General features: G+C 38.0%; 1 protein-coding gene across 2 annotated transcripts; it reads right to left on the reverse strand.

Moving 5' to 3' along the window:
* Nucleotides 1–10,226: 10,226 nt before the first annotated feature.
* On the reverse strand, nucleotides 10,227–101,442 carry zmp:0000000926. 2 transcript variants are annotated; one of them, XM_039735465.1, is made up of 3 exons: nucleotides 101,304–101,442; nucleotides 18,687–20,264; nucleotides 10,227–13,961 (listed from the first exon to the last, which is right to left on the reverse strand). In XM_039735465.1, the coding sequence occupies exons 2-3, from the start codon at nucleotides 20,118–20,120 to the stop codon at nucleotides 13,599–13,601; spliced, it is 1,797 nt and encodes a 598-aa protein (XP_039591399.1). In that variant the 5' UTR covers nucleotides 20,121–20,264; nucleotides 101,304–101,442; the 3' UTR covers nucleotides 10,227–13,598. The 2 variants fall into 2 exon arrangements, with proteins under 2 accessions (XP_039591399.1, XP_039591400.1); XM_039735466.1 differs by lacking the exon at nucleotides 101,304–101,442 and adding an exon at nucleotides 35,165–35,346.
* Nucleotides 101,443–144,179: the final 42,737 nt, after the last annotated feature.

Below are 144,179 nucleotides of genomic sequence, written 5' to 3' on the forward strand. Positions count from 1 at the left end.
AACCATCATCAAGCCCTTCCGTGAGAACTCTAAATCCAAAGAGGACTGTTTCATTTATGTTAGGTAGAATGCCCAGAGGGGACTGGGCAGTCTAATGGTCTGGAATCCCTACAGATTTTATTTTTTTTCTCCAGCCGTCTGATGAGCCGCTAACTACCGAGAGGCCAGCTGCCAGCAAGCTGACACTGGGCCACTGGCTGAAAACTTTGCCAGCTTGCTGCTCTTCCCCCGCTGTCTGTTCGCTCACGATCTGCTAACAGGCAGCGTGCCGCCCCTAAACAAACAGTGGACTGACAGATACTTGCTTACTTGGGAGCTAGTAACAGTAACGAAGCCTTTGCCAATTATGTAACAAATATTTTCACTAATGACTAAACTCTTATGGGTGTTCCCGTCAATATTCACAGTCAGTTTTGTTGTTGTCATTGTTTTCTTTGTCTTTTTTTGTGGTTTTGTTCTGCGTGGTAAGGTTAAAAAAATTTAAAAAAAAAAGGTTATATGATACAGAAGTAACAGCTCCCTTTTAATTTCATTTGCACCTCTCTGCTTTGCTGTTGGTTAAATGGATACAATTAAGAAAGGAACATCAAATAAAACATATAATTAGAAAATGACAAAAGAAAGTTTTAAGTGTTTAAACTTATGGCAAACATTATACATCTATACTAATAAAAGGCAAAGCCCTCTGACTGACTGACTGACTGACTGACTCACTCACTCATCACTAATTCTCCAACTTCCTGTGTAGGTCGAAGGTCGAAGGCAGGCTCATTCCTTACAGCTTACTTACAAAAGTTAAGCAGGTTCATCCATCCATCCATTCTCTAACCCGCTGAATCCAAATAGGGTCACGGGGGTCTGCTGGAGCCAATCCCAGCCAACACAGGGCACAAGGCAGGAACCAATCCTGGGCAGGGTGCCAACCCACCGCAGGACACACACAAACACACCCACACACCAAGCACACACTAGGGCCAATTTAGAATCACCAATCCACCTAACCTGCATGTCTTTGGATTGTGGGAGGAAACCGGAGTGCCTGGAGGAAACCCACGCAGACACGGGGAGAACATAAGTTAAGCAGGTTTCATTTCGAAATTCTATGCGTAACGGTCATAACTGAATACTACTTATGTACATATATATGTCCATAGCCTACAGCTTGGTCGCCGTGTGAGGCAGAGTTGCGTCCCCCATCACCACGCCTCCCACGTAGTTGGCTGCCTGCCTATATTAAATCCTCCATACCCACACCTCCCACATAATTGAGTGCTTGCCCATATAAGGCCGTCCGTCAGCAGCAATCCAGAGAATTGACTGGGATTCTCTTAATCTGCCGGGAGAATGGAAAAAGTTCCGACAGCACATGGAGCTGATGTTTTCTGGCCCGCTAAAAGGCAAAGACGAGAGTGAGAAATGCAGCTACCTGCTCCTGTGGACTGGGGAAAAAGGAAGAGACATTTTTAACACATGGACTCTCACCCAGGAGGAAGCCAAGGTACTAAAAACTTATGATCATTTTGAGGCGTTTGTCATGCCTAAGACGAATACGATATTCGCGAGATACAAGTTTAATGAGAAGACGCAGGGTATAAACGAGACTTTTGATCACTTTGTAACAGAGTTTAAATTGCTGGTGAAGGACTGTGCTTATGATGGGATGGTCAGGGATAGAGTAGTGTTTGGCACAAACTCAGTGAAAGTGCAAGAGAAACTTTTAAGTGCCGGGTCTGAGCTAACATTAAATAAAGCCGTGGACATCGCAAGATCACACGAGATAGCACAAGCACAGCTGAGAACCTTCGATGCATGTACTCTGAGCGGCTCACGTGAACTGACTGTGAACGCAGTACACAGACAACAAGCAAGAGCTCCAAAGAGCGCTGAACAAAAAACGCATTACACAATTGAGAAGGCAGCAAAAGAATATAAAGCGAGTGACGTATAGAAGCATATTCATAAGTGCAGCTACTGCGGAAACAAAGCACACGGTAGAAAAAGTCAACGTCCAGCTAAAGGAAGACAGTGTAAAAAATGTGGTAAATTGAACCACTTCGCTAAAGTTTGCAGGACTGGGAAAGGAAAACCTGTGCATGCAGTGTGTGATGTCTCAGATAAAGAGGAAGATAAGCTGTTTATTGATGCAGTAAGAAAGGAACAACCCTCTGAAACTGAACAAGCCTTTGTAGACATATCGATAGGAAAGCAAGGTGTAAAGCTTAAGTTTAATTTAAGTTCATAGACACGCTACCGCTAAATATTCGCAGGCAAATCCACAACTTCATACCGGGAATGCCTGTTAAACATCTTAGATTCACGAGTACCGATTTGGGTAGTGAACAAAACCTGTTATCTTTACAATGGTTGACAAACACGGAATGTAACTTGAACACAACACGTCCTCCAAATATGAACCTGATTGAAAGAAATAATGATAATCAAATCCTTGATAACAGCAACACTCATAACAGTCACAAAACAATTACATTGACAATCATGTTATGTTATTTTTAAAAAGTTTCCTTTTTTTTTTCATAACTGCTTTAACACACTACTTCTCCGCTGCGAAGAGCAGGTATTTTGCTAGTTTCTTAGAAATTTGTGATTACCATACCACGGAGAACAAAAACAGAAAAAGACTAATTCTGTGCCCTGTGGTGGGCTGGCGCCCTGCCCGGGGTTTGTTTCCTGCCTTGCGCCCTGTGTTGGCTGGGATTAGCTCCAGCAGACCCCTGTGAACCCGTAGTTAGGATATAACGGGTTGGATAATGGATGGATGGATGGATGGATAATGAATGGATGGATTGACTAATTATGAGATCAACAAAATTCAATTAAAATGTTTAACTCCCTGATTGGTGTTTTGGGCAAATTCCCTCAGGAGTGAACCTGAGAAGCAGTCTTCTTAATGGCCGCAGATTTTTATTTTTTTAACGTATTTTCCTGACAATATGGTATGCCTGTAAATAATATGACCATGGTGATTTGAAAATTAGGAAACATCTAGCATCAGAGAGCGATGAAGTACTTGGTTTGTTAGCATACGATTGTCATTTGTATGAAAAATCAAGAAATAGGCTTAACTGGATGAAATGTATTTGTCTGATTTTTCTGCTTGTAATTGTTACAGGTCACACATTTTTGATGACTATGCTAGCCAGTACTCGGTGCTGCAATTGGAAAGGTCCCACATAGTTTCATCTGCAGCCATAATCTGAATCAAGAATATTGGATGTGAAGTTGATGATTCATGTCTCCTTATTGTACGTCCAAATGTTGCCTTGCTCAACTGCACATAGCATAAAGATGCTCATAATCAGTTTTAAAGTGTGCCTCTCCATTTGGATAGGAACACTGATTTGCAATTCATAAAATGTTATAACAATCTCCGTCTCAGTGTTTTTACTCAGTAATTCAGATGAAAAATATCTATAAGCCGATAAATGCAGACATTTAAAAAATGCTCAACCTATCCTAGGAATAAGAATGCTATAAAGAGCAACAAGACAATACAATGCAATACAATTTATTTTTGTATAGCCCAAAATCACACAGGAAGTGCAGCAATGGGCTTTAACAGGCCCTGCCTCTTGACAGACCCCCAGCCTTGACTCTCTGAGAAGACAAGGAAAAACTCCCAAAAACCTTGTAGGGAAAAATGGAAGAAACCTTGGGAAAGGCAGTTCAAAGAGAGACCCCTTTCCAGGTAGGTTGGGCGTGCAGTGGGTGTCAAAAGAAGGGGGTCAATACAATACAATACACAGAACAGAACAAATCCTCAATACAGCATAAAAACAAACATTTTAGAAGTATGGAGCAGAATTTAACAGTAGATGATATCACATAATAAGATTTGGATATTTTAAGAGTCCTGGAGACCTCATCCATCAAGCTGCCTCCCCCATTTGGCCATTCCACAGCTGAAACAGTGCTGGGCCAGCCAATCCGATGAAAGGACCCCTCTTTCCCATGATTCCTGTGATCCTCCATCAGGGATGACTTTACCATAGGCAGGCAAGACAACTTGGCAGGTGGACCGTGGCACCAAGTTCCACATTTGAGTACCGAGAAGAGAAACAGAATAGGTAAGGGTTAGTATCAAATTATAACTATCATGTTACTTATGTTTTAGTGGTAATGACTGACAACAGAGATGCAGTATGTACAGTTAATCAGCACAGTTTAGAGCAGACACACACATGTCAGTTTTAGGCTATAATGTACACTTGGTGTATCTGGGAAAACAAAAAGATGATCAGGTTCACAGGTTCATCACTAGACAAGTAGCAGTTACAGGTTTTCATTCAAACATTATCGTTCTCACTTATTTGTAGCAATTTATTGTTCAAAAATACTGCATTCATCTTTGTATGCCCATCATTTGTCCCTTTACCTTTCCATGTATTTCTCGTGTTCCCTGCTTGTTATCAGTATCTAATAGTTGTTCATAATTTTCAGTATTTTATACTTGCTCCATTTACTACTAGTATTCCATAATTTTGTTGGTTACAAATGTTTGTTATGCTGTTATTACTGTTTTCCTCTTCTTTCCAGCGTCCCATACATATCCTCCCCTGCCGTTGCTCTTGACATCTTCATTGCATTATTTGTCTGTATGTTTGCTTCCCCTGTGCTGCTCTAAAGCCCCAGTTAAATACTTCATTTTCCAGTCCTTAAATGTTATTGACTTCTCCCTCACTGCTTTCCCCACATGATCATCATCCCACCATCACTTCCTCTCCTCTGCGCACAATCAAGTGGACCCTATCTACCTGATTGTCCCAGTACCCCCTACTTTTTTCCTGCTCTTCTCCAAATGAGTCTTTGTCTTCTTGTGATGTCTGGGTTGGCTGCAACTCGCATACTCCCTTGACCATGGGATAATGATAGTCATAGACCGAGGATGAACTGGGCAGCATGGACACATAACAACAAAAGTAGGTGCAAAATAGTGCGCTTCTTTTTCCCCCCCAAGCAATGCAGTGTTCCAAAAGCAAAATGCAGTGCAACTTCAATAAATAAATTCAAGATAAAAGCAGTGTTTGTTTATGTTAAAAGCAGTCATCAACAAAAATAAGTTAAAATTGAGGATTATAAATTGAGCCTTTGTGCCTCTGTCTCAACTAGTGCTTCCTCTTCTCACCCTCTAAGTTACTTCAGCAAACAGAGATGCCTACTGGAAAAGCACAGTCAACCCTTTTTGTTTGGCTAGTGTTATTGGTGCCAGTCCTTGGCATCCACAAGGAACCTGTGAGCCATGTTCCTCTCTCCTGCCACCATCCCTCAGCCTTCAGCAAGAGCATAATTGAAGTGGTCGGTTGCTCCTGCTACTCTAGACACTCAGTAGGCGCGACCCTACCCCATGAGTTTGCTTTGTTTGTGCCTACTTTTATGTCGCACCCGCTCTGCCTGTTCTGTTCTTCCTGTCAGTTTAACCTTCTGTCTTTTCTTTTTCTCTTTTTTCTTCATTTTCTAATGCCAGTCAATTGCACTGCTTTGACATTGCAAGCTTGGCATTGTGATACCACCTTCTTCATGTCCTCTTCCGGCTTTTTTTTATAGTTGCCTAATTAAATTGGCTGAAATTGGCTGAATTGTACTCATCGACACATGAATACTGGCTCAGCATTCCCCACAATAAAACACCCCAGGGCCTCTCATCCATGCTACCGCATGCCCTCCTGAAGCCAGAGCACAGTTTTTTAGTCTAAAAACCTGTACACAAACACGGACCCTAGCATGTATCATCACATCTATCTGAAGTGAATATGCTGGCAAGGCATTTCCGATTTCATTGTATTAATAATAATCTTACTTTAAGCAATCTTTTACTTATCCCTTATAACATATATCACCTTATCCCTCCTTTCTTTTTTACTTTCTTTTATTTTCTAATCTATACGTTCCAGTCTCCTTAGGGCTCATTGCTTTCAGCTTTATTTATTTCACAAAAGATAAATCTTTTCCTCACCTCTCTAATGCATCTAAAGTTTTTCTTGTTTTACCGATCATTGATGCGACATTCCAATACTAATAAACATTCTTTCAATTGTTTTTTAGTCACACCTATGTCATTTTTGGTACCCTAGTTCATTTCTTACAATAGTAGGGTGATACTGGTACATATTGCCTGCAGGGAGCACCCTAATACTTCTTCTTTTTTCAGCTGCTCCCGTTAGGGGTTGCCACAGCGGATCATCTTTTTCTATATCTTCCTCTCCTCTACATCTTGCTTTGTGATACCCAATACTTGCATGTACTTCCTCACCACATTTGTAAACCACCTCTTAGGCCTCCCTCTTTACCTGTTCCCTGGTAGCTCTATCCTTAACATCCTTATCCCAATATACTCAGCATCTCTCCTCTGCACATGTCCAAACCAATGCAATCTCGCCTCTCTGACTCTGTCTCCCAACCGTCCAACTTGAGATGACCCTCTAATGTACTCATTTCTAATCCTGTTCATCTTCGTCACACCCAATGCAAATCTTAGCATCTTTAATTCTGCTACCTCCAGCTCTGTCTCCTGCTTTCTGGTCAGTGCCACCATCTCATATACTGTAACATAGCTGCTCTCACTACCGTCCTGTAGACCTTCCCTTTTACTCTTGCTGATAACCGTCTGTCACAAAATACTTCTGACACTATTCTCCACCCATTCCACCCTGCCTGCGATCTCTTTTTTGCCTGTCTTCCACAATCCCCATTACTCTGTACTGTTGATCTCAAGTATTTAAACTCTTCCACTTTCGCCAGCTCTACTCCCTGCATCCTCACCATTCCACTGACCTCCCTCTTATTTACACACATGTATTCTGTCTTGTTCCTACTGACCTTCATTCCTCCCCTCTCTAGAGCATATCTCCACCTCTCTAGGGTCTCCTCAACCTGCTCTGTACTCTCGCTACAGATCACAATCTCATCAGTAAACATCATAGTCCAGGGGGACTCCTGTCTAATCTCATCTGTCAACCTGTCCATCACCATTGCAAACAAGAAAGGTCTCAGAGCCGATCCCTGATGTAATCCCACCTCCACCTTGAATTCATTTGTCACTCCTACCGCAGACCTCACCATTGTCACATTTCCCTTGCACATATCCTGTACAACTCTTACGTACTTCTCTGCCACTCCTGACTTCCTCATACAATACCACAGCTTCTCTCAAAGGCACCCTGTCATATGCCTTCTCCAGGTCCACAAAGATGCAATGCCACTCCTTCTGGCCTTCTCTATATTTCTCCATCCACATCCTCGGAGCAAACATCACATCTGTGGTGCTATTTCCTGGCATGAAACCATACTGCGCACTAATCATCACCTCAGTTCTTAACCTAGCTTCCACTACTCTTTCCAATAACTTCATGCTATGGCTCATCAATTTTATTCCCTGTAGTTACTACAGTCCTGCACATCCCCCTTTTTCTTAAATACAGGCACCAGTACACTTCTTCTCCACTCCTCAGACATCCTCTCACTTTCCAAGATTACATTAAACAATCTGGTTAAAAACTCCACTGCCATCTCTCCTAAGCACATCCATGCTTCCACAGGTATGTCATCTGGACCAATGGCTTTTCCATTCTTCATCCTCTTCAGAGCTGTACTTACTTCCTCCTTGCTAATCCATTGCACTTCCTGATTCGCTATCTCCACATCATCTCTCTCTCTCTCTCATTCTTAGGTAGATTGCCCAGAGGGGACTGGGCAGTCTCATGGTCTGGAATCCCTGCAGAATTTATTTATTTTTTCTCCAGCCTTCTAAAGTTTTTTTTTTTGTTTTTTCTGTCCACCCTGGCCATCAGACCTTACTTATTCTATGTTAATTAATGTTGACTTATTTTATTTTCTTACTGTGTCTTTTATTTTTCTATTCTTCAATTTGTAAAGCACTTTGAGCTACATTCTTTTGTATGAAAATGTGCTATATAAATAAATGTTGTTGTTGTTCTCTTCATTCATCAGCCTCTCAAAGTACTCTTTACATCTGCTCAACACCCTCTCCTCGCTTGTGAGTATCTTTATCCGTTATCACCCTAACCCGCTGCACATCTTTCCCAGCGAGGTCCCTCTGTCTAGCCAATCGGTACAGGTCCATTTCTCCCTCCTTAGTGTCCAACCTCTCATACAACTCATCATATGCCTTTTCTTTAACCTTCACCACCTCTCTCTTCACCTTGCGCTTTATCTCCTCGTACTCTTGTCTATTTTCTACATCTCTCCCACTTCTTCTTCACCATTCTCTTCCTCTCTATACCCTCCTGTATTACCCCATTCCACCACCAGGTTTCCTTTTCCTACTTCCTCTGTCCAGATGTCATGCCAAGCACCCTTCTTGCTGTCTCCCTTACTACATCTGTTGTAGTTGCCCAACTGTCTGGTAACTCTTCATGGCCACCCATTGCCTGTCTCACATTCTCCCTAAACTCAACCTTGCAGTCTTCCATTTTCAACTTCCAGCATTTGATCCTTGACTCTACCTTCATTCTCTTCCTCTTCTTGATCTCCAAAGTCATCCTACAGACCACCATCCTATGCTGCCTAACTACACTTTCCCCTGCCACCACTTTGCAGTCTTCAATCTCCTTCAGATTGACTCTTCTGCATAGGATGTAATCTACCTGTGTTCATCTTCCTCCACTCTTGTACGTAACCCTATGTTCCTCCCTCTTCTTAAAATACTTATTCATCACAGCCGTGTCCATTGTTTTGCCAAAATTCACTATCATCTGACCTTCTTCATTCCTCTCCTTGACACCATACCTACCCATCACCTCCTCGTCTCCACTGTTCCCTTCACCAACATGCCCATTGAAATCCACTCCAATCCCCACTTTCTGTCCCTTGGGTACACTGTTCATCACTTCATCCAACTCACTCCAAAAATCTTCTTTCTCATCTATCACTCACCCAATTCGTATAGCATATGCACTAACAACATTCATCATCACACCTCCAATGCCCAGCTTCATAATAATTACTCTGTGTGACACTCTTTTCACCTTCAAAACACTCTTACAATACTTTTCCTTCAGAATAACCCCTACCTCATTTCACCTCCCATCCACACCATGATAGAACAGTTTGAATCCAACTCCGATCCACCTGGCGTTACTCCCCTTCCATTTAGTCTCTTCCACACACAATATATCAACCTTCCTTCTCTCCATCATATCTGCTAACTCTCTCCCCTTACCAGTCATACTGCCAACATTCAAAGTTCCTACCCTCAGTTCCACTCTCTGTACCTTCTTCCTCTCCTCCTGCCTCCGGACACGTCTTCCCCCACTTCTTCTCCTTGTTAGGCCACAGTAGCCCAATTTCCTCCAGCAACCTGTTGGCTAACAGTACTGGTGGCGGTTGTTGCACCCAATTACTTCTAACAATCCTATATTAATCAGGAGTAATTTATAATTTGGCAGTGAGTTTTATGACTACATGCCCTATCTGACATCAGTCACAGTTTCAGCAGTACATCTTTAACTAAACTGTCTGAGCTACAAGGCAAATGAAAAAGTCCTGTAAGAGCAGAGAGATAGAAATATATACTGTAGATCTGAGCTTAAAGAAAATGAGTTAAATGAGACATGCACACAAAGAGTTGAAGAGTAGAGGTAGTGCCTCTAGCGATTTGAAAATTTCATATTTTTGAGCCTGTAAAACATGTGTATATTTCTTTATCTTTTACATAAACAGTTCATTATGGAGAATACAGTTTCTGAAATAACTTGAAGACACAACCAGTTAAGTCTCCATTTTCTCTATTAGTTTGAGCCGTTGTCAGTTGTATGCAGGTGCTGAAACTGTAGAGGAGTTTCAATTACATGGTAGAGTTCAGAAGAGGGTGAGGTACAAGGGAAAAAAAAGAGCAGAATGCTTTATTTTATGTCAGGAAAGCAATCGGGATGCTCGTAATGGCTTTGAAAAAATGGGCCGCTTTTGTTTTCAGTTTTTACAGTATATTGTTAGTTACCTAAGTAACAAAGTTCTTCAGGCTACTCCTTGGCTACCTTAATAAAATAAATCTTTATTGAGTATTAGAAGAGAGTTAACTATTGATTAAACTACTGTGTAATGTTATGTACTAGTAGTAATTGAAATTTATTGTACTTTTTTTAACATCATTTTTATCACTTTACTGTTTATCCATATTGTTTTATTTCTTTTTTTTTTAAATTTTATGTGGTGCTGATAAAATAAGTGTGACTGTGAAGCCATTGTTTTGGTCAAATATTGTAGGAATATGGAAAGCATATTAGCAAGTTTTTATAAAACAAAAACACTGAACACTTTTTTAAAAAAAAATCTATAAAGTATTTTTTATTTGTAGGCTTTTACAGGTCATTTTTGCAGGTTTAAAAATAGACAATCTTTAAACTGAATACTAAAAATATTTACATTATCCCCTCATCAGATACACCTCACGTAATAAACACTATATCTCAGAGCTTTGCATTGCAGTTGGACCCACAGTTACAAATTGTTACAGATATGTCAAGTTCAGTACTCCATAAAAAATGGATCTGAATAGTTTAAGAAATTTTTAAAGTGACAGGTATTTTACATTTCTTTTTATTCTAAAAAGTTCCTTGCATGTATGAATGTTACATATTTCTGTTTCCTCTAAAAGTATATGTGTGCTTTTGGTAAATCTTTGTTTATTCGGAATACTTTCTGAATAATAACTAATTATAGCAAATGTGGTATGACATGATCAATGTTTTCTCACTAGGAGACGGTAGTTGTGCACAAGTTGCGAATACTGTAATAGTCAAGAATGTTCTAACCACTTCCATTTTTCAGGTAAGTTTCAAAAATGGTTACATTTTTGCAACTCCGTGACATTTACCTACTTTGTAATTAATAAGTAGGGCAGGAGAAAAATAATCATATTTTTCTTATTCTCATGACACATTTTTTTGTTGACTGTCAAGCCTGATGAGTTTTTCATTACTAAAAGAGATCTGGTGAAGTATTTTATTGAAGTCACGACATATTTGGGATATTGTGGGCAATGTCAGTTATGGCATTTTAAAGCCGTTGATGACAAACATTCCAGTTTGGTTTGCTTGGATCTGAATAGCTGTTCTCAAGACTTTTGTTAGTCTCCTCTCGCTGTTTTTGTCTGCATATATACACTGTACATTGCATTCCTAAACACTCAGGTCTATGCATAGTTAAACATTTTGTTGCTATAATGAAAACAGTCATAACACTTGATATGTGTCACTTTATATATTTGTTATAAAAGAGCAGAAATTCATGGGCTGAATTTGGTATTAGAACCAAATAGTTTGACTGTATTTTCAGCCAGTGAGAATGTCTAGTAATAATTCAGTTTACGGTTCTTAGTACATTTTTATTCTATTTTTCCTGACATTTTACTATGCGCTACAGCATTCAGGATTTAAATGGGTATTTACAATTTTGCTGTTACCCAAACAGAAGAGAAGAGCTATAGATTACTTTTGGAAGCTATAGTATGTACAATTTCGAATTTGTGTTTTAATGTACTTTTTTGTAGATCAATGGTATTCAAAGCAATTATTGTAAAGTATTTTAATATAAGATAATGTGGCATTTTGCTTACTGTAACTTTAATGTTTTATAGAAACAGCACAATAAAATGTTGAAATATTTGCCTCTGTAAAGTTACATAGCCCTTCTTAGCAGCGGTCATTCACCAGGCCGGAAACAAGCCTGATTCTTGTCCCATTTACCTGCAGGGCACATTTCCTAAACTGCAGGTTTACCAATTATTGTAATCGGAATGGAAGGGTTGACGAAATTGGGGTAGCTGGAGGAAAATCCTTGGGATGAAGGTGCAGGTTCAACTGAAGATGTGGCAAGGCTGGGAATCGAACCAAGGTCTCTTGAGCAGGATAAAACACAACACTACCATGCCACCTTTGTTTTTGTTTCAGGAGACGAAGGTGGATAACATACTGTATTTATGGCCAAATCATTGAAGACTTTATATTCCTGCAGTGAAATCTGAGATACTGAGAAAATAGAATCTTTTAATTTTATAGCAAAATACTTTGCATAAATAAATTCATATGGCAAATTTCGGTTTAAAAAAATTGTGCTTCATATTTGGGAGGATACAGTAGTATTGTACAGTATGTAGAGTTTCTACAATTATGAGTTCATTATGTTGAAAATACTATATGGAATAATATTTTACTTGTGCAAATGTATATCAAAGTGCCAATATAGTTTTCTGCTATGAAATTAATACATTGATAAGTTCTAAACATCCATTAAGTTAAAATGCAACATTATTACAGTTATTTCTGTAAATTAATGTGAATTGGAAGATAGCAGATTTTGCATAAGAGTCTGATTGTCAAAGCTTATTGCGCTTATTTAAACAAGTGATTGATTATTAATGATATCTTTCTTTTTTTAGTTAAACAATACAATGTAAGGGAACATAATTAGATTCCTTTTGCAGGCAGCAGAAAATCAAATCTTAAAACAGCTCCAAATAAAATTATTATATTGCAACTAGCCTTTTACCAAAATGAGTTAATCTTACATATGTGCATTAAGTGCATTTTTATGCTGTCCAAATGCAATTTATTTTTCCAGAACATTTTGAAAATTCTGTCGCTTAAAGTTTTTAAAAAAATAGTACACATAGGTTTATATTTGAAATTTTTCATTTTTCCCCTTAAAGTTTCAAGTAGCTGGTCATTTCTTTTGTGTTAATACTGAAGTTATCCTTCAACCAGGACAATTCTAGTGAAACTGCTTTCGTTCTTATCTTGGCTTCTTTTAGAAAGTATACCTGTCAAAGAAATACTTGTATTTTTTAACATTCATGAACACGTGGAAGTGTGATCTTCAGTGTTATCTATAGATTAATAGAGTGACCAGCTACAGTATGCTTTATTGTTAAGCAAAATGAATAATCTCTCATCTATGACTGACTGATGAGGTCTTATCGATGGCAAGTAAAAACATGGCCTGCAATAGATACACTTTAATAAGACTGCTCATCTTGAATATATTGGCAAAATGGCCAAATATGAAAAATGTTTAGCTAATTCCTTATCAAAGCAGTTAATGAAGAGGAAAAGGCGCTAGAAATGCCCTTCTTAACTTGTACAGGCAATGAAGGGTAGACAAGATCTTGTTAGGGTCTATGATCAATTTCTGCAGAAGGTCCGCTTACATCAAAATACTGAACATTTAACCATACACTTTTGTGTGCTTCACGTTTCACTGATGGATTTCTGCTTTATCTTCTTACTGCAGGTAGATCTGAGCCAATTTCCAATGTACCATTTCATTTTATAGAATTCCAAAAGCAGTAAAAATAGGAAAATAGTAATATTGTCTTAACCACAACTAGAACAGCACAAAGGAAGGAAAGTATACAGATACTTCACGGAGTATTTTTACAGTACATATGGGTATTTTTTTTAAAGAGGTCCTTTTTTGTTCATTCCTTTACAGTCTTCACAATAACCTTTGGACTGAGAAGCAACTTGCATTCCAGTTTTGCTGAAATTTAGTAACCGATATGGAAGGATTTTCCAGTGGCACTCCCCAAACTCATTCCACTGAGGTTTTGTCATTTAGTTCTGTATCTAAAGGTCCTGTATCTCTGAGTATCTGGTGCTAATATCTGGAGCAGACCGATGTCGCGTTCTTGAAGTAAACGTTGTCTGAGCGTTTCTCAGTGTAGGTACTGCGCCATTTGGCAAACTATTAGAATCCAGTGACTTTTCCTGTGGTAGTTCTTCTCTAGGTTGGCTTGATGGTATGATCAGCTTTTCATCAACTTTATGGCTGTGTGGAGTGGCCAGTGGGGTCAGTGCAAGGCAGACGTCTCCCACGGTAAGCTGGTGGCAAGGAAGGCCATAGATCTGTGTAGTTTTTTCTGGACAGCATGAAGACCATCCCCGGTTGCAGACAAAGAACGGGTATTCAAGCAGAACCTCAAGCAGTTCCTGTGTGATAAAAATAAATGAGCATATTATAGTAGTAATTATTAAGTAACACCGTTTTATATGGCAGATTTCTTTGTATTAATTTTATAACAATCTAATCATCTATGGTGTTTGAAAAAAAAGTACAACTTAAAAACGTTTTTGAGATACTCCTCAATTATTTTCAATTATATTTGTAACATTGTTTAAAATTAAACCTGTTGGACATCTTTATCAAGTTGCTTAAGCCCTTCCCTAGTGTCGGGGTCTCTCTTCTATAGTAATTATAGGATCTCCATAAATCAGGTGGTTTGTTGTTTTGCGGTACTAATTTCTAACAACACATTTAAAATGATCATTAAGATCAAAAAGAAACAGATTAAAGATTTTACATTTTTTAAATGTTTATAATAAAGAACATTTCATGTTATTATATGGTCTCCTGTCAAACTTTTTGCTTTGGCTTTCTTTTTTGCATCCTTCTGCTGCCATCTTGTGATAGTTAAGAATTATAATTCTGGTCTTTCTGAGATGCAGATTTTTATTCATTACGTTGGGGTAAAAAACAGTTACTCTATGTCTGAACAGTTATCCCATCCAGGGAGAGGTTCTTATTTCTCCTTTTTTTTGCTGATGGGTCCCTTGTAAACTACAAAAGAAGCTTGAATGCATGCAGAAGGTGCATCACAAAATATATGCCATGGATTTTATAATTATGTGAAACTGCTACCTTGGGGACAAATTATAATCTAATCAAACTGCCGTTTCAAGACTGTTAAGGGTTCTAGGGGTGGTTATGGCTAATGTTAAATCTCTCAGGACAAGTTTAAAAAAAGACATGCATTGTATCAGATGATTATTAGGGCAGGAGTATCTTTAGAGTGCAAATTAAATCATTGGGTAATGTGGATTTCTATAGCTATCATTTGTATTACTTTAATATATTGTTTGACCTGACATGTAAACTGGGCAATTACCATCAGACTAGCAGCTTATAGGGGAATGGTTATGTACAGAATATCATGACCCAGTTTAGTGACGTGGACCTTGGGCTTTGCTTCCCTTTTATGAACTCATACTAACTGCCCTTGTTCATATGATCATCTGTTTAATTGGGAGTATTTGTTTGCTTTTTTATAGATTCTTGGCTTCAAAGATTGTTTATCTGAATACTAGATATCCATCCATCCATTTTCTAACCCGCTGAATCCGAATACAGGGTCACGGGGGTCTGCTGGAGCCAATCCCAGCCAACACAGGGCACAAGGCAGGAACCAATCCTGGGCAGGGTGCCAACCCACAGGACACACACAAACACACCCAGCACACACTAGGGCCAATGTAGAATCGCCAATCCACCTAACCTGCATGTCTTTGGATTGTGGGAGGAAACCGGAGCGCCCGGAGGAAACCCACGCAGACACAGGGAGAACATGCAAACTCCACGCAGGGAGGACCCGGGAAGCGAACCCAGGTCTCCTAACTGCAAGGCAGCAGCGCTACCACTGCACCACTGCGCCACCCCTACTAGATATTAGTTTTTTAATTAATGAGAGAGGTGTAGGATTTGAGCATCTTTATAAAGTTAGTAATGTATTTTGGGATGACTTTATGAATGTGGCTTTTTTATCAACAGTTTGTACTTAAACTATTTACAGTATATTCTTGGAAATGTCCTTAAATAACATAGAGATGAAGTCACCTGTAAATGTACAGTATGCAATGCCTTTTTGATTATGTCACATATAAGGAAGCATACTATAAACATGTTAAGACTAAATGTTATGCAGAAATGAAACCTCAAAGTCAGTAGCATTTTGGGTGAAATAAGTCACCTGCTTAAATTGCTTTGGCAGAGTTAAATAATCAGAGGTGAATAAAGTCACTCACTCAACCACTGGACTTTAATTGCTTCTGAAGGGGGATAGTCAAAGCTTCATCCTTTCAGAATAAATGCTCCAAACCCTTGTATGAAAAAAAAGCAAGAAACTGTAAAGTTGCAAATTTTGAGCAACCCAGTCATTTGTCAAAGGCCATGGATCAACAGTAAGAGTGGAATCCGGCTTCTGGCAGGGGAGCACAGTAGGGTGACATTTTTAATGAAATGGCATTTTATTGCTGAACAGCAAAGATGCTTGTGTTCCTCACCACTCTGTTAAATTTGTATTATATATTGTGTGAGGAGCAGTAAATCTCATATCCTATTTGGAGTTTTAAAAAAGAGTTTTAACTCTTTCAGGGCTGATGTTGACTTTTGTCAAAAGGAGGACTTGACGATGGTAATCAACTGTAAATGGTGACAAAACCAACCGTTATGTTTTAGTTGGACTCTTGTTGCTAGAAGGAAAGTTAGCTTTATTGGCTTGACCGAGATTTGCTGCACTCGTGCGAGTAGCAAGGCGCAAACAACATCAAAAATGGCACTGACATCTGGCGAGAGACCAAAACGGATGAGTAAAGCAAAATACTCAGTGGACGACGTTTTGCCTATTATCTCTGAACTGGTGTATGACTTGTCAGACTCCGATTTTCATACAAGTGATTGAAAACGAATGTGAGGTTCCAGCTTCAGCTGATTGGTCCCCGACTAATCTTGGTACTGACAATGTTTGTCAGGGAGGACTGCCACTTAACAATGATAAGAGGGAGAAACCAGATTACAATGCACTGCGACTGTGACCGCTACTGCTGCCCCAGCCACACGGAGATAGCCTGGCAGCAAGCCTACCACACATTCTTGGCAAACTGGCAGCCACAGCATGCAGCAATCTACGTTTTATGTTGATTTCTATGTGAAACCATTGCTTTTCAGAAACTATGTTTTTTGGAGAAAATATTCAGCCCTCAAAGAACTAAGTGATACAGGTAATTTTTTTTGAGTCTGATGTGAAAAAACTGGGATTTAAACTCTGAACAGCACATTGAACAGTTCACAGCGGGTAATGGCTACATTATGTAGGATGTGGGGATGTGTCATGGCATAGAAATTGGAAAGTGTTGGGGGAAATAGACTGAGTGTGTCTTTGGGGGGAAAAAATTTTTAACTTCAGGATAATTAAAGTTCAGCTTCTGATAAGGTATGGTATTACTCCTCTAAGGAACCTTTATTAGTGTTCACTTTCTGCCAGATATGCATACATCAATAATAATAATAATAATAATACATTTTATTTGTATTGCACTTTATATTTTAGCAATCTGAAAGTGCTACAGAGTAAAAACAAAATAATAAACAAGAGAATCTATAAAATACTTTAACAAAATGTCTTTCTAAAAAGATGAGATTTTAAGTTTCGCTTAAAAGCATTGGTCAACTGTGGGGCTTTCAGGTAGTCAGGGAGGGTTTTCCACAGCCTCGGCGCCACAGATGAAAAAGCCCTATCACCCATGCTGTTGTGCTTTGTTTTAGGGACTTTGAAAGTGTTAGCGTGTACAGAGCGGAGGGAGCACGAGGAAGTATGTGGGGTGGGAAGTTCCTGTAAGTAAAGGGGGGGCACTGATGGGTAAGAAGGGAGACCTTGTACTCTATTCTGAGTGGGACAGGGAGCCAGTGAAGGGTTTTCAGGATGGGAGTGATGTGGTCATACTTTCGCACCCTCATCAGGATCCTGGCAGCACTGTTCTGGATATATTGGATATACATCAAGAAGAAAGGCAAAGCAGAAAAAGCAAAAATAGTGTTTAAAGTGCTAGGCAAAACAATATTTGAACTTTCTCAGCTTGACTACAATGCTTTCTTCTAGCATATTCTACCAAGGATTTTTCCACAGAAAAATCTTAAATGTTACGTTTAGAGATTGTACAAAAAACTAACTGGAAAAGTGAAAACTGTACTAAACTGCTGTGGTTAGGGTTAGGGTTAGGGTTAAAGAAAAATCAAAAAGGTTGGGGCAGCTTTGTTAACAGAGATGTGAATTACACCTCTTGTAAAGCTGGCAGGGACTCGTACACCTAGAATAGCAGCTAGATTGGCAGGTAAAGGCCAAGTCATTGGATATAGAATGAGTACTAATTATATGTAGTTACCTGACAGTTTTTAATTGATTTTTGCTTTGTTTGGTTTATACCATTTTCACCTGTTAGTGTTCAGTTTGAAGCTTCTACTGTTGACTAGAAATATTTACTTCACACTATACTTATGCTAATTTTGAATCTAAGACAATGGTCTTTAAAGACAATACATACACAAATTTCATGTATTAATTATTTTTTAAAAAACCTGTAATAGAAACACTAATTATGGGAAGCTAAATGAAAAGTAAAAGTCTTGATTGGATAAATTTATAGACCATCAAGAGATAAGCTCCTACACTAAACATAATGGACCTTTTTAGATCTGCCAGTTAATCTGAAGAGCTCATCTTTATGAGATGGGCAGGAACCAGAGTAAACACATGTAAACATAGAGAAACTGTACAGGTTCAACCCAAAGCTCTAGAACTGCGAGGCTGCGGTGATAACTACTGTATTAAAAGTCAACTTTAGTATGTATAATACACAGGTAGGGAAATGCAGCATTCTCTGTTTTTAAACTCTGCATAATCAAAACAATTTTAGTGTAACTCAATTTATTTACGATTCTCTGAAATCCAGTTTTACATATAACTTGCTATAATTACACTAAACACATGTTGGTTTTTACATTTTTTTTCCTACATAATGGTCTGGAGGTCAAATTTGTGACTTTGGGTTTCTGATTTCTTGCTGATTCACTTCAAATTGTTCTTTTTCTGAGTTAGCACACACCTGAGTCCTGGACTTGTCGAGCACAACCTGTAGCTGAGCAAAACCCAGGTTTTGGCTCTCTCTGATCCGTTGCACCTTACAGTAGCTGAGTTGAAATTCAGGACTGATATTTGCACACTGCAGAAAATCACTCATGCTCATGTCCTCTACTTTCTTCAGCTGACCTGTGCTTAATTCTATGAGTGAACCTTTTGTGAAATGAGGTAGGATGTCTAGGGATTTTACATTCTGAGAGGCTGAAGTGGTAGATGGAGTAGTTTTAGAAAGAGAACATGTGGTTGTAGATTGCCTATATGTTGATACAGCAGATGAAGATTGATAATCATTTGGAAACACTGTAGAAAAGTCCTGGTGGACACAGAGGGGAGAGTATATCCTTGAGAGTGGATCTGTACTAGAAACACTGCTTAGGCATGATGTCCGGACTGTCTGGGCATATCTTTCTTGATGGCTGTACATGGGAACAGTTATAATTGGAGGGTTGTAGAGTGGATATGCTACTGAGGGGAGTGAATTGTTAAAGAATTGCAATGATGTTGGAACCCTGTAGTACATATTTGCACATGTATTTGAACTTGGGGTGCTTTCATTCTCTGAGGATCCAGTGGTCTGGATCTTGTTAAATAATTCTTGGTCTTGTGAATGTGGCAAGGATTGTTGTGTCTCTTCTGCTGCCCTTTTGGGTTTGGAAGAAATGTCTGGGAAAGATCTTAGATCCCTAAAGGGCTTTCTTTTGCCATTTCTGACATCTCCTTGAGCACTGTCATTAAAGACTGAGGTCAGCTTCTCAGAGTACTGAGATGCTGGCCTGACTGATCGACCTGCAAAGACCGTGTATCCGTCACCCAAGCGATTATGTCCATTAGCACCTTCGTATGGCTGGTATTCCTGTTTATAAGGAATGTGAGCACTTGAGTTTGATATTTTCTGAGGTTGCTGAAAAACAGCCGAGGAAGGAAGGCCAGTGAATTCATGTTTCTTTGTTGGCGGCAAAGACCAGAGTTCTCTTGTATCATAATTTAACTTTTGGCTCCTCACAGAATACAGGTGCTGTTGTCCACCACTGTGTTTCGGTACATTTTTTACAGGTAGTCTAGGGTGGATAAAAGTAGATGAGGTATTATCAACCCCAGTATACTGGTTCCTCAGTGAAGTCCGTAGGCCTGCTGTATCTCCTGTCTTGATGCCAGCAAATACTTGGGGTACTTCAGGAATTGTCTCAAAGGAAAGCTTTTGAGCAAGTGGGTTTCTGTAGTGCATTGAACCAATTGTTACTTCCTGACTTGGACCTCTGTGCTGTGCTTTCTTTGCCTCGGGCCTCACATGCTTTGGTGAGGGTTGCTTGAACTCCTGGAAGGAGTCCTGCTTCAGTGCCTGGAATTCTCTCTTTTTGGGAGGTAAACATCCTTGGCTGCGATCCTGAGATGAACTCATTTGGCTTGCAGCAGGTTTGTACTCCTCAGAGGTGAGACTTAAGTCACATGGGCCTCCTGAATAAACACAGGTTTCAGAGCTGACAAACGTTTAGCGAACATCACTGATGAGTATAGGCATCCAAGGCACCTTTTGATTTCTTACCTGCATTGATAATAATAATAAAAAAAAAAGTTATTAGAATAAATCCTTGAAAAGTTGCCATGTTCAAACAAGATGTTTAGGCAGGAAAATCACATTGGAGATGTTACATAACCAAAAATGGTGACTGTGGCACCATGTGAGCAAGGCAAAATTGAATAAGAAATCTTTTGCCAAAGTTTCTCCATTTAAGTAAAATGTCAGTTTGCTTTAACTGAAACATTTGCAAAATACACATTCAAATTATGTCAGAGATGGTATAAAATGCTATTAAGTGGCTCAAAGCAACTTGGATATAAGTTTAGTCACTGCACCTTTTCAGAATATGACCTTATTGCTTCATATGAGACATTGGGATGTCATTTTGTACAGTAGCTTTGCTGTCCCTCTGCTGGATTGACATTCTGTCTCCTGTGTCAACATTCACATTATGGTGTGGACAGTGTGGAAAACAAAAACTCCCAACATTGGTCTTTGGAATTCCATCATTCCAAGCATTCAAGTTCTGAATGCAAACTAACATGTTAATCATTGCATATCAAGAAAGACCTAAGATGTGATTCCTTTTCTCTCTCTGCTTTTTATTGCATTACTTGTGTCTGGAGATTCTCTCACAACAACTCCAAAACCAAGGCTTGTATTTCTAAATAACATCTGGAAACATCTGCCTGGACTGAAACACAATCAACCCACATTCCTGTACAGGTTGACTTAGAAGTGGAAGTATAGTTTAACTGGAAAAAAATGGTTGGGATAAAAATTACTAGCATGCTGTAAACTGCGTAGTGTGAGAGCAAAAATCTCTACTGTGCAAAAGTGTATTTCCCATATACAATATGAGACTGACGTTTGTCTAGAAGGCATTGTGTTATTTCCTTTACAGTGAAACAACCTTTTATTCTTATAACAGCATGTGGGTTAGAAAAACCTGTTAAAATCTCAGCTGACAACAATGACAAAGTGTTAGTTTTCATAATCAGTTTTCTTTTTTAATAAAGATGTCACGTATTGGCTGTGCAGTGTCTTATTACTTATTTATTTGTAAAATATGTCAATTTTCACATTTGCTGTAAAGGTACCTAGGTTAGTACAATGTGTAAGTTTCAATTATGAATAAACTGACAAATGTCATCCATTTCAAATTCTAAATACTAAGTTAAAGAATCCATGGATGTGTTTTTGTCTTTTGTAAGTACTTGCTATGAGCTGGTGCTTTATCTCATTACAATTTTCGGACAGCATCATCAAGTCAGCGATTGTGAACTTGTAGCGTGCAGCAAATATAATCAGTATGTAGAATGTCTGCTTTATGTATTATTTAAATGTTTGTTAGTTTTAAATTTGCTTTTGCTGTACAGTATGTATATATTTTAGAAATTAAAGTTTAATTCATCTACACTTAAAAATCTATTTAATAGATTAGACTCTTTAAAATATAAAAATATACTGTGGAAACAAACTTCATACTTTAAAACAAAATAGACCTGAAAATCAGACAGAACAATCTTTTATTTAATGAAAATTTTACTGCAGTATTCTGGTGACAGAGAAATAGAGACATTTTATTAGAACTAGGCTGACCCGCCTTTTAAGGTGACTGACTTTTAAGTTGACCACTTCTTAAGGCAATTCAATATGCAGATCAATTTGATATTTTATACAAACTCATTAATTTGGTTATATTGCATTTGAGCGGTATTACTTTAACACTCGTAGTTTCTGTTATTTTTGTGATGAAATTTAAACTTTTTTTCTATATCGAGGTCGCCCTTTTGAACCCCCCCTGATATTTACTAAGCGGTGAGGCATTTGTACTCCATCAACATTAATTATTTACAGACATAATTTTGTCTATTTTTCCAGCGCATCGCGCACAAAAGCAAGGGAACGATGGCAGCACCAGAACTCTGCTCACATCATGTCACTTTGTACCACAAGCTGCAAGTAGTAAGTCTGTGATAAGCAGAATACCGCTATGGAAGGACAATCCCGACCGCTTTTATATAGTAAGAAAGAAGAAGATATCTGGAGTAGAAAATCATCTTTTACCTGGAAAAACGAAACTACAAATCCCATCGTGAATTGCAAAATGGACGGGGCGTGTGAAACTCCACGCCTGCGTAGCACTCACGGGACGGAAGGACAATCCCGACCGCTTTTACAGTATATAGAAGGATACTTTATGTAAATGATTAGAACATTAGAACACTCTAGACAAGAACAGGCCATTCAGCCCAACAAAGCCTGCCAGTCCTATCCACTTAATTCTTCTAAAAAACATCAAGTTGAGTTTTGAAAGTCCCTAAAGTCTTACTGTGTTACTTATTCCAAGTGTCTATCGTTCTTTGTGTAAAGAAAAACTTCCTAATGTTTGTGCGAAATTTACCTTTCACAAGTTTCCAACTGTGTCCCCGTGTTCTTGATGAACTCGTTTTAAAATACAAGTCTCGATCCACTGTACTAATTCCCTTCATAATTTTAAATACTTTAGCCATGTCACCTCTTAATCTTCTTTTGCTTAAACTGTAAAGGCTCAGCTCTTTTAATCTTTCCTCATAATTCAACCCCTGTAGACCTGGAATCAGCCTAGTCGCTCTTCTCTGGACCTTTTCTACCACTGCTATGTCCTTTTTGTAGCCTGGAGACCAAAACTGCACACAGTACTCAAGATGAGGCCTCACCAGTGCATTATAAAGGTTGAGCATAACCTCCTTCGACTTGTACTCCACACATCGTGCTATATAACCTAATATTCTGTTAGCCTTCTTAATGGCTTCTGAACACTGCTGGGAAGTTGATAGCTTGGATTCCACTATGACTCCTAAATCCTTCTCATAAGGTGTACTCTCGATTTTACGACCGCCCATTGTGTCTTCAAACCTAATATTTTTACTTCCTATACTTTACATTTACTGACATTAAATTTCATCTGCCACAAATCTGCCCAAGCCTGTTTGCTATCCAAGTCCTTCTGTAATAATATAACAGATTACAAATTATCTACCAGTCCACCTATCTTGGTATCATCTGCAAACTTAACCAGCTTGTTACTTATATTCCTATCTAAATTATTTATATATATATATTAAAAATAGCAGCGGCCCTAGGACTTTCTCCAGAAACTGGCCACATGTTACTGTGCTGTCTCTAATTTTAGCTGTTTCAGAGGAATTTTCCATTTTAATCGCACTATTGTCAATTCTTGATGTGAGGCTTTTTCCATGCTCCTCTCCAGGCTCCTGTGTGTCAGTACTTCATTCCTTATACCTGGGAAACTTTTTATTTCTTTTGCTAATGTTTTATTCTGGTGATTTAATACTGTATAATCTTATCTGCTTAAATGCCATTTAATTGTGAATTTTGTATGGAGCTGTGAATAAAATAAAATCTGATTATGAAGAAGCACAGTGTCACAGGGAATAATGCATTTTCATGCGTCTGAGTTCAGGTCCCAGCCAAGTAACTGATTTATGGGTTTTTCATGATCTCCAATTTACCGGTAAGTTTTTCCTTGATCTTCAAACTACCTCCTTAATTCCAAAGTTAATCTTTTATGTGTGAGTGTTCTATGTAATAGACTTTCACACCATTAAAGTATAACTTCTACATTGCAGTCACTGTTTCTATGCCCCAAGACAGTGTAATTCAAAAAGAACGCTCAAAAAAATTATGGATGGATCAATCAATGGCTGTGTTGGGAAGAACTTGTACTGTATAAATAAAATGTTAATTTTTTGCTATCTTACCGTGCATTACAAAAAATAAGTATTTAATAATAACTGATATGACGAAGGAATATGACTCTTCACAATTACAGAAAATAAGACAAACTAAGTATACATTCTTGAAATATATATTATGGTATGTCATGGGCTTCTGGAAACTCACATTGGGATGTATTTTATTGATTTAGTTTGTTGTGAAATAATGTTTTATTTGTTAGAATTTAAAAATTTTACAAATCTTGAGTGACATCAAAGTAACAAATTGAGGGGTGAGGGGGGGACAAGCTGATTACCTAAGTTCATTTCATGCAAAAAAATGTATTAGCAGTAATTCTTAAAAGAGACTTCAAACAAGGTATGTTTATTAATCATTGAGATATTCTTTATATTAAGGGTTGTGTCTTTATTGCACTCTGAGCCTGATGGAGGGTAAAAGACAAATTTCCATTTTTAAACTTTAAACAAAAGTTTCATTCTAATAAACCCTTTAAGCTTGAGCTTGGGCTGTTTTTTTTCCATATACAAGTTGTGGTAATTTTTTTTTCAGCTTAAGAAATGCATTTCTGTGCAACATTTTGTGGCTGTGAACCACAAAATTACGTATAATCATTCTGTGATAAACACTGGATTATTCAGCTAGATTTAGGATGCTAACAGTTTCCATGGTGACAAGAGTGACTAAGTATGGAAAACCGGGTAGGATGAAATGGTGAACAACCGAAAGCAGAAATCTTTAAACTAAAAATATACTTTTTTTTCCCATATTGCTTCACTATAATTATGCAATTCAGATTCATCCATTTGCTTAATAACAGGAACAGTAGCTTCAAAAAACTCTCAGGAACCCAGGGCACTACCCTGATGGTACTGGGCATAAGGTGGACCCGGCCCTCAGTCTGATACTAGACTATCATTGGCAGATAGCCATAAACTTAAACTAAGTGATTGTGTTAATTTGACCCATTGTATCCAAATCAATGCTAACTGATGCAATAACAAACAGCCCTTGTGTTATGTTGTGCCTTTGTTTAGTGAACACTAAAGTCTCAAGAACCTCTGAAAGTGCTGATACTTGGTCCAGTATTTTTCTTTCTAACACCTGAAGCACAGACAGGTTAGTGGTCAGGGTCACACAGTACATCTGGGGCAAGCACCATGCCTTTGCGTGTGTGTGTCTGTCTTTCTGGATGTGTTTGCATGCGCGCTTGTCAATATACCTGGTAACCGCATTTCCATATGGTACTTTTCCAAAGCTTTGACCAAATGAAAATAAAACTAGTAAAATCTGGAAAAGTATATACTCACTTATATTAGTGAGACATGCTTTGGTCATTAAAATTGCACCAGAGGGGAAAAACATGTCACATTGGTCCAAAATTTACAGGATGGATAAGTCATGGTAGAGTCTAAAAATGATTACAAGTGCAGCACATAGGCAAATGATATGTATGAGTTACACCCCCTGGACTTTCCCACAGTTAGGAATCAAAGGCACTTGCAAAGAGAATCTCATTGAGTGACTGGTGGTTGGAGTACTCTTGGGGATCGAACATATCATGGTGAAGAGGACGATAGACATAAGTCCAGGGAGAATTATGGGAATGCGGGAAGGTGAATTATCCTTTAAGGACATCAGTGCTTGTGTTGGATGTAATGCAAGTACAGTGATGAGAGTGTGACATTAGCGGTTAAAGGGGAGCATCAGACCCACCAAGGTGAGGGTTCTGGAGTTGCCACAACACACAAACTAACAGAAGGGACAGAAATCTTGTGTGTGTGGCAGTGATGGACCAAAGTGCTATATCAAAGATCCAATCCCAACAGTCCGCACAAACTGTTCGACACCATTTGCAGTAACAGGGCCATCTCGATCACAGCTCATTGCTTTGCTAACCCTTGACACTTGAAAATGGGCCTCTGAGACTACATTAACAGCATGAACAATGCCAGTGACACGATGACTCGAATCGTGTTTTTGAATGAGTCTTAGTTCAGTTTACTGCACCATGATGGATGGATCTGTGTATGAAGGCAACACACCTGGATATGTGCATTTTAGAGCACCATATGGGCAAATCATATTCATTGCCGGTACCTTGAACAGACAGTGATAAAACACAGGAGTGTGGCAGGCTGAGGTAGTACCCTATCTCCAGAGGTTCCTTGGTGCCATATTCCAACAGGAAAATGATTGACCAGATGTAACACAAAACATCTTAGAGGTCAAGGATGAACATCATGTGCCATTTATTCAGTGGCCATCATGTTCTCCGGATTTGTCTCCCATTAGGCACATCTGAGACACAGTCAGAAATTAAATGACGTGCCAGAGACCAACAGCAGTTCTGTCATGAGAGGGGTCTGTGGCATTGAGACTTTTTAAGCAAAAAAATAGCACAGGAGCAATGGTAATGGTTTTAACTGCTTAATCCTTCTTTAGTAGCAGCACACCCTGCTATAATGTGTGGAGAGTGCAAGTGTCAGCTTTGTTTAATAATTAGGCAATGAGAGCAGCACCGCAGTCTGAGGGTGACAGCTGAGATGGGCATTGAAGAATAAAAGGGAGGTGGGTCGAGTGCAATGGGGAGCTGAAAAACGAGAGTGAAAAGAAAGGAAATGAAATGGAAAGAGATTGCTTGGAGTAGGAAAGGCAGATCATGGAAGGTGCGTTGGGCAGCTCCCGTCTGATGAGCAATGAACAGGGAGAAGGACAAAGGGTGACGTTCTCATTGGCTTTAAAAGCTGAAGAGGCGGAGCTGGTGAGAGGGTGTGAAACACCTGCACTGTACTTTGTTTTAAGCACTTAATTTTTGAGAAATATCTCATCATCTGCTGCTTGTTTGTGTATTTGTTGTACTGGTTCATCCTGGTCATGACTATTGATCATTCTGGATTTAAGGACAATGTGCCAGCTGGAGCTAACCCGGACTGTTGCAGGTTGCCACAGATTAACTTTGCCTATAGAGGCTACATTGTACTCCATTACACAAATACACATCCAGTGTCTCTTCATGTCCATGGTGGATACAGCACATACTGATTGTGCATTCCTTATGTGTGACCAAACTGTACTTCTAATCATGTAAGCCATATATCATAAGTAATCTGCCATAACAATACCTCTTGAATTTACAATTTTAATTGACCAGCAGCATATAATAGGGGGATAACATGCTTGGGGGCAATACATGATAAAACATCACTGAGCAGAGTCTCTAAGACCTAACTTAACTCTTGTGGGGATGCAAACCATTCAGTGGAAGCAGTTTGCCGTCTATCTCATGCCTATGCAATTTTCATTTTATTTCTCTGATTATCTTGACCATATGTCTTGTACATACCTACTTCATAGACCGTATTCCTTTTTTGTTCATCAGCCCTGTGAGATTCATATTGGTGCTTGAAGCAGATTTTTTCACACGTTAGACAGAAATACCCAAAGTCAACCAGCTTCAGTGCTCCCTGCAGGTACCAATTTCTTTCGCCACTTCAACGACTTTTAATTTAAAACCAGCGTCTGATCGAACGCTCTAACGTAGATAAGGGATGCTCTTACGATAAAGGTGTGAGGATGTGAGATACAAAAAACACAAAACAGTGCTACCGTTGAATAGTTTAGGTATTACTGTGTGGTCACGTAGGCAACAATACATAGAAAAAAAGGCAGTGTGCTCTGTGGTTACTCTCTCGCTCAGGTGGGCGTTAGCATATCATAATCTCTTGGACCAATAGCAGGAGTTTCCGCATTTGACTTATATGACCGACATTATAAAATGCCCAGAAATTATATGGTAAAATAAAGCCCTGACTTATCCATGGGAGAACTTAAACACAGTACGATACTAGTTTCTCACACCCTGTTGTAACTAAAGTAGAATGTTAATTTCTTCGTATTCTAAGTTTTCCCCTAGCCAGCGCTTAATGTGCTTCTTAAATGGGCTTTCTCTTACATCGACAAGAGCTCGCAGGCACTAATCACCACACAGAATACATTACATTCATGATATTACAGCTCTCTGACCATTTTAGAATACTTAGTTGTATAATTGATATAGTTTTCATGATGAAATGCATTCAAATATGTATTAAACACGTGGAGGTATGGTGGTGCAACAGTAACAATTAGCTGACGCTCCCTCCAGGAATTGTTCCTGCCTCAGCATGAGGCTGGCTAGGATGGGCGCGACCCTGGATGAAATAAGCTATTACAGCAGTACTGTCTCTGTCAAACCCCCAATTCCTGTCCTTTTCCATGTAACCAGTCGCCACACAATAAAAATCTATAATAAATGTAAAACCAGCTGTAAGTTTAATATGCCGATTCTTTGAAACTTTTAAGGAACACTGAAAAAATCTTCATTACATATTTAATTATTCCATCCAGGTTTCTGCCAGTCCTAGCAAGCAAAGAGTGTGAGGCAAGAACAAACTCTGGACTGGGCATAAGCTCATTGCATGGTGAATACAAGCACACACATACACTAGTTAATTTAGCATTACCAAATCCCCTATCCTCCATTCCTTTGGAAAAAAAACTAAAGCATGTGGAGAAAACCCACCTGGAAAACATGCAAACTCCAGACAGGGGACACCTGGGACATGACCCTCTTACTGCAAGGCAGCAGTGCTTCCACCACATCGCTGTGCCCCAAATATTTAATTATTAACATCCATCCATCCATTATCCAACCCGCTATATTCTAACTACAGGGTCACGGGTGTCTGCTGGAGCCAATTCCAGCCAACACAGGGCGCAAGGCAGGAAACAAACCCTGGGCAGGGTGCCAGCCCACCTCAGTAATTATTAACAGCATACATTATTTAAATAAAGTTAGCAATTTATTTGTAAAATGTAATATACATACTTTAATGCATTTCATCATAAAAATATTAGCTATAGATCTTAATATTCTAACAGAACACAGCTCTAGTAGCTCTTGGAAATCTACATCGATCTAGAGGCCATTCATCATCATAGACAGGAAATTAATATGATCTCTAAATACTTGGTGCTCTCTTCTAACAGCGCTAAAGCAGCCATGGTAGTTGGAACATTTTGGCCATTCTGTGCACCGTTATATGGTTATAGAATGATTACAATCAAGTAAATTACTGTACATTTGTAAACAATATGAAGTTAATTTAGTTGTAGTTGATAAAGCCTGTATTATGGATGCAAATCTAGAAAAGAAAGGTAGAACACACAGAAACAGCAGCACTGCTTTGAGCAGAAACATGCACATGCATGGTCTGAGGCTGCCGTGAAAATGTGCGTGGCTTTACGGCAAGTTTAGTTTTTATACATCTTGATGTGAGCATGGAAATGGGTCCAGGTAACCTTTTTTACCCAACGTTTATACATGAGGCCCTGGAATGGGATAAAATTGTGATCTCAATGATGATCACCATGGCATGATTTTTAGTGTCAGACAGGCGAATTTGAGTATATCTGCAACTGTTGATCTCCTGGGATTTTCATACATGACAGACCTCTAAAGTTAACTCAGGATGGTGTGAAAACAAGCAACATTCAGCGAGTAGCAGTTCTGCAGATGGTGGTCAGAGGAAAATAGCCAGAATGGTTTGAGAAGACAGAAATTCCGTGTTCTTCAGTGGCATTTCCTGTCATTGGATATGAACCCAATAGAACATCCTTGGGATGTGGTAGGTGATTCTCAGCATTAACGTGCAGGCAACGCATCTGCAGAAATTGCATGATACAGTCATATCAGCAGACACCTATCTCAAAGGAATCTTGTGAAATCCATGCCACGAAAACGTAAGGCTGTTTTGAGAGCAAAAACAGGACCTACCAAGTATTAATACCTTGGTCCATACAATTTCTTCAATGTGTACATCTATATACTGTATATTAAAGTCAATGTGTGTATGTATGTATGTTCCAGCATCACGTCCGAATGGCTGGAGCGATTTTCATGAAACTTGGTACACACGTTCTTTATTGGTCGACTAAAAATACTGTAGGGTGAAATCAGCCGTAACCCACCCCATTCTGGGTAGGTTGGGGGGTGATCTTATGGTCTTGTATGCATGTTATCATCCAGTTGACACTTGGAACGACCACCAGAGGGCACTGGCAGCATTCTTTATGTTTGAGCACCACCGCGCCCCTGTTGCTTTTGAAATTAAATAGAGTTCTACACGTGTGTGTGTCTGTCCGGCCCGGAAGTGAGACGTAGAGTCGGGGTGAGGGCTTCAGCTCCGAGGATACACAAGTGAGGCCAGTACACGGGCAAAACGAAACCTCCTAAGAAAGACAGTCGCTTATCTGCTAATGCACACATGATGCGAGCATTTCGGCAACATGAATCCTTCTAGCAGAGAGATGCCCAGAGTAGTCCTGACGATTTAAATACTTTCTAGGATCCCGTGATTTTAACAACACAGGCTTACACAGTTAGTATATACCAGGCGACTGCCAGCATTCTTTATTTTTGAGCAGCACCGCGCCCCTGTTGCTTTTCAAATTAAATAGAGTTGGCCGGTTCCGAGCGTCAACTAGATGATAACATACATACAAGACCGCAAGACAACGACATTAGTGAGTCTTTATTGTTTCTTAACTTATCTTTATTTTTAACATTGTGTTTGTTTAATTATGTTTTTCTCAAACAATTAAAAAAAACACAAGAGTGAACTGGAGGTGACTGCCAGCATTCTTTAAGTTTGAATACCACTGCGCCCCTGTTGCTTTTCAAATTAAATACAGTTGGCTGGTTCCGAGCGTCAACTAGATGATAACATACAGTACATACAACACCGCAAGACAAACACATTAGTGAGTCTTTATCCATCCATCCATTATCCATCCCGCTATAGGGTCATGGGGGTCTGCTGGAGCCAATCCCAGCCAACTCAGGGAGTAAGGCAGGAAACAAACCCCGGGCAGGGTGCCAGCCCACTGCAGAAAACCCAAGCAGACACGGGGAGAAAATGCAAACTCCGCACAGGGAGGACCTGGGAAGTGAACCCAGATTTATTGTTTGTTAATTTAGTTTTATTTTAAAAGGTTGTGTTTTGTTATTATGTTTTTCTCAAACAATAATAAAAAAACACTTTATTTTCCTCCTGGGCAACGCTGGGTATTTCAGCTAGGACTGTATAAATGTTATGCACATGCTTAATTTTTTCTGTTAATGTATAATATTTTCTAATCTCTGTTTTTGGTGAACAATAAACTGAACTGATGTAAGTGTTCTAAGATACATTTATATCCTGATGTTTAATCTCTTCCAGGGACTTGGTTGGTTTTGCTTCTCAGCACATGAAATTGTTTATTTAGGATTTCCAGAAATAATAGAATAATTTCAATATATTTTTATTGGTAGAGACATGGAATACTTTTTTATATGTATTCTGAAGAATAAGGGACTAAAATTATTTATGACTTTTCCATATCTGGGAATTTTTTTTCTGAACTCTCAAATGTGAGTTACATTATGTTCAGCCTCTTCTTACCTGATTTTGAACAAAGCCATCAGACTTACTAAATAATGCACAATATATACAGTATATATTTAGAGTACTTATGCATTAACTAGTAATAAATGATACATACATCAATGGGGAATTAATACAATGACTGCCATTGCTGCAGCAGTGCAGGTCCTGCCATTTCTTCAGATAGTCTGGAGTTCCCATATATTTTCCAACAGTTGTGCATTGGGTAGTTTCATCCTGATTTGGCTTTACACAATATATAGTATGTAGGCCACAATTAAATTTTCTTAGCACATTTCAAAGAATATAATTTTCACTGCACATCAAACAGATGCATAATGAATAAATAAGCTGTTAAAGGATTTTGCATTCAGAATGGAATAAAGGAATTGTACACGCTGAGATTAAAAATGATAGCACTTTCACAGATTATGTGCAATATGCTCTGTAGGTGTAGCTCCCATTAACGCTGAGGAGATGGATGCAAAAGAAATTAATTTTCTTCTGTGTAATCACTGTTATGTAACCCAGTTAAACATTTTTCAAAATGTGCTTTTAGAAGCTGTTTTGCCTGTTTGTGTTATCACATGATCATACAAGCCTGGCACTGCGAACATAGTTGAAATACTGAACAATATGATATGCTAACTGTAAAGGATAAGTAGCTCCAGCAGGATGGTGCTGTTTGTATGAAAGCAGGTAAGTGTGTGTTGAAAGTTTGATTTAGTCCATGCAGGCCTGTAATTCTGATCATCTTATACACAAATTTCTCACCTTGGTAGTGTTGTTTTCTACTATGATAGCATCCATAAATAAAGTTTTACCTTTGAGTCATACACTTCAAGAATTGCCGACTGACCACTGTTCATCACTGCTGCACTTTTGCATCCCCTCCCTCTACACAAACGACTGCATGGCTGCACATGACTCTAACATTATTTTCATTGTTTGTTAATGATGCAACTGTGGTAGGCCTGATACCTATCTAACAACAATGATCAGGCTTACCTGGATGAAGTGGAGAGTCTCTTAAACTGGTGTTGGAACAGCAGCCTACTCCTGAATGTCACCAAGACAAAGGAGCTGATTGTAGACTTTGGGAGAAAACAGCAGAGGCACTACCACTAACCTCAGCATTAACAGCACTTAGATGGAGAGGGGAGACAGTTTCAGATACTTTGGTGGCTACATCATGGAGGACCTGACCTGGTCCAAGCACATCGGCAACTTGCTGAAGAAGACACGTCAGATGCATCAGGGATTTTAGGCTGCCCACCCAGATACTAAAGAACGTGTTTTTACATCCATTGTCAAAAGCATTCTGACAGGACGTATCACTGCCTTGTTTGGAAAAGGCACCCAGTAAGGACAGCAAGACTGAGTGTACACTCTCAAACTTCCGGGACTTGTATACCAAGTTATATCAGACGAAGGCAGAGAAAATTACCTGTGACACCAGCCATCCCAACATTGGCCTGTTTTCTGTCCTGCGGTCAGGTAAATGCTACTGCTGCTTAAAGTCCACTTCAGAGAGACAAGAGGAAGAGGTTTTCCCCACAGTCCATCCGCATCTTGAATAAACAGTTTCTAGGAATGCATGATGCCCTGTTGTTAACTCTCTAAAATTACGGTATTAAGTTACTTTACATATTTATCATGTACTTATAATTCCTGTAATTATCTTTCAATATTATAAATTCATGTATTATCCATGTCCCTTTATATTCTTCTTAAAGACACAGTCATTGGAGATGAGCAACTAAGTATTTCACTACATATTGAACTGTATGTATGTGACAAAATGTGAAATGATTTGATTTGCTCAACAATAGTATGCTTAGTGACTTATTCTTTTGCTGTTAGGATTGCAGAATGCTTGTTCTGTCCTTTATGAGTCCATCCATCCAACCCGCTATATCCTAACTACAGGATCACGAGGGTCTGCTGGAGCCAATCCCAGCCAACACTGGGCGCAAGGCAGGAAACAAACCCTGGGCAGGACGCCAGCCCACTGCAGCCTTTATGAGTCTGTATGACTTTTTATAACATTGCTCTATGTCTAATTGTTATGCAGTATTCTGGAAAGGAAATACTTGGCTACAAATGGCAAATTTCAGATAAACGGAAAACTTAAAGCAGAAAAAGTCCAAGTGAAACAATTTGTTTTCTTTTTTTAAACTTTCATTGCCATTACAAACATGTAGATAGGTAGAGAGCTCACATTTATGAAAACCAGCACAGTACCTTTTAGATTTAGAAATGAATCAGATCCTACGCTGAATTGTCCTTTTCAAGTATTAAGGCCTGATGAGGTGTACAATATTATATGAATTACCACCCACTGGTGGCACAGATGATAACTACAGACTAGATAAAAGACAAGACAGACCTGGAAATGGAAAAGCCGATTTCTGGTGTTTTCAAAATTACTTAGTCCTTCAGATCAACCAAAGTAAAATATTTTAGGCACGTGTGGCCCAATGGCTAAGGCTTCAGACTTCAAACCTTGGAGGTTGTGGGTTTAAACCCTGCTGCTGACACTCTGTGGGCATGAGTAAGTCACTTTAAAGATGATGAAGTTTGCTCGGTAGACTTTGCTGCATAACAGTAACCTTTCACTCGCTAAAACCTCTTCAATCTCTTTCTCTTTAGAGTACAAGCATTGTATGTGTAGTGTGGTGAACTCACATAATCCACATTTCAGCCTTCACCAGCACATGCTCTCCCACTTTTTATACATGATTGATTGCTTCAAGTGTACTCAAAAAGAAACTTCTTATCATCTGGAGATGCGACCTTTGTGAAAGACTGAACGCCCATGACACCTTCCCCACGAAAGACAAAGTTTAATGTGGGAGAGTGTAGCATAGCTTGAATAAATAGTGTAACAAAACATACAAGAGACTTCATGACATGATGAAATAAGTGTGAAACAAAACGACAGTCTGTCAAACATATTCATTCAGGTGGTCTCACCAGTATGCTGGACTTACTCAGCAATGATACTTCACTTCCCCCTTTGTTTGTTTCTTGCCTGCTAGTCAAAAACATTAAGCATCCACATAAGACATGCAGGTTAGGTGCATTGGTGAACCTAAATTGTCCCTAGTGTGTGCTTGGTGTGTGGGTGTGTGTGCCCTGCAGTGGGCTGGCACCCTGCCCGGGGTTTGTTTCCTGCCTTGCTCCCTGTGTTGGCTGGGATTGGTTCCAGTAGACCCCCATGACCCTGAAGTTAGGATATAGCAGGTTGGATAATGGATGGATATATCAGTACAGAGTTACAGCAGCTATCCCATTAGTACAGAGTGCAAGACAGGAAACAATCCTTTGTAGGTCGGGCTCTTTCACCCACCCATAGTCATAGCCCAGAGTCACCAGTCAGCATATTCTGTGTGTTCTCGGGATATGAAAGGAAAATGAAATAACAGAGGACATACACACATTGGCATGTGGTGAACCTACACCAGTACTCACTAAGCTGGGAATTGAACCTAACATTTTTAAATTGTAAACCATTAACCATTACACCACCATGAACCAAACAACTAAAAATAAAAACTAAAATCACTCAGATTAACATACATGTATTTTATTTATTTTTGGAAATTTGAATGATAAGTAATGACATCCCTTTTTATCTGTTACACACTCTTAGAAAAGCTACCATTTAAATACAGTATTTTAATTAAAAGTTATTAGACGTACGGGATGACTAACCTGATCCTCACATATTTCTTTGTTGTTTGACTGTTCACAATCTCCAACAAATCCAGGAATCCAGATTAATTTTTCCAATTATATCTCCAGCCCAAAATGAATAACATGCATGCAAAAAAAAAACCCCAAAAGCGACTACATGCAGATGACACTAAACTTGCAGCAGCTTCACTGGTTAAAAAGTTCAAATGAGTCTACAGCCCTAAAGCAATTTTAACTTGAGTGTTGTGAAGTAATAACAAACTATCGCAGTGCTACCCGAAGCACGTCAGTGCTACTTCAGCTCAGTTCTAGGTCGGTTGCTGCCACCCCCTCATAATTAGTCACTTAGAAAGGGCACTGTGGCCAAGGTAGACTGGAATAAAGAGAGAGCTGGCTTCAGCACGCTACAAAGACAATGAAATACAGCGGGTAAAACCAAACCCAGCCCACGCTATCCCCGAGCTGTCAGGAGCTGACTCAAATCCAGAGTGACTTCGGAAACGCTTGAGCCTTGTGAGACTGTGGTCTTGTTTTTATTTTTTTTTTTTTAACTTTTTTTTGTTATTGAGGCATTTTATCATGATGGCCTTTTAATGATTTTGTTACTCAAAAATGCATGCATCAAATCCTTCACATGCTTGAGAGATACCAGACCTGGCCTGCTTTGTTTCTGCTAACATTACAGTGCAAATTTCAACACCTAATTAGCCTAGAGGTGAAAAAAAATACAAATTCTCTATGTATTTCACCCCTGACCCCTGGTGGCCTGACATGTTTGTGTTGTCCATGTGGCTTCATTTTGAGTTTGATTTTCTTAAGAATTCTACAAGCAAATACAGTATTGATAAAAATGAATTCAGTACTCTGAAATGTGGTGAATGAACAAGGTGAGTGGTGGTAGGAGGAAGTTGAAAATTTATTAAGAAAATGAGAGCACAAATGTATGTCACTGTAAAAAAAAAAACCTGAAAAGAAAAACCCCTGTCTCATGGTGTTGCTTCAGGGGAACTTGAAGCCTGTATTTTTACTTTTGTTTTTCTTTTAAAAGATTGTTTGCACTGGAATAGTTTTTGAATTATCATATCACTGGATATAATGTGCTTAAACAGAAAACTGTTGTGGATTTTTACCCGAATCTTTACATATCGGCATACAGTGATGGCAAAATTTGTGCTACAGTTATAGTGTGAAGATAGAAGGTCGCTTCAGTGTTTTTGAGGTAGGTGTGCAGTTCTCCTTTTTTCATTTCTCCTTGTAAAATTAGCTAAGAGACTGAAGCTGAGACACAGGCAAGGTTTAGGCCACTGCGTGTAGGTTTGCGTAGGTAAGGGTGCATTCGTGGCTCAGTTACATTTCTTTCTACTGTTTTTTCTATGTGGTGCTTTGAAAATTTTAGCTTGGTTCCTCCAGTTTCTGCAAAATGTTGACCCTCACAGTCAATTCAAACCCTGACCCTCATTCTACACTCTATCTGCGAACAGCGTCGTTTGGTGGCCCTCTGCAAATATCTTCATTGCATAACACTTCTAGGCAACACATTTTGACATATTTAGTGAGAGGGCTGATTGGAGTGAAACACGTTTTGTGTTCTTTCAGCTTAAGAGAAAGGCCATTCTGTCTGTGCTAAATTAATTATACGTAGATGATGTTCAACCTGCAGATATCTTTTTGCATGGTAGCTTTTATATAATTGGAAAAGTGGACAAAATAACATTTACAATAAGATATATCAAATAATTATTAATATTAATATATTAATTATCCCAAACATAATGCTTTCTTTTAGCTTGGTTATATAAAACAAAAAGCTTTTGATTTCAAAAATACTGAAACATTCAGCACGGATAATCATGTTGCATTTGCTTCAGCGTACTGTACAGTGACTGCCCCAACAATCTGGCAAATGATGTCTGGACTAACCTCTGAAACATGAAGTTGTATTAGGACAGCTATGGTCGTGGAATAGAGGGGCTTCATATATTAACCATAATAACCACTTACTTTTAGGATTTGTAAACAAAGTGTGCGAAAATAAGGTAAATTGAATTGCTGCCTCTTTGAGTATGAACTTGAAATGCCTCATCTGACTAGGGCAGGGGTGGGCAAAGTTGTTCCTGGAGGGCCGCAGTGGCTGCAGGTTTTTATTACAACCCAGTTGCTTAATAAGAAGCACTCAAGTAACACTTGTGCTTCACTTTAGTGGTCTCGCTCATTACGATTCTGAACCCTTATTGCTTATTTTAGTCTTAAACGGCTGTTCTCTAGGTTTTTAATGGCTTTTTATTAGCAATAAGATTCAAATGACATTTAGCTTGTTATCATATACTCCTGTGTGTATTTAGATAGATAGATAGATAGATAGATAGATAGATAGATAGATAGATAGATAGATAGATAGATAGATAGATAGATACTTTCTTAATTCCAAGGAGAAATTCATAATTTATTATGCATGATTGGGTTTGATTAAATACTTGGATGGAAAATGAAGAGAAAAAAGTGAAAGATTGAGTATTACTCATCCATTTTAGCCTTCAAATCATTTGGATGATATCCTTACAAAGGGGAAGAACATCTAGGATATGAGAATGGCCTGATATGGCAGCTTTAAAACACTAACAAGCCATGAAATTAAATTATTGGAACGGATTGTTTTCTAATTAAGCAACCGGGTTGGAGCAAAAACCTGCAACCCCTGCGGCCCTCCAGGACTGACTTTGCCCACCCTTGGACTAGGGTTTGGTGCAGCAAGAGAAACTGCAGACATTTTTTCAGATGATAGATTCTTTCACCTTGCAGATCATAAAAGAAGGAATGCGGATACTATCTGCATGAAATCAAATATATTCTAATATAAAACACTACCTTTGTCAGTGTTCCCGATGATAGAGTTGCATTCTGTTCAATGTTGCCACGTACCTGATGTGGTTGGGATTAGTCCAGACCCTTAAAACCCTGCACCATGACTCAGAGTTGAATGAATTGATGCTTTTGAGATTAGTCTGTGTTCTGATTCTATCTAGATGCCTTGCTGTGACTTCTACATTTTAACTTAGCAGAAAAGTTGATTAATTTCTGTTTATCAATAAATAATGAATTTAGGACCCACTGTCTAGAAGATCTATTTTTCTGGTCTGCTAGATAGTGACAAAGAGCACAGCATAGACCAAAGAGAGCATCTGAAGCGGAGGAGACAGGAGATGGAAGAGGAAGTTGTGTTTTGCAATTTTAAAAAATATTATTAAAAATAATTCAAAGTTGATTTAAAATTGCTACAATCACAACCCAATATTGGCATCAAAGCATAAAAGTAGAATTGATTCTTTATATAATAGTCACGAGTACTTGTGTACTGACAAACAGTAAAAGTTACTAAATGTTTTCATTCATTCATACATGGCATCCTCAATTGTTCTCTAAATTTCTACCATATTATAAACAAGACTGTCTCAGAATATACTATAAAAAATTTGGCAATTAATCTACAGTGTTTCACTCTGTTTCCTTTTGACTTAGATTATATTGCAGTATCTGCCTTTTTTATTTCCTCAATAATTTCCTTATCTTGCATGGATATGCAATGCCACAAAAACATGTAACGTTAAATGCTGATTTGTATTACAAACTCAGTAATAACATGAAGGTAGGTAGAGGTTTTGGGTTTTTTAAAAATCTTAAGGCAGGCCTGTTCAAATATGGTGGCCCGAGGGCCACATGCGGCCCAGAAGCAACCTCCAAGTGGCCCAGCCTGTGGTCCCACCAGGGCTCCAGACTGCAACTAAAATAGTGTCGTATGCAACGAAAAAAAGGGTTATGCTTGTGCCAGAATAATAAACGATGGGATGAATATGATGCAACTGGTCATCAAAACAAAAGGTTGGCATGAAAAATGTTTGAAATTCATCTGCCCATCATATAGGTCCCCTGTTATGAATATATCTGTGCACTGTGGAATTCAGTTGCCCCTTCTGATTTGGCCCAGGCACACTAAGGTGTTGTTGTCACTAATTTCCTTGTGTTTACACATCTTTGCACATCGTTTCCCTTTTGATTTAACGCATACTCCATGCAAAATGCCAACCTATCAACCTATCAGTCAGTAAACATGTACGAGCAGTTGCCTGCCTGTTGCTTCATTGTGCACAGTAATGTGATGAAGTCTGTGTTTTAAGGTTGAAGGTGTTTTACAGTCATTTTACCGGGGTGCTCTGTTTTTGACAGAGGAAAGTAAACTTTGTTAAAAAGGTATCAAAAATGCCACTTTGTTAGTTGTTACTTCAGTCGTTTTGGCCTGCACACTATATGTTCTGTTACCAAGAAATTTTTCAATGGGAGCTCATCAACAAAGAAACATGGAAAATAAGATTTAGTAAAAAAAAAAAAAAAACTAATAGTAATAGCTATAATTAATAATGTATTACCCAACACCCAAAAACTCTGTGCAAAGACATTTTAAAGACAGATCATTAAAATAAATGCACCAATGCACTTTCACACCATACGTGGTGCCTTGCTCTTAAACATTTAATCAGGTACTGCCATTTGTTTTTTTACTGGGTGGCAGGGAAACAATTTTAACAGGAAAGGCTTTGCTGTGGAACTCAAATTTAATCTTGGTTATATGAGTGACTAAAACCGTGTGAATGAAATAGTTTAAGTTCTTTGGGAAATAAAAATCCCTTGCTTGTCATGAACACCCATTTAAATTGGGGGAGGATCTCATATTTCAAAAGGCAAACAAATGTTATTGCTAATACTGTACACTTATTTTTGCTTTTATACACTTTGAGATGTACCTGGGTTAGATGTGGGCAAAATGTTTATTTTTTTATTTCAAAAGTGGAAAAATGTATTCCTACTACCTCAGATTCTGTTCGGTTATAGTTTTTTGGTTGTTTTTTTATTTACAGTGCATCCGGAAAGTATTCACAGCACATCGCTTTTTCCACATTTTGTTATGTTACAGCCTTATTCCAAAATGGATTAAATTCATTTTTTTCCTCAGAATTCTACACACAACACCCCATAATGACAATGTGAAAAAAGTTTACTTGAGATTTTTGAAAATTTATTAAAAATAAAAAAAAACCTGAGGAATCACATTTACATAAGTATTCACAGCCTTTGCTCAATACTTTGTCGATGCACCTTTGGCAGCAATTACAGGCTCAAGTCTTTTTGAATATGATGCCACAAGCTTGGCACACCTATCCTTGGCCAGTTTTGCCCATTCCTCTCTGCAGCACCTCTCAAGCTCCATCAGGTTGGATGGGAAGCGTCGGTGCACAGCCATTTTAAGATCTCTCCAGAGATGTTCAATCAGATTCAAGTCTGGGCTCTGGCTGGCCCACTCAAGGACATTCACAGAGTTGTCCTGAAGCCACTCCTTTGATAAGCTGGCTGTGTGCTTAGAGTCGTTATCCTGCTGAAAGATGAACAGTCGCCCCAGTCTGAGGTCAAGAGCGCTCTGGAGCAGGTTTTCATCCAGGATGTCTCTGTACATTGCTGCAGTCATCTTTCCCTTTATCCTGACTAGTCTCCCAGTTCCTGCCGCTGAAAAACATCCCCACAGCATGATGCTGCCACCACCATGCTTCACTGTAGGGATGGTATTGGCCTGGTGGTGAGCGGTGCCTGGTTTCCTCCAAATGTGACGCCTGGCATTCATACCAAAGAGTTCAATCTTTGTCTCATCAGACCAGAGAATTTTGTTTCTCATGGTCTGAGAGTCCTTCAGGTACCTTTTGGCAAACTCCAGGCAGGCTGCCATGTGCCTTTTACTAAGGAGTGGCTTCCATCTGGCCACTCTACCATACAGGCCTGATTGGTGGATTGTTGTAGTGATGGTTGTCCTTCTGGAAGGTTCTCCTCTCTCCACAGAGAACCTCTGGAGCTCTGACAGAGTGACCATTGGGTTCTTGGTCACCTCCCTGACTAAGGCCCTTCTCCCCCGATCACTCAGTTTAGATGGCCGGCCAGCTCTAGGAAGAGTCCTGGTGGTTTCGAACTTCTTCCACTTACGATAGATGGAGGCCACTGTGCTCATTGGGACCTTCAAAGCAGCAGAAATTTTTCTGTAACTTTCCCCAGATTTGTGATTTGAGACAATCCTGTCTTAGAGGTCTACAGACAATTCCTTTGACTTCATGCTTGTTTTGTGCTCTGACATGAACTGTCAACTGTAGGACCTTATATAGACAGGTGTGTGCCTTTCCAAATCATGTCCAATCAACTGAATTTACCACAGGTGGACTCCAATTAAGCTGCAGAAACATCTCAAGGATGATCAGGGGAAACAGGATGCACCTGAGCTCAATTTTGAGCTTCATGGCAAAGGCTGTGAATACTTATGTGCATATGCTTTCTCAATTTTTTTATTTTTAATAAATTTGCAAAAATCTCAAGTAAACGTTTTTCACATTGTCATTATGGGGTGTTGTGTGTAGAATTCTGGGGAAAAAATGAATTTAATCCATTTTGGAATAAGGCTGTAACATAACAAAATGTGTAAAAAGTGATGCGCTGTGAATACTTTCCGGATGCACTGTATACATTTTTGATGTGTCTGTGTCAGGTGTGACCAAATATAAAAGGGAAACAATGAATAAATATTACTTGTTTTAAAATACATTAATTTGTGTTGGTTTAAAATTTGTAATTACCTGCTGCTGTCTGGCCCAGCTTAATTTTTTTCGTTTGAAAATCTGGCCCCACTCAAACTGTAATTGAATTGCCCTGTGTTAAGGTTTCAGTTTGACAAAACATGTAATGCTGTGTAATCATACTTCAGATTTATTATCAGGTATACACAGTACAATGAAATTCTTATTTGCATGCTTCACCAACACTAAACACATGTCACTTTCCAGCACTGTGAACATTACTTCAGAGGTTATGTAAAATATAATAACACAGATTACAAAGCCAAATGTCAAGTGGAACAAGGTCTGGATGGGCCTCATGGTTTTCTGATCCATGACATGTAGCATATGGTAATAAACATGGGCTGCTGGACATGCTGACTATTAAAGAACTAAAACCAGGCCAAAGTTGAAGCTATTAATCAGTCTAAAACACTTGTTTTTGAGATCTGGAAGGGAAACTAGCAGAAAACCTCACACAAACACTAGGAGGACACACAAAAAGGTAATGAACTACAATTTAAACCCATTATCCTAGAATTTTCATTTAGCAGCAGTAACCAAGCCTGCCCATTTGACAATCATACCATGCTCATAACCAAACTTGAATTCCTAAATCTCTGTAGAAATGTTTTTTGAACAGCAAAGTTTTTCTTTTTTGGTCTACAAGCTTGTGTAGAATTGTTACGTCATGAATAAACAATGCATGTGAAACAGGTGAAAAGATCCAACATACTGTACCATTTGCTTTTTTTTTACAAAAATGGTTACCACAACATTGCAATATGCATCTTTGTTGGGTGTCTTATGATTATTTTGGTCCTGTTCAAATTCTCAGGTACTCAGATACCTTGCTCAGTCTGGTCCTAAACAGTTATCCAGTTGCATTACCTTAACAAGTCATGGAAAAAGCATTAGTAGTCCGACAGTAGCATTGTACCTAAAGCTCTTCAGTTTAAGAATCTGGTCCATCTAAAATTAACTACTTCAGCAGAGTCTTGCACATCTTTCTGAGGATGAAAAGTTTACCCAACTTATAAAGAGCCCAGAACCCTTCATGACACAATGTGTTTTAATGCTGTCCAGTGTCTGAGTATACTATACTTAATTCAAACTAGGCGGAACTGCTTGTTCATTTCATTTCCAATTTGCGTTCAGATATTTACGCACTTTGGAAGCAGCCTTGTACTACTTATCCTGTGTCTCCAGTTCTTAGCTTTGTTTTCCAAATCATTTTTTATATTATTTTAAATTACAAACTTGTGCTCTTATTTCTTTTGGAACAAACACTAAGTTAGTTGGATATGACACGCAATATCCAAGTCTTCATCTTGGATTCAGAAAGATGAGAAATAGCTTGCTTTAAAGTTTAGCTTTCAAATCATTTGGATGATATCCTTACAAAGGGGAAGAACATCTAGGATATGAGAATGGCCTGATATGGCAGCGTTAAAGCACTAACAGGCCGTGAAATTAAATTATTGGCAAGGATTGTTTTCTAATTAAGCAACCGAGTCGGAGCAAAAAACTGCAGCCCCTGTGGCCCTCCAGGACTGACTTTAAAGTTGGTCCTGACAGTAACCCATTACTGTCAATGAAGGTGCAGCCTGAATTGTTGATTATTTTTACAGATAGAAGAAAGTCCTCTGGAATAGTTCATTTAATGGTTCTCAGCAGCTTGACACACACTTTGTCTTTTTTCCGTTGTCACTAAGAATTGAATTCAATCTTGCTTTACTTGCATTTCTATTACCATTTTTTTAAAATGTTCCTGAAATTGCTTTTAAAATTTCATGAGTGACTGGATTCCTTTTGCTTATGGGCAAATTGTGCTGTTGGGAATGCATTTGACAAGAGCATCGAGAGATTGGATTCACTAGCCAAGTTTCCATCCAGTTTTTTGCGACGTTTTGTTATCGACGAACAGAATATACGTAAAAAAAAATGTGCGAAATTTGCTGTCTCCAGCCTGTTTCCATCTAATTGGCTTTTTATCGATAAAATGGTGTGTGTGATGATGTCATCACCCCCTAAATGAACTGTCTCATAAGTTTTATTGTATCGCGGAAAAAAATCTGCCCTTGAGCCGTTTCCATACATAATTTTGTGAATGTCGCAAATTATCTACCCTTTGTTTTCCACGTTACACCCCCTCCACTAAACAAAGAAACAAATAAATGGAGAGATTATTCAGACAGTTTTTTGAAATTTGTCAGCTTACTGTTATTTCAGTTTCACAAATAATTGGAATTGTACATAATATCCGAAGACGACAGCAGAATGAGGCAGTTGCTTGTCTGATAGCCCTAGAGCTTGAAGAAAGTACCCCAGTGCGACGAAACCCACGGGTATGGGAGAGACGACGGAATAAGACCTTCTGGGAGGAGGTGGTGGAGAGACACTTCACAGAAAATCTCTGGCTGCAACATTTTAGAATGACACGGCCGACGTTTGAGATGTTGTGTGGATTCATCAGTCCTGATGTTGCCCATCACAGGTTGTCACCGACCACCGGTTCCAACCCAAAAGCGGATTGCCATCGCCCTTTACAAGCTGGCAACCTGCGGCAAGTATAGAGTAGTTGGAGAAACTTTGGGGTTAGTAAAACTACCGTCCATCGATGTGTATATGCTGTGTGCACCGCTATTAAAGAAAAATTAATGCGGCGTTATATCAGACTTCCGACTGTAGCGGAGGCCAATGAAATTGCATACCGGAATTCCTTGGTGCATCTTCTGCCACAGATTTATGGTGCGCTGGATGGCACGCATGTGCCTATTCTTCCCCTGACGGAAGGCTACCGCGATTACATTAATCGCAAAGGGTGGCCATCTATTGTTCTCCAGGCCCTTGTTGATGACAGGTGCATGATACGAGACATTTGCGTTGGCACTCCTGGAAGTGCCCATGATGCAGCTGTGTTTGCAGCATCGGATCTGTACAGGTGAGCCTACCTTTCAACATCCCTTCTCAGTGCGATAACAACTGAATTAGTACTGTAACCTGCTTCCATTAAGGTTTTTAATTAAAACTGAAATTTGAATTAATACAAAATAACGACGTTTAATCAAAAAAAAACTAAATTTCTCATATATGCTAAAACATCTGCCATTTAATAATAAGAAAAAAATGTTTTGATAATGAAACACACGGTTTACTAAATATTTTGACTGGCACAGTAAATTACCTTTGCGGTTTTTGTATTATTTAGACATCCTGAGAGACACCCCCAGGCTACAGTTGATGTGGAGGGAGTTCAGGTACCCCTTGTAGTAGCAGGAGACCCAGCCTATCCGCTACTGCATTGGCTCATCACGAGAAATAACGAGTCTCTTCATCAGACCATGCGAACCGCTCCGCCATTCTCGTTTTGATTGCACGTGATGAAAATGTATCATGTGACACATTTATTTGCGTTAAAGCCCTTTTTTCCGACAAAAAGTGTTTCCAATTTAGTTTTTGTGACATCTGAAGTATCGATATGGAATTTATGCGCTAAAGTTAAACAGAAAAATATTATGTCGACATGTACAACATTTTATCGATAATTAGCATTTTCATCAGCTATATCGGTAAAAAAATTTGAAACGCTAAATATTTTTTCGCAAAAACTCCTTGGGTGGAAACCTGGTTACTTATTAGTTTGCTTCTGTCTTGTCATGTGGATGGCAATACTACATTCAAAGTTTTATTACTCTGGCCATTGTTTTTGAAGACTTTACATATTGCTTATGTTACTTTTTTTTTTTAATTTGGTGTTAAATGGAGTCACATATTTATTGGCCTTTAATGACCTCTTGGGCACGGCCATCAGCAGTGTGTCTGTTTACGGAGAGAGTGTCGACCTTGTTGAGAGGTTTACTTACTTTGGCAGTGACATTCATGTCTCTGGTGACTCTTCCCATGAAGTCAGTAGACGGATTGGGAGAGCATGGGGGATCATGAGGTCGCTGGAAAAGGGGTGTGTGGCGCTCCTGATATCCATGTAAAAGGACGAAGGTCCAAGTCTTTAGAGTCCTGCTGCTTCCTGTCTTGCTATATGGTTGCGAGACATGGGCGCTATCCAGTGACCTGAGACAGAGACTGGACACATTTGGTACCGTGTCTCTCTGGAAAATCCTTGGGTACCGTTGGTTTGACTTTGAGTCGAATGAGTGGTTGCTCATGGAGTCCCGAATGAGGCACATTACCTGCATTGTGAGGGAGCACCAGTTACGGCACTACGGCCATGTGGCGCGTTTCCCAGAGGGTGATCCAGCTCTCAGGATCCTCATTGTTGGGGACCCGAGTGGCTGGACCAGGCCAAGGGGTCGTCCACGTAACAACTGGCTGTGGCAGATAGAGGGTCATTTCTGGAAGGTGGGACTGGACCGCGAATCTGCCTGGGGGGTTGCAAACTGGGATACTGAGTTGTTTCGTCGTGCAGTGGGTGCAGCAATGCAGTGTACCAGTGCATGCTCCCCAACTTGACTTGACAGGCTTATTGGATCGCAGAAAGTGCAAAGCATTCTGTCTGAAGACTTTGTTAAATATAACAAAACTTTGATCTGTTTCAGAACACAAATTTCCAAGAAGTTGTAAGGAAAAGATATTAAATACTGAGTAAAACTGTATTAATATATATATATATATATATATATATATATATATATATATATATATATATATATATATATATATTAGTAATTCCTTTTTAAGTATTCATGCTTATAAGGGTAAACTGTTGGATCTTTTCTAAGAAGCCGATCCTGCTTCTTGATCATTTGCTTGAAAAATATAAGAATGTTCATTAAAACAAACTACATTCACAGTCACACCATTTTCTCTCCTAGTGGTAGCCTCAAGTCTAATACAGGTCTAGTGTTATGTACTCTTAATGTCCGGGTTCAATAAGATTACATATTTTCTGTTAAAGTGGAATGGAGACAGTGTGTTCTCACTCCAGTCTTTTTTATCCAGGCCTAATCATTTACCTTCCTCTTCATGAGAAAGTTGTGGGTGGTGTCAGGCCAAGCTGTGTGACTCGAGCAAATGCTTTGCCCTCTGTTTGTCGGTAGATGTTGGTGTTTACTTGTTTTTTTTCAAATCACACAGTTTTTATTTTGTTTTCATATTTGTTGTAGTGTTAAAAAAATTGACAGAATACATTTTTGAATATTTTTTTGTTTTTTGTTTATTCTGATGTAGTGAGCTTTCTCTGTTTGTTTCAATGTGACATTGTATTCTTTTTTCTTAGTGTGCAATGTGCTTCAAAACAACCCTGAATATGTAGTACTTTAAAATGAATACTGCATATGTTAAATTGCAAAGAGCACGACTATGGAGTAGAAAAAGAAATGTGATCTCCTCCGTATTCCCTGCATCTCAAAATATATGACAGCGTACTGTGGAAAACTGTCAATCTATAATTAAGACATTACTTCTATATCACTTGTTTCAGAGAGAACCATCAAAAAGTGCTATAAAGAAAATTCTAAATGATAATTCTGTAAAACTGTATAGCATATTATATATCAATTTAAACTTCTTTCTTTGCAATCAAAAAAAATATTATTTTGAAAAAGTTGCAATTGCTTCCTGTCAGCAACTGCAGTTTGTAAATTGTTTTACAAAAAGTAGCTTTTTCCAGCAGTAAAGGGCAATGCATTTTGCAAACCTTCATAAAGTTTGATGTAATGGTGGTAAAAAAACACATGATATGCAGTTCTCACTAGTCTAAGTTGTTACATGACTTTAGCACTCTGTAATCTGTCTGGAAGCATTTTAAATCTCAAATGAGACCCAAAGAATGTAAAAATTACACGCCTTAATTAATGTTCACGTTACATTAGCAGGTTTTCAGATATCAATTGAAATATCAGTGTAGTATTAATACGGTAGTTAGAAGCACTGTGGTGGGCTGGCACCCTGGGGTTTGTTTCCTGCCTTGCGCCCTGTGTTGGCTGGGATTGGCTCCAGCAGACCCCCATGACTCTGTAGTTAGGATATAGCAGGTTGGATAATGGATGGTTGGATGGATAGTTAAAAGCAAGCATGCAATTATACCTGAGGGTGCCTTTCTGTAAGGGGCTTGCCATTCGTTTGAAAAGTGTTGTGAGCCGTCTTCAAGAATATTCACTAGCCTACAAAATGCTGGGCATCTAGCACTCATTGCGAGTTATTTCATTTGTCACGTGAGATAAAAGAGCCATTTGTCAACATGACTTTCTATATTTCCATAGCTTTCTCTGAATCACTCACCTTGATAAAGTTTGGAAATCTCAACAGAAAAGCTTACTTGTGTCTACACCAGAGTTATACAGAACTACGTGGAGTTTTCTGACTCATGACAATGATGTAAACAGGAATTTCTTACGTAGTCACTTGTTTCAGGGAGGGTTATTTTTCATTAAACAATGTACAGCTTTTGGAGTTTGAACAAATGCTAGTTTTGATATTGTATGTATAGTTTATTCTAAGGCATTTATGTCAGCTCTGTCCCAACTTCTGTGTTCTGTCTGGCCTACAAATAGCTGGGTGCCAGTGTGAGTGTTGTGATTGTTAACAGTTTTACTTTTCATTTTGGCATTTGTAGCTCAACAACCCCAGAGATCTCAGTGATGTTCTACTCATTTGGACTGCAGCTCACACCATTGAATATTTACAAGCCTGCAATCTACTGCTTAGTGAATACAAGATTAGCAGTATGCAGAACATCTCTCTATTATATAACAAAATCGTGGGACGAAACGAGACTTTTTCAGTAGAGACACTTTCTCGTTCCTCGATACAAAGAGTAGATGACAAAGCAAACGTTGTAAAGAATTCAAAAACGTTGGCGCGATACACATGCAGAGCAGGTTAGATATAATGGAAGTATAAAAATTTGAAAATCTCCAAAAAATGATAGTAAAGATCGCATTAGAGCAAACAAATGGAAATTATTACTCGGTGAAATAACGGAACAGCGAAAAGAGATCAAATATATTGTTCGGATTTAAACTTTAGTCAGAGACTTTTTCAATCGTCTAATTCGTGTTGCCATCAGGGAAATGTAGTGTTTCTTCCGAATCAAGCTGGGTATCTGTGAGAATTAAAAGATTTGTTGTTTGGTGAAAGTGAAATCCACATACGCTGTCACGCTTGGGTCAAAGAGTTGCACAGACACACGAGAGATTTTAGAGACAGAAACGTTATTCAGACACTTCAAACAAACATAAGTCTCTTTCAGGAGTGAATCGAGATCCGTGTGTAGTCGGAGGGACAGTTTTGTCTCTCAATTAAAAGAATAGAAAATCTCCCTCTTCATAGGGGCGCACCTCAGGAGTGGGACCCCCAACAGGAGCAGAGGATGTCTGGGGAGAAGAGAGACAAGACAGTGAGACAAAAGGACAGCTGGGGCCTCAGGCATAATGCCGTGTGTAGAATTCGCACTATAACATGATGTAAGCACAAAAGCCGAAATGTGCTTACGCACAGAAAAATCCAGATTCAGGAATCTGTGCGTTCGCCAACTTCCACGTTCTTCCGCTACATAAATCCCGGTCAGCGTGAAAACTAACGCTCGTGCACGCGCGTGTTGTCCCGCCCAAACTCCTCCCAGAATTACGCCTCTTTGAATATGCAAATCAATATAAATAGCCCTTAAGCTCAGCGTTCTGTGAAAAGACAATGGGAAAAGCACGGGGAAAATATAAGAATTTCAGCGAATACCAAGTGGAGGCAAAGGAAAAACATACCATTTGTTGATTTAAACTGTGGTATAATCAACAAAAGGAAGTTGATCGAGTGACATAGCATGTTGGAGAAACTCGAAAGCTCAAGTTCACAAAGTCGCATAGTGCCAAAATAAAAAAGAAGTCACATATCAAAGCTGCTGTGAAAAGGCGAGTCGTAGCCCACTGTCTGAGTGTCATATGAAAGCTTATTAGGGTACAGACAAAAAAATTAGGCACACAGTGGTAAAAAAGCACGAAATGTCAACCGTAATCTCAAAATTTCCACTTTAATCGCGTAGTTTATTTTGTCATTAAAGTAGAACATCATAAACTTCATCTTAAAATCATTTAATTTACTAGTTTCTCAAATCCCATCGTAACTAAAGTAGCATGTTAAATGCTTTGTTTTGTATGTGATCTTCAATTTGCTCTATGTGTGTGAATCACTACGTGCTTCCGTTCTTTCTCTTCCTCCGACAGAACACAGAGTCTATTACATTTGTGATATTACAGCTCTCTGAATAATTAAAATACTGAGATGTATACGTGATATCATTTTCATGATGATAGGAGTTAAAGCACGTTATTAAACATGAGAACACGATGGCGTAGTGATTGTTCATGTCTCACACAAGATGCTGCTGCGCCATGCGCGACCTTTGATGAAATAATTTATTGTAAAAGTACTGTCTCTTTCAAACGTACTAACCTCCAATTCCTGTCGTTACTTTTCTTTCCCCAAATACCCAATTGCCCCACAATCAACTCTGTAATAGACATTAAGCCATCTGTAAGCTTACAACAATGATTCTTCAAAACATTTAAAGAATATTGAATCCTTCTATCCTTCCAGTGTCGCGCCAGCCTCAGTAAATATACAGCGCGAGGCAGGAACAATACGTGAACTTGTTAGCACTGCGACACCGTGTCCTCACATGTTGAATTATTAACAATACAGATTATTTAAATGAAGTTTAAGTTTTATCTGTATAATATAATCAACATATTTTGCTGCATTTCATCTTACAAATGATATCGTCATCATATGTAAATACGCGCTTTATAAAGTGGCGCAGGTTGTGTAATATTATAACTGTAGTGCAAGTTTACAGTGAGGTAAGTTTACTTATAAGTACAAACAGTTCTACAAGGAGCGCTTGATTGAGTGTGTTTATAGTTCTTGGGATGAAACGGTTTCTGAACCACTATGTCCGTACAGGAAAGGCTTTGAAAGATTTTGCCGTGGCTGAGGCAGCGTGTGCTTGATACTGTATCCCAATAATTCTCTTTCCGATCAGCTGCTGCTGTGATTCCCCACTCAGATACAGTGATATAAATACTCCGAGTGGTGCAGTGAGAGTAATATGGAAAAAGATGTTCCGCTGTGGCAACCCTTAAAGAGTGCAGCTGAAAGAAGAAAAAGAAGGTGCAGTGTGAGTAACAACGCTAAAGCAGTTATGGTATTTGGAATACTATGGCTATTCCCTGGACCATTATATTGTTACAGATTAATTACAATCAGATGCATTACACTAATAAACAATATGCGGTTAGTTTCAGTGTATTTATAAAGCCGCGTCAGGAAAAGAAAGGATAACCACACAGGAACAGCAGCACTGCTTTGACGCTGGGTGCCGACAGTCTGAAAAAGCGGCCACCAGCAGAGAACTTGCGTACAACAGGGTATGAGGTACCGTGGAAATGTGCGTGGCTTTACGCCAAGTGTAGGTTTTATACATCGCGATTTGAACGTGGAAACGTTCTTGCGCAACATTTATGTGCGTATGCACCGTTTATAGAGGCCCCTGCTGTACAGGCTTTTAAATGTTTAAAGTGCTGTGTGAGATTCAGATCACGTGGCACAGCAGCAGCAAGCAGGGCATCTGATTGAGCAAAGAGTAGGTACAAAAAAAACTGTATTTGTTTCCCATTGTATCACCGTTTAAAAGGGGATTTCGGAGGAGCAACCACATCTCATTGGGGTGCGTTCAGCCTCCCTCTTCACAACGTAAGTGGTAGAGACGCATAGTGGATGGCTTGTAGCACAGGCCGGGGAATGGGAGGACTTGTCTCAATATAAAGATAGTCTTCTAGCCACTTTTTAATCCTTTTGTGTGTTACTTTCATCAGCCAAGTTAATCTACTTTGTCTTTGGCACCACCACTGCACTTACTGGTGTGACTACCCCAGTTCACACTTATTACCCAGGATGGAAAAATATACATCCAGCATTTACATTGAGACATTTCTGGTTTTGTGGTGTTTATATAGCCCCTTGGTAGGCAAATCCCATGTTGACTGAAGTATTGACTTAAAATAAAATAAAATAAAACACTCTTAGTTCTATCCTTCCTGTTTGATTGCACTATTTATGTATTTGTGTCTTCTCTGGATAAGTAGGTGCTTACATTATGAACTTTTCTGTCTATTCTTCACAAAACTTGAAGGAAGGATAAAATAAAGCTGAATGGAATGTGCTGCATCAAGAAAAAATCAAAAGTAGAGGAGAATTTGTCTACAGGTGTTTTATGACTTGCTTTTTAATGGCCATGTTGTGACTTTGAGAAGGTTTCTCCTCCTGCTGCACTTGCATTGATTGGGTTTCCGTTTTTCACTACATATCATTTTATTCTGTCTTTTTATATACTTAGCCTGCAGTGACATGCAGTCACATCCTACATGTTGGCTCTTGCTTGTCTTTTGCTGCCATGTTGCCAAGGCTTTGGCTTCTCACAATCCTGTAATGGAAGGAGTTGATTAAATGATGGAAGGATTTATTAGTTTATCTATATATGTTATTAAAGTACAAGGGCAATTCTACAATTCATTGTCTAGTGGTGGATAGGCTGTGTAATGAGTCAAATCTATCATTTGTAATGGGAAAAAATATAGCATGCAAAAGAGTTTGACTTAAATCTAGTGTAGTGTATTGGATTGTATAATTTTATTCTAGCATTGACATGTGCAAATGGGCCCTACAATAGACACCAATTTTATTGTGGGTTTGTGCCATATTTATACCCAAAGCTTCTAGGGTAGAATTTGACTTCTCTGCATCTTTGTACTTCATAAAGCTAGTTCAATAAATGCATGTATTGTTTCTATGATTTAGGTGCAAAACAATACAATTACACCCAGCAAAAATACTATGTACAATATCAAACAGTATCAAAAATATATGAAATATAGTATTTTTTCAATTAAAAAATGTATACACATAGAAATACACACAATCAGCCAGGCATCATAATTAGAAAAATCTACACCCCTCTTATTTGATCTCCTTTGGTCATAAAAAGACAACGTTCAGACTTTTACAGTTCCTTAGTTTTTCTCTCTCTGCCCTCTTTATACTAATATATTTTAGACTTTGCAGCATCAATTGCAGCACAATTTCACACTTTTGTCTCTGTGAAGTGCGTTGGGATCAGCTGCAAATTTAAGCAAAACAGCAGTTTTAAGCCCAGCTGGAAGTATAAATTTAAATAAATGCATTCCATTTTTTTCTTTTTTTTGGGGTCAGGGGTAGTTCATGGAAGATCTGAAATCACACCTATGGTTATGTTTAAAGAATTGGCATTTCTTATACTGTATCAAAAAATAACAGGGATAACATGAAATGAAACTAACTACTGTACTGTAACAACTATAATGTTTTATGATGATGTTGCTTAAATCACCAGTCCACAAACAAAGCACATCAATGAACATACTGAAGTATGTAAAAGTTTAATAGAGTAGTTGATATTTCCATTCGTTGCAATTATTTTTTGTACTTTTTTTAGAATCTATCACTAGAAATAATTTTTCTGAAGAGGATGCTTTGGCCATAGCAGAGATTATAGTACTGTTGCCTCACATCTTTAGGGACATGAATTTGGTTACTGACCCAGTCACTGTCTCTCTTCGAGTTTTTTCCAAGTACGCTGGATCACTTCACATTTCAAGGATGTACAAGTTAGCACATTTAGTGCCTAGTTAACCAAAGATTATAAAAATTTAAATTAAACGTGAACTATTTTAATGTGTCCTGACTTTGGAAAACACTTTAGGCAAAAAGCATTGGCAAATATATAGTAGTATTAATGTAAGTAAAAATCTAATTTTCTAGAAAAATCCAGGTTAGGTTAGAAAATCTGCCTTTACCAAAATGAGTGCATAAAAATAGCTAAAATATATATCTGATTGCAAAATGGCAATTAATAACTGCCTGTATGCAATTGTAGTTAACAACTCTATTATTATAGCATTTTAAGAATTTCTTTCAAGATATAGTCAAGTTCAATATGTGTCTAACAGAAAAATTGAAACCTACACAAAAAGCTGGAGAATGCTTGAAAATGATGTATTAGGTAAAAGTACACACAATCTATTCACACCGTATTTTTCTTTAAATTACAACCTAATTTAACTGAGAGAACAGACGGATGCCCTTGTAAGCAACAGCACCAAAGCACATGATGAGCTGGTGAGATGCAGATTTGTCACACCTGAGGTGATGGTAACTCACAAGACAGCTGAAAAGAAATCTACTGTGGAGTGTTACAATGTAGGGAAGTATACAGAAAGTACATTTTTCTCAATTTTAGTTATTCTTCTTTGAATATCTTCCGTGAAGATCCTGATGTATTAGATTTGTTAAAGGCAAATACTAAAATCCTAAACTTTGATTTATGATTCAATAAATGTAATGTCAGTAGCTAAACACCCGTGTAATCTGTTCATCAACTAAGTGTTTAACAGCCATACTCAACATATATTCAACATCAGTTAATTCCACATCTAGACAAAAATGCTTATTATTACTTATATCAAGCTATTCCTTCCTATGTGTACTCTGAGCTGAACTGATCATATATTTTATACTTTAAGTTAAACTGGCCATCCGTTTATAAACTATCTCATTGAAGCCCATCTTATACTACTGTACTATAAGAGATGCCCATTCGATCTCAGCTTTTAAATCCCGGCTGAAGACTCACTACTTCAGTTCAGCATACCCTGACTAGAGCTGCTGATTAACTGTACTGACTGCATCTCTGTTCTTAGCCATTACTAAAACATAAATAACATGATAGTTCTCATTTGATACTAACCCTCACCTATTCTGTTTCTCTTCTCGGTACTAAAATGTGGCATTTGGTGCCACAGCCCACCTGCCAAGTTGTTTTGCCTGCCTCAAGTAAAGTTATCCCTGACGGAAGATCGCAGGAATCATGGGAAAGAGAGGTCCTTTCATCAGATTAGCACTATTTCAGCTGTGGAATGGCCAAATGGGGGAGGCAGCTTGATGGATGTGGTCTCCAGGACTCTAAACAAATCCAAATCATCCATCCATCCATCCATTTTCTAACCCGCTATATCCTAACTGCAGGGTCACGGGGGTCTGCTGGAGCCAATCCCAGCCAACACAGGGCACAAGGCAGGAAACAAACCCCAGGCAGGGCGCCAACCCACCGCAGTATGTGATGTCATCTACTGTTAAATTCTGCTCTGTACTTCTAAAAGTTTTATTTTTATATACAGCACTGAGGATTTGTTCTGTTCTGTGTATTGTACTGTATTGACCCCCTACTTTTTGACACCCACTGCACGCCCAACCTACCTGGAAAGGGGTCTCTCTTTGAACTGCCTTTCCCAAGGTTTCTTCGATTTTTTTCCTACAAGGGTTTTTTTGGGAGTTTTTCCTTGTCTTAGAGAGTCAAGGCTGGGGGCTGTCAGGAAGCAGGGCCTGTTAAAGCCCATTGCAGCACTTCTTGTTTGATTTTGGACTATACAAAAATAAATTGTATTGTATTATAAGATGCATTTATTTTTTTTCCTCAACTCAACTGTTTGACATCTGTATTAATAAGGTTCTATAAAGTTCCACAACATCCACATCAACTTAAAGAAATTAATTCTTACTAACATTTCTTATTAAAGAAATTGATACTTTTGTTATTTTTTATGCAAATGGCCAATGAGTATCGAGTGACTCTACTAGAATGTTCACGAGGTTCATTATCAGCAGTATAAAGGATGATAATACTAATTTAGAATGTGATGCATAATGAATCATAAACTGAATATGGACAGAACCTAAACTAGCTCTAGCTCTAACTCTAACCACTTTTTAAAAATGACATATACTTGAGACAATTGCTAACAAAATATGCCGTGGACTTTGTTTATTGTTGATTGCAGATAAGCATCTGGCACCCTGCAACCCTGAATTACATTGTATGCCAAGTGTGTTTGGCAGTAAGTTAAAAAATGCAATGACAGCACTATAATTTTACCTCATACTGTATGAATGGGATATGTAGTGAAACATTATACATTTAACCCTAATCCAGCTTTCACCATAGCCATTTAAAAATCAGCAATTTGTGAACTTCTTTAGTTATATTTTTAAGTTTATTAAAAAACATTATTTAAAAAAAATATATTTTGTTAACCTTTTGACATTTGTGCACTGAAATAGCATCACTTCACCATGAGCATATAATGACATCAAACATCTTGATACAAATGTGCTACAGCTTCTTTACCAGTCTTTAAATTACTGCTATTAAATGTGTTAGATATTACGGTAGGTACTCACTTAGTCATTTGTGTGAGGTTGATGAACACTGTTTACATGTTTGACTGTGTTTTAACAAGACACGCTCTGTAATTCACTAAGGTATGTATGTATTCATCTCAGATCGTTTTGTTGATACATCAATTTAGCCTTTTGCTGAAAATAAACTGGTAATTATAGGTACAGTATCTTAGCACAACCTTTATTATATCTGTGATCTTTTTTATTATATTGTGATCTGATGTTACTTAGCAAAGAGCATTTTTGCAGAATGTACATCTGTCATGACTGGTAGTCCCAAAAGCAATCCCAAGAACACACACTAGAGTGATAAACCCTGTCAAAAACCTCAGCTAGACACATAAATGGCCTCATAGAATCATTAAGAAATAAAAATGTTATTCTTCACAAAAACTGCTCTTTAATACTATGAAGCTTTGACAGACACAAAAAGGATACACTTCCTGTTAAATGCAATTCCTAAAGTGAATGAAGGTCCAGTGCAAACTACTATGTAAACACAGCAAAACACAAAGAACCTTGCCAACTCCAGAGCACATTCACAGTAAAATGGCAGGAACTTTGGAGGCCCTCCAGATTTATTGGGCAAAGGGAAGTTCCCGGTGGAGATTGGCAGGTGGCCCTGCCTCCTGCGGAACCACCCACAGAGCACATGAAACATAACAAAATTTACATAGACAAAATCAAAAATAAAGAAAGATGCACATAATCAACATAACTCAAGAATGAATATAAAGAGACGTAAAACATGCAACCTATCACTAGAAAAAGTGGCTAAGAATATTGGTAGATGAAGTTCAATCTTCAGACAGTTTAAAAAATGGATTTTAATGTGTGTGCTGTTTAATTACCTTTAGCTGGTGGTAAGATCTTACCTGAGTAGGTGGCATCTTTCCACAGTCATTAATTGAATGAGTGGGAATTTAGGATGGATTAACGGATTATTAATGGCAATATTCGTTTAATCTACTTTACATGACATTTTTGCACATATATTCTTATTAATAATATTAGGATCTATATTATATTTAAAGTATGTGCTGCATTGTGGGTTTATTATATATTTTATACTGATTTTTTTTTATTTTACCATACGCATGTCAGGGTGTCCTGTATTGAAAACAACTTGAGGCATGGTAAATAAGAAAGAAGTTGTATGAGGTTTTTTTTTTTACTCTTTTCCTATTTATAAAAAAAATACCCAGGTTTTCATCATTATTTAGACCAGTTATGGTATATTACTGATATTTTTTAATTATTTTGTTGATGTTATAATTATGTTTTTATTCTTTTCTTGTTATTCTTTTAAGAAGACAAGCAATTCACATCACAATTGAAAAAGTTCTTCAAAACAGTATTTAAAAGGGTGCTTTCCAGAATGTCAAGACAAGGAAGGATAGAGTCATCAAATGAGCAAGTGCACCCACGTTGAGTGGAATGTTACATTTTGTTAGAGTTATGTGGAGTAGCCAATCTTGTGCTGTCTTCTCCACAATGACACCTGTGCTCACTTTTGTTTTGTGCATCAGATGAGGTTCATGGGCCCCAGTCTGAACTTAGTACCAGAAGGTTCTTTTGCATGTCATCCATCTAATGTGCATTGAGTGCTTTTGATCTAGGTGGCTAAATTATTACTGCAATTTTAGAGTGTGGCCACTTTTTTCAGTGGGTTTTCTCCAGGAATTCCCATTTTCTACCAAAAATGAGAATATTAGATAAACTGGTAAGTTTACATTAGCCAAGAAAAGTCTGCACAAAGTCTGTTGCAATCTTTCATGTATATGCATATTTTAAAATATGTTTTTAAAATGATAAAAACCATTAAATTACATCACCATTTTTGAAGTGTTTGAGGAGTGGTGGACCCATTTCCAAGAGGATTTCTGTGGCTGTAGTTATTTGTTCTTAACAGTTTCTAAATTCTTGATCCATGCTTTTCTGGAAATGTTCAAGTTATTTGCTTGTTAAAGGTTTTATTATGATTTATTATTATGTTGCTTCATTCTGAGTTTTCAGTTACATTTTTTCTTTCAGTTTTTTTTTAGGTGCTTTTTAACAACAAGAAGCCAATAACATGGATATAGCATCTAACTTGATCCCTTTCTTGACTGTGTTTAATCATCATAAAGTATCCATTTCAACTAAATAAAAAGAAAAGAATATAAAAAGTTGAGATGCTGAACTAATAATTTGCACTTATCCACAAAACGTAAATGATATTCAATATTAGAACTGTCTGACATAACAGATTAAGCATAGTAACATGCAATATAATAACATGTCCTTCAACAACAAGAACTCTTTTGTCATCAAGACATTGGTGGGAATAAAGACCTGCAACTGCTGTTGCCCTTTTTGTTCCTTATTAATATAAAAAATAAGTCATTATAAAGAGCATAACAAAAAAAAAAAAAATCATGCGTGGGGTAACTGTCTCTGTCTTCCCTGTTTTTCTAGTTTGTTTTTAGCTTATGAAAGATCAGGGATTGATCCTTAACTTTGTTATAGTGGATTTCATGTGTTGGATGTGGTTAACGAACTGTATAAAACATTTTATTAATCTGTGTGGTTTGGTGCAACTTTTGAAGAAAGTAGAAAGCAATGCAAGCATTTTTTAAACTTTTACATATGCATCCAAATATGCCTGCACTGCTGAATTTCTGGGGACTTCCCAACTTAGACCACCAAAATAAAGCTCTTTAGCAGATAAACAGGCAAAAAGCTAAATTGCAATTTCTATTTTTCATCCAAAAATATTTTAATTAAAAAACTAAGAATGAACCATGTAATTTTTTTAGTTTCAGCACGAGATGATTTTTCAATATGTAATATACAGTATATGTCATTTATACAGACACAGAAACACATCTTCATAAACAGATACGTATACATCAGTTGTTACACCACCAATGCAGTTATTAAAGCCCGATATCCTTCTAATGGTCTTTAGATTGACCCTCGGTATAACACATCTCGAAATGCTTGTTAGCAGCAATTTCACACAGATCCATAACACAGCATTTTTATAGTGTAGCACTGTAATGAGTTGTGGTTAAAATCCTTTAAATAAGAAGAAATAGTGTTAAACTGTCAGCATACTCATATATCTTTTATTATGGTGCTTGCTTAAGAAAATATATTCATTTTCTGAAACAATAAAATAGCTTCATGAGCCATGTTGTAACAGTCCAAAGAAAAAGTTCCTGTTTAAAATAATGAACTTAAAATGTGTAAATGCAAAATACAGAAAATGTAACAATAAATCTGTTGAGACTAAAGTTATTTTACTTACATATTTGTTATGAAAGCAGTTTGGTGTAAATTTAAAACAAAAAACTGAAACGAAAAGATGGATTAAAAACAAATTCATTTGCTATAATCATAAAGGTGACCTCATTAACATTAGTCTCTGAATGAACATGTTAAAGTTTAAATGTCATAAAAATGAAAGAGGGGGTGAGAGACATAGAAAGAGAGAATGAAAGAGAGATCTAATAGTGCAGTAAACGTATGAAAAGCTATCAGAGTAGACTGACTGCCAAGCTTTACAAATACAAACGTTCACCTTATAATACCTGATGATTTTACAATATACAATACAGTATACATGTACACTTTATTACTCCCCTCTGATCTGTTTTGTTTGTGTTTATGTACTGGATGCAAAATGACCAAAATCTCTTTGAAATGCCATCAGAATAATTAAAACATAATAAAATTAGAAAGGGAAAAATGCTGTCTTCATTTAAAATTCTTTATAGACGCACATAATATGGCCTAAACACCCGCCAGAATGACGAAGAAAGAAGAAAATTAAAAAGAGAGAAAATCTTCATACTTGGCAGTTACAAAAAATGTACAATTTGCAGTTATTAAATATTAATTCTTTACCTTATGAACAATGTTCCAGTGATGGCTGGATTTCCTAATTAGAAAATATCTTTTCTTTTATTTAATGATTTAGAAAAAGTCTCATTTTTTGTCTGTTCATGTGGACAGTCTCAAAATTTCTAGTTAAAAACGTGATGTCCTTGGTAGTTACATTTGAAGCAAAGTATTTCTTGATAGCATGGGTTTTCTGGATTGTTTTCAAAAATAATTAAGTGTTCTGTTTATTTAGTCGAATTCAGTTTATTTTTTTTGAAAGACTAGAATAAAGCTTTACACAGTTAGACTTAATGACTAATTTTTCCCTATTTTTGATCTTCCGGAAGCTGTGTATTCCTTAATCAAGCAACGTTCTCAGTTATGAAAATACAGCTCATTACAGGATTTTATTTCTTCTGCATATATTTTGTGCATTTGTTACTCACTTCAAATAGTTATATTTCCCTATTTTGTGTATTTGCAACCAAATGTTACTAGTAGCTGTTTTTAAATTAATTGAAATTATATAGATAGAGTAAAGATAAAGTGTTATGAGTAAATGCAGGGCTGGACAGATTATTAAAAGCAGATCATTTAACTAAGAACTGTATTATTAAGTAGTCAGTCTTATGTTTACATAAGAGAAAGCGTTACATTTTTTACACCCTCTTATCATTACATAAAGTTAATTATTAAAATGGGTCCACTAATGGCACAGATGCCAGGTTCATGAAATGATCCATCCATTTGAAAGTCTTTTGGCGCCATCTTAAGGTAAATTAAGCAGGGTGTTGTGCTTTTGACAGGTTGCTCCTGTTATTTGTATGTCCAATATAAATAAATGTTGTTATTGTTGTTGGAGGGAACTGTCAAGGTTATTTCTATAAGTTAAAGAAGTAAATACTGAAAAATAATAAAACTAACAACATCTAAAGAGATGTCTGGCTTTTACATCTATGGTTACTCAGTCATTATTAAGTATTATAGATTTATTATTTACCATGCAATGTACTGTTTAGGGACTCCATTATTTTCAAGTGACATAGCAGAAAGCTTTTCATCAGATACAATTTCCCAAATGTCTTACAGAAAACGTGTTTACTGCAATATGTGATATAGGACTTATGCATATGTTTTCAAATTATATATCTTAAGAAAAGTCCAAGGTACAAAGTATCAGCCCTTATGCACAAGTCCCCAAGTCACTGGCCTTGGACTTCTTTGATCGACCTTGCAAAGACGAAAAGGACTATAAACTGTAGACATTTGAATTCAAAATCCTTTACTTTTGGAATAATTGTGTGAAATGATTTAAACATTCAAAACATTGTCTTGCACATAAAAGGAGTGTGTTATTCTATAATAAGGAGACCTGAAACACTCTGCTCAACCACCACTATTTATTATTTAAATGTAGTTTCTTTCTGTTGGTCGTGTACCTGTAAAGTAAGAAATATAATTATGCGGACTGAAGTTTTATTGTGGGGGTTTGTCTCCCTCACTTTTTTGTACTGAGAATGCACTTTGTTTATTGGTTACTAATCTTTGCAGCTTAAAGATTTTGTGTAAAGAAGATCCTATCTTGCATTTTTTGCTGGTATCTGGTATCTTGCTCATTGCCTAAAGGTTCCAGTGCCTAAATAGCCATGTTGTTTATTCAGATATACTGGACTTTACACTGGAAATGCAGTTTGTAATGGATGATGCTGTGGAAAATGTTCAAATTTATAACTCAAATCCAGATGTTTATTGCAAGTAAAAATGTATTCAATATAGATGATTGATTTTCACATTTTATAAAAAAAAAAAAATCCAAAATATAAAGCAGTCAATGATAAAAGCAAGAATTCTTGTTTTGTATGCCTAGCTGCAACCACAACCTTCAGGATGCTGATGTGGCATAAACTGAACTTGTAACTGAACACCTTTGAAATGCGTATTTGACATTAAACTCATGTGAGTTACTAATTCATACGTAAATCCTTTGTGAATTCTAATCATGGGTCATGACATTTATAAATGAATGTTATTTCCATCCTTTATTTAAATTGTGCCAAGAAAAGAATAAAATATTCATATCTCCTACTATAAAGTATCAAAGTATAGTGCTGTTTTAAGGGCATCACTCTCCATATACCCTTTTCCGCTTCATAATTCTGTGTTCTGGAGACAAATTGTGAGTCTGACATGTTTGTCTGTTCTGATGGGTGGGGTTCAGCTGGCTGCTGCTCCATCACTTTCAGTCTGCACGTTAATATACATCATGCATTTTTTAATTATGTAAACATATTCCAACAGTTTCAGTCAAAACTCTTTGTCTACGGAGCTGTGAAAGTAGCTTGACTGCTTTGTTGTCATGTCCGTTTTGTGCTGCTGCCTCTGCTATTCTTTCTTATACTGGAAAACTTCTTGTTGCTACTTTGAATGTTCCAGTTCTTATAGCAGCTGAGCTGTGGACTTTGCATTAATCAGCCAAGGTGTTGGGATACTTTATGAGGTAAAGTCAGGGATTTATTAGCTTAATTGTTTCATTTCCCCTTTACAACTTTACAATCTGCATGCATTTCTCAGCAAGACCATTACTTGGACTGCAGTGCTTGTTTACTGTCCTGTCTGTAAATTACAATTTTGTGTCAAAATTTTAAAATTTATTTGATGCATATCTGGTCATTTTCTAATAGGATACTACCTAACCTATGTCTGATTAATGCATTGAAACCTTGTATGTAGAACTATGAGCAATTACATTCCAAATTTAACATTCCAGGCACACATTTCTTTCACTGTCTTCAAATTAGGAACTTTGTTAAACAGAACCTGCCCGATTTTCCTCATCTTGCACCCTCATCCATGCTGGAAAAAACATTGCTCAATTTCAAGAACTCAGACACCATCTCTGCAATATATAAAATCATTTTACAGTCTCTCCCTTTCAAAGATCCAAGAGAACACTGGGAAAAAGATCTCTCAATTAATATATCAGAAAAGGAGTGGAAAGTAGCAATGCAGAGAATTCACTCGAACTCCATATGCCAAAGCATACAATTATACAACTCAAAATTATATATCGAGCACATCTGTCTCGACTAAAACTCTCCAAATTGTTTCCTGGGCATGATCCAACCTGCGAACGCTGCAATCAAGTCCCAGCCTCACTAGTCACATGTTCTGGGCCTGCACCAAATTAACATTATTCTGGACAAAAATTTTAATTACCTTTCAGACAGCCTTGGACTCACAATCCCTGCTAACCCATTAACAGTTGTGTTTGGTGTTCTTCCAGATGGGTTTAAAGTGGAGAAGGTCAAACAAACTGTGATTGCATTCACTACACTTTTGGCATGTAGACTTATTCTGCTAAACTGGAAAAATCCTAACTCTCCTCTTTTAAATCAGTGGGAAACCGATCTGTTATATTATTTGAAATTGGAAAAAATCAAATACTCAGTTAGAGGATCTGTACAGATTTTTTTTTAAACATGGCAGGATCTAATCAGTAATATTTTAAAATAAGCTCTTAAAGCACAGAGGAAGCAATTATTTCTGTATTTCTTTTGCTTCTCCATTCATCTCTATTGGCTTATCAAATTAGGTATGTTTACAAGCCTTAAGTTTTACTCCGTTGGCCACGCTCTCTCTCAGGGCTAGGGGTCGACTTGTTCTCAATCCTACTTTTTGTAAATATTGATTGATTTGTATGGAATGATTGCAATAAAATTAATAAAATTTAAAAAAAAAAACTATAAAGCCAGTATTTAAGTAAAATCTATTGTTTCCTGTCATAATTGTGGTGTTTTCAGGGAGAGTAATCGGGAAAGTTGAGCGTTTTCCAGCCATGACTTAAATATCCTTGCACATCGCAAGACTATAACGTCTTCATTTAAACCTTTCTACACTCATCACTAGAATGAATGTGTGACAGCAGCTTTACAGCTGCTCATGTTCGAAGGGAGGATGTTCAAATGTGACAGCTCCTGTCTGTGACTGCCGAATTTATCTGTGATTCAAGTGTCGTTTCAGCTCTCTTTCCAGGCTTGATGTATGGCTGTGTGTGTTCTAAAATTCCTTAAACTTTGCATCACTCACAAGCAATTTGTTCTGCTTTGCTTGCAGCGTGTCCAATGCTGTGGCTAAAGTCCTGAAATGATAACAACATTCTGAAGATGAAGTCTGCTACAAGAAGCTCTTGAACAATGGGTAAGAGTTTAACATAAGATCATATTTTTTGAGCTGAAGAACCATCATGTGTAGCTTATGTGGTGCAGATGTAAAAACTTTGTACTTCATTTGTTATGTACTATTTCATCAATTAACATATTAGTGAAAATCTTTTCACTTGAACATGTATCACCACAGCTTCATCAAGAACATGTTTGGCTTGTTTTCTGTTGGAACACATGTTGAGTTAGAATAACGCCAAAATGGTAGACAGAGAAATTAATAGTTTCCAAATGCTATATTAATATGAGCCAGTATCCTGATCTGGCATCTATGACACTAGAGTAGCATGTTCTTATGTGTGATGTCATCAAGCATCGGAGGTGCCTGTGGCAGTCAGTTGCTCAAGACAAATACAGAGCACTTTTGACCCAGCACAACTAATGCTTTAACCCAATGTGTTGTCTCTGTAATTGTGACAGTGATGCACAGCTCCAGGACAAGTAGGCAGTATGAAAGATTCCATGTCTCAAATCAGAGACAACATTCTTTGCAGCAGAGATAAGTTAAAATACCTGAAAAGTCCTACCTGTGTAGATTTGCTTACATGACTGGAATAGTCAGAGGTAACACTATTTATGTTTGCCTCGTAGCTGTGTATCTTTATATTCATGTTCTTGTGCGCCTGTGCCTTTAACACGTAGTCATTATCTAAGATAATCTTTCACTCTGAGGTATGCAGTACAGACAGTATTAAACCTCATTCTGCAAGGTGTTCCATACATTGAAAATAAAGATCTGACTTTAGCAATTTCAACCCAGTCGCCTTTCAAATTAGACATGAGGAGATGTTTGTAAAAACCTGACCTTCACAAGAAGTCTTGTTTCCTCATGATTCAAATATTCATGAACAGTTTGCTTGTCTCTTTCTTTTTGTCACTCTCTGCACTCCTACTTCTCAGCTGGAGCTACACAGCCCTACAAAATGGTTCAATTTTCTTCATGTCAAGCTCTCTGCCTTTTGCTGGGCAATGTTCCTGTTGGCTATAAGCCTTGTTTTTACTCAGGCCAAACTCTCGGAGATAAATATTTTCTCTGTCTGAGTTGGTGTTATTTGAGGTGCATGTTTTATCACTGTCACAAATGACTGTGCATTTCTGTTTATGCAAAATACTTAAACTGCTATTTTTTGATTTAAGTGTGTTTTGTGCTGTTTCACAATTGATGGCATTCATTTTTGCCAAGAAAAGTTTTTCTCTCTTAGTCTTCATGAATGTACTCTAAAAACAAAATAGTTCTTTTCATGGTATTTTTATTGTGCAAATACCGCTTTTCTTGTGAACACTATATACACGGCATCTTTGTTTTTGAGTATCTTTACATCATAAATGTCTCTAGTTTATTTTCCTAGCAAGGGAAGTAGTAAGTTGTATTTTTGGCTCCTAATTTGTTCTTACATGAAAGATAACATGCAAACTGCACATCTAAGTTTTTGTTATGTCCAGGTCAGGCATTATGGTCTGACTGTGATTTGAAGGTTCACAGTAGATTTAGGATATTTTTCAAAAGTGAATGTTTAGTTTTGCATAGTCTCATTCTTTGCTACTGTGACATCATGCTATTTCAGTTTGACACCATTTGTTGGTTTGCATACTTTGTGAGTATGACACTAGATCCTGCTTTGCATATTTTGTTTAGGATACCAAATTGGAACAGACAGGAGAATGTATTTAACATATCCTTAATATGGAGAGAACATTACTTTTTGTGCCAACTACTATCTAAGACTGATGCTTAGCGTCAGTTGAATGTAATTTAAAGACCTCTCTCGATGTGTTCAGCTCATGTCATGTGATGTTTGCTTGTAGAGAGTGTTGAACATTTGCATTGCACAACATTTGATGACTTATAATGTTCTTATGTCCGATGAGGTTAAGTGGACTCAAGCAAAATGTCCTGCAATCTGTAGATATTCATGCTTAAAAACAAGTCATGAGGAACAATAGTTTGTAGTATGATATGTAAAATAATTTACACTGGAGCGTGTGCCTGGGTGGCCATGGAGATCACTATTGGAAATCCAGTGGGAGCATCTGGGTAGCAATCTGTCCTGTCTTAAATATATTTCCAAGGAGAAAGGTCGAAAAATATATGTAAGAATGTATTGTTTTGACGTCAAGGTTGGCAATCACAAGGCATTTTGTGTTAAAAGTAGTCCATGACATTTCTGTGGACTGAGCTTTGTCCCCTGCCGTGTTTAGTTGTTTTTATTCCACGAGTAGCAATGCATAAATTGCATACAGTTAGGTCCATAAATATTTGGACAGAAATAATGTTTTTCTAATTTTGGCTCTGTACATTACCACAATGAATATTAAATGAAACAACTCAGATTCAGTTGAAGTGCAGACTTTCAGCTTTAATTCAGTGGGTTGAACAAAAAGATTGCATAAAAATGTGAGGCAACTAAAGTATTTTTTTAACACAATCCCTTCATTTCTGGAGCTCAAAAGTAATTGGACAAATTAAATAACTGGAAATAAAATGTTCATTTCTAATACTTGGTTGAAAACCCTTTGCTGGCAATGACAGCCTGAAGTCTTGAACTCATGGACATCACCAGTTGCTGGGTTTCCTCCTTTTTAATGCTCTGCCAGGCCTTTACTGCAGCGGCTTTCAGTTGCTGTTTGTTTGTGGGCCTTTCTGTCTGAAGTTTAGTCTTCAACAAGTGAAATGCATGCTCAATTGGGTTAAGATCAGGTGACTGACTTGGCCATTCAAGAATTTTCCACTTCTTTGCGTTAATAAACTCCTGGGTTACTTTGGCTGTATGTTTTGGGTCATTGTCCATCTGTATCATGAAACGCCGCCCAATCAATTTGATTGCATTTAGCTGGATTTGAGCAGACAGTATGTCGCTGAACACCTCAGAGTTCATTTGGCTGCTTCTGTCCTGTGTCACATCATCAATAAACACTAGTGTCCAAGTGCCATTGGCAGCCATGCACACCCAAGCCATCACACTGCCTCCACCTTGTTTTACAGATGATGTGGTATGCTTTGGATAATGAGCTGTTCCACGCCTTCTCCATACTTTTTTCTTGCCGTCATTCTGGTAGAGGTTGATCTTGGTTTCATCTGTCCAAAGAATGTTTTTCCAGAACTGTACTGGCTTTTTTAGATGTTCTTTAGCAAAGTCCAATCTAGACTTTCTATTCTTGAGGCTTATGAGTGGCTTGCACCTTGCAGTGCACCCTCTGTATTTACTTTCATGCAGTCTTCTCTTTATGGTAGACTTGAATATCGATATGCCGACCCCCTGGAGAGTGTTGTTCACTTGGTTGGCTGTTGTGAAGGGGTTTCTCTTCACCATGGAAATGATTCTGCGATCATCCACCACTGTTGTCTTCCGTGGACGTCCAGGTCTTTTTGCATTGCTGAGTTCACCAGTGCTTGCTTTCTTTCTCAGGATGTACCAAACTGTAGATTTTGCCACTCGTAATATTGTAGCAATTTCTCGTATGGGTTTTTTCTGTTTTCACAGCTTAAGGATGGCTTCTTTCACCAGCATGGAGAGCTCCTTTGACCGCATGTTCTCTGTTCACAGCAAAATCTTCCACATGCAAGCACCACACCTCAAATCAACTCCAGACCTTTTATCTGCTTAATTGATAATGACATAACAATGGACTTGAACATACCAGCCCATGAAATAGCATTTGAGTCAATTGTCCAATTACTTTTGAGCCACGAAAATGAAGGGACTGTGTTAAAAAAATGCTTTAGTTGCCTCACATTTTTATGCAATCATTTTGTTCAACCCACTGAATTAAAGCTGAAAGTCTGCACTTCAACTGCATCTGAGTTGTTTCGTTTAAACTTCATTGTGGTAACATACAGAACCAAAATTAGAAAAAAGTTGTCTCTGTCCAAATATTTATGGGCCTAACTGTATATACACACACACAAAAGATGATTTCTTTCAGAATGATCTATTCCAACAAGTGACTATGAGGAGCCAGGACTTGCCATATCTGAACTCGGAAAAGGGCTTGAACCAACCCTGAGGGGAGTGCCAGTTCAGTATAGGATACAGCTTTGGAACGATTGGAAAAATTTAAATTTGTCGATCAACATAACCTGCACATCTTTGTTATATGGGGGAAATTATGGGAGAAAAAACTTAGAGTGACATGTTGGGGGTTCAATGGTGGAACATGCAAACTCCACACGTAAGTGAGGATATTTAACTCTAGGTTAGGTGAGGCAGCAGAGCAGATCCATGACTTCACTTATATATTTATCATAAATCAGTAGTTAAAATAAAAAAGGTGAGTGATGGTTAATGAACTGCCCTCGACCTCTGTATCTTTAACCATGAAAACTGAGTCTGTGACTCTGCAGTGGATCTACTTAATGAGCTGTAAACCCTTTAGCTAAGATGATAAAGGATAGTTTCTATTTTAAACAGAGAAGTATACTGAGAGCTTGGACAGTACAGCCGTAAATTTATCATGCTAAACACACTATTTATAAACAGTGCCAGAGAGAATTACTGTAATTGTATAAACTTCTTAAGGGTGGTAGTGACTAAAACCTGCTCAGCTCATTTAGCAGGGATCACATACAAGTCCATTTGCGGTGTAGTGTAAAAAAGCAGATCTAAAGTTAGCACTGTTGACTACAGAAATGGGGAAGCAATTCCTTGGTAAGCAGGCTTTAGAACAAGATGTGGTAAAAATAAGCTCTATTACTTTGTTAAATATGCTGAGGTCAAACTATCCATGCCACATAAACCACATGTTCAAAAAAAGATTTTGTCTGAAAGCGGTAAGCATACTCAATTTGGTGACTTATCCCATAAGAACTCCCCCCGCCCCCTGCCCCATCCTTTATAGCAACATTCTTCAATTCCTTATTCACCAAGTGACCTGCAATTGCCTTCAAATATGTACAAAGCAGTTACTTTATTTTTGTTTTATCACTGTCAGTTACTACCAGATGAGCTCATATTGAAGGGATGCTGAAAATAAAAGGGTCATTTCACTAATGCATAATTGTGCCCTCCTGATGTTCCTTTAAATACTAGGCCTCATTTAGTTTTCTCATTAACTAGTGGCCAGTTGCTGTTCTGTTTTCTTCTTTTTATGTTTTTTTTTTCCATATCCAGGTAGTTACAACATTGAGGGAAACACAGAAGGTAGCTTTGTACAGGTTTGCTAGTACTGTACATTACAGAATGCCTTCTAATGCACTCACACTCACTCATTCCAGGCTAGACTATCATTTACGTATTATGGGATTTGAGACAAAATCAGAATATCTAGGGAAAGCCTCATACCAGCATGGAAATTTAATGAAATAGTGACAGGACTGGGAATAACATATAGACTAGGACCAGTATGACAGTAGTACTAACTACTTTAGGTTTATCATGTACATTTCTAAAATTATCATTCAGTCAGTCATTTTCCAACCCACTACATCCTAACATACTTCCACAGGACAAAGAACTGCATCATGGAAGAAACTCATATCATCTACCACTGCACACTTTACACACATTATTGGAGTTACTTCAGAATAAACAACAGTTAAATGTATAAATAATTATACATCCATCCATCCATTATCTAACTCGCTATATCCTAACTTCAGGGTCACAGGGGTCTGCTGGAGCCAATCCTAGCCAACACAGGGCGCAAGGCAGGAAACAAACCCCCGGGCAGGGCGCCAGCCCACCGTAAGACACGCACACACACACACACACACACACACACAGTAGGGACAATTTAGGATCACCAATGCACCTAACCTGCATGTCTTTGGACTGCAGGAGGAAACCGGAGTACCCGGAGGAAACCCACGCAGACACAGGGAGAACATGCAAACTCCGCGCAGGTAGGACCCGGGAAGCGAACGCGGGTCTCCTTACTGTTTCTAAAAGTATTTTGCAGTTATTTCTAGCTGGTATATTTTGTATTTTGAAAAAGTACTGCTGTAGATAAAGTTCATTTAAAAGGAAAAATTAACAAAATAGACTGATGGGAAAAAGTTGTTGAAATAAAAGTCCTGACAATAGGAAAGTGTCCTCCTGCAGGACTTTGCAGGATTTGATGGAAAGAAAAAATGAAGAAGAGACCGTGGGCTTGTTGCAGTGCTGAGCAAGCAGAAAAACTGTTTAATGCAGTAGATAAGCATCCAAAAATAAAGGGTCTCTTATTTCTGTTATTGCTAATATGCCCCCTTTATGCTCAGTACATTTCAATGACCTCTATAATCCAATTTGGGGCTGCAGTAGTCCTTAGCCTATTCCAGCAGGATTAGGTGCAAGGCTTGAAACAAGGATGGACAATCTGTAAAGCTATGACAGTACTTGCCATCATTAGTTAAGTCATAATATGTTTCCTTCATAAATGCAATACTATAATACATTTAAATGTATTTTTATAGTTATTTTTAAATGGAAATGTCTCCATCAATCTTTTTTTCTATATTACCTGAAAAGCAAAATATAACATTTCTGTAACAGAGACCTTAAAAAAAAATGACTACCATGTTGTAACATAATTTAGGTGCTAATCTTTAAAGACAAATTGATGACTTACTGAGGCAATCTTAATGCACGTATGTGTTCTTACAGAAATGACAGTAGACTGATCAGCTTCTTCGCGCTCTAGAAATAAATTAACACAGAAATAGAAGGTGGGTAGCTTTTGAAAGAAAGTGTGGCGTATGGCAAGATATTAACGATCGAAAGTCACAAAAGCAGCATAGTTTTAGGTTTATAAGAGCAAAATCATAGCTTCATAAGCCATCTCAAGCATGCTGAACTATTTCAGTGTGATCAAGTGACTTAACCTGCCTGTATAACAGCTGCAAATTATACCCAGGAGAGGGGGCACTCTGAGATGACACTCACCCTGACAGGTACTAGTAGGGAAAGGCTACAGGCAGCAATGAAAATCAAAGACTGTGAAAGCACCGAGATTGCTAATCAGAATCAAGTTAACAAGGTAAAGGTGTTCATCCAATTTGTTTGCATAACTGCAGACTGCAAATGAGGGAAAGGAGGATGAGATATAGCACTCATCACAAAGTAAAAGAAAAAGGAGTGGAGTTTGTGAGGAGTGTGAATATTGCTTGAGTTTAGGAAGCAGGCATGGAAATAAGCTTGAACTGCTGGTATGGGTGCTAAAATAAGACAAAATCATTCTCTCTATAGTGTGGGTATGTACTAAGACGTCCAGGGACTTGTGAGGAAGTCTGTAACAATATCTGGGTGCAGGTTTAGCAGATGCAGCAAGAGCTGGATTGAATTACAGATGCAAGGTTATTTAGGACAACCTGACTTAAAGTACTGGGGGAAACCTAATATAAAAGGGAGAGGACTATTGCCTGAATATAACGGTATGTAACAGTAATGACTAAAGCACCCTTTCCATTTGTTGACATTGAAACAGTGGGCACAATTAAATAAAGCAGAATTTTGTTTCTAGCTTCAATTATGGTATACTCTAAGCATTAGAATTGTCTATAGTATGCTCTTTAACATCCTTTAAAATGATGCTTACAGGTAAGCAAGATATATACAACTCAAATTAAAAATCATTTACTGATTGATTATTGCCCCATGTTATCCAAATTATTCCAAGTTGGTCAAAAATACAGTGGTGGATGGATTGCTTTATCATACTTTTTGGTATTAGGGAAACCCAAACTGTGTGTAGATTTGGGTCGTAAATGGTAGTTGAAGGGGTCCAAAGATCCATTGAACAGATTTATTTAAAATACAGTAGATTTATTTTCATCCTGAGAAAGAATGCTCTCAGCATATTTTATTGTGAGGTGTATCTACTTCCTATATATTGAAATGTCAAAGTTTATTTTCCTGCTGAGTGGTATCTATCTTAAAGTATAGGATCAAGGAGACAGATATGGACTAAATAAAATGTGCGTAGAAAAGTACTAATATGCAGGAAGATGGTTGCTTTCAGAGTATGGTAGACTTGGATTACTGTGAACATCAGTAAAAGCTTGAAAAATCCCATTAAAGTATAATTTTTTTCAGTTTAATAATTCTGACACATAACCAAGCTTGGAGATGTAGGAGAAGTAATTAATGCTGTTGACGCTCAGAACGCTTATGTGCACGCATCATGGCTGCCACATGTTCCCATCACTATTTTGAGGTGTCCTCTGAGCGTGTCGTCAGGAATTAACATACAATAATATTTGTTCCCTCCTATGTGCCTTATAGCCAGAGATGGATAGGTGGTAAGTCCAAAGTGCTTTAAGTGTAATTAATAAGTAGTGAGGCACAAGAACTGGAAGATGGCGCACTGGAAGAGTCTAAACAAGAATAGTAAAGAAATCAGAGCAATGGTTAGAAGTCAGGAGATCATTAAGCCTGTGTACCCAAAGTAAAACAGGAAAAAAAAGTTAAATTCAAGGGGAAAAACATAGCAAAAAGGTTCCTAACAATAACTTAAGTAGGTTTTTCCTAACCATTCTTTCATGAAACATTAGATTTTTTTTAAATTAAATTTAGAAACTTTGAAATTGAAGAACAGTTGCTGTGTGCATTCATCATAAATATACTGTATCTGTCCTGACTGGGATGGAGGTATAGGGTTGATGAATTAATCATACTTGGTGTCATATAAAATAATATTTAATGCATGTAAACTGTAATATCGATCAATTCAAATTCCTGCAGTATAATGAAAATATTAAGGCTTACTGGTGTCCCTAATTATACTGTACTTACTAATTAATTACCTGTATAATAATTTGTGGTGGGCTGGTGCCCTGCCCAGGGTTTGTTCCCTGCCTTGCGCCCTGTGTTGGCTGGGATTGGCTCCAGCAGACCCCTGTGACCCTGAAGTTAGGATATAGCAAGTTAGATAATGGATGGATGGATGGATGTATAATTATTTATACATTTAACTGTTGTTTATTCTGAAGTAACTCCAATAATGTGTGTAAAGTGTGCAGTGGTAGATGATATGAGTTTCTTCCATGATGCAGTTCTTTGTCCTGTGGAAGTATGTTTGTGGGTATCCTCCAAGTCTGATTAGTTTTCTAGTTTTTTTACTGTTTTGATTATGTAGAGCATATGCCATACTGTTTGTGCTGAAATGATGTATTCTTTATGGGCATTCAACAGTTGTTGGAATGTTATATACTGTAGTTTTTGGTGATGTTTGAATTGCTAACATATAATAATATACAGTATAATAAATTATATATAATATATAATAGCTGACAATTATCTAGATTATACAGGGACATGGCAACTGGTTATTTCAGTAGCAAAATTGGGAGTAGAGTCAAACAGCGGGAGCAACAATGCTTAAGATGTATCTATTAACATTTAACTTTCTATACTAGTTTTTCTTTTTTGCATATTTGTTTTTGTTTCTTTTAATTGTACTAAACCCAGAGGCTAGTGATACTGATGCCTTATGAAATGAAAAAAAAAACCAAAATGTAGACTTGAAATGTTTCCAGGGTTGTATTAATTTAGACAAGATTACCAGTTTATGAAGAGATAAATTCAGTAAAAATCTTCATTCACCAACATTAATAAATTAGCTCACCAATTGCAGAATGGACTAATAGGGCTTGCTAAGTTGAGCACTGGAATAAGTGTAGTATAGTCAGAAATACAAATGGCCTCTTAATTGTAAAATTTAGTAAAGAGTAACAAATTGTTATCAGTGTTTGATTTGTGAATGCCTCTAATGCAGAGAAGTGAATAAAGAATATTGTCTTCAATATAGGTGTGAAACCCCACTGTTCTGAGAATGCAAGATTTATTTTCAAGAAGTGGAACTTTGTTGAGGTAGATCCTAGTTAAAATTTTCCACACTCACAAGTTTGTAATTTCACATATTGTGAGTTAAACAAAAGCTATTAGCTATACATTCATTATAGTTGGGTGAATAAATCTCATCTAGAATAAATCTTGTCTCTTTCATGATCCCACTACGAAAACAAAAGAACCTCTTAATATGAGACTACCTCAAATGCTAAGAGGGTTGCATTATAGATCAATACTCTTATTTTCCTGTATTTATTGTATCTGTTATAGGAAGGCAGTTGACTTCGGTGAATTGTATGTAATGGCGAATTAATACCAGACCCTTGACCTTTTGATGTACTATAATTACTGAATAATCACAGTTATTCAGTTTTTTTATTTCTGCAGTTAATAATTCCTAGTGACATAAATCAATTGACCTTACAGCATAATCAATATTTGAGTTTTCCTTGGAAAATCTAAGTTTTTCCTATTTACATTTAACTAAAGTACATGTTCTCACGGTGGCGCAGTGGTAGCGCTGCTGCCTCACAGTTAGGAGACCCGGGTTCGCTTCCCGAGTCCTCCCTGCGTGGAGTTTGCATGTTCTCCCCATGTCTGCTTGGGTTTCCTCCGGGCGCTCCGGTTTCCTCCCATAGTCTGAAGGCATGCAGGTTAGGTGGATTGGCGTATCTAAATTGGCCCTAGTGTGTGCTTGGTGTGTTTGTGTGTGTCCTGCGGTGGGTTGGCACCCTGCCCAGGATTGGTTCCTGCCTTGTGCCCTGTGGTTGGCTAGGATTGGCTCCAGCAGACCCCTGTGTTCGGATTCAGTGGGTTGGAAAATGGATGGATGGACATGTTCTCGTGCTATATACCCTGTGGAATCTGATACCTTAAAATAATTAAATCAGCAAAACAGAATGAAATTGAAAATAGCTCTACCCAATCTTCTCTGCCACCATACTTAAATTTAAATATGCAAGGTTGCTCACCTCTGATGAGCTTTACAAAAAGAGATCAGAGACAAACTAAGCTGTAGCTTATTTAGAAATAAAATGAGTGTCTCTGTGGAACTTAGTGGGATGGTAGGCACCAGCTTTCAATCAAATAGTTGGGTTTTTACACCCAAAAAGTCAATGGCAAAATGGCCACACCTTGCCTTGTAATTCAGTGTCCACACTTTGCCATCGCTCTCTCTGCATCAGATCTTCTTGGGTTCAGCTTGAAAGGCATGCATATCCTTCCTAGTTTACCAGATCCTTGCACTAGAAGATGGAGTATGATGGAGTTGGGTGTGGATGCCACAATGTGTATGGTCTCACTAAAGACAATGAAGAGCAAAAGCGGAAGAGGCCATATAGAAAAAATAATGTGTTACATTCACTGAAGAAAAGCTGTTAATTTATTCTTAATTCACAAAAGACATATATTGTGCTCGCTAAAAGAGGTCGCTGTGTGAAACCTCAAACCTTGTAGCTGCAGTGCACCTGGCCACTAACTGAGGACAAAAAACAGCTTCACAAAGAAAGACACAGCAAGCTCTTTTTCATCGTGTGCCAGCAAATATCTCTTTGTGGCCTTGGAAACGTTTAAGACAAAGCTTTTCCTCCTTCACTTGAGATGACAGGAATGAGACAAAACTAGACATACTGTATGCTATTTGTCCTTTTAGTTCTGAGGCTAATACTACTTGCAGTCTAATACTGTAAGAAAAAGCAAGCCAATGCATTAGCATGTATACTTCTGTTTGATGGTGCTGTTTAAACTAAAAATAATTTAAAAATAATAATAATAATAAAGAAATTGTCAGGTAAATCATGTAAAAATATATTGAATAAGGTATATTGATTCCCATAGTTGCAACTGAACAGAAGCTTACATTTGATTGAATCTCTGTCTTCAAATAGCAGTTCACATACAGTAATTAACATTATCAATTACACAGTGATTTAAAGATCTTTTCAGCCGCAGCCTCCTTAGTATTAGACGCGAGCGTTACTCGGGCTGCGAAAACTGTGCTAAAAGCGTTAGTCCCGAGTGTCACTCGGGCAACTGTACAGATGTGTCTTGCGTAAGCATTAGAACTGAGAATCACTTGGGCTGTAAAAGTCCTGAGCATTACGTGTTAGGCGGGTCTTGTGAAAATGACGCTGCGTCTGAGCATCACATGGGCAAAGGTGTTGGTGCGTCTTCTCCTCTCACCTGTAAGTGTGATCAGTAACCCCCTCCATAATAATGGCATCTTGTAAGAAATGTTTTTCAGCAGTCCAGGTGTTGCATGCTCTTGCTAGTGATATAAGCAGTGATGGTGAGAACGTTGAGGAGCTTCTCGTCAGCAGTAATACGGAAGTGAATCTGTCCTCAGGTGGTGATACTGAAATGGACAGTAAGCCCAAAAGTGATTCTAATGAATCCAAAATTGACCCTCACTTCTGGCTGTCTGTTGACCTTGCTTCGATTAAACCAACGCTACCTTGTTATGATTTTGTAGGGAAGCCAGGAATAAAAGTGGATGTTGACAGCAAAGATCCACTCACTTACATAAAGTTATTCCTGGATGATAACGTGATCGACAGTATTGTTGTCAAGACGAATCGTTATGCTGAAATGGATCGCGCAAATAACTGTACACCCAAGCAGTTTTCCCATTCAAAAAGATGGGAACTAGTAACTGCTGATGAAATCTGGGCCTTTTTAGGCTTGTACTGAAATTTCAGCAGTGATGGTACATATCCAAGAACAAAATTTTGGAAACACCATTCTTTGGAGAAATTATGTCAGAGTGTAGGTTTTCACTAATTATGAAATACTAGAAAAATACCCGTGTTTCGCAGCGGCGAAGTACTGCCTTAAAATATTTATTAAGAAGAAAATGAAACCTTTTTAAACTGAGGGAAAATATACCAATAATTATTTGTTAAGGATTTCTTTGTGCACCACATTGTGAATTTGGCCCTCCGGTTGTAATATGACCAAGCTGTGTGCTGAGCTTACTCTTAAGCATGCAACATACAGTTGGCCATGTGAACAGTAATCTTGTTTCAAATCTCACAGCTTGGATTGCTGCTGTCATAATCGGTTTGAGTTTCATGGTTTGTTTCAATTACGACAGTATTTGTAGGACTTGTTGTGTTGAAGTGACATTTGGCATCTGTCAAGCGTTGTAAGTATACAACCAGTTTCATCGATAACTTCACATCCAGCTTTTGAGAGTTTAAACATTCATAAACATCAAAGTGTTCACTACTGAAATCGTCACCTGTGAATCTAAGATGTTTAAGAGGCATTGGCGGTTGTCGAAAGGTGTAAAATATTTGGCCATTTCGATACACTTGAAAGCGACAACCGAACAATTCAGCGGCAGCCATCAACTCACATGCAGATGCATACAGTAGGTGAAGGGCTTAAGCATTTCACTCTTATAGTGCTCCTGTGTAGTATAATTATCTCCTGTACCGTCATCAGTCCACACCTTGAACCTGTCCCAGTCATTCAATACATACGACACAATGTTCCTCCGGATATCAAGAGTGAGCCTGATATGGCCGTGCAATGTGTAACAAAGAGAATGGAAAAGGCAGGTGCCATCTCCGGGCATAGAAACCAGTCGGTAAGTGACAGTTCTTTGATCGATGGTGATCACCTCGATAGACATGTTAATGGGGTAAGGTTGGAATGATAAAGGAAATGGGTGCAGGGAGATGTGAATCCCGTGGCGAAGCAAGGAAGGGAATGTAGACACTGGAAGAAAAGACGGCCTTATATAGGCAGGCAGCCAACAACGTGGGAGGCGTTGGGATGGGGACTAACGCGCTCACTCGTGACCGAGCTGCAGGCTATGGATGTATATATGTAGGTAAGTAGGATTCAGTTAGCGTTGGGAACCCGCGTACCAAATTTCTTGAAGATGGACCCATAAGTAACAAAGACCGTTAAAAAGTTGAATATGGCGGCCGACAGTGGCATCATACCACCAAAATAAGTACCAAATTTCAGCCTTTTACCTACACGGGAAGTTGGAGAATTAGTGACGTTGGAAACTTCAATATGGCGGCCGACAGTGGCATCATACCACTGAAATAAGTATGTACATCGGTTTTGGTTAGCGCAGGAAAGCCACCTACCAAATTTCGTGAAGATGGGGCCAGAAATAAGAAAGTTCAACATGGCGAACGTTGTCAACCGTTATGACCGTTACGCGTAAAATTTCAAAATGAAACCTGTTTAACTTTTGTAAGTAAGCTGTAAGGAATGAGCCTGCCAAATTTCAGCCTTCTACCTACACGGGAAGTTGGAGAATTAGTGATGAGTGAGTGAGTGAGTGAGTGAGGGCTTTGTCTTTTATTAGTATAGATCTGCACTTTACTAACAATGAAAACTTCAATGAGAATACCCATCCAGCACCCAAACTGAAGAGAATTTGGGAAATATACCCGGCTATTGCAGCAAAATTTTGGAGCATTTACATTCCGGACAGTGATGTCAGCATTGATGAAAGCCTCATGGTTTATAAGGGCAGACTGTCATGGGTATAGTACATTGCATCAGAAACATAAAAAATTTGGCATAAAGTTTGACCAGCTTTGAGAATCTAAATTGGGGTCATATTACAAACATTACTGAAGTGCACAAAATTTATTTTTTTACTCACTAGCTGTGATATAAATTCAGGTAATACCACAGATAATTAATGGTGTTCAGCCCTATATACATATAATATTCACTCAATCTGTACAAAACATGGTCAGAACAACTCAAAATTCTAAATATAAATATATAGACTTGTCACTAGTTAGACAGTGGAAAATGTTTCTGGGAAAAGATGTCTTTTGAGAGATGACTTCAGGCCCCTACTTTTCTGGGTGAAATATGTTTGGAATGTCCTCTTCTTTAACACTGCTGAAATAAGATCTATCCTTATTTATCCGTCTTTTTATATCACAGCAACTCTTAATTCTCTAACAACATTATTTGAATGAACACAAGATAGAGTGTAACTGCTTAAAGTACAAACTATTGTGAAAAAATATATTTTATGTTAAAAAGAATAGCTAAATAGAAAAGGTTGTGTTTTTGGGAAGCAGGATTAATTTATTAAACCATGTGGAGTCAACACATTCTTTCATGTTGACATGTCTTTTTGAGGGGATTTCTGACTTCCTCCCACACTCGCAAGAAATTGGAGAATCAGCCTATCTGGTGTGCCTATACTTTTCTGTGTGGTAGACTCGTTCCTCGTGTCCTATGTTGGGAGGCTCCATGTCTTCACAGTAAAAAAAAAGGGGGAAGGCCGGAGAAATGAACCTGGGTACCCTAAATGTGAGGCAGCAGCGCTACCACTGCGCCTCCATGCCGCCCCCCCATGACTAGAAAACCATTAGTCAGAGTATCACTTTTTGTGCCTCCTTTCCCAATTGTTGAACCTGTGTGAAATAACCACTTTACAGTGAGCACTGAAAGGCATACAAATAAAAGTGGTGCTTTATAAAAACTCTGTTCTGGTGGATGTGTCCTGCTGTAGTTGCTAATGTAAAGCATAATCCATATGGTTGCTTAATCACCTTGGTTCTGCACTTTTAAACACTATACGTGGTATACTCACTACTGAAGTTGTCAGCAATTATTGCATTTGGTTTTATTGTCCTTGCTTTTATAGCAATACTATTATAGTCTTTCCCAAATTTTGAATACCTGTGTTTCTAATTTCTTGTGTTACTGTTGTACTGCCAATACCTGTAATAGATTGTAGTTTTTATTGATTTTCAGTCAGTAAGTCAGTCATTTTCCAACCTGCTATATCCTAACACAAGGTCACGGGGATCTCCTGGAGTCAATCCCAGCCAGCACAGGGCGCAAGGCAGGAACAAATCCCGGGCAGGGCACACATACACACACACCAAGCACACACTAGGGACAATTTAGGATCACAAGTTCACTTAACCTGCATGTCTTTGGACTGTGGGAGGAAACCCACGCAGATACGGGGAGAACATGCAAACTCCACGCAGGGAGGACCAGGGAAGCGAACCCAGGTCTCCTAACTGCAAGGTAGCAGCGCTACCCCGTGCACCACCATGCCACCCCTGATTTTCATATTAAATGAATGAATGAAGTAAATAAATAAATATTTATTAATTAGTTTCTCTTATACAAAATTGGCTTTGTATTTTTACTGATTAATGCTGTGTATTAATTTGATTATCTTTATTATTCCCATAACATATCGGTGCTATCTAGCATTTTCCTTTAGCTGTCTGTAAATTAATTTCTGTTCTTGTCTTTGAATTCATATTTTTTAACTGTTTTGTAATTGTTTATTTCTGGTTGTTTCTGTACTGTTAATGCAGTTCAACAAACTCATTCTGCATTTAGTGGTCTTTTAACTCTGTTTTACTCTGTATATTTTTTATAGCAGGACCTTAGTTGCTCTCTTTCTTTCTTGAATCAGTCCTTTGTGCTGACAATTATTCAGTGTTTTGAGTTTCTTCACTTCCTTGAATTGCATGTCGTATTTCATCATCTGATCCTTCTTGAAATGTCTTGAAATGATCTTATTTGCCCTCGTCTGTCCATTCCTGTAGTCCCTGCTTTAACTTTTTTCTTAACATTGCAATTGTGAATGAGATTTTCGTTTGTTCCCATTTACCCATCTTGTAATGTAGGTTCAAATCTAGCTTCCTTTTAGTTTAAGCTGTCACTAGCTCATGGTCTGAAAAGACTTCGACATTATAGGATATATTAAACAAAATGGCTGACACACATTCATTTATTATGATATAAATAATTATAATCTGTTTAATCAGTTCCTCTGGTGGTGAATACTTTATCCATTGTATGTGTACATTAAACTCTTTGTAAGTTGCTTTGGCAGTTTATTTATTTCTCACAGTCAAAACGTACTAAACAAAACACGTTTATTTGCACTATTTACACAATGAGTGATACACAAGTCCCCCAAAGTCCAGGCCTCTACCAAAATGCCTCTCTCTTCAGCCCGCCTCTTTTCCTCTCCTCCCGAGCTCCATCCTTCTCCGCTCCCAACTCAAGCCACTTAATGGAGGGAGGCGGCCCCTTTTATAATCACCTGGATGTGCTCCAGGTGCCTCCCGATAATCTTCCGCCGCCACTCCCCAGTGTGGCAGAAGTACCGGATGCACACCCGGAAGCACACCGGGCGTCCCTGGTCTTCGGCCCCCCATAACTTCCAGGTGTGGCGGAAGTGCTGACAACCAGAGCTTTCCAGACATCGGGGTGCCCCGTGGCGGTGACCACGGGCCCCTATAGGGTTGAACTTCCAAGTTCAGTTCCTGTGGTCTCCAAAGCCACCAGGGAGGTCGCCCCTCGTGGTCTGGAGGAGGCGAAATCCCTCCTCGGGTCCTTCCCGCTTGCCGCAATACCTTGAGCATTTATTCAAAATCTAATAAACATGATTTTAAATTTGCTTGATGTAGGATATATTGGTTTTCTAGTGTTTATCCTATTTTTCCAATGTCAGATTTCAAGAAGTCATGTTTTGCCCTCTCATGTGACATACCAATTTACTTGTTCCATTTTCAATATGTCTAAGTTTCTCATTTTCCTTGTGCCAATATGAGTTTTTACTTTAGAATATAATAATGGTTGTATCTGTTTCAATTGCAACAGCTAAACTATCGATTTTTTTTTTGATAATTGTTGATCTATGTCTATTTTGTTATCTTTATTTCAGTTCTGTAACTAGCATCAGATATCTTGTCATTCTTTTACAATGATTGGTTGTCCAATTGATCCTTACATCCTCATGGATTTGTTTTATTAGAACCTTTAATTTGTAAAGAATTTAAGAGTGAGTTATGAATTACCTGAAACTTTCTTAACTATCCCTTTGTACAGCTCTAATCACATCATAAAATTCGCCGATGACACGACTGTGGTGGGTTTCATCGGCAACAACAATGAGTCAGCATACAGAGAGGAGGTGCAGCGGTTAACGGACTGTCTCTGAATGTAGACAAGACTAAGAGTGATCATCAGCCACTGAACATTGATGGCTCAACTGTGGAGGTCGTCAATAGCAAAAAATTCCTGGGCGTCCACCTGGCAGAGAACCTCACCTGGTCCTACAACACCAGCTCTTTAGTCAAGAAAGCCCAGCAGTGGCTCTACTTCCTGCGTAGGCTGAGAAAAGCCCATCTTCCACCAGCTAATCTAACAACATTCTACAGAAGAACCATAGAGAGTATCCTGAGCAACTGCATGACTCTCTGGTTTAGAAATTGCACAGTCAGGGATTGTATAGTGAAGACAGCTGAGAAGATCATCGGTGTCTCTCTTCCTTCCATCATGGACATTTACACCATACACTGCGTCCACAAAGCCACCAGCATTGTGAATGACCCAACACACCCTTCACACTCACTGTTTACACTTCTGCCATTGGGACAAAGGTACTGAAGCATTTGGGCCCTTACCACCAGAATGTGCAACAGTTTTTTCCCCCAAGCAGTCAGATTCCTGAACACTCATGGACCGATCTGATATCTGATATATATGTTCTGCTCTGCAATGCTGCACATGGTTGCACATGTTTGCACATTTGTCTCACTTGCACTTGTTTATATATACACCTCGTTATATATTACGTGTCTTTATGTTATGTGTCGTGGATTCTTCGTTGTCCTGTGTTCCATGGTCCTGGAGGAGCGTTGTTTCGTTTCACTGTATGCTGTACTACTGTATATGGATGAAATGACAATAAATACTCTTGAATCTTGAATCTTGTAATAGGAGCATCCACATACGAGGCTTTCTCATATAGATTCTAGATTCAATGATAAACAATACGGGGGAAATACATTTGGCACTTCAGAAAACAATTTAAAAACTGTTTATGGTTTTGCTTCAGTTATTAGTGATAGTGCCTAAGCCTAATGAAAGAAATGGTAGCAAATGACACTTTATGACAGAGACAGAGGGCCAAGAGTTTGCTAGGGGTAGCTGCAGAATCCAAGTGAGATGGATCTGAAACTCTAATATTTGCACCAGAAGCGCGTTTAACTTATCTGCAGCACTTGAAATGATAACTTCATAATTTTAATCCACTACACAGTAATGAAACTTTCCCCAATCATGGAGGGCAGACACTCTGGTTTAGCAAGCTTTTCCGTTTTAGATAATTAAGATATGATGCATTCCTATTTTTGTGCTTTTTCTGGTTTTGACCTGTGCAATTATTAAAGGTCTTGATTTCTGGTTTTGTGATTCTTTGTTTTGTTTGCTTATAGGGAAACATATTTTGCTCCTGTTTCTGTAGGTCTGGCCTTTTGTGCGTTTACCTTTACTCACATTTCCGAGCATAGTGTTTAGCAAGAAACACGAAAACTGCTGCTAGGTGGGAAATACTTAATACAAACTTACAATTTGCACCTTTTTTGGTATCTCAACCTCCTGGTTTGCCAATTTCAGTTAAAGGTGTACAGTTTTGCTGTAATTTCATCGCCATGTCATGAATCACTGGAATGCAGAGAGTATTTTCTCTTCTTTAATCTTGGATTGCTTCCACTTAACAATGGCATCTTCCATTCTGAAATAAGCAAAGTGAGCATACTCGTTGACATTTAGAACACTTGTTTATTTCATAAAGAGACCCTTGGTCATCTCCCAATTCAAGGACTTGGATCCACCTACGTATTGCCACTGCAGACCTCCAGGTCCTTTTCAGTGAGTCAGAGACCTCGGAACCGGTTCTCTGGGCTGACTAAGAGATCCTATACTGCGGCTAGGTAAGTCTAATATCACTCAAATAGTACAATTAGCCGTGTGAGGTTGAAATGTGGGAGACACTCATAGTTGCAATCACTGACAGTACGTCATATTATCTCTCCAACTAGCTTATCTTTCAAGTGTCATCCCCAATATAAAGAGATCCAGTAGACAGGCTTCTGTGAGCCAGGAGTTAAAACATTTTGGAGATGATGGTTGTGACCTTTGAGGCCAGTGTCTGGGTTGTTTTAATTTAATTGTGTGGAGTATTCAGTACTAGAGGTGCGTAGAGCATTGACAAGAGATTAAGGAAAATATACCAACCATCAGAGCAGTGAGAACAGAAAACGTCATGCTGTGTTGGAACATTTTTAACAAATGGGCCTTGTTGTTGAAACTACTATTTTGAATGCAATTGTTCATTTTTAAATGCTTCCTGTTGTATGATTCATCTTTTATTCAAAATGATACAGGTTTCTGTATTTTTTTACATATGATACTTGCTAAATAAAAATGAAAATGAGCACGAAAATGTCTTAACACTGCCGTACCTGCTTATTGCTCCTATATGTTATTTATGCACGTTATTCATCTACTATTTTGTGAACATTATAATATAAGCAGATTAGTTCTGTCAGCTCTTAGTCCAGACATGTCATACATGCCATTTTATTATAACTTAAGTTATAATTTTCCTTAATGAACGTTCCTTGTTAATTTCCTTTTCATTTATATGAAGAAAATGTGGACAATCTGCCAAGGAGGTTGTGATAGTTTGAACTTTGTGACTGGAGGAAACAAGTTTATACACTTGAATTAGGCAAGTTATCACTTTGTTGTCTCTTTTCTTTCCATCTCCTTTGTGTAGAAGCAATAGGTAATTGTCTGTGTCATTAATATTTCTGCTAAATTTTTAAACCAAATGAATTAGTTTCTTAGTCAGTTATTAGTTTGGAAAGATAGCCTAGAATTATTTAGACTGGCAAAATGAAAATAGCTATTTGTGTTGAGCAAGTATTCATATGGGTCTTGTGTGAGAAATCTGAAGTTGTCAGCAGTTGATTTTAGAATATTGTGATTAAAATATTCATCCAGACACCCATTTTCAAACTCACATAAACATCAGAATTGCAGGGCCAGAGCCCATCTCTAGTGCATTGAGCCCAAAGCAGAAATCAGCTCTGGACAGGGTGCAAGTCCATCACAGGGCACATTACTCCAAAAGTTGACCTAAAACTCCCATCCCATTTGGGGTATAACAGGAGCACTGGAGGAAAACCTGAACAAAAATCCAAACATTTGTCTGATTCTTTGTCCTGGCAGCTCAATTTATGTTTAATCAAAACAATGTACATTTTCAGTAGTTTCTGGTAAATAACATTTTGTCATTCTAAATTATGAACTACTTTAACAATAAAATTAGTTTGTCATCTATATGTCACATAATTTTTTCTTGTCCTGTAATGCCTGCATTGAATGTCAGCAATAATTTTCATAACCACATGGCCCTCAGTAAAAGTTGCTTGCTGCTGTATAATCAGTAATTATTTTTATTTATTAATTGCAGTTGCCTCTTTTAACATTTCTTCCTATGCTATCTAAATATATAGTTTTTTTTGTTCTTTATTTCATTTTATACAATTTCTTGCATTAGGAATTTGTTAGTTTTCACATACCCTTTGGGGTCAGAGCACAGGGTCAACCATTGTACAGAACCCCTGGAGCAATTGAAGGTTAAGGACCTTGCTCAACAGCCCAGCAAAGTAGGATGTCTTTGGGCAGTGATGGGGATTTGAACCAGCAACCTTTGGGATACCAGCACAGATCCTTAGCCTTAGAGCCACCACTCTATGCATCCCTTTTCAGAGTGAATTAAAACCTAAAGTAGTAATTCAAGTATGGAGTGATACAATGCATTTTCATCAAGCAAGCAAGCTGGACACTATATTAAATAATTAACTGTTCATGAATAGGGAACACTTAAATCTGTTTATTGAATTAAACACACAGGTCACGGTTTCCTACCCCTCTGAAACTGGATTACAACGTCTCAGTAAATCGATGGATGTATAGTATTTCATTAATGAGTTGAACAAAACTATCAACCAATTAAATCAATCAATCAATTGAATAATTAGCTTTCTTTATTGAATTATTTTGTTTAACCAAAGCAGAATATACTGGAGCCCGTGTCTGTTTTCATGTTTATTTTCTTTTGCTTTCTTTTTTTACTTTTTTTTCTGTTGCTTTATCACTTTTACACAAAATTGTTCACAACATATTTAATTCATTCCAGGTGATTATGGGAGAATGTAAGAAAGGTGACATATTTAAAAAAATCTATTTTTTTGTTTTTCAAAAGCATTTACATACCTCATAGCCTACAGCATTCAGACCAGCAATGAACTTAACATAGACAAGTATAAATGTAATCCTCGTTGCTCACAGCAAGTGTCACTATGTACTTTATGAGAAATGGTTTTTTGATATTGTTTATACTCCATTTATAGCACTAGGGATGGGCTAACAAGCAGAAAACAGAATTATTTCAGTGAGGACTCTAGACACATTATCTTCCTATCCAGAAGACAGTGATGGAGAATGGAGTAATATTGCATGTCCCAGGGTCTCAAAGTGAAAATATCTTCTTTTTCATTGGAAGGATTAAAAGTAAAACTTCTATTACAGTAACACACAGTAACTAAATTCATTACCAACTTCTGTTTTCTGACATGAACTGATGAGAAATACAATTACATTTTTCCTATAAAGTAAGCGTGCGGTTTTCTTTTTCAACTTGTGATGATAACAGGTGGGATTGATTCATGCTTGGCTTGAATGCATGGACATTCTGTCTCAATTAATAATGCACATATTGCTTCTTTGAAACTCAAAAGGATTGCATGGTAAAGTCTCCGTCTTTGTTCCTGATTATGTTTAAGTGTTGTGCGTTACCACCTCACAATCTATTAAACCTGAAATAATATAAACTGTAATCCTAACATTATGTCATCTTTTTTAAACCTCTGGTCTTTGAAGTGATTATAACATCCTTTCAGAAAAGTCCAGCCATCTTTAATCACCATCCTGTGCAGATTTCTATCATGTGTGTAATGGTTTAGGCTGTAAAATCTGACTCTTACTTGAAGTATCAAATGTCACAACACAGAGAGAGCTCGGTATATTAACATTCTGGGAAGCCCCCTCCTCTTTTCGTCCATTTGAAACTAGGAGAAAAAGAAACTCAAAATAAGTTGACCACAGATTTGTAAACTATATGAGCATGAGGGAGAGGTGTGGGAGTCAGAAACATTACTGCTGGGGAAGTTTTCATTATTAGTGTCACTTGGCCTGCACAACAATTTACAACAAAATGTCATGAAATAAACAATGCATCATTTGGCTTTGCTTATTTGAATGTAAATAGTTGGAAAAAACAATTACATGTTTAGTGTGTAACTATATTCTTTACTGCCAAGTGTATCATTAATTACAAGAGGATATTAATCTTTCAGGCTTCTTATTCTATTTATCTGAGGGTCTTCATGACTTTCAATCAGTACTGCATTCATCTTTTAATTTTTCATTAGCTGTCTACTCCAGGGGCCTCATAAATAAAACTACCTGGATTTGATTATGAAAATTTGTGTGAGCCCAAAAACACAGCAAAATCCGTATACCCCAAAAAATCAGATTTATAAAACTTGGTGTATGCAGATTTCTATGCAATTTATAGTATATAAATCATAATCCCCTTTTAAATATGTGTATCTGAAGGCATCTCAAATGGACCCCTAAAAAATTCATATATGGAGCATGCTAATCAACTCACATGCAATCACAATGCTGTAGAACATCACTGGCTGGTAGAGCAGCCTCCCACCTGGCACGTCAAGACCCTGCCACCTGCATTCAAGAACATCTGTGCAAGCTAATGCATGGCATTGTAGCTCCTCTCCTCTGGTCTCTGATGGTCCAGGGAAGGTTTAAGGCACCAGTATCTGCCACTTTCACCTGGCACATGTAATGACATGATTGCTGTTACAATGAATAGTATAGGCCACATGAAATACCGAGGGTTCAGCCAGTTACCTTGCAAACATTTAAAAGGGGCCAAAAATACTATCTGTTCATCATATTCATCACTTTTGAGGTGTAAATTGTCACTTAGCTGGTTTGGCTTCATTTTCCTGCTTGGTTGATAGTGTTGGCATTCTCAAGTTTCACTCAAATGTTGCATACATATAGGTCAGAGTTGCCATATGTACAGTACCCTCCACTATTATTGGCACCCCTTGTAAAAATTAGTAAGATAGAAGGGGCCTGAGTTGCCTCAAAAGCATGCATATTGTAATCTTTTTAGTTAGCCAATAAAAGGTGTGATTTTGCTTGACTTCTCACTAAGAAGGGTTAGAAAAACATCACTGTTTGCTGAAGAACCGTCATCTTACACTGAAAAAATGAGAAACGTCTGACTTTTAATTGAAACAAGTTCACTCAAAGAGAAACAAAACTCTAATCAAGAAATAAACATTTCTAACAAAAACACATGTGCCACAATTATTGACACCCTAGGAAATTAATGTGAAACAATGTAACTGAAGCAGGTTTCCCATTTAAATTAGACATTGTTAAGTTGATTGGATTGTACAGGAAGATTCCAACTTTAGTCAATGACTTCCTGATTAACTGGGATATAAATGTGAGGAGACACAGCACCAAATTTCCTTAACCAGCCATAATCATATCAAAGAAACAAGAACATTCAATTCAAATGAGGGAGAAGTGTGTTGTCCTTCATAACTCATGGAATGGATATAAAAAAAACTGCTACTCACCTGAAAATGCCCATTTCTACTGTAAGGGCAATAATAAAAAAAAAAAAAGTGGTCATCAACTGGAACTGTGACAAACGTGCCTGGAAGAGGAACCAAGTTTATTTTACCCCATGTACAGTGAGAAGGATAGTAAAAGAGGCAAGGATATCTCCAAGGATCACTGCTGGGAAATTGCAAGAAAAAGTAAAATCCTGGGATTACTGAGTCTCCAGAACCACCATCAGACTGCATCTCCATACCAACAGATTATTTGGAAGGTATACCAGAAAGAAACCTTTTCTGTCAGTTATCCAAAAACATAAGTGCCTGGACTTTGTAAAACGTTACTACAACTTTGACTGGAACCATGTTCTATGGTCTGATGAAACAAAAATTGAATTTTTTGGCAATAAACACGTAAAGTGGGTTTGGCATAAAAAGAAGGATGGCTATAATGAAAAGAACCTTGTCCCAACTGTGAAATACGGTGAAGGTTCTGTGATATTGTGGGGCTGTTTTTCCACCAAAGGCCCCAGAAACATTATTAGGGTACATGGCATCATGGATTCTATGAAATATCAGGAGATTTTTTGAGAGGCCTCTGCCTGGAAACTAAAACTGGGTCGTCATTGGATCTTCCAGCAGGATAATGATCCGAAACACCTGTACAAATCAACTCTGCAATAGTTAACTGACACAAAATGAAAGTTCTGCCATGGCCATCACAGTCCCCTATTCTGATCTCTATTGAAAACCTGTGGAGTGAGCTGAAGAGGGGAGTACACAGGAGAGGGCCTATGACCCTGGGTGATCTGGAGAGATTATGTAAAGAAGAATGGTCTCAGATCTCATGCTCTGTTTTCTCCAACCTTATAAAAGGTTACAAGAGAAGACTCGGTGCTGTTATATTGGCAAAGGGAGGTTGTACAAAGTATTAAATGCAGGCGTGCCAACAATTGTTTTTATTAAAAATAGTTATTTCTTGATTAGAGCTTTGTTTTTCTTTGAATTAACTTGTTTCAATTAAAAATCAGATGATTCTCATTTTTTCAGTGCAAGATAACAGTTCTTCAGCAGTGTTTTTTTTTCTTACCCTGCTTACTATTTTTTATAAGGGGTGCCAATAAAAGTGGAAGACACTTGATTATTATTTATTTATTTATAAATAAATCCCTGTGTTTTTGTGAGAGGTTTTGAGCCTCTTTTTGTGTGTAAAAAGCTTTATAAATGAGGACCTTGGTCTTGGGTTCCATGTCCTAGGTTTGTCATCTCACAATTGCCCACCCATTTAACTATACTGTATTATTCATTTTTGGAACAAAATCCATCGTTCTAAGAAACCGAATAATTGCACATTTTAAAATCCATTACAATGCTCCAAACACTTCATATACAGAGACAATTCCAGAATCCGTTTGAATGAAATCATCTGTAACTTAATTCTTACACATTATGTTTCCTTCCTTTAGCTTTTAGATATGCTATCTCTAAAATAAATTCCTTCTTCCTTAATACAGAATTCCCAAATGATTTGGCCAACTACATTATGAATTCCTTCTGGGCTTATTCCATCACCTCCCTTTCTTCAACAATCCACGTTTAATTTAGACTTGTGCTCTTGCTTGCTTTGTAAAGTGACTAATAAAGAATACATAGTTGAAGATTTTGTGTTGATTACCAATATATGCTTTCACAAGTTCGTAATGGCAGGAATCATTATTTGTGTTTCAAACCCAGCTTCAGATATATAGGGTGGTCCAGATATAATTATGCAATTTTCATTATGCTATAACTTTTTAAGTTTGTTACATAGAAAATCACCTGAAACAATCCGGGACCATTGAGAAGTGTGCGAACTGACGACATGAAGAATCGTCTTCGCATCGAACTAGAATCGTCCCCGCATAAGTCATCCAGACGATCTGGATCTGCATAATTAAATCTGGACCACCCTGCATTATCATCAGTTGCAACTACAACACCTAAAACTGCCTAGACAATTTCACAATTTATTAACGGCCATAACATCTTAACTACTTATTTATAAGACAATGCTGCTTTGTGGCCAGCACATGACAGTCACACGTTTAAAATTTTATTCAATGAGAAATAATATTCTGCCTTCTTTTATGTCTTGCATGAATGATGGTATATTGTTGTCTCAGACACTGAAATGCGCCTCTTATTTTTAGAAAACAGTTGATTTGCTCTGCTAATATAACTTGCAATAGGAAACTAAAAAAAATTAACACCAGTGTTAATTTGTTTTTGACATCAACATTAACACCAGTGTTAAAAAATGAACACAAGTCTTTCAGCGATCATACTATCTTGTTTAAAATTGTCTAAAATGTATCCAGAGAAAGATCCAGTATTGCAAACTGGCCCCAGCATCACTAGTCCAAATGTTTTGAGAATGCGCCAAATTATTATCGTTTTTGACAAAAATCTTTAAGTACTTATTATGCAGCCTTAGTGTCACAATCACTACAAACCCATTTACCGCTGTGTTTGGTGACCTCCCAGGTAGGCTTAAGATGGAGAAGGTCAAATTGCCTATATCACACTACTAGCATGTAAACTTATTCTGCTTATCTGGAAGAATCCCAACCCACCTTTTATACCTCAGTGGGTAACTGATGTTTGATATTAAATACTAAATACTGAGATGACCTATAGTAGTTACTGGAGGCATTACTTTATGCAGTATTTCTGAAAATTCTTCATCAACTTGTACTGTAATGCACTGACTAAAAATAATAATGGCATTCTGTACCTGCTGGGGATTTACTAATTAGCAATGGTGTAACTATGATAGTACCAAATGGAAGTTGACTACTGTATAGTTTATGGTCTACAAAATTAAGCGATTCTGTAGCAGTCTATAAAAGGTTGCTTATAAATTTCCCATTTAACTATTTATATATTAGAATTAGTTTGAAGAGGGCTTCTGTATATTTTAGAACAAATGAAGTTATTTGAAAACTGAAACTGATTTCTGACTGTGATATTGATAACCTTGTTAAAGTGCACATTAGGTAACCAAAGACTATCAGTAAAATTAATAAACTATGAGAAAGACTACCATCATAGCTAACACAATTTTAAAGCACTTTACAATCAGCCACTAGGAGCACTTTAGACTAATCGGCCTAAAATTCTCCATTGTGAGTTGCTTTGCATTTAATTAGAATGTTTAACATACATTCTCATATTTTAACACTTATCTCTACGTGCCTACATATGTTTGTCACTATTTTTGGATTCATGTTGGATTTTCACAGGTGATTCAGAGTCCACGTCTGCCCTGATTACAGAGCTGCACAACTCAAGCCATGGTAGGATATATTGGCAGGCTGCCTGCTGAGTTATGATTTCATGGCTTCTAGGACACTGACACTGTACTGCAGGTGTTATAAGAGGTCTAATCTGTGGGTGTTTGTAAAGCTATTCTGATCAAATGTCTATACATTTGTATTCTACTCTTGCTCAATGCCTTTTAGTGTGCCTTATAAAAACCAGGAACATAATGTAAAGGATAAAAATATATTACGGGAGCTCTTAGTCCAGTTCAGCTTACAGTACACAACACAAAAATATTGTATGTATTTACAAATTGTTCTTGAGTTCCCTGTGCGTCAGCTCCAGCATTTCTAGAGTTCCATTTGAAAGTGTGTAGTTCAGTACTGTTGCTTACAAAATATACCAGATTTGCGAAAGGACAATGAACATATTAGAACAGAACAGCAATGATCTCTGCAGTAGTAGAGATTTTTCACTTACTGTATATGATGTAATGCACTGCAATGCATACATTTTCATTTGTCACTAGAATACACTCATTTTGACTTATTGCTTTAAAAATGGAAACATTTTGGAAACATGAAATATGGGTACATTTGTCTTATTGTTGGTGATAATACACTGAGCAGCTGCTTAATTAGTTATGCTACCTATATGTTAATTTGTTGATTAGGATGGTCATTGCATTAAACTCTGTTCACTGTCAGCTTTCTGGAAACAGCACAATTTTGTTAGCTTTATAATGTTAGAATTATCCTTCTATAAAAGCCTAAACCACACATTGACACATTGCTACAAGGAGGAAATGCATTTTATTGACAATTACTGTATATTGACAGGTTGTTGACACCTGACAAGAAAGATCTGAAGATATCCTCATCTTCCCATTAGTTTTAATCAACATGACCCAAGTTTCATCAGACAACGCAGTGTTTTTTCAGTTTTTCATTGTTTCAGTATATCCTATAGTCCGCTACAGTTGTAACTAAACTGCTGAAAAAAATTAAAGGAACATTTTGAAAACACATCAGATCTCAATGGGACACCCTGAACATCAAAGTGAAAAAATGAGGCTAGTCCTTTTTGCCTAAATCTCCAAATCATACTCAGTAGTTTGTATGGCCCCCAAGTGCTTGTATGCATGCCTGACAATATCAGGGTATGCTCCTAATAAGACGACAGATGGTGTCCTGAGGGATCTCCTCCCAGAGCATTACCAGGGCATCACTAAGCTCCTGGACAGTGTAAGGTGCAACCTGGTGGAGTCAAATGGACCGAAAAAAAATATCCCAGAGGTGTTCTATTGGATTTAGGTCAGGCGAGTGTGGGGGTCAGTGAATGGTATCAATTCCTTCATCCTCCAGGAACGTCCTTCATACTCTTGCCACATGAGGCTGGGCATTGTCGTGCACCAAGAGGAACCCAGGACCCGCTGCACCAGCAATAAGGTCTGACAATGGGTCCAAGGATTTCATCCCGATACCTAATGGCAGTCAAGGTGCTGTTGTCTAGTCTGTAGAGGTCTGTGTGTCCCTCCATGGATATGCCTCCCCAGACTATCATTGACCCACCACCAAACTGATCATGCTGAACGATGTTACAGGCAGCATAACCTTCTCCACGGCTTCTCCAGACCCTTTAATGTCTGTCACGTGTGATCAGGGTGAACCTGCTCTTATCTGTGAAAAGCACAGGGTGCCAGCGGTGGACCTACCAGTTCTGGTATTCTATGGAAAATGCCAATCAAGCTCCACAGGGCCGGGCAGGGAGCCACAGGGCCCACTAGAGGATGTCGGGCCCTCAGGCCACCTTCATGAAGTCTGTTTCTGATTGTTTGGCCAGAAACGTTCACACCAGTGGCCTGCCTGCTGGAGGTCGTTTTGTAGGGCTCTGTCAGTGCTCATCCTGTTCCTCCTTGCCCAAAGGAGCAGATACCGGTCCTGTTGATGGGTTAAGGACCTTCTATGGCCCTGTCCAGCTTTCATAGAGTAACTGTCTGTCTCCTGAAATCTCCTCCATACCATTGAAACTGTGCTGGGAGACACAGCAAACCTTCTGGCAATGGCACATATTGATGTGCCATCCTGGAGAAGCTTGACTACCTGTGCAACCTCTGTAGGGTCCAGATATCGCCTCATGCTACCAGTAGTGACACTGACCATATCCGAATACAAAACTAGTGAAAAAACAGTCAGAAAAGATGACGAGAGATAAACGTCAGTGGCCTCCACCTGTTATACTATTCCTGTTTTGGGGGTCATCTCATTGTTGCCCCTCTAGTGCATCTGTTGTTAATTTCATTAACACCAAAGCAGCTGAAACTGATTAACAACCCCCTCTGCTACTTAACTGACCAGATCAATAGCCCCGAAGTTTCATTGACTTGATGCCATACTTGGATTAATAAGTGTTCATTTAATTTTTTTGAGCAGTATATGTGCAATTCAGTGACACGAAGAGAACTCGGACTGTTGGCAAGCCTATCTCACCTGAGACAGTACAGTTTGTCGTGTTTTCTCATATTTCTCTTTCAGAATAACTGTAGTACAGTTCTTGACTATTAATTGACCGACTGTAGCGTGTCTTTAACTCTACAAAAGTTTTTTGTCCACAAAACCTGTTTTTATTTATGTGGTTTTCCATTCTCAGAGAGGTGACACTGCAGTACAGGAAATTCCTACAGGATTTATTTTTCTAAACACTGCCATGCTGGAGCTTTTCACACCTGCTACCTTACTAGGTTCAAAATCATTTTAATCTTTGTGTCTGCCCTTCTGAAATCTATATTGGTATCTGTCTGCTTTAAACAGCAATGTCAGCACTTGTGATGCTATGCTTGATTGAACTGTAAATTACATTGAAATGGCGGGTGGGCCTAATAAGGTAGGCACTTAGTGCATCACACAAGTATTAGAATTACAACCGTTGGCATTAATAGTCTTATGTATATCAAGATATAGAATAAAACATCTTGCAAGTTACATTAAAACAAATTCATGTCTTTTTTCACCTTACTGTTAAACACCCTTATTATATGATGGCCTATAAAGATACTTGTCATTGTCACATTGTTTTAAGAGCCATGAACTGCATAGGATGATTGTTCCAGGGATTCACAATTTGCATTTTTCTGTGTGTAATGGAGACTGGGGAAACTCATTGTGAAACTATTCATTGTTCTTTGTTATTCTTAGAAAATACCCCAGCATAGTCATGGATGAGCCACTCTGAGATGCCCAGGTTGCCTCCCTCTCAAACCTGGAACATCAATAGTCGTATACTGAGAAGGACTAAGCAATAGGGACACATAACAACAAGAGTAGGTGTATCAAAAGTGCACAGTGTTTGTATTATTCCAGCCATGTTCAACAAATGAAAGTGCAGTGCAGGTGTCTTCTTAAATAAACAAATAAAATAATCCCCAATAAAAACATGTGAAGGTTAAAATCAACAAAGTAATTAAATAAATAAGTTACAATCTGAGGTTACAACAGAGTCAGAATCAATCCAGGGGCCTCCTTCTACAAATTGACATCTCTTCTTCACATCCTTATTAAGGTCTCCTCAACAAGAGGAGACATCCACCAGCAAGTGCAGTCATCCTTTTAACTGGCCCATCCTTGCGGCATCCATGAGGACGATGCAAGTTCAGAAACTTTCTCCCACCACCATCTCTTGGACTGGTTTGTTTCTCCTGCTCCTTGGACAATCAGCAGGAGTGACCCTGCCCTAGGAGTGCCATGAGCTCACTCAGCCCTGGGACATCCCCAAAAGCTTACCTCTACACTTCTGTACCAGCTCAGTCATAACCCTCCTCTTTTTTTCTTTCCTTTAGATTTAACCTTTTGCTTTTCTATTAGTTCCCCCAAACTCACATCTTTCTGACCTAATGTGACTCCTTTCTTGCTTCAGTGGAGGTAGGTGCCTAATGTATTAATTCCAGAGTACTTCTGATGAAATCGGCTGAAATGCACGTGTCTGAACACGAAAACAGACTCCCCTATCAACATCCTGGAGGTGCTTGTCAATGTTAATGCGTCTGCTTGGAGTCTGTGTTCATTGTTTTTACTAAAAACAGACCCCAAACTGCCATTACCAACCATTCACTAGTAAGTTAACAGTTTTAAGTCCCTTTTCTCTTTACTGCACTAATATACTATATACTACTACCTATTTCCCCGGCTTTGCAGTTTGAAGCTACACTAATCCCAATTTAAAACCGTTTGGATCAATCGGTCGGCAAATTTGTATATGCTGTAGCCATAATGAAATCCTAATACACAAACGAGGAACTTTGTGTCATGGAGACTGCATCTCTAATTGCTCCATCATTTAACTGTGGTCACAATTTGATTCTGATTGTGCTGTAATTCCCTTCCCATCATATTGAGTTATTGCTGTGTTCTCCTACAATATCTGAAAAGAGCATCTTTCAGCTAACAGTACGTTTTGGCTAAGGAAAAGCAATGATAGTATGTCTGAGCAGCTGTGCATTTTTAATATTATCCATACGTTTTATCTTCATGTTAACTTAGCCAATTATAGGTCTGTATCTACCAGATCAGTAATTCAGTGCATGGCAGAAACACTGGTGGCTTAGATTTGAACTATACTAAAGTCATTCTGATATATGTGTGTGAATCAGGAGTCATAGTAGTAAATATGAAAGTACAGTTTTGACTTTTACTCTATGTGTGTGCAAAATAGTCAGGAAGCAAAATGTAGACACACCAAAATGTATCCTTTCCAATCACTGGGACTCATTAAACTTACACAACAAAGAGGAAACAGAGAAAGAGAAACCTCAAGTGAAAATATAAAAGCATCTATGGTATCTGCCATATATGGTATATACGTGCATATGTACATGAGAAAAGTCAAGGGAGATTATGCTAAAGCTACAGCTAAAGCTTTATCTGATATACTGTGTGCTTTTTTGGTGTTGCTATCTCAAAAGAGACATAGCAGTGCTAGTGAAAGACCAGAGAAGAGTGAATATGCTGATTCAAGGACTGCAAAATATAAGTTAATGAGGAAAGATTGAGGGAGCTAAGCCTTTCCAATTTAAGTATATGAGATTAATAGAAGACTGCTTACTTACAATAGATGACTGCTTACTAGTTGACCTAATGTTGCTGTTGTACTCTTTGTTGACTCCTTTGCTACCAAAGCTAGGGAGATGGACTATGGGTAGTCTTATGTTAGACCTACACTACACTTTCTTTAGTGTGGTGCTTCTAATTATATTATTTTAGGAGAATTCCATGCTCACGTCATGGACACTGTTTACTTTTGTCTGTTGCTGTTGTAAAGGACCACATGCATTGTTGGGCATCCTGGCCGGGACTGGTTCCTGTCCATTAACCCGCTGAGGGGCCTGTGTGACAGAATGATTGAGGGAGGCTTTGTTCCAAAACTACATGCCTCTCCAACACACTAGATGGCAGTATCCTTGGGCTTCAGGACCCATACCAATACTCACCATGAATCATGGGACTTGCAGTGCAGTGAGGTAGCCCTGCTGAGATATGTGGATGCCACCAGAGGGCACTACAGGGAGTTGTTCTTTCTGCTTTAGAGAACTTCCGATCAACTGGGTAGTGCTTCAGTCGGGCTGTACCATGGCACTGGAAGTACTCCCAAGTCCAAGATAAAAGGAGCCACTCAACCTTTTTCAATGAGTTGGAGTCGGGAGGAAGAGGAAAAGATTTGAAGGAGGGAGTTGGAGTCGGGCGGAAGTGGTCAAAGCTCGCCTGGGAGGTGTAGAGGAGGAGAAAAGAGTGAGAAACTGAGGAGAGTCGTGCTTAGTGTGTTTTTGAGACCTTTATGGAAGGTAACTATGAAAATAAACCAGTTTAACTTGAATGGGACTTGTGTCTGTGAGGTTGTGTCTGGGGTTCACACTCCATATTAAATTGTCCCCTCCTTGTGTTTTGCCCAAGTGACACCCTGTTTGGACCTTGAGTATTTGATACAAACCTACTATGTCTGAAGTACTAACATAACCATTTTCATTTAATTCTGCTTTATTTTATGATTATTTTCCAGACCTGCCAAAACCTTCTTTCTTTAAGGATACATCTGTCATTTGTCTTATTGACTAAAATAACACAAGTGTTAACTATACTTTTTACTTTGTGCCATTTTTAAAGTAATGTGAAAAGTCCACTTAGTGTGTGTATCGTGGCATTCTCTTTCTCTCTTGGTCCTTACGTAGTAGGATGACAGTTCTGTTTCAAGTCTATTAATGTTAAAGCTACCTGGATATAGCCTTGTTTCTGTAGACTAACGTTTCTGTCAGGCTCCTTCATCCTATGCTTCTTACCTCTGTATAACTCTGGGAGAGTATCCACAGTGGGCCTTAAGCTTGATTTAATAAAAAAAGTTACATGTTGGACATGACAAATTTGGTTTAGAAGAAAGGTATTCCACTGAGTGCTGGCATGATCTGGGTTTCTGAGCCCTGTGCATAGTGGTTATACTCTGATTTTTTTCCTTTTTTAAAAAAAGTTAAAAATCAGTCAATTTCTCATTTGGCTCTATCTTTTTATCTAATGGATGCTGCCATGTTGGAGACTGGTTGGGGGTCACGATACTGCTGGGGCTACCACCAGGTGTTACTGGATGTCCAAGACTAGATTCACAAAGAATAAATCTTTACATCATTTTTTTTTTGTTTTTGTTTTGAATTTACTGGTTATGAAAATATGATTTTTGGCCATCTGATTACAATTTGCATCTTGCATTTCTTTCTCTGCTCTTGAGCGTATGACTTACTGCTCTGTTCTTTGCCTACGATTCTGGCTACTTGTCTTCAGATTTGTTTATTTATATATTGTCTTCTTGGTTACAAACTCTTTGTGAACTCTGACTTCTCTAAGCCATCTTCTGATTCAAGGGCATTCTGAACTACTGTTAATTTACAGGGCAAGTTGTCGATCAAGCAGCATGAATTTAGAGAAAATAAGAACACTTTTGGGAAAAATAATTTATAACAATACTTAAAAATCCATCCATCCATCCATTATCCATCCCGCTATATCTCAACTACAGGGTCACAGGGGTCTGCTGGAGCCAATCCCAGCCAACACAGGGCGCAAGGCAGGAAACAAACCCTGGGCAGGGCGCCAACCCACCGCAGTACTTATAAATTAAAATAAAATAATTCAATTAATACAATTAATCCCTGCAATGAAACAACAATGTTTACCAAATGGGATAAAAGTGTCTTAAAGAATTAGTTTTGGCAGAAGTAGGTGGTATAGCTGGCACAGTTTTATGGGGGCCATTCTATGAACCTGCCTAGTCAGCGGAAGCAGTTCACTTATACTGTACCTATTCATGGTGAGCTGTTTATTTATTTATTTATTTATTTATTGTAATTATCTAGCTAATTTGAAGGCTTCTCCGATGTAAACATTTAAGTAAGTGCTGCAGTTTTATGTATTTATGTATCGAACTGCAGTTTTGCCAGTTATGCTTAAGTAAAAAAAAAACTGGATTCTCAAGCAAATTACCATCCTTGTGTGTCTCTTAGCTGAAGATGCTAAAATATAATATCACACAGTTTGAGCTTCCTTTCTTTAATTGCGTTGAAAATGCTGCATTTAGAAATACTGGCACCATGTCAAATCCCTCAGTTAACCGCTTCAAAAATGTCAGCTTTTAACTTACAAAAAAATGCCTAAACTGTGTTTTATTTTTTTGATTTAATTAGAATAACTTTTGCTTATGTTTGATGTTTACTGTATATTATACTTTTTCCCTGTTACTATCCCATAATTAGTTTATAAAAGCTTTACAAATTTCCAAAAACGATTAGCAATCATTTTATGCCAAGTAGTGAATTCTGTATTTTTGCACCTATACTTTGCACTGAACAGAGCAAATCCATCATTTTTCTTACTAATATTATGATTTACAAGGAGATAAATAGAAAATTCCGATTTTTTTCATTTATCTGTCTATTTCTGGTATAAATATTAACATCAGTAATTACACACATGCTTCATAAATAGTTAAATATAGAATGTAGCATTCAGAAAATAATTCTGAACTTCATATAGGCATACAATATACTGTGCATTTATGCATAGGGGTGTGTACGTGTGTGTCTGTATATATATAATTATAACTAAATAGAAATACACGAGCAGATTCCCTTCTACAGGACCAATTTCAAGTCATTGGTTGAGCTAATGTGGCCATGTTTTATATCTGATGGGAAGGTGGGTAACCATACAGACATGTGGTACTATCCATACTGCACATAAGCATTCTAGAATTGAAATTTGAACCCAGGTCACTGAAGCAGTAAAGCCACAGTGTTAACCACTGTCAATAATTCATTGTTATTATATGTAATATAATAAATTATATATAATATGTAATACATGTACATAAATGCCTGTATAGTGCAGTACATACATAGATAAAAATATTTAGTCATGCGTAAAAAGCCTTTGTGTGTGTTTGTATGTATACATAAAGTCTATGCATAGACACACAAATAATGATAGCCACCTTGATAGATCATGATGCAATTAAACATTTCATAATCTAATGTACTGGATGTACAAGGAAATACAGTACATGAGATTTGATATATCAACTTCTTTAAAACCTATGCTTGATTCTTTCATATTTTTTGGCTCTGCACTTTTGAAGCAAACCATTTTGCGATGGATTATATAGTTCCTATCTCCCTGTTACAGACCGCGCTACTCAGTAGCTACCTTACTCTGCTGAACTTGTGTAGAAATTGTGAATATAGAAAATTGTGCCAATATTTATATGCATCAGAAAGCATTTAAATATCCGATATAGTTATTTCAGTAAGAGTATTTAGAGACGTTTCTTAGATAAAGGATGTTGCAAGTCCATATTAATTATGAACTTTCAGTTACACACCTACACACCAGCACATAACTACATGAACAGCAGGTTTTAATTTCAAGCAATAAATGCCGAAAAGCACAACTAGAATAGAAAACACGGAGATGAATTTTCAAACCAGTTTCAGTACTGTAAAATGTTTTTTCTTTTATTTGTCCAAGGAAGTCAATATCACAATTTTTCTTTTACCTGCGTTTTAATATTGTGCGTGTGAGCAGAAGCAGTGATGCCCTGTCGACTTACTAACAGAATGCAGATGTAACACGCCTCCAGATTTATTGCTGAAGTAATAATGTGCAAAAATTTGCAAGTAAAAAAAAAAAAAATCTTTATATAACAGAAAAACAGCCAAACAGAAACTGCAACATGAATCTTTTAGTGCAAAGTGTTAAAACTTAAAATCTTTAAAAGAGTAGGAGTGATGGATCTCATCACTTGCAAACTTGTTGCTAATGCATCTGGTCAGTAGTCAGGGATGGTCTTCCTGCAGAGATGCACCTGGAACTGCTACCCCGTTCACAGCAAAGGTCATATATAAATAAGGGAGCATGGTTATTTTTAACTGGCTAAACGTAATATAGAGAGCAGCATTTTTCTTGTACATTCAAAGCTGATTGCAAGAATATGATAATGTTACAGAAGCCTACCTGTCTCTGGTGAAGTCCAGCTGAAGGACTTGAAGAGAGGCAGAGAGGTACAAATAAGACCATCCAGCTTTCATACAGTTAGTCTCTCCTCTCTCTCTCTCTCTCTCTCTCTCTCTCTCACTTACTCACTCGATCTCACCCCTCCCTCCCCTCCTCCATTCTGTGACCGAGCTCTCCTCTGAGTGTATAATTAGAACAGGCTGTGTTGTGATACTCCTCAAACTCATTGTGGGAGGATGCTTCACTCGCGCCCGCTCTGCCTGTTTTGGCAATCTGCCCAGAAACAGCTCTCATTAACAGTGACAGAGCGTGGAATTCAATAGGGCAACACCTTGGGCATTCTAGCTACCAAATGGGCATTACTGTCTGTAGAAGACCTCCTAATCCCCCAACACTGTTACCACTGGAAAAGATTTGGTTTTAAAGAGACGGTAAAGTGGTTGACAATTTAAAAAAAAAAAAAAAAGTCTTTGCATTTGAGGAAGTAATGCCAGGTGGCAAGAGTTGAGGAGTCACCAGGAGATTCTCCTGGGGTGGAGGGAGAGATATTAGGGGAATTAATTAATTTTGATGCAGGAACTCTTGGAAATTTTTCAGAGCACATGCTGATTGTATTTATTAAACACATATCACACAATCTTTCTAATTTAGAACCAGTTCATCAAGAAAAAAAAAAGCTGACAACTTTCCCATATGTGTAAAGAGAACTTCATGTCTCCTTAAGCATAGAAGAGTTGCACATAAAGATGAATGCTATATGCCTTATGTGGATGTATTTTAGAGTGCGTTCTTTAGGGTCACCCGATCTGTGATGCCCAGAGTTTAGCCACTGATTTTGTAGCATTTTTTTTTTCCTTTCATGCTTCATCTTCCTTCAGATGAGATGCCATTACAACGGCTAGCTAATTTTCTGCCTAATAGGAGCCTTGTGGCTTTAAGCAAAGCAATACAGGTATGTACAAATTTGAGAATCACCATTCTTGTTTTAGAACAGGGGGAAATATTTGGACGAGATTTAGGTATATGTAGACATTTTCTCTGTCTTTTATTCAGTACAAGTAAATGATTGATTAATTGAAAAAACAAATAACAAGGGTACCCATTCTGCTCCCCCTTGGTTAAGCCCATTTCTGCCTTCCCAGTAATTTATCTAGAAAGATTAAGATATGTCTGGAAAACATTTGGGATTAAATCACTTAGAGATCTGTAAATTGACAATGTCTTTGCATCCTATGAACAATTACACTCCAAATTTAACTTTCCAGCAACACATTTCTTTCACTACCTCCAAATTAGAAACAAAATCTGCCCAATTTCCCTCACCTCCCACCTACCTCTATTCCAGGAAAAAAACATTAATCAGTCTTGAGGACTTTTTAAAGTCTCCCCCTTTCAAAGATCCCATAGTACAGTGGGAAAAGGATCTGTTATTCAATATTTCAGAAAAGGAGTGGAAGGTAGCAATGCACAGAATTCACTCAAGCTCCATATGCGTAAGGCATTCAACTATTCAACTTACAATTATATATCGGGCACGCCTGTCTCTCTTAAAACTGTCCAAATTGTTTCCAGGGCAAGATCCAAACTGCAAACGCTGCAATCAAGTCCCAGCCTCACTAGGCCACATAATTTGGGTCTGCACCAAATTAACATCATTCTGGACCAAAATCTTTAAGTGCCTTTCAGCCAGCCTTGGTGTCACAATCCCTCCTAACCCATCAACAGTTGTGTTTGGTGTTCTTCCAGATGTGCTTAAAGTGGAGAAGGACAAACAAACTGTGATTGCCTGTACTACACTATTGGCACGCAGCCTTATCTTGCTCAACTGGCAGAATCTGAACTCACCACTTTAAAGTCAGTGGGTAACTGATGTTATATATTTTGTGAAATTGGAAAAAATCTAATTTTTACTTAGAAGATCTGTACAAAACTTTTTCAAAACCTGGCAGGATCTAATCAATAATATTTTAGAATAAACATTTAAACTGGGCTGCGGTGGGCTGCTGCCTGCCTGAGGTTTGTCTCCTGCCTTGCGCCCTGTGTTGGCTGGGATTGGCTCCAGCAGACCCCCGTGACCCTGTTCGGATTCAGCGGGTTAGAAAATGGATGGATGGATGGATGGATGATTCACTTCTATGGAATGTTATATTATTTTAATACATTCAGTAAAATGTAAAAAAAAATGTTTAAGATATTTCTAGATTGATGGCTGATACAGATACTGTATGCACAATTTACAATCAAAAGCACTTAAGTAAATCAAAAAGCTTGATTGTTCTTCCTTTTATGCTTCCAGTTTTAGACTGTCACATTTTTGCATCACATTTCTTGATCTCTTTCTGTATCGATGTGCATATAAAAATGCTCTCAGTTATCAATCCATTATACAGTATATTCCTGTTTTTATCTGAAAGTTTGATCTAAATTATTAGCAATACAATGTAATATCCACATATCTGCATTTGCCTACATGCATTCTTGCACACATACACACACATGAACACACTCTTAAACAGTTTAGCATTTATAAATAAACAGGCAGCAATTTCTCTTCTGTGGGTGGAAACCAGAGAGGAGGAAAGCCAGGAACAATAAACACATTTGATTTGATATGACACCATCTTTATGTGTATCACACATCCAGTGCTGCTATATTTCTAAAATGTAGTAGGTGCCCAAACTTGATAAATGTCAGGGTCACTCTGACAGTCAGGGTTAGGAACATGCAGCTTCGCTTCAAGTCCAGCACCTTAGTCACTGCCTAATACAGGTGAGCACCATAAGAAGAGCAAGTCAATGCTAAATAAAGACATTTTTTGTAGATGATGGATGTTGAGAAACAATTAAATAATTTTTACTTAATGGCAATAATCCTTTGCTAAGTTGTACAGATACAAGTAGTTTCACAGACAACAATTATTATGACTATTTTCTGACTTACTAAATGAAACTACCCCTCTATTGCCAACTGCTCTGTATCAGTGGTTCCCAACCTGTCATATATTTCATGCCAGCCTTTCCATATTTATGTTTTGTTCCAAAGTATGTATATGAGCTCAATGAGTAGCTGGTTGCTTACATAAGATATGCAGGTTGCAAAACAGCATAACAATTTGGAAGGACTGTCTTGAAATATAGACTTGGTTATGAAAAACTGCACAGGATGAAAGTATTTCAGAATTCTTCTCAAAGCTCAGCAACTGGCCTATGAAGCTTTGAGCTTTCTCAAAGGATAAAAAAAAAGTTTTGCTTGGAGAAGTTCATACAATTTACTTGGCTTATTTGGTTAGTTAATAGTTTCTCTAATAACTCATCCTGGCCCATTTTAAAAGCTGCCAAGACTTTTCAACAAATTCTGTCTGCAAGATTCCTGCCTGGTTTACATCTAGAATGTATTTGACATCACTTACACCAGAGTATTTGAACGTGCCGTTCATTGTTCAAATGAAGTGATTCTCGTAAATTGGTAGATCACTTCCCTTCATTTACTTACAACTTACAACATTTACAACTACTATGATCCACAGAGGGAATCTAGAGTTTATTATACCTTCTTTCTGATTAGCCAATTGGTACATATTTTGGTAATTCAGACTCAATCCATTTGACAGCAATAGAGTTTTAATTTATCGGGAAGCTCTGTTTTTAGGTTTGAAATGGAAAAAAGTTTTGTGAAAATGTCAGAGAATCAGAAATGCATATGTTAGTGTATATATATATACATAGTGAAAGTGTACCGTTAATCACTTCTACTATTGGTGTGCATGATGCCTGGAATAGTATCTCTCTCTCTTTCTCTCTGTTTTACTTTACCAGTCTTTCCTGCTAGACCTTTTTAAACATACAGCATGAGAAAGGAGGACTAATCTTATGAACAATGGATAGGGTTGTGTAAGTGAGAGGTCTTGCCTGTCATCATTATGAAAATTCCATTTTGTAAAAGTACTGGCAACGGATTGCATTCTTCCACAGTTGGTTTGTGTAGATCGATACTATTCAGAGAATCGATATGATCTACATTCTTCTTCATTCGGCTGCTCCCATTAGGGGTGGCCGCAGCAGATCATATTTTTCCATATCTTCCTGTCCTCTACATCTTGCTCTGTTACACTCACCACCTTCATGTCCTCTCTCACCACATCCATAAACCTTCTCTAAGGCCTGGCAGCTTTGCCTGGCAGCTCTATCCTTAGCATCTTTTCCCAATATACCCAGCATCTCTCCTCTCCACATGTCCAAACCAATGCAATTTCGCCTCCTGACTTTGTCTCCTAAGTGTCCAACCTGAGCTGACCCTCTGATGCCCTCATTTCTAATCCTGTCCAGCCTCATCACAACCAATGTAAATTTTAGCATCTTTAACTCTGCCACCTCCAGGCTCCGTATCCTGCTTTCTGGTCAGTGCCACCGTCTCCAACCCATATAACATAGCTGGTCTCACTACCGTCCTGTAGACCTTCCCTTTCACTCTTGCTGGAAAACATATGTTACAAATCACTCCTGACATTCTTCTCCATCCACTCCACCCTGCCTGCACTCTCTTCTTCACCTATCTTCCATATTGATTTACATTATACAGCCATGCAGTCAAAGGAGTGTTTGTGAGGTCAGGTACTAAAGTTAAATGAAAAGATCTACCTCACAATTGATATTCCAATTCATTCCAAAGATGTTCAATAGGGTTGAGGTTGGGGTTCTGTGCAGGCCACTCCTCCATGTCAAACTTGTCAAACTATGTCTGTATGGATCTTTATTTGTGTGCATTTCACAGTTATGCTGTAACAGAAAATGGCCTTCCCCAAACATCTGCCAAAAGGATGGAAGCACACAATTGTCTAAAATGTCTTTGTATGCTGTTGCATTAACAGCACCTCTCACTGGAACCAAATTGTCTAACCCAAACCTTGAAAAATATCCCTAGACAATTATCCCTTCTATACCAAACTTTACAGTAGGGACTATGCAGTCTGGGAGGTAGTCTGGAAGGGAGCATTCTCCTGGCATCCACCAAACAAAGACTGGCTCATCAGACTGCCAGTTAGTGACTCCAGAGAGCACATTTACACTTCTCCAGTGTCCAATGGCAACATGTTTTACACCACTCTAGCTGACTCTTGGCATTGCATATTGTGATCTTAGCATTGTGTCCAGCTACTCTGCCCTGGAAATCCATTTCATGAAGTTGCCAATACACAGCTGAGTACTCGACAGCCTTGGCCTGTGAGTTTGCGTGGTTTGGCTGAGCTGTTGTTGTTCCTAGACATATCACAATATTAATACTTACAGTTGAGAAGATGCCAAAGGTGGCAACCTATGTCAGTGCTCCATTGAAAGTCACTGAGCTCTTCAGTATATGACCCATTCTGCTGCCAATGTTTGTTAATAGAGATTGCATGGTTTTGTGCTTGACTTTACACAAATATTCACAATAGGTACGGGTGAAATACAACATCTCAATAATTTGGAGAGTGTCCTCACACCTTTGACCATATAGTGTATGCATTTAATACGTTTTAAACTTATTAAATATTCTTATTATTACAATGTTAAGAAGATTGCATTTCCTTTTTAGTGTTTATTCTTGCTTTTGTTTTCATTATTATGCTATACTAGCAGACCTCGTGCGCTTCGCTGCAGTCGCTGTAGTTGGAATAATTATGTATCTACATGCAACTTATAGAGCTTCTTTATATACAACATTTTTGGTTTGTCCTCCTGGAGCCAAAATATATAAATGTTCTCTATGACTAATTCGTGAACATGCTACATAAAAAATAGAAACGGGAAAAATGGCAACACCGCCGGGAACACCGGCACACCGTGTCTACTAAACACTAAGAAACACTAAATAGAAACACTAAATGAAAAAATACTATTCAGTAAGTACTGCGTCTAGTAAACAGTAAATCAGTAAAGGAGAGAGGACTAAACACTAAGGAAAAAGAACGGCAAGACGGCAGCGGAGCTCAGCTCGGAGCGAAATGACGTGAATGAAATGAGGTGAATGGGAGGGGAGATGATCACGTGACTCCCCCACCCGCCTTAACACTCCATCCCTCCACAAACACACAAACACAGTCTCTTGGATCCCAACTCTCCTTTATATGTATAGATAAGTCTGTGAAAAACATATTGGACACTGCCAGGAGAAATGCCAACAAGATTCTTTGTTTCCAGAGATTTCCATCAAAACATTTGATTAGTCTCTTGGTATGAGACTGGTTCATTGTACTGAAACTATATTATCTTGAAGTTATAAAAATATGTTACCACACCCTGACATTTGGGATCTTCACCACTGCTGACATGCTTCATTACCTTATATCCTCCAGACCTTTCTATGTTCTGACCACACGTGGACAAGACAACAGGCCATGCACTGAGAACACCTCAACTAACAGAGGGTGGTAGAGAGCGACAGCACGTTGACCACTGCAGGAACATTCATTCTGACAATATCTAAATACAACTGCCCTGACAAGGCAAGGCCTGGATTGAGTGCTGAAAATAATGTTTATCACAAGCCAAGTATACAGTTATTATACATTGTGATTTTTTTTGATGCTGTTGTTATGCTGTTACCATTGTAGCTTTGATGCAGCACTGTAAGCAGAATGACCTTTCCACAGGGTGATGCCTAGCAGTGAATGTGGTCCATTTATGGAGCTACCTGTATTACTCCCTGCTAGATATATTGTAGTGTGATAAGAGTATGTCACTAGAGATTTCTGCCCCATGGCTTTTCATAAAAAACTGACATGGAACAGAATAATAGCTTTGAAAGTGTTAGTAGCATGTTGGCACATTAACAGTTTTTCAAGAGACTGGATTTAAATGTTTGCTTGGTCCCTGACTTTGCACATTCCCTCTGTGTTTTTGTATTTATTTTCCAATGTTAAATTGTTCCACTGTGAATAGGTGTAGGCAGATGTGCTTCAGTGTGTCTGTAATGACTAGTACTCTATATGGGCTTGGTTCCCACTATGCACCCAGTGCTGTCTGGATGACCTTTGTGACCATGCATTGTATTAAGCAGTTTAGACAATAAGATGGATGAATTTTGTAGACTGTCATGTAAACATTTATGGGAATGCAACAGAATACAGAGCAGAGCATTGGAGGGATCAGATATAATAACACAGTAAACTGTAGTGGCCAACCTTCCCTAGCTTTTTAGGCTCTTGGGTTCCTCACTGTACAGTAGGGCATTTAGTCCTGCTTGCTCATACAGCTTTGGTGTCTTTCCATTTCCATGAAAGCTGTGCTCAGTGTGAAATGTAGTTTGGATATAGGCACTTAGCAGTGCTAGAAAAATCCAGAAATGACCCAGAATAATCTTTCTGCACTCTCATTTCTCTATTAGTATCATTCTCACTTCTGTAATTTGCTCATTTTTGAGCTTACAGCTGTTGCTTTACAAAAACAGCTTCATCATCACTTCTCATTTGAATCTTGACTTAAAAAGAAGCCACGCTTATAGAGAACAGTGCAGTTAAACAGTCATACCTATTGCTCCAGAATGTTTGGTAGGCCTTCACCCTTTAATGTATCATGTTGTAGAGATCTCTGACAAACTTTAAATGTTACTGGTATATCAATTAATGTGAAGTATTATTGAGTGCTGGCCGGGTGTAGAACTGCCATGAGTCATGATGAACGATAGCAAGGAGTGTTGGATGTCTCCATTTATACCAGGCAAGCATTTTTCATTTTATGTAAGGGAAAATAACAGCATTGCATTCAAATCACTAGCAGGTTTCATATTTATTTCTTTGATTTACTGTTTCTGCATTTGATCTATGAAGTTAGAATTCATCAAAGGCATGAAACTTTGAGTATGTGTGTATTAATGTTGTGACAGTCAGATCTGTGCCGGCACATTTACTCACCTCTGCTTGCGCCGCAGGTTCTAATAGAGTATCCAGGTGATTGTATTTCTTATTAGAGATTAATGAAATATCTCAATATTGATATTTAAAAAAGAAATTAAACAAAAAGTGTGACTGCATTTTCTAATTAGAAAAATATCTTTTCTGTGGTTATGTTTAAAAACTGTTGAATTTGTTTTAGCTCTTTTTATTATTAACACTGTAGCACTAACAAGCAGCACAGTATTTTTGCTGCTAGGTTTGCTTCCTCATTGTGCTTGGATTCTGGTTCAGTTTTTTGCTTGAGTGTCTGTCTTCTGTGTAATATTTGCCTGTTCTCTGTGTGTTTGCACAGCTGTTCTCCAGGGACTCAGGGTTTGCAGGTGAAATTCAAGTGCTTAAGTGTGCCCTGCAATGCACCTGCATCCTGTTGAAGGTTTTGTTCCTGCTATATACGTACCTGTTTTTTGGTGGGAAGGCAGAAAGGCGTCCAACAGCTTTGTACTAGAATGGGTAAAGAATATGCGTTAATGAATGATTATACAGCACTACAAAATGTGTTTTAGTGAAACTACAAATCAATTTACATTTTAACATGTAAATAATTTGCAATGTTGTGGATATTTTCATTAGCCCATCGTGAATTCACACTTGCCAGTAGTAGAGCTGCTGTGACGGATTGCTTGGTGGACAACAGACTGCCAGGAGGTGTGATACAGGGTCTCCAAAAGTCCTAATAAATGATACGAAAACATGCACCTGCCAGAACAGCCAGTACACTCATGTCAATGTGGAAGGAATTCCTGTGCGAGAAGCTGGTAAATTTTGTTACAGTGTTAACTGTCATGAATGGACAAAGGCCATGAAAGGGTAATCATTAAAGGTGTGAAGGACGCCCCTGCTGCATATGTTCCAAGGGAGCCACCATGGACAGATCAATACCTCCCCCAGGACGCTTGGTGGCAGCCTCTCTGGCCAATGTTCATTTCCCAGTTCCCCCATGGCTCCATGGGACATGGAGTCCTCCAGAGCCTGGTTGGGAGATGAGGTGGCTGCTAGGGGGTGCTGCTGAGACTCAAGAACACAGCTGGACGAGTCATCAGCTCTATCCGGAGGTGCAATTGGGACCAGGTGGTCAAGCACCTGGAACACTTCCGGGTAGGCTATAAAACGGGCCAGCCTCCACCACTAAAGGGCCAGAGTCAGGTGAAGGAGGACGAGGTTGCCTGGGAGGAGTGGTGGTGCAAGGTGGAGAGTTGCTGCTTTTGTGTTGTGTAAAGTGCTTTGGGACTGTGTTGGGCCTGTGGGACAAGGGGAAGACGTGAACTAATAAAGCCTGTGTGAATTTTACACGTGCCTCTGCATCAGTCTGTGCCGGGTCGGGCGCTATATAGCGCCTTTCTTACAAAGGGTAAACAGAGAGATTGAGAGAGAGAGTGTGTTGTAGCTTGGATGGGCAATTGCAATTTACTTCCCCAGGATGCTAGAGGGCAAGCAAACCAGCATTTGCCAGGGATGCCTTATTCTACCTTATAATGAGAGGGAGCAAGAGAGTAGAAAGACTGCTTCTTGTTTGAAACGATTGTGTTCTAAACCCTAGAGTGGTGGTGATGTCTGGGAGGGTTGGCCAAAAGCCTGTTGTTTAGTCCAGTCCATTACTTAGATGTTCCTTAACTCAAATGAGGGTGTCGTTGTGAACCCTTTAAGTGTAAATGCTATTTAAGGTACCAAGGTGCAATATTGTAACAGGCTGCCATAGAGCATTGCGTTATGTTGGCTGTAGACTTTATAGATACTGTAGGCCTCTGATCCTGTTTGGAAGTCACCCCAGAAAACTTGCTAAAGCTGTTACAAGGCAGAGACCTGATATGGTTAGAGCCGTAATGGGGCAATTGATGAATGTGGATAGTGTAAAAGGATAATGTGTGAGAAGAGGAGAGACAAGGGATGTGAAACAAGGACTTACAGGTGTGCTGCTTTGTGGTGGGAAAGTGGGTTAGCACTACCGACTCATCAACAAGTGTCCATACCAATGAAGAAAAGATCAAAAAGGCAGAAGAGGTTTTTTTTTCCATTTTGTTTGTATGTTGTGTTTTAGCTTTGGTCATTGTTTTCTTGTGTTTTTGTTGCATAAATGCTCCCTTTTGGTTAGAAAATGGATGGATGGATGGATGGATGGTCTCCTTGGCATCTTCCTGAGTCAGAGTGATGCTACAACAGGGCCATCTACGTTTGCACTTCTAAAGAAATTAGAAATTCTGTATGCACCAAAGAGCAACATGCTAGTATCCATTTTTGTGTGGTCCAAAGGGTTGTCAGGAGTATATGTTGTCCTTTCAGCACAGTTAGAAATCAGTGTTTTATGAAGAAGGTGTAAGAATAACCACACAAGTGTAAAGGAAAAATGATCAAGATGTCTGGCCACGGGCAGCACGGTGGTGCGGTGGGTAGTGCTGCAGCCTTCAGTCAATCAATCAACATTTATTTATATAGCACATTTTCATACAAAAAAATGCAGCTCAAAGTGCTTTACAAAATGAATAGAAAAATAGAAGACACAATACAAATTAAACATAAGTCAACATTAATTAACATAGAATAAGAGTAAGGTCCGATGGCCAGGGTGGACAGAAAAAACAAAAAAAAAAAAAACTCCAAAAGCTGGAGAAAAAAAATAAAATCTGTAGGAGTTCCAGACCCCTCTGGGCAATCTACCTAACATAAATGAAACAGTCCTCTTTGGATTTAGGGTTCTCATGGAAGGACTTGATGATGATGGTCACGTAGACTTCTGGCTTTCAGTCCATCAATGTTGGAGTATCATGATGCTTTGAGTAGGTGGTGGTGGCGCAGGCCGCCACCACAAAGAAACCAGAAAAAGAAACAGAAGAGAGAGTTGGGGTCAGTATGGATTTTGGAGCCACTGTGAATAGTTATTATGATGAATTGAACATACAGAGTATCAGTATTAAGTTAAAGTGAAGTTAGGAGAAGGCCATGTTAAAGTAATATGTTTTCAGCAGTGTTTTAAAGTGCTCCACTGTATTATTCCTATTGGCAGGCTATTCCAGATTTTAGGTGCATAGCAGCAGAAGGCCGCCTCACCACTTCTTTTAAGTTTTGTTCTTGGAATTCTAAGGAGACACTCATTTGAGGATCTAAGGTTACGATTTGGAATATAAGGTGTCAGACATTCCGATATATAAGATGGGGCGAGATTATTTATTAAGGCTTTATAAACCATAAGCAGAATTTTAAAGTCAATCCTGAATGACACAGGTAACCAGTGTAGTGACATCAAAACTGGAGAAATGTGCTTGGATTTTCTTTTCCTAGTTAGGATTCTAGCAGCTGCATTCTGCACTCGTTGCAAATGATTTATGTCTTTTTTGGGTAGTCCTGAGAGGAGTGCGTTACAGTAATCTAGTCGACTGAAAACAAAAGCGTGAACTAATATCTCAGAATCTTTCAATGATATAAGAGGTCTAACTTTAGCTATGTTTCTTATGTGAAAAAATGCTGTCCTAGTGGTCTGATGAATATGCGATTTAAAATTTAGATTACAGTCAACAGTTACTCCTACGTTTTTTACTTCCGTCTTAACTTTTAATCCTAATGCATCAAGTTTATTTCTGATAACCTCATTGAATCCATTATAGCCAATTACTAAAATTTCAGTTTTCTCTTTTAGTTTGAGAAAATTACTATTCATCCATTCAGAAATACCAGTAAGACATTGTGTTAGTGAATCGAGAGAGTCGGAGTCATCACGTGCTATTGATAAGTACAGCTGTGTAAGTTGCAGTAAGGAGACGCGGGTTTGCTTCCCGGATCCTCCCTGCATGGAGTTTGCATGTTCTCCCCATGTCTGCGTGGGATTCCTCCCACAGTCCAAAGACATGCAGGTTAAGTGCATTGGCGATCCTAAATTGTGCTTGGTGTGTGGGTTGGTGCTCTGCCTGGGGTTTCTTTCCTGCCTTGCGTGCCCTGTGTTGGCTGGGATTGGCTCCAGCAGACCCCCGTGACCCTTTAATTAGGATATAGTGGGTTGGATAATGGATGGATGTCTGTCCACTATTACTTAAGTACTGAATGTGCCCCTGATCATTGTGGAGTCCCAATAGTACTTTTAAAGGTTGCCCTCTGGAGTTGGGAGATACCACTTAAACCCAGACTAGAAACAAAAAGGTCCTTGAAAAATCTTTATTAAATAAAAGGTTTAGTTTAACAAAATGTTCTGAAATGCATGAAGCTCCTGAGAGCACGAAGGAATTGCCAGACAAGGGAAGGCAGTCCACAGCAGTGAAAGCCCAAATACAGAAACCAAAGGCAAAGTCGAAAACATAACACAGGTTCAAAAAAATCCAGGCAATCCAAAGTAAAAGGAAAAAAACACATTTAAACAAAAGTAACATTAATACAAATAAATGGCACAAAATTAGCCAAAACAGAAAAAAACACAACTTTCAATCCCAGCCAGGCAAGAAATACTGGCTGAGACATGGTCCTGGTAAGCAAGGCTATGCTAAGTGTTTTAATAAACTAGGAGACTGTGTTGAAAATGATTTGAATTTAAAGTCTATTCTTTTTGTATACATTTTTATAAGTATATTGTGTTTTCTTTATTGATTTTTTCCCTCATAATTGTCATTGTCATGTTGGAAAAGAAGCACACAGACAGTTACAAAGAGTGTAAAGCAGTTTAATTTAATGAGAAGTACACTGTACTTAAATAATCAAAAAGAAAAGTAATAAAAAAAAGCACTACTTCCTACTCTTTTTCAAGATTAATGTATAAGATGCTTATGAAGCAAACAAAACAGATAATAAATGAAACCTCATCAACCATAGCATTTAGAAGTAAATATTCCCAATACAGCACTATCAGAATATGAAGCAAAATACCAGAAGATCACAGAAGTGTCTCTCTCAGGTAAGAGTTTATCCATATATGATGGGACTGAACTTCTTTAGTTCTCATTCAATACTGACACTGACAGGCCAACTTTTTTTCCAACCAAAGCTACTTTCTAAAAAGAATCCACACATACAAGGACCCATCCAGTTTGCACCCTTGGGCAGTCGGTTGATATCCTTTAAGAAGATGATTAAAAAAATCACTGAAATGAAAAAAGACTCTATAAATGCAATATCATTGTTTTAGTCTCCATCTTTGCATGGTAAGTGTATAAAATATTCATCCATTCATTTTCCAATACACATGTCTTTTTCATATTTGTGGAGTATCGGTGTTTCTGCAGCAGTATTTTATTTATTTTTAGGTGTTCATAGCAATCAAAATTCCAAAATCAGTATGCTTCTTACCAAGACACATAATAAATAAGTATTTTTCCACTTAACACACCCTATGTCTTCTAGGATCCGTGTGTCACCTGAAAGTACTACATTTTCTTTTTGTTTTACTTTCGTACTGCCTTTGCAATGATGCACCCTACTAAAGCACATTGAAAATAACAAAGAAACAGGATCATTAAGCTTCTAATTTTTTCCTTTGTCCATTTTGGCAGCATGATGCATTGGTCCTCTGGTGCCTCATTTTTTTTTTTTTTTTTAAACAGCCTCTGAGAAATAGTCAGTGTTGAAACTGTTGCTGCAGTTTCTCATGGTTGCAGAAGACCACCAAAATCTAAATCCACAGAATCTCACCTCACAGCTGATGAAAGTCAGTGCAGCTCCTTAGTTTTGATGCTTTTGCTTTACCACTTCACACCACTTTCTCTTGTCCTGCTGCGATAAAGTAAATTGTATGTGACTGTTGCTACTGCAGCTAGGTAATCTCAGACTGGACTCATATTCACTCTTCTGCTTTTACACAAACTTTATTTAAGCAGACAGAAACTCCACCCATTTTTCCTAAGCATTACAGGGGCAGCAACATATCATACTGTGGGCTTAGGAGAATCTGGTGAAAAATAAATTCAGAATAAAAATTTAAAGGAGTTAGGACATCAAAATCATACTGTAAGCAAGGACATAATTTGAAGGTTTGAAAACGAAAATGAACAAGGAACAAGAAACCATAACTAGTACAAGTGAAAATCCATCACAGGTAGGCATTATGCCCAGTAGGCAGGAGACTTCAGAATGCACCTGGAAGACACAGATAGAGTGAGGGTCAGACAAAATCAAAGTTACAAGGAATGCAGGGAGATATAAAAATAGAAATGCAAAACAAAGAGATTTTGAAATAAATGTAGTTTAATGTGGCAGCATATCCCTGGATGACTTTTTATCCTGTCATGTCTTGATTGACAAGCCATAACCTCTGAGGTCACACCCGCTCCAGGATGGTCCTAGCAACAGGACTCAACAATACCACCATCAAAATGGAAGTGATATAATGGCTGAAATCAAAATTAAAACTATTAACTACAGGGAGGTTTACTCAAAAGAGACCCAAATATTCTGTAATAACTCTCGCTAGGATGATGCAATCTGAACGAAACAATGTGCAATGTGCTCCTCAGTATGTGAAGTTTCAAACAAGCCAAGATACCCCTGCATCAGAGCAATGAGGTAGGCGCCGGACAGCCATCATGTCATTTCACCACAGTTTGCAATGTCTAGGGGCATACCACCCATACCCCTTCACTCAGTCACTTGACTTCTCATCAAGATGGTGGTGTACAGTACTGAGCAGCACATCTTCATGGTGTGAACCTATTGGGTCACCAATTCATTTAAGCGATGTCAGAGTCAACTGGATAATCATGAGTTAACGGAAGGTTACTTTCAGCAAGTTGGAGTAACGTGTCACACATTGGCAATAAGCATGGCAGAAACTGAGTCTTTCTTCGGCAACAGGGTAATTTCAAAGGGGCTTTGGCCACCATTGCTGGACCTGACACCAGCAGACTTCTTCTTCTGGGGTATGCTCAAAGGAAAAGTCTATCGGAACGAGTCTTGCACTGTGGTAGATTTGAAGGAAAACATCCAACGTGAAATTGCTGCTATTCTCCCCAAGTCACTTGCCGATACATTCAGGAACATAAAGCACCGCATCGAGATATGTCTGGCAGAAAACAGAAACCACTTTCAGTATCGCATGTAACGCAATCGATTACACATACGACAAGGTACAGTATATAGCGTATTTTTTTGGTTCAGATTGCTTCATCTTAATGGGAGCCTTTCGAATGAATCTCCCTGTATATTTCAAAAATAAATTAACCCAACAGGTATCAACACCCCCAACAGAAGCAAATGATAGTCAAAATAAAAGTCCCTGACAGTAGGATCTGTGACTCTTACCAACATCAAACTATTTGCACAGTATGGTTTAATCCATAAACAAAGCAAATTAAAATGGTTGTTACTATGCCAAATTCATATTGAGAAGTTGTTTTTTTTAATTTTGAAAGATTGGTTGTTAATGAACTGGCCAGAAGAATTGAGACCTTAACTATGTGCTATGCACAACATGGTTTTCAGTCATTTATGGACATCAGTAAAAACTGTCAACTCAGTGAGTATTTAAAGTGTAAACATTATGAGAGGATATTTTTGTTCTGTGGTTTCTGTGTGTGCAATATGCTGACTTTGTGCTTGTGGTGCAGAGCCAGCAGCATATGCAGCCTCTGTGATAGTGACCGGCTTACTCCAGTGCACATTTCCTTGGTGTATTTATTTTAATTTCATCATTATTAATTGTTTGTGCTGTGTGAGATGCATCTTCTGTTTTTAGCATTTTAAACTGAGTAAGTAGATGAGAGACTTGCATGACCTATTATTTTTCAGGCAATTCAGTAGAAGTCAGTAGAAGGAAAAAAAAGACTTTGATGTATGATGATGTTCAAGTCCTGTCCTAAAAATTTATAAGACTTATATCAGAGAACCTGGTGATTCTCCAGATTCAGTGTCCAGAGGTGGCAGGGGTCTAGAATGCTGTTCATTTCCAGACTTCAGAAGCAACCTTCTTCTGTTAAGGATCATTAGGACATCATACTCTACTAGCCAACCCGCGGCGTACCATAATCATTTTTTAATGATTTTTAAGCACAGGGAGAAAATGAACATTTGAAAAATCTTTAATGTAAAAAATCAGCAAGAAAAGCAACATTGTAACAATGCACGTAACGAACCAACATACAATCGTCCGTGCGGCGCTCGGGCACGCAGGGTGTAACGAGAGGAGAGGAGAAGGACGTCCATTCCGTTTCCCCCGTCATGCTAGTCTGCTGATTTCTAGCTCAGTATACACTGCCTGCTCATGTGCCCACCTCCAACTCGTCACTCGAGTCATTGTCGTGTTTGCACAGTCCAGATGCACCTGTGACTCACATAGACTTTTCATTGCTCTGTGCGGTTTTGGCCGCCTTTCTATATATAATCCACCAAGACACCCGACCACGGTAGTAGTGAGGTGGGAGTGGGGTGTGTACAAAGTGCAGGAGCATCTAAGAAGACGCAAGTTTGTTGCGGAAGCGAACTGCTGTATGTAGCGTGTAAAACAGTGTGCTATGGTGCACGCGGTCGTGCATCGTAACCGAAAACTCGGTTTTTAAAGACTGCTTACTTCATTGTGTTTTAACCTCATTTGTAAAGGAATGTTTTAAGGATCCCATGGGATACCCCTCGCAAACCGTTTTACACGATGCATATGGCGATTCACCTCCGCGAGAAACATGCCTCTATGAACCGTCAGCGTGGCTCGGTGGTGCATGTGGCCTCTACGATAGACGAATATAAATGATGTCGTTTTTTCTGTGTCGTCGCGTCTGAGTTGGTGGGCGTGGCCCTGTGAGTTGTCGTCATAAAAAATGGTCTTGGAGTTGGTGGGCATGGCTCCTTCCTGCGTGCATAGGTGTCTCACTTGTCGGCGGCTTAGTGAATCCACGCCCCTTCCGGCGTGCTTTCCATGGGTGTCTTGCCTTAGTGAATTATATATATAGCTACTAAAAAAATTTTACTTTTGCTCTAAGTTTAGTGTCATTCTGCAATTCCATTTATGGTTTCAGAAGGTTTTAGTTTGTCATAGATACTGCCCAGTTCAATTTTCCAGCAATTGCCCCGTATGTTTTTATTTCATCAATCCAAACAAATCCCTTCAAACTTTCTAAAGTATAATTGACCCAGAAAGTAGTCCACCGTCAGAATTTTTGTTTCATACAACATCCATTGATAGGATTATAGAACCCTAGCCATCCTAATGCCAATGGATGTCATTAAGTCAGTAGATTAACACCAAAGCTATAGTGCTTTTCACTTCCATTTTACAAGGGTCAGAATACTATCTAGGTTTGGGTTTCATTAACTAAAAAACTGTCCCAGTTGGGATCAGTCTGCTTAATTGAATTATTCAAAACTCTTAAACCTTCCTGCATGCATGATACCTGTTATCTCTGTTCTTAAAAGCAAAAAGTGTAATTCATACATCTGCCCCTTCAGAATCTTAGAATTGTCCACTTCAGACCACAGTGGGGGCACGAGGCAGCTGCACATACTAGTAGTTTCTTTGCTGCCAAGAGTCTCCTCTCCCAGTGCTGGTCACAAAGCTGTTCATTTCCATATTCATTTGAGTAAACCAGCATATTCATCTTAAAGATTAGCATTAGTACATTTTTAAGATTTTCTTTTAACTATTGGAAGTACTTTATATTTTATCAACTTCTTTTGATTTGACAGAAGCAAATGTTGTTTCTTAATTTGGATAATCATAACAGCCAATTAAGCTAGAATTAACCTGGAAGGGAAACCAATAGGGCTCACATTGGTTATACAATGTTTCTTGTACTAGAAACCATATTTAAACAATAAAGATGATCAACAAGTGTATTTGCACAGATAAAGAAGAAAAACATGCTGTGCAAAGTGACAAGCATCTGTTCCTCTTCCGCACATAAAAACATGGAAAGCTATAGCAAGCAAAGTACAAGTTCCTGTAAATAAGACCCTTACTGAATGACTAACCTGCCACACACTGAGAAGAGCAGCAGCTGCTAACCACAGGCTGATAATATTGTCCAAACTGTGAGCCACTCTGTCATTGAAGGCCTAACTTTCTTTTGCAGCAATGAGGCCTGGAAGAGGATGACAGTGCCACACCCTAGACCTGAAGCTAGATAAGTCATCACACAACAGCCTTCTTGAACCTTCATAGATTTGCATGACCTCTTCTTTTTTTTTTTTTTTTGCTTCCCCAGTAGTTTCTTTACGATAAAAACGTCAAAAACAAAACCATACATACTAAAGAGGTTTGATTTAAAACAAAAAGCACACTCTTTTTAGCAAATGTTTAGAAACCAGAAGGAAGACAGTTTGAGAATTTTCAGTTTTCATTTCTGCTCATTTCTGGGGAATTGCCATGTTCTGTCCATCCATTTATTCTCAAACTTGCTTAGTCCAAAATTAATTTTTAGTTCTAACTTCTGCTGAAGTATATCCACCCAGAACAGGGCCGTGATTGCCAACTAGCTATAAACATGAGATAGTTATTCAGTGCTGTCTGCCACCAGTCTCTCCCATCTCCTCATTACTGGTTATATGTAACTGCCCACATTTACTTTCATTACCACAGGCATGTCATGAAAGTCTAATGAAAGTAAAAAGAGAATGATTTTCTTATTTTATAATTTTTCACTTTATCTTCATCGACAATTTGGCCAGTGACTGTCAAATCAAATCAAATTTTAGTTACAAATTTTACATACAGTACAATATGTAGTGAAATGCGTAGTTGCTCAATTTCAATGACTGTGGCATTAAGAAGAATAATAAAGGACAACACATTTCTTTTTCAATTACATTTCAACAATACATTTCTTTTTTGAGTGTGCACAATTTTACAAACATTGCCTTAGAGTCAGTGAATTGTTTGTGAACTACTTTGCCTTTCTGTTACTGCCCTTGATAGTCAAGTGTAGATACATCAGTTGTTCAGCTTTTTAATTCAAGGTTGCTACTAACTGACTACTAGTCAACATACAACAACAACATTTATTTATATAGCACATTTTCATACAAACAGTAGCTCAAAGTGCTTTACATAATAAAGAATAGAAAAATAAAAGACACAATAAGAAAACAAAATAAATCAACATTAATTAACATCGAATAAGAGTAAGGTTCAATGGCAAAAAACAAAAAAACTCCAGACGGCTGGAGAAAAAATAAAATCTGTCGGGATTCCAGACCATGAGACCGCCCAGTCCCAGTACACGCAGATATAAAGTACACCGATTCTAAATTCATATATTACAGAAGTGCCAGTTAATTCCAAAGAATCACCAAGGTATCGGATATGCACCCAAAATATGGGAGATGTTATTTTGGAATACTATTGCTTCTTCCAGCGTTTTATTGTTGCAGTGTGATTACTACTGACATACTGTTTTTGACTTATACTCATTGCTGGCAGCAGCCAAGTTGATTTAATGCAAATTAATCTTTCTGCACTGACGTTCACTTCAGTGCATGAACATGCATAATGCATTTGCTTGCACAAAGCTTGCTGTAAATGAATACATAAGCTAAGGCACGATGCAAAAACCAAAGTGGATAATAAAGATCAGAGAAGCTATCATTCAAAATGTATGTAGTGTAGTAGCTGATTGATTTGAAAGTACTAGGCATACTTTCTGACTCGGTAAAGCTTTCACATAAATGGACAGATTTCTCATCTGACTTATTTTAGCCTCATTCGTGACATTTGAGTTTGGCTCAATAGCACCCTCTAGAGACGAACATCAGACGAACAGTATGTACTATCTGCTTGATACGGAAGTGATGAACTACTAACTTACCTAACTAGAAAAAGGAACAAGTAAAATGTAAAATCACAATCTAGCTGTATGGTTTCAAGATAATCCATTTTATAATTTTATAATTTATGTAGAAAATTTCCCAAGCTCTGAGCGTCCTTACAAATGTAGTAAAAGTAAAATACAAAAACATTATTTAGTAGAATAATAGCACATTTATTCTATGACATAATATAATTGCATCCAGAAATATTTGTTTGTATAAAAAAATGTAAATTACACTAATTTCAAATCCACCCTTGCACACTTGAATGGGATTAAGAATATTTTATAAGGGATGGGTGGCTAATTCCAAAACCAGAGTAAAGGAGTGTTTTATTGGTTCAGAGCAGGGCATTACATGGAGTTTTAAGAAAAATCTTCATGTCAACTGTATATCATGTCTTAGAGTTAGGCATACAGGTGCCAAATGGTGTGTCCTGTGAAACTATCAACCAAGTATTGTGTAATTGCTCTGTCATGAACTTGACAGTCAAGTTAGTGTCCTGGGGCCTCATGTATAAAACAATGCGTATGCACAAAAATGTTGCGTATGCCCGCTTGAATGCTCACATCATGATGTATAAAAACTAAACTTGCTAGAGCAGTTATGTAGAGATGGGACATTTTAATTGAGTTTTTTTGGTAGTCCTAGCCAAGTGTGATTAGTATATGAATTACTAGAAGGACATCTCTAAATGGCAGTGCAGTATTATACAGAGTTGTAGTTGTATCTTGTTGTTCTGGATTAGTTTTAGGGTCTTGGGAAAATATATTGCTCTATGAGATTTTTGAAATTTATTTTGCTTGTATATATTTTTTGATTGTCTTTTTTGTTGATGGCCTCATGGATGGTACCATTCTTCATTCATCAATTGATGGCTTAGGTGCTGTCTCTTTTTGCTTTCCTTTTTTTGTATCAGTGAAGCAAATTCCTACTTCAGAAGTCTGCAGGAATTTATTAGCATATTTACTAATTTTGATCCATTTTCGGAATGTAGTGTTGTTGTATCTCACTCCATTCTACAATTTTTATCAGACATTGTGGACAACTGACAGCTGAAGCTTTGAGGTACAATACACTAAAATGCTAGTATACTTTTCATCTATTACTTCCGTAGTGACTGTGAACAAGTTACTTAACATGAAAGTGCTCACATTATAACAATTGTGAATGAAACAAGCAAACAAAAAAAACTTTTTAGAAGTGTTATGCCCGTCACAAGTATCCAAAGTGGTTTGGATGTACCACAGTACAGTCCACGTCCACCTACATTTTTAGTTTCAACTGACCTCTCTGAATTGCCTCCTGATAACAAAGTTAGTGAGCAACTATGAGGATGATGTTACACGGACCAGGAGATGTCCATGTGTTTGAGTAACTAATAATATAAAATGCCATTGTCAGAAACCAAAGGGCAAAACTGTGAGTGAGCTCTGAATGTGAATGTCAAAGCTGTTTACCAAAAAATGAATTGTCACCAGAACCAAAACACTAAAACCATAAATTGAATCGAGAAATGGAATGCTATGAGTTGCTAACCAGAATGCTTTAAACAGTATAAATGCAAGACTGAGACTGTTCAAGATTTTAATCTGTAATCTCAGACACTGAGTGCCATGCAGAGTTATAAAGCAGAGTATCTTGATGTGATGCATAGTGTCTCTTGAGAAGGAATTGCTAGAAGCCAGGGCTGGTGCCGCCATTGAGGCAAATTAGGGATTTACCTATGGTGAAGATCATGAGGGGTGGTGGGGGGGAGGATTTAGGGAATGACCCAGTTGCACAGGGTAGCTACCAAACAATCAGTGGGTGCACTGATAAGCTTGGCCTAAGGTGCAAAATAACAGAGCACTGACACTGCTAGCAGCTGTCTTGACAACCCAGTAACAAAATCCCAAAGATACAAAACGCTCATATTTGCAGGTTAAATTACATTAGAACGATGTGCACAGGATGAAGAAAAATAGCTATGACATGATTTTCTTTATAATTGAATTTGGACAAATTTTGATTTATGGGATAGAAAAATTTTTTATTTAACCCTTAACTACTCGCACCATTTCTCATCTCATAAGTGTACTTTATGCACCAGTGTTAAAACTGCTGTTTATATGCACGCTGTGAGGTTATAATCTAAAATAGTGCAATAATTTTAAATTGTACATGTTTTTAATGTAATTTAATACCATATTACTGAGTGGTATGACACAGTCTAGGACTATCTGAAAATAAATCTGATCTACTTCTCCAGTGCTCATTTGTCACCAGTCACACTTTCATCCATTGCAGAATTTGCACATGTATCACATTTCACTTCAGTTGTTGAATATTCTTTGCAGACAAAGTCATTGCAAGAAGAACATCTCATTGATGTCATACATACATACAGTACATACATAAGTACCTGCACGGTGTACCAAATGCACCATATGAAACCTGCAACTGTGCATCCACTCTTTAAACCAGCTGGTGGCACACTGGAGGGAAACCATTGTGACACTGTACTTGGAGTGAATCAAGCTGAGGACAGATGGCAGATGCTGCTGGTAGGTTCAAGTTAAAAGACTTTGGACAAAAATAACCAAAATACACCCGTGTGAGTAGTTAAGGGTTAAAAAAAATCAGTGTTTTTGGCCTGCACACTGCTTTTAATAACAAGTTTCAATAAATGGTAGACCTCATTGTCATTGACAGGAGAGCGAGAATTAAAATTACTGTTTGAAAACCAGACACTGCCACAGAAAAGGTTGGTTTGATTATCAACAACATTTTATCATTGTCACTATCACTTTCTTCCAGAGTCTGAGAAACATTCATCCCCATTTCACCCTTGGTCAGTTCACTGGAGACAAGAATGTTGTCTTCAGCATGCACAGGGTCATTAATGTGCAGATGAGCATCCTTTTTAACTGATGCCTGCAGATCTACAACTGAAGCATCTTTTTCAGCAGCACAAGAATCCCTGTCATTTTCTTCATTTGCCTTTTGGAGTGGAAAAATGTGGCTTTTAGTCCATTTGGCAATTGTGCTGTCCTTCACACTGCACCACCCAGCTGCTATAATTTCGATGGCGTCCTTGACATCGATGTCTGACTCACGCTTGCTGCAAGCCATGTTTTCCAAAATCTTTTGTTGAACTATCTTATGGTAGTAAACCTTTAAAGCTCTGATGATGCTCAAGTCTAGTGGTTGGAGGATGGCTGTGCAGTTGGGAAGTGGAACATTATTTGCACATTCTCTAACCAAAGGTTGTGTACTGTACAGTTGCCAATAAAAAGTACACTTTTTTGCTTTTGATTCCTCATGACCTTGTTCAGCTATTTCAGCCAGTCGCCAAAGATCTTGTGTGTCATTAAGGCTTTTTTGTTGACTTGTCATTCACAATGAAGGTATGTGATGCTTGTAAAGAAGTGTGGCTTGGCCAACCTGCCAATGATTAGTGGGCAAAGTTTTTCAGTTCTAAGCATGCTTTCATAGTAAGCTTGCGATGAAGTAGCAGTCCATAGAAAAATACCAGTTTCATCAGAATTGAAGATGTCCTTGGCATCATGTGTGCCATTTATGGGCCTTTTGGACAGGAGCAGCTGACTCCTCTCCACAAATTGCCCTCACAGGTACAGTATGCTGCATTGTTCACAAAACTTGTTCAGCCACCCAGAGATGGAAAGGAAGCTGTCATGGCCAAGGGATAGAGACAGCTCTCTGGCTTTCTCCTGAATGAGGTGGCAACTGACTGGAATGTTCTTTGGACAAGCTTCTTGGAAACATAGAAAACGACTTTGTCTGCATCTTCAAAAACTACACTTCTTATTTGTTTTCTGAGGGCCCAGGTTTATTTTTGTTTTGCGTTGTATTCAGTTTCACCTTGGTCTTTCAGCACAGTTGATAAAGTTGGCTGCAGAATGCCAAACTTGATGGCAACATTTTGTTTTGTTCTTGTGAGCAGCGATGGAAGCTTGAATTTCTAACTTTTTCTGTACATAAATTATTGCCATTTGTTGTTCTGTGAGTCACATTTTTTACTTTTAACCAGTAAAATTTTTACTTGAAAAGATTATGATAAAAAGTTTGAGAAAATGTAGGTCACATTTGAAAATAGGTATCGCTGGATGCATAAATTGGTGAGCATAAAATTCAAAGATACATTCAAAAGCAAAAAAAAAAACAAAAATTATGGTGTGCAGGTGTTCACAAGGTAAAATCTTGGAAAATTTTTGAAATAAATTGGAAACTGGTTAGGTAGCATAAGCATGAGAAAAGCTCAGTAGTGAGCATTTTTGGTGAAGGCCAAGCCAGTACTGAATCCCTCATTTAGTCGATGTGCTGAGCGAAGTCAAACTGTGCCCTGAGGATCCTGGAAATAAAATACAGTGTAATGACCTTGGGTTTTTGGGCCAAACCAGAAGAAATACCCATGTTTCGCTGTTTTTTCATGAACAATTGCTTTGTTGTAATGAATTTTGCAAATTGAATGGAATTTGATGCATTGAAGTTTTTTAAACATTTGTTCCATAGGAAATCGGCTAGGATCGAAAAATGGTTAAATCAAGAATTTTGTTATTTGTAAGGCATTTTGACCTGCATAATTATCACAAACTAAATTATTAATACAAAACATATATGAAGAAACATTCCCTGGTGTTCAAACTCTCAAATAACTTGTAACAAGGCAATAGAACAAATATTTGTTGTGAAAAACAAATCTATAATTTTCATTTTTAAAGAAAAATTAAATTGGTGTCTGTTTCCAACAAGAAGGTTAAGGTCCCAAATTAGCAAACCCCGATTATTGTAGACTTAGCATACACCCTTCTGGCAGTAACAGTTCCACAATGTTCATCAAAACTGGGTGTATCTTTCATCTGATGATATAAGAACTCTCTTTTAGGCTGTACTGTGATCAGACAGGATGAGATTAGATCTCTTTTTCAAGGTCAGGCATTACTTGGCTATTAGTGAAGCAGAATGGTCCCTTCCAGGCATAGTCACAGTTCTTTTCAATGTGCTATTTAATATCAACTCTGGACTGCCTGGAGATATATAAGAAAAGAGATACTTAAAAAAAAACGGAGTGCCATTATGAACAATACTGCACATCCTCTCTCTGACACACTAACACTGAGGACTTTCCGCCAACAAATCATTGAGCTGAAGTGTGTCAAGAAACACCACGGGGGCTCCTTTATATCAACAGTAATAGGTTTGCATACCACCACACTTTGACTGGAACTGTCAAGTCAGAAGTGTATTTTCTTTATTTTTGCACTTTCTTCTTTTTATTCATTCTAGTGTTTGTTCGGACTATAGTCTATCTATCTATCTATCTTTCTATCTATGTATTTATTTAATGAGCTTCTGCACAAAGCCACATGTTCCCTGGAGACAAATTAATTTCTATCTATCCCTGTAATTCCATCAGAATAGGTACACAGCTGACAAGGCACCACCCTCAGCTCTGCCATATAAAACAGAACAGAATCAGATATTATGCTTTGTGCCAGAAAGAGAGCATCTTTATTACTTTAAATGACACCTTTTATACAAACTACCATGAAATGATAAGGCTTAAGAGCCAACCTAATACTTTGGGGCTGTATATAACGCAATCCATTTCTGTGGGGCATGATCAGTAGCAGAGGCAAATCCTTCTTCTGAAAGAACAACCAGGAAAAACCTATTTTTACTGCTATGGCTTCTCTCTGTCCATAGCAACATACTTCTATTCTGTTGAGGTAATGACACCCAAGTACGGTATATTGCAGGGTGATGGTTGATTCAATGATCTAAGTCATCACTACTCCCTGTCTTGCTTCAGATGAGTCTGCCTTCAGAATAAAATAGTGAATAAACCTAAAAAGAGAACCTTACCACTTAAAAAATGCATTTGAATTCTAAACTGACTGAAGTTCTGAACATTCTATAATATAGCTTTTCATACAAGTGGGCACTAGGAAGAAGAACTGATGAAAGGCAAAAGGAAAGAAAACACAAATGCTACAGACACTGCAATAGAGGTCCAGCTTCTTAAGAGCGAGTCAGGGCGCTGGGTACATTGGCAACAGGTTCAAGCACAATGTCTGGAGATATGAGTCGAGCACAAACTCTCTAATTGGGAGTGTGGACCTTTATAGATGTATGAACAGGTAGGAAAACTACCTCAACTGACAGACAGAAATCAAGCCATTGTCCTAGCTGCAGAAAAGGTGCTAATTGTGTTTGTTGGTTTCAGATAATATGCTGTGTTGTCTGTTGCTCTTTTTTGTGTTTTTTGGATTTTAAACAGGCTGTTTTGAAACTTTTTTTGGCACTTTTCTAGTGGACCATTTTTGTACACATCCTATTTAACAACCTTTTCTATGGCCAGCTTTTACCGTAGAGTGCTTCACAGATGTTTACTGTTCTATAAAGGAGATGCTTTCTAGGGGATTCCCAATCTCTCTATTATACCATACCATACCATACCATATTTATTTGTTGAGCGCTTAAAAACACAGCATTACAACTGACCGAAGCGCTGTACAGTTACAACAAGCAGGACTAAAAGCAAAATATTAAAAATAAACATTAAGAGAGAATTAAAACAGAGATACTAAAAACAGGTCAGGGGACCAAATAAAATAGAGAAAATAGCAAAAGGCAAGTGGAAAATGAAACAGGTTAAGAATTAAAAGCCAATGTGAAGAAGCGTTTTTAGGCGAGATTTGAATGTGGCGACTGAAGCGGCTTGCCTAACCACTAAGGGCAGGGAGTTCCAGAGCCTGGGTGCAGAGACGGAGAAAGCCCTTTCACCACGAGCTTTAAAACGTGCCTTGGGAACGGTTAGGAGCAGCTGATCTGCAGATCTAAGAACATGAGGGGGATTGTGACAATGGAGCAAGACACTCAAATAGGCAGGGGCTAGACCGTTTAATGCCTTATAGGTTAGGAGGAGAATCTTAAAATCGATTCTGAATCTAACCGGCAGCCAGTGTAGGGTTTTCAAAATCGGTGAAATGTGTTGGATTCTGCTACTTCCAGTTAGAAGCCTTGCAGCCGCATTTTGAGCCAGTTGGAGTCTAGAAAGCGTGGCTTTACTGATACCAAAAAGGCAGGAATTAGAGTAGTCAAGCCGGGACGTAATGAATGCATGGATTACTGATTCCAGGAGGTGGTTAGACAGAATAGGCTTGAGTTTGGCGATTCACCTTAGATGGAAAAAGCAGGATTTTACTGTGCTGTTGACTTGAGCATCCATTTTCAGGAACGTATCCATTTTGATTCCAAGATTGGAGACAGACGAAGTTACTGGAATGGGAAGAGAAACGAGGCCAAGGGGTGGAGCCTGTTTGCAGTCGGGACTAAAAACAATGACCTCGGTTTTTGAATCGTTCAGGTGAAGGAAGTTTACAGCCAGCCAGTCCTTAATGTCAGCTAGGCAGTCGAGGAGAGGTTTGGTGGAGTCAGTTGGCTTGAGGGAGAAATAAATTTGGCAGTCGTCAGCATATAGGTGATATGAAATTGCATGCTTTCTAAAAATTGCACCTAAAGGCAGGATGTAGATTGAAAAAAGTAGTGGCCCTAAAATGGAACCCTGGGGGACCCCACATGGGAGTGGGACTGATTCAGATGAAAAATCGTCTAGCATGACTCAGATGTCGTGGTCGTGGTATTATAATAAAAAATTCCTGGGACGAGACGTGACTTTTTAGCCTGGGACGAGACATGACTTTTTCAGAGAGATACTTTCACGTCCCACAAGACGAGACTTTGTACCAAGAGATTTAACCACGCCTGGGGCCAGAAATAAAAGACAAAGAGTAGATGACAAAGTAGAACGTCGTAAAGAATTCAAAAACATTGGCACAGTACACATGCAGAGCAGATTAGAGATAATGACAGTACTAAAATTCGAAAGTCTCAAAAAATTGATGGTAAAGATCGCATTAGCACTAACAAATGGAAATTATTACTTGAAAAAATAACGGAACAGTGAAGAGAGATCGAATATATTGTTTGGATTTAAACTTTAAGTCGGAGACTTGTAGATTGTCTAATTCGTGTTGCCATCAGGGGAAAAAAAAGTAGTGTTTTTTTCTCAATGAAGAGGCCTATCCACGAGAATTAAAAGATTTGTTGTTTGGAGAAAGTGAAATCCACATACGCAAGTGGCAGAGACGCGAAGCAGCTGGCACATAGCGCAAGCCGGGGGGTTTGCAAGTGAACCGAGCAGGGGGTGAAGCCCAATCTTGGCACCTCTGATGTAGTTTACAGTTCTAATAAGAACATAAAAACACGAAAAAGCTTGTGAATTAAATAGGTAAATTAAGTAGATGTTCCAATCTTCTACAGAAATTTCTTAAAGGATGTCTGGGTTTCTGTTTCAATTATTTGTGTCAGCAGTTTGTTCCTGATTTCAATTACCCTTTGTATGGAAAAAATACTCTTACCCCATAATTTGCATAATCAGCGACTTTGAGTAAGTGGTTCTCTGCTTTAACTGAGTGAGTTCTACAAAAGCTTTACAAATTCATTTTGGAACATTGTGCTCATGGATTAATTCACCAGGTAACTGTCTTTGTTTAGAATTAAAAAGAGAATTATGTTAACCTTCTAGAGTAGGACATGCTCGTTTGTGTACGGGTGCATTGGGCAGTTGTTTTCTACACAGCTTCTAGAGCTGTTATTCTTTCACTGTACATAGTACTCTAGGTACAGTCTCACTGGCTTATTATAGAGCCTGAGCATAACATCTCATGAAAAGTTTTTACAGAAATTGCCTAATGCACCGAAATGACTCTCAGATTTGGCTTTGAAAGGTTGGCATAATTTACATGCATGTAACATTTTATTTGTGTATTTTATATGTCAACATTAGGCTCTTGTTTTTCCGACTCTGCTATACCTCCACTTTTGGTATTACCTGCAAGTTTACTTACTAACTGTACCAGAATAACTTTAATTTATGATAAATTAGCAAAATGTACAATCCCTGCAAAGATTCCTGAGAGTGATTCCAGTTGTTAGTTTAATTCAAAGTGGGGGATTCCGTTCCAGGACCACCTTTAAAATCCATTTGCTTAGTTTACCACTGATGCCTGTGCTCTCTAGTTCTTGGAGTAATCTTAAGGACCAAACAATATCAGATCCCCTTTGTAGATCTAAGCTCATTGAAGCTATTATTCAAAAATAATCTCACATGCAGTAAATGTACAGAAGGTTTTATTAATTGAGATTCAATGTTTTATCCATCTTGTAGATGTCAGGATTTTTTCTGCCTAAATGATTGCTGGAGTGCAATACAAACAGAGCTCAAGTGGCACAGTAGTTTTTAGAAATGAAATACATATTGGATTACATTGTGAAACCAACTGATCTTAAGTTTCAAACCTGCATACTGTTGATTGCTTTGGTTTCACTCGTGAAATGGATAAACCGTAGCTGTGCTGTTTTGCTTGCATTGGTTTTGTGCAAAAGTTTTTCCATGTGCAGCGCAAAATTTTTAAGTTTGTTTAATAAAGCACTGACTATTATCCACATCTACAGTAAATTTCAATATGGTCAAGTGTGCTTCAAGTAAAAATACACAGTAGAAGTATAAGTTGTGTATATTATCCGTAGAAAATATTTCCTGTATTTCCCAAAAATAGTTAACATTAAATGTTGCAAAGCTAAATGTATTCTTCATCCATCCCTACATTTTCAGTACTTATATTTTCTTCATTCAGCTTTTGTTAGATGAGATGCTAGTGGATTCACAAAGGACAGTCACACACACCAAGCCATTTAGAGTCACCGATAAGCCTAACAGCATGACATATCTGTTTCACGTTAGTTATACAGTGATGTCTGTTAATCCCTATTCCAATATAATGATATTAAAGTTTATACGCCTGCTGAATAATGATCCTTGTGTTTGTTACAACAAGTATTTTTAAATTTGCAGAGAGCTCTGACACAGTGTCATCTCATGCTGGTTCCAAGAAATGGCAAAGGTGCAAAACAAATATCTACATATTGCACATATTTCACCAACCTTAATTTCAAGAATAGTAGTATCCTGACCTGACGCAATAACCTTTTGCAACCAATTATCAAAGAGTTGTACTTAATGTTTTTTGCTTTTTTCCATGCTATGCTTAGAAGATACAGTTAGGCTCAGAAGTATTGGGAGAGTGATACAGTTTTCATAATTTTGACTTTGTGTGCCACCACAATGGATTTGAAATGAAGCAATCATTAAGTGACTGAAGTGTACACGTGCAGTTTTAATTTAAGGCATTTAACAAAAACATTTTATGAAAAAGAATTTGGGCACCATGTATAAAAGTGGCTGTCATTCCTAAATGGCTCATACACAATTCTGTTTAATCATGTAATTATTTCTTCATTTTAGATCCATTGTGGACACTTATAGAGCCAAAATTATGAAAATTGTGTCACTGTCCAAATACAGCACTTATTAACCCAACTCTGCCATTTTATTACCACTGCTTCAGATTTTCCAGAAATATAACAATGAAAAATCAGAACTGTTTTTCATTAATAAAATCTTCAAACAAAATACAAGCTTTTCAGAGATTTACTATATCTTGCTCAAGTCACTGGGATGGGTACATTTGGTAGCAGGTCCTTTTTGCTGACTTAAGTCCAAAAAATGTCCATAGTCCTTCATATCTGAGTATAATGCCGGAGTCTGTGGAAGGAAATATCTCTACATAGAGCAGTCAGACAATATTTGGTGTAGTAGATATAACGTACTGTATGGGTGAGGAATGGGCAGAAAAAGAACAATTATGAATTAAGACATTCTTTATTACATGCTTTATAAAACGAACTTAGAGAGGAGATGTGGGTACTTTTTCAGAATAAAGTACTACTAATACTTCCTTCAGGGTGTACCTTTAGTTTAGTGGCTTTTCAGCCAACTTAAAATAGATAGGCATAATAATACAACATTTAGAAAAATTACAGACAGAAATAGATTTAGTAAGCATAGTTTCATATGTTGCTTTCAATATTTCCACAGATGTTGTAAAGTCTTCTAGTAGCGACACAGAAAAGAATCCCTTATAGAAGTCCCCACCTCCAGCCCCTTCTGGTGTGACTACTACCAGTCTCTTTTATGTCATACCGTGTCCTTTTACTTACACAGTCGGCGTCAGCAGCAGCAGCAGCAGCAGCAGCAGCCGCATCTAATTAAGTCTCAAGTTTACCACAGCAGGCAGTGTGGTGTAGTGGGTCAGGCACCCCAGGAATTAATGCCCCAGCCTGACTGTGTAATAACCCTCTGCAAGTCACTTAACCTGCCTCTGCTCTAAATGTAAATCAACTCTTTACAGGTGTTAATGGACCTTAATGTAACAAATGTACGTTACCTTAGAAAAAACCATTAGCCAAATGTACAATGACCAGTGTTAATCGTGAATGTGGTCAATGTTCCTTTAATTCTAAAATAACGCAGTGACTGATGACCAATAGCTAATGGAGTTGGCCAAGCCATACTCTTATTTGACTGTAGGAATTCTTTAACATGACCTCAGAAACTCATTCCCATGCATAGCAGGACAGGACATGCAAAGAAAGACACATCACAGCTCTGAGTCAGACGTATTTGTTGGAAGGTGAGCTCCTGTAAGTCTTTCACTGATTGATCTTCACAGTGTTGGGTGAAAGTATGAATTTACAGGGCATCCAATGTTTGGTTTTCCTTCTTCCAATAGATGAATTTAAGAATTCTTGAAATGTCATTTTGTAAATGGTTCAGTCCTGAACAGGGTCATGGGGGCTGTTGGACCCTATCCGAGATAGTATTGGGTGCAAGGCAGGAACAAACCCCAGACAGGGCACCAGTCCATTTCAGGGCAAACACACACACACACACACACACACCAAAAATGTATTAGGGTCAGTTTAGCATCACCAATTCGCCTAACCTTGCAAGTCTTTGGATGGACACCCACACATACACAGGTCATCATTCTTGAAATGTCAGAAAATATAAATGACCTTGTCTGAAATTCTTACTATGTTATAGCTTGCTCCATTTAAAGATTATCCATCACTAAATTTGTTATTTGTGTACAAAAAAGAACAAACAAGACAGTTATGCTGTCCTATGACTGTTTCCTTTTTTCCTACTATCTGCATTATACGGTAAACAATTTTATGATCAATTCTCCAGGACATAAGGAAATTAAGGTAAGTGGAGAAGTGACTGGAGCTGCAAATTGTCAAAGTTGTTAGTTTTGCTAAGTCACAGTTTCAGAATCCTATAGATTTATCCTGGACAGGGCATTTCACGTGATTGGTTTGCAAATGTCTGTGCAAATCTCAATGAAGTTCAATAGATGATAGGTTAATTGGTAGCTGTAAAATGGAAATGTGTACATGAATGTGCCCTGTGATGGACTGTCACCTTCTCTAAGGCTTGCCTTGTGTCTAATGCCAACAAGATAGGCATCAGAACCTGCACAGTGAAGCAAGTAAACTTGACAATAAAGATGACTGGCCTGGACATCATAGTGTAGTCTGCTGACAGCAGTGTTAACAACAGAACCACCATAGTGCTATGTTATTTTATTTTTTTTCAAAATTACATTTATGAAGACTTGCACAGTTGTTAGCTCCACTGACTTTCAGCAACAAAGGCATGAGTTCAGTTCCTAGTCACTTTTCTTTTGATTTCATTTGCTGATACTCTGATTTCTTTCCACATCTCCAAGCTTATCATATGATTGGAGTGGATGTACAGTAACTGTGACTGTGGCTTTGTTTACTCTATTATGGTCTGTTCTTATGTCAAGCACATTTAACTCCCGTTCCCAATATACTGTCCTTGGATTGCAGGTCCAAGACAATCAAGTAATCTGTAAATATATCTGTACATTTGCCAAGCACTTTGAATTTTTCTAATTAGGAATCTGCTGGGTAGGAATCAGTGAAGTTGAGCATTGAGTTAACTGCTATTCAAAGAACCTCCAAAGAAGAGCGATTCAAACTTTTATGATCTTAATCTTAGCAGTTAACTGGAACAAAGATGGCAGGGGTAATGATAATAAATGTATTTATACAAAACATTTCATACATTTAGTGCGGCTCAAAGTGCTTATCATAAATTATAGTTACCAGTTACCGTAACATATAAAGATAAAAACACTAACTTTAAGTGCAACAGACTACTATAATAATAATATAAAATATACAGATCATCTTAAAACTAAAAGCACTCCTTATTTATCCTAAAAATGATATGATAGAGCTATTATTTTATAATATTTTTTTTTTATAAATGTGGCCAGATGGCAACAGAGGAGAGGAAGCTGGACTAGAGTAAGTAAACGTCTGTGGGGTCCATGCCCTTCAGCTTTTAAAGAATACAACATTTTATTGATCTAGGCCTCCAAGAACCCCCAATCTTTCTTTGCTTGCATTATTTACGTTTTATGGAGTCTTTGACATCTGATTCTACTGTTTTAATAACTAATGATAATTATAAGCTTAAGATTTTATTAAACTACTTTATTAGATGACCTCCTGGATTCATGATGAGGCAGGTTTATTCTGTTTTGGTTTTTCCTCATAACATTTGCCTGCTATAGATAACAGATTAAAAAAAAAAAAAAGCATATTTTCTCATTGTTCTTATCAAAATGCTCCAGTTCAGTGTTCAACACACCTATTCCTTGTTCTTCACCTGGGGCACTGAGACACTCCAGGCTCCAATGGGTACTTCTCATTTATAACAGGCCTCAGAGTTTTTCGGACGTGTGAATTAATTCTCTGTAGTGGAAAAGGACAGCAAGTTTTGAAAAAAATGCACCTGATCTTCATAGATTAACATTTTTGTAAGCGTGACATTTGTAAAGAAGAAAATTAAGCCATTTGTAAATCAGAAACTGCCTACACATATCTGATAAAAGTAATGTTCTGGTCTGTTTTGAGTCATACTATTCTGAAACTGCCTACACATATTCGTTGAGCCCCAGCCTGTTTTAATACAAATATTCACAAGCTGGCCCAGGAGCCTTGGTGCTTCCAGAAACTGTGAATATCTGACATTTAGGGAGATGCACTCTGAGATAAGGCAAGAACAGATAAGTGCCACAAAGCTTTCGAAACTCCCCCATTTGTGGTTTGAAATTTATTTCTACAATAACAAAGTGTTATTATCATCATTTTGTGTTTCTTTTTCATGTTTTTCCTCTTCACTTGTTTGTTTGATGTCATACTCTTTTTTTTTTTTTTTTACATACACTGAGTTCAGTGGAGAACAGAACTGAATGTGGCATTGAGTGGGTTTTTAAAAGCTGGAACATTCGTGCCACTTTATCATTCATATTGTAAACATCAGCTTTACATCATTTTCCTGTAATGCTTGACTTTTTTGCTCCTTTTTCAGCTGCACTTGTGCTTGGGAACATTGTGAAAGGAATTTGAAATTTAAACCAGGACTGGACAATTACAGCCTGCTTTGTTTAAAAAATGCCAACTGCTTAAAAATGGAGCCTTCATTTCCTGTTTCTGTTATTATTGTAATAGCAGTGTTGTGGCTGTATTGTTTTACACTTGCTGTTATTATTGCTCAGTTTATTTAATTTGGTTGAATATAAATGTAAGACAGTAGTTTTTTTGGTAATGCGTTTTGAATTGAAATTGTATTTATAGATGTTATTCTGTTTGCACATAGAGGGTGTCTAAAATGTTGTGGTTAGAATTAGCAGAAAAATGTGCACTGTTATAATATTCTTTTTGGAGCAGTTTTGTAAATTTGAATAAAACTAATATACGCATTCATCCACTATAAAGAAAGAATCGTTCAACATTGCTGTCCTAAATAAAGTGATATGTAGTATTACACCATCTATTGATGTTCAGTCCAGTTTGTTTGATTTGTTTTAGTACAGTAGTCAGTCATCCATCCATTCATGTGTGAATCAGCAAACCCACTTAATCTTAGTTGCAGGCAACAGTCTTGGACATGGATTCCGGGTTTCCATTGCAGGTTGCACCCACACACATTCAAACCATAAATGCCAGGTCAAGTCTCCAGTTAATCTAACATTTAAATCTTTGGGATGTTTGAGGAAAACTAAACTCATGCAGAAAAACTCTACAAACCTGGGGAGAAAGCTAAGCTGGGGTATGAACCCAGGACTTGGGATGTTCAAAGCAGCATTTTATATAAAATATAAAATGTCCAATATTTTGAAAACTATGTGTAAAAATTTAAAATGTACTGTACTTCTTTATTTAGTGTCATGTGGTTAAAGGATTGAACAGGAGGCTGTCAGTTCAGCTTCCGCTTGTACTTTGTTGTGTGACACTTAGCAGTCATTTAACACGCTTGTCTGCAACTTTTTGGAAATCTTTCATAAGCAGTTACACTATATCTGTCTAGTTGTGTAGTGCCTTATAATGGTTTTTCACAGTTTTAGTATGTTTAAAATGGTAATTGAGCGCCAAAAACATAGACTGCCTCACCATTTGTGGTTAAAGGTGTAACATTTAATATGTTGGGTTAATAGATGGTATATACGTGATTCATCTCCTTTTAACATTTCATTTCTTTTATTAGCCTTATAATAAGTTTGTTATGTACTGTATTTGTAATATTGACACTTTTACTGCTTCAAGTGCTAGTGTTGCCTTATGTACAGTATGTACTCTATATGCTACTTGTTGACAGAGTGTGTCACCAGTTCAAAACTCGTAATAAAATCATTTACAATGCAAAAATCTTTCTTTCTTTCTTTCTTTCTTTCTTTCTTTCTTTCTTTCTTTCTTTCTCTCTTTCTTTCTTTCTTTCTTTCTTAAATGTCAGTTTCAACATGAAGCAATATGGAACTCATATCCTATTCTTAATGAGGATTTACTTCTCGCTGTGTCACCCACCCTTCATTTGATCTAAAGTATAGGGCGTTACTGTGTATATCGCCTCATGTGGACATTCAGTACAACATATTACATGATACGGTATTACAGTGTAACTGCTTCATAGCATTGCTCACTTGGAGGGATACTCCATACTGCATGTTTTTGATAGTAGTACTTCATTTAACTTGCACTCTCACTTAAATAGTGGGGTATTGAACTCAGAACTCAAAACACAATACAACTGGTACTTTGATACTGAAATGAGCTGTGCCCTTGTATATACCATATTCATTTATATTTGAATTTGCATTTGATCTTTCTGTCTGGTTTCAGATTTACTGATATAAGCTAAATTCATGTTTACCACTCAATGGTACAGTTGTCTTCCAAATGTCACATTTGTTTTGTTTCACATTATATTTTGCTGTGTGCCTCACTTTTTTAACCACTTAATGTCAACCACAGTTAAATATTGTGACCTTCTAATTGCAGGCAGACTAGTGTCTTATGTAAAAAATAAATTGTATTCTTATTAATCTTATAATTAACAATTTTACTTTGTCACCTGAATTCACATATGCGAATTTCTTCTTTGCAGATATGTATAAGTACAACATGTTTGCTACCAAGGCTTTTGTGTTTTTATTATTTTAGATCACATGCAGAATGGTGCCCTACATCTGGCGTGAGTCTCCAGCTCTACTCCTGAAGTGCTGCTGTGGCTGCAGGTTTTTCAATCTAACCCTTTTCTTAATTAGTGACCAGTTCTTTCTTCCAATTAACTCTTGTCATAATTTTAATTAAACTTCTGCTCAAGCTCCTAAATTGTTTCTTTTTTTTTTTCTTAAATAGCAGCCAAATAATAATGAGATATAAAATGAGCTGACATATAACCATCTAGCCCGTATCCATCATTTTGTTCCTGAAAATAAAAAAAGATGGAGGTCTCAGTAATGTTGATCTGCTTATGTCCACAAAACATTTCGACAGTGCTCTTAGAAAATGTAAAGTTGTAGAAATGTCTGCTGTGGCTTAATGAGAGCACCAATAATTAAATAATGAATTTAATTGACAAATATAATCTACTTCTAATTAAGAAACTTGTTGGAGTCAAATTGGTTTGAGTTTGGGGCCCTGACTTAGGTGGTCATCTGTTGGCTTACTTCACATTTCATTTCTGTTTGGGTGCTGTTTAGAGAAAAAATGAAGCAATTCAGATGACTGGATCTTAAATCACAAACTAAATAAAGTTTGTTAACAACAAAAAATGGTCAATAATTAAGAAAAGGGTTAGCATGAAAATCTGCCGCCACAGTAGCGCTCCGGGACCAGAGTGGGAGACCCCTGCCGTACATTAAACAAAGTCCGAAACCCTTGCCTTACTTTATCTATCTATCTATCTATCTATCTATCTATCTATCTATCTATCTATCTATTTTCCTTGATCACTTTCTGTTCACCTGTTCTCTAAAATATGCTGCAATTCTTCTTAATCACGTTCGAGGGGACACACTCTGGATGTTAAATCTCATAATTACCTTTAAATTATTTTGTCGTTTAATTAGTCCACTTATTTCACTCTCATTTTACTGTGTCAAATTTGTTTGGCTTTTCTGACATAGCACAGCTTTCTGTACAATGATGCATAATAGGTTTTTTTTTTGGATATTTGAAGCTACTTTATGACCATCATCACAGAAGCAAAGTTAGTTGCTGCCCTCTCTGGCCCACTCCCCATTGCCAGCTGTGTGTTAACTGGCAGCTAGTTAACAAAAAAGGAAGTGATATTGGGCTCACAATCTCAATACGCAACTGACCTAAACTGATGCAAAAGGGAATGTGAAACTGAATCTTCTCCTGTGCACTAAAACTGTATCTATTTATAGAAAATTAAAACCATCACTGTAGGTAGTTTCTCATTTTCAGAACAAGTCATCTAATTTAAAGATAAAGTCAAGATCATAGTAAAGAGTAGTTTCTAAATAAAACATTGGTGGAAATGAAAATCAGTGGCTCCAAAGGACAGTATTGCAACTATGCTTGATTTCAATTCCTGAGTTCTCACTGCACACTTACTGCTGTAATCAGATGTGAAGAGAAGAACGCCGCTGAATGTACCATTTGATTGACGATAATGGCAAACTCTGAACATAGCAGGTCACATTGACAGATCTTTACTTTGCTGGCACAGGTGAGAATCCTCCTGTACTAACTTCATAAAATCAGCTTTAATTGTCTTCAATGTGCAGAGAAGTTACTCCTAATACTTTTTTCTATCATGGAGCTGTGTTGATCAGTGGTCCATCTGCAATGTGTTCCTTTCTTCACTAGGGACCTAACATTTGCTGTTTTATTCCTTAAGTTTTAAAATTACATCCATACTTAAAGTGTCATCCTTTTATGATACAGTAGGTACCGACTTCTCAACAGGCTTGAGCAATAAAACCATGAGAATGCCACAAATTTATATCATGTAGCGTTATTAGATACAATTGGATTGGAAAAATAATCCACATCACATCAATAGCTACACCCAGCTGAGGAACCCAAAGAACCAGATTTTCTAGCACTTCAATGTTAAGAGGTTTACCTTTTGACTGTCAGTGAGCCTAGCATTTGAAAATTTTATTTTAAAATTGGTTTGTCTAGTTTAGTGTTCTGATGAATCGAAGATTCTGGGTTCAAATTCTTTGCCTGGTCACTGTTTGTGTGAAGTTTGGACTTAATCCCTGTATCTGTGTGGGTTACACTCTAAATGCTTTGGTTTTCCTGCACATCCTCATCCTTAGTCCTTGTTAATTAGTTGTTCTAAACTGGCCATGTGTGTGAGAAGGTCTCTATGAGAGTGGACCCCTGTAGTGACCTGACACCTGGTCTAGTGCTGATTCCTGCCTTGTGCCTAGTACGGATCCAAAACAGAACAGGTCAAATTTACCACCACTGTCAACAACTTCAGATCTTGTTGGAGACTCGTTTGATGATAAGGTCTCATATCCTGTATATCTAACCTTGGACAGTGTTTAATTCATTTTTGGACTTTGATTATAATTGATGTTAATATTTTTTTTCAATTTACTTCATTCCATCCCAGGAACTGCTTTGTACACTCAAGGTTAAAAGTATCACATTTGAAGATCCGATGTTAGATGACACTAGTGCACGGCCAGACAGCCTAGTTGTCTGTGTGCTTGTGAAATGCATGTTCTTTACCAAAAGAAATAGTTCATATGTTTAATTGAGCTTGTAGTGGTGAGTGTACCTCGTGGATTTATGTGGTGCTTGACTATTGTGCCCCTGATTACTGAGGAAGATGGTCCTAGGCAAGCATAAGTCAAATCAATCGTTTACAGGAAGCTTGAAAGCCATGTTTGAAAACAAACTTACAGAGGTCACGTGGAACAGAGATGTTACTTAACAAACAGCTAAAACGCTACAGCCTGAAAAGCTGAAAATAAAATTTAAGGTGATTAGTCATTTTTATTTAACGTATTCCCATATTACATCATCTTGTAAGTAATCTCGAAGTGTCATGCTTTGAAGTCTTATTGTGATTCTTAGCATACATCTTTATCCATCCATCCATCCATCTATATTCTAACTACAGGGTCACGTTGGTCTGCTGGAGCCAATCCCAGCTAACACAGGGAGCAAGGCAGGAAACAAACCCCCGCAGGGCGCGCACACACCAAGGACAAGTTAGAATCACCAATGCACCTAACCTGCATGTCTTTGGACTGTGGGAGGAAACCCATGCAGGCACGGGGAGAACATGCAAACTCCACGTAGGGAGGACCTAGTGAAGTGAACCCGTGTCTTCTAACTACGAGGCAGTAGCGCTATCCACTGCACCACCTTTAATGACATTTAATTTAGAATATACAATGGAGGACGAAGATTCTGCTGCTTTCTCCATGCAGCTTTAGGGCTATGATTTTAATGTGAAATGTGCATGATTTACTCTGTAATGCACTGTTTAATCTGAGATCCCTAGTTTTCTTACAAAATTCAAAGACACCTCATAGGTCACTTTGCCAGGGTTTCCTGTTCTGAGGATGGCCGTGTTTCTCAAGTACTAAAAATGTCCAGAAATTGTTTTCAGTCTCAATCGACTTGCTTGTTTTGTCTGGATGGGCTCTCTTGAAGAGACAGGGGATGCAAAAAGAGAAATATTGGATGGGTGGATTAGAAATGAGATGAAAACTAGATTGTGAATTAAGAAAAAAAATGTTTTAAACAGCATAATCTGAAGACAGTATTAGGATTGACAATGCAGTCAGTTTACAGAAACAAGTACAACTGCGGCTTTACGTGGTAAAACTTGTTATTTTCTCTTTTTCATATATCAAGGAAATGCCTGCCACCATTCTTGTACATCGACCAATCAAAGGACTTGTAATGACACTTTTGAGTTTTCAGCAGATGTATAATAAATAAATGGTTCAATTCAAGACTTGAAGATTTAAAGCAGAAAACCAGAATGTAGTGCTTTCATTTTATATGCATTTGCCCAATTACAGTTTATTGGCTTTTTAAAAAATCTTTGGTAATTAAACTATTTTACCAATAGAGGTATTTAATTGAAAATGCTGCAATATCTTGTATTGATGCTTATTTATAAAATGTAAATGGCATCAGTGGCCTTTAGAAATATATAATCCATCTCTGTTTACCCACCTGTTCAACCTGCTTTTCCAATAGTGTCCAGGCAGCATTTTTTGTAATTACCATTAAATTAACATATTTCATTTCTACCATAAAACTAATGTATTATATGGTACATTTATAAGCATACATGTCATTACATTCTGAATATTTTGAACGGTGATTTGCAGTCACTAACCTGCTTTTACACTGAAATGGAGAGAAGACGCTGTTGGATCAATACTTCTAGTACTGCTTTTGGTGTGTACAAGTAAGAAAGAAGCTGAGGTTAAATTAAACAAAATACTTATTTTGTGCTTTTTATAATATACTGTTTATTATTCTGTCTTAATTTTTTTGAATATCATCCTCCTATCTAAGCTTTTACTTAACCTGCTTAATCAGATCAATCCTGGAAGTGTCAACTTGGCACAAGTACTTTGCATGATACTCTTATGCACTCATTTGTACTCACTGATGCAAGGCCAATTTAAATTCCCTACTTAAGATATAATTATTTCTAACATAATAATGAATCTATAACTTAAACTGATACCAGCACTTTTAGAATAGAAGGTAAGCATATTCGGGCCCATTCACTGCTTGGATGGGAGACCACCTAGGAAAAGCTTGGGACGCAACTGGAAGAGGTGTTGGAGAGGCCAGCAGGGGGCACTTACCCTGTGGTGTGTGTTGATTCCAACGTCCCAGGACATGGTGCTGTCCTTTGAATGAGACGTGAAACCAAGGTCCTGATTTTCTGTGATCATAAAAGATCCCTGGATATCCTTTGTAAAGAGCAGGGTGTATCCCGATGTCCAGGCTAAATTGCCCTCAATGACAATTAACTTATTTGTGGAGATTCACTGGATACTTTCAGACAAAAGTGCTGCTTGACTTTCCTGTAACAGCAAGAATCCTCTTGGCAAGTTTTGTTGCCTTTACTTGTAAAAATGTCAAAATGCAAAGCAAAAAAGAAAATGGAAAGTTTTGTTGAGGACAAGCCATTCACCCTAGCACAGTTTGTTAATCTTTGTTCACGTAAATATTTCTGAAAACCATCCAGTTAAGATGTGAAGGTCCTTAAAATGCTACCATTTACTGCACTGCTTGGTAGGATGATTTTCTCTTACCCTTGACTGTCATTTTTATGTTTAAAGTGTCCTTTAGGAAATGAAGAGTCCAGCGGTATTAAGTTAAGCTCCACAACTGACTAATACTACTTGCTGATGATTGCAGCCAACATGTTGTATTATGGTCATATATCTGAGTACGAATTTCACTGTACACGTGGCAGTAAATTTGAACTTGAACTTTATACCAGATGTCACTATTCTTTATGGGAATAAATATTTTGTAACATTACTGCAAACTCTACCTTACTCATTTAACTGTTCCTTACAGCTGACACCATGCAGTGGTTTAATTAGTTTAGCAAATTGTCTCTTGGCTTTCTCTAGAACTGATGGGCCATTTTTTTAATATAAAGGTTAAATCTGCATACAGAATTCTGTGTGTGATTTCATAAACATAGTGTATGACTTATATTAAGTATTACATTACTCATGATTAGAGTCATCTTCAAATGTAGCCTCTCATGTGGTGTCTTATCAAAAGGTTTTTAAAAACTGAGACAAAAAGTGTGTGTCACTCTGATCAATGCTTTTTTGCATCCTTATATGATTATAGCATTGCTAGTGCACATGTATTTGATGTTTTGCTAAATTTGACCTAAAATAATTTGTTTCGGTGGCACGGTGGCGCAGTGGTAGCGCTGCTGCCTCGCAGTTAGAAGACCCGGGTTTGCTTCCCAGGTCCTCCCTGCATGGAGTTTCCATGTTCTCCCCGTGTCTGTGTGGGTTTTCTCCCACAGTCCAAAGACATGCAGGTTAGGTGAATTGGTGATTCTAAATTGTCCCTAGTGGGTGTGGGTGTGTTTGTCCTGTGGTGGGTTGGCACCCTGCCTGGGATTGGTTCCTGCCTTGTGCCCTGTGTTGGCTGGGATTGGCTCCAGCAAACCCCCATGACCCTGTGTTCGGATTCAACGGGTTGGAAAATGGATGGTTGGATGGATAATTTGATTCAGCTAACTTTTTCCACTATAAACTGACAAGCCTATGGTTGCTAGAATTGACTCAGCTTTCTATATAATGGAACGCTGTTTTCATAGTTTACGGATTTCTCTAGAATGCAGTGATTTCCAAAAATATATGTATCATTCAACATACAAATCTGCAGTTGGGTCCTGTCAGTGAACTCACAATAAAAGTCGTCCAGGAGATGAATGCAGAAGTTAGCTAAGGAGATCTCAGTTCTTCGGTTGTTACCATCTCCAAATACTATTGGAACCTGAAGAAGTTTAAAAAGTGGGAGTTTAGGAAGGGCCAGAATTCAAAATTCCCAGGGTGAAAGATGTCAGCAACAGTGGTGATCCAACATGTTCAAAGTTGCAACAGTTGTGGTGGCTCCAGTACCTAGGTGTGATGACACTTTTTGTGACTTTAGTATATTGTCATTTCGATACAATACTGTAAATCAATCAGTTTCTAACTAGCAGGCAGTGACAGCTGCTTGTAGATATCCTTAAATTAAGATATTTATCTAAGATTAAGAGTTAAGATTTAATTTTTGTTGTCTGCCTTAGTTAGTCTTGAACTACAGAAGCTGGCTAGAAGTGCATACTGTAATAATTATTTACAGGCATACAATACATTAAAAGTTAAATAGTTTATATTTCCATATACAATAAATT

Source organism: Polypterus senegalus, chromosome 14 (genome assembly GCF_016835505.1).
Source record: "Polypterus senegalus isolate Bchr_013 chromosome 14, ASM1683550v1, whole genome shotgun sequence".
Taxonomy (NCBI): Eukaryota; Metazoa; Chordata; class Cladistia; order Polypteriformes; family Polypteridae; genus Polypterus; species Polypterus senegalus.

Bases quoted from the DNA above. Each gene is read 5' to 3' on its own strand.
- zmp:0000000926 (XM_039735465.1), bottom strand. From the start codon at position 20,120: ATGAGTTCATCTCAGGATCGCAGCCAAGGATGTTTACCTCCCAAAAAG. The intron at 13,962-18,686 runs GTGTGTGCTAAC...TTTATCACACAG, and splicing joins TCGACAAGTCCAGGACTCAG to GAACTGCTTGAGGTTCTGCT.